Source organism: Mastigoproctus giganteus, chromosome 8, assembly GCF_048544385.1.
Source record: "Mastigoproctus giganteus isolate SK-2022 chromosome 8, ASM4854438v1, whole genome shotgun sequence".
NCBI lineage: Eukaryota > Metazoa > Arthropoda > Arachnida > Uropygi > Thelyphonidae > Mastigoproctus > Mastigoproctus giganteus.
In genome coordinates this window covers 31,861,582-31,984,537 of record NC_143582.1, presented here as the reverse complement: position 1 = coordinate 31,984,537, position 122,956 = coordinate 31,861,582, and the positions used below count along the sequence as shown (strand labels likewise).

Sequence of the window (122,956 nt, the reverse complement as noted above, 5' to 3'; positions counted from 1 at the left end):
TTATATTATTATTATTTTAACAAAGTTTCAATTAAAGATGGTTGGTGTGTTGCATTGCAATTATTATGTGTCATATGCATTTCAGTCTGTTACAATTTCATAGGATAGATCATATTTGTTATTAACTGATTGTTTGAAGCCAAGAGAAACAAGTAAGAAGAATTATGGAATGTTCACGTCAACAAGGGCAACTTGACTGTAGAGATCAGTGGAATTTTTGAAATATCTTCGATCCAGAAATGCTTTTATTCCCTCTCCTCCACCCATATATATTTGAAAAATTTGTTTATATTTTTGTATGCTTGTGCTCTCTAAACATTATATTCCCCCCCCCATGCTAACTTCCTTCTAATATAATGCTTTACAGGTCAATGTAGGTGATGAATGCAAAAATGAAAGGCAAAAAATTAGTTACAAAAGTACAAGTATATTTGGTCCCATATACAGTCAGATACATAGTAAATTTTATGGCATGACTAGGACAGATCTAGATGTGGTGGATTAACTGGGATAATTTTTTTAAGATTATTATTAAAAAAATTTAAGATTTTTTTTAAGATTAAGTTTTTTTTAAGGTTATTCCAAAAGCACAGTCTTGTATGTTATACTTCTACATTATATCTCTAAACAGAACAATTTTCTGATGTTGCTACCCTCCACAAAAAGAAAAAAAGGCTGGAACCACCCTTGGATTAGTGAAGCACATCTTAAATGCAATAAAAGCAAATGCAATCACAACAGCAAGCAAAAGTCAGTATGGCAGTAAAAATGAAAGCTTGTGCATTCTTGATAAAGCTCTTTTACAAAAACAGTACCTTTTAAACATTCTCTGCCAGAAATAATATTCTATTAGAGAATATTTAGAGGATTGGAAAATGCAATTAATAACGTTCAGAATATTTTTGAATATAAATTAGAGAAAATGCCATAAATAAATTATGAATCTTCTGGTTTTTCTTTTATAATATGATGATTTAATTTATCAGATCATTGAATTTAATTCAGTGACTTGATAAATTTCTATGCTGCAAATGAAAGTAATATTCCATATAGGACATCATTAAGCCCTTTATGACTTTGTATTTTAATTACAGGTTTTTAGGGATAAACTTTGGATGGTTCAAGAATCAAACTCTTAAACCATAATATAACATAGTATTAGGAGTGGCAAATGATGCAAGAAAGCAAGCTTATACAGTATCAGCTAAAAAAAAAAAAAATTCAATTTCACCTAACCATCCCCTCCAATAGTTTACCTAGTTCTTCTTTGAATTTATTCAACCTGTCTACATCCACAACGATGGATGGAAACTTGTTCCAACAATCAACCACCTGTTGATTGAAGGAAAACTTCTGCACATCTATTCTGCACCCATCCTTTCTCAGTTTATGTACCTCATGTGCATAGTCTGAACAAGAGGAAGAACCCCATGTGTTGAGGCATTCAAAGCCTTAAACAATTCAGTCAGATCACCTTGCAGGTGCCTAGTCTCCAGATGCTGTAATTTGCAGAACTGAACCCTTTCTTGGTAAGAGTATCCCTTTATTCCCTAGATGTTTGTTATTTGGTTTTTAGGAGCATTAGCAACTAAGGCCATATTGCTCCGGGATATGCGGTGGTCATTTCGTGACCTTTCCGCATCCTCCGTATTTGGTGGTGACGGGCTCGAACCCCGGTCTAATCAAGAAGCGTGTGCTACGCACTGCTGCTCCTTCCCACCTGGCTACGGAGGCGCTTATTCCCTAGAGCACCCATTCTAGCAGCTATACATTCTTCCTCAAATGAGGCCTTCAGACCTGTACACAGTACTTAAGATGTGATCATGCATGTTTTGCAAATGCAGATTCCTCATTTCTACCCAATTTGAAAGGTTTGGGTTCAAGTCCAATTGATGATACAGGAAGCTTATTTTTTTTTAATGGGGCTGAGTTAGCCAATGTCAGGCAGAGGTGGAGAGTTCTTTTTGGGTGATTTTCAGGTTATCATGTTACAGACAAGCTAGCCTTAAAACAATTTATAAAATCTTCAACCAAGGGCTCAATGAACCATTCAAGGTTTCTACAAAATTTTGTAAAATAAACTTTCTGAAAAATTTTACATTAAAAATTAATAGCATATAGGTCCAATTCTAAGATTTTGTTTTGAACCTTAAACTTAACCCAAAATTTCCATATTCTTGTTATAAGTGATTGACTAATTATCTTAAAAATCTGTCCTCCATAAAAAAACTTTTTTACATTAAAATAAAATGTAAAATTTTATATTGCAGTAACAGCTATATAAAACTTTTTAAATGGAAAGTTACAATTTGTTTTATTTAAAATATCGGAAACATTTGACTTACACATACCTCATATCAATTGACTTTCATGTACCTAAAGTATAAAGATGCTTAAAGGTGCCTCATAATTAAATAAAAATATCTGTTTTGTTTTTTACTTAAATTTTTTATTGTTTTATATGAGAAAGAAGGGGAAAGAATGGATGGAAAAGTTTGGGGTTCCAAAGGATATTACATTCTATTGGCTGGGTTCCTTGAGCAACAAAATTCGGAGATCGCTGTCCCCCTCAACTTCTTTTAAACAATACACTAAGACCTCATTTGATTGCTTTGTTACTAAATTAAAACAACTCAACCCTCCCCTTCTCTTAAAAGCTTAGGTAGATCTAATTTCTAGATAAAAATATTACAATCAGAAACTGAAACAGTAAAGAGTGGTGTATGGTTATGAGTCTTTGTAAATCAAGGAACAATGGTATTTACAAGGCAGTGCATATTTTGTGTGAAATTCCTTGAATGAACAAGAGCAATTATAATTACAATCTTCACCATCCTCCAGGTCAAATCTGCATGTGTGAATACAAATCAGGCATAATAAGTCCTTCTGTTATTTTCAATTTGATTGCCTAAAACCACACCACCACAGTTAAAAGACTGTGATTTGGGCTATGTTATTTGCCTCTAGGTTCTCTGTTTGTTTGTAAGCCTCAACAGATTTTGACATTCCATTTCCTAGATTTTTTTTTCTGAAATGAAATGTATAATAAAATTAATATAAACTTTCAAAATATATTACCTATACAATATTTAAAAGTTATGTTTTTTTTTCAGAGACCTCCTCTTCATATGTAAGCATACTCCTCTTCATATGTAAGCTTCATATGTAAGCATATGAAGAAGAGGCTCATTTGTACACTGTTATGAGAAGTTTACTGTAATTTAATTATAATACATTTGGCAAGAATTTGAGTTTACATAGTTCAAGCACATTTCCCTTGTTAATGTGCCCTTAATTTAACATTAAATACATGGAAACAGCACAGTAATTTAATGTATATATAAAGTGCTTACTGACGTATAAACTGCATAAGTTGCATGTGATTGGAAAAATGTTTTCTTGAAATCAACTATCATTCTTTGGAGAAATGGGAGAAGTTTTTCAAGAAACATTTGGAGGACAGCTGACATTCACTGGGCTAATTTTTTGCATCACTGCAGAAAATTATTCCAATAATTCCTAGCATGAAATAATATACCATACTGTGCATTTGCATTTCTATGGATGAGGTGTGTCTAATTTTGTGGGTATTTTGAAAATGATATCATAGATGGTTGTGTTTGAGGATTCTGATATACATTTTATAATTATGTATAATGAATAAATATATAAATTAAATAAATTCATAATCATATATAAAGACATTTCCTAAGTTATAATAAATTGGTCAACTTCTGAGTGCTGGACACTCAGGATGAAGGGTCCACAGTCACAAATGGTCGTTAGTGTAGTATCTCAAATAGAGAGCTTTATGATAACTGAAAAAAGTTTCTAGTACCACGTCTTGGCCTAAAACCAAGGAACTAATGAAAACGTCTATTTGAGTCTTTCCAGTTGTTGTAAATGACAAGGGTGGGAGAAGCAACTCCGACTTCTTCCTGGAGAAGCGATTAAAGCCTTGGGGGAGAAGCAACTGGCAGGTGAGGGCTGTGCAAGACTTTGCACAGGCTCCTCCCCACCACCGCCACCTCAACACTGGCTTTCTGAGTACCTCCTTGCCGGGACAACTCCAGCTTTGAAAACTGTTAAAAAATACTTCTCGTCACAAAATTTATAAATGACCTTTATTGAATTATTAATTAGCTATTCAGAAACATTTTTGTCACCAAAAGGAGAGTTACTTAGTACAAAGAAGCGCATTATCGAAGTGCAATAAAAAAATAATTTTTTTAAAATTAATTAACACAAAAAGTAAATGATAGATTTCCATCAGAATAATTTTTTCTTGATAAGCAACGAATAATGCACAGCTAATAAGGTATAAGGTATAAGGTATGTTAGTGTCTAACGGCTCCTGGGATTTCTCCCATCTCCGCGGGTGTACATTGTATCGGGGCCAGAGATTTGAAGTGTGTGGGGGTCATGTGCTGTGTATTGTGTTGTGCCCTTTGTTCCTCCGGTCTATTAGCCGCACAGCTAATGTAATTTTTAAATTTTTAGCTCCATTAGTGATGGAAATAGAGGGGGGGGACACGAAAATTACTCACATTTTCCTGTCTGGTGCCGCCATTTTTAATTTTAAAATATTTTAAAATTATATGTTAAACCTACTTGTTGAGCTCTTTCCAACGGTGTATAATAAGCTATAGGTTGTCGATAACATTTTGTTCCCCCACATTTTGCCCCCCATTTCTCAGACATTTTTTTTTCAACAATGATCAATACGGCATTATGTTGGCCCACATAATGTACAAACCCATGCAAAATTTCAAGTCAGTAGGTTGAGTGGTTCCAGAGATAACAATGCTGTGATGTACAGACAGACAGACAACCGAGTGACATTATAAGGGTCCTTCGTTAGACTATGGACCCTAAAAAGTTTAATTTCAATTCTTTTAATCCCTGATTTATTCAGATTTCCTGTTTGCAGCTAAAATGGGCAAAGAACATCAGGGTTGTGAATTCTGTATTTTTTTAATGAGAATTTGCTTTGTATAAGCAAGGTACAGTTGCCTACTGATATTAGACTTTTGCAATCTGCTCTTCCTGTTTTATCACATTTCTCTTTATTTCTAATATAATAGTCTTTCTGCTATGTTTTTTGAACACTATCATTTGAGGTATCAAACATATTTGTTTGTAAGACAATGTCAGTAAATCAGATGCACATAAATTGGGAGGTTACTGTATTCTCCTATCACTTATTATAGTGATACACATTCCGACTTATATTAGCATTCACAGTAGGTGGAAGAAAAAAAATACGATACCAACATCCCTCGTGGTCATAAAGGATCATTTACAATTTTGACTGGTTTATAATGGCACGAAACATTTCATTTCTCAAACTGTCAGTATGCTTTATTTGTAGTTGTATACATGGGTAGAAGTACAAACCTACTACTAATAAAATGAACCTTTGAAAGCAGTTATTTTAGTCATACAATTCTAAAGATGGCAGTAGAACTATTTTATATATTTTAGCTCCCCGAATCGTATAAGATTTGTAATCAATTTAGTAAGCATTATTCTACTGAATGGATATATAAAGGAACATAACTATTGTATATTGAACTACATATAATGTTCTTTCACTCTATCTGTTACACTGGTCAACACGTAAAATGTTATGAAAACAAAAATACCCAATCTCGACTAATTTTATGCTGCTGAACACGAAAATCACATTAAAATTTGTCAATTGGCTCTTATTTCCGAATTACAGTTGGGGTCTCATATTAGCAAGTTACTCTACATTATCAACTACGGCTCTCTGCAAAATGCATGGCAACACTGCAGATTCAGTACCACCATGTTCTTATAACATGATCGGCAACTGTTGCCTCGCTCTGCATTACATGATAAGTTGTTGTCACCTCATCTCTGTTACAGTAATCCTCATATATGGCTAGGTCCTAGTAGTAGTGGCATGTGATGCAAGAAAGCAAGTGTATGAACTTATGCAGCATCAGCCAAAAAAAAAAAAAAAAAAATCACACCATTCCCTCCAAATTCCTGTCCAGTTCCTCCTTAAATTTATTTAACCTATCAACTTCCACAACGACATGGAAGTTTGTTCCAGCAATTAACCACCCGCTGGCTAAAGGCAAATTTCCGTACATCTATTCTACATCTGTCTTTTCTTGATTTGAATTTATGCCCCCTTAGGTTCGTAATCTGAACAAGTGGAAGGATCCCATCAGAATTCAGCATGCTCAATCCATTCAAGGCCTTATATACCTCAATCAGATCACCGCGCAGGTGCCTAGTCTCCAGCCACTGCAATTTGCAGAACTTAAGCCTCTTTTGGTAAGAGGATCCCTTCATTCTCCTCACTAATCTTGTTGCCCTTCTCTGTACATGCTCAAGCAAATCTACATCCTTCCTAAAATGAGGCCTCCAGACCTGTATGCAGTACTCAAGGCGTGGCCTGACCATTGCCTTATACAGAGGGACAATAACCTCCTTTTCTCTGCTAGCAAAATTCCTATATATCATTGACAAAACCCCATGCCCTGCCCTGGCAGCCTGTCTGCATTGCTCAGAAAACTTCATATCTGACTGCACAATTACTCCCAGGTCTTTTCATTTTCTACCACCTTAAGTGTAGTACCACACAGTTGGTACGTTTCTCTGGGGTTACTTCTACCCATATGCAGTACTTTGCATTTGTCAAGGTTAAACTTCAGTTGCCACTTCTTAGCCCATCTGCCCAAATTCTCTAGATCCTGTTGCAGTAGCACACTGTCATTTCTGTCATTAACAACCCTGCCAACCTTTGTATTATCTGCAAACTTCGACACTGAGCCTGATATACCTTCATCAATATCATTGATAAATATACAAAACAACAGAGGACCCAACACCGAACCCTGTAGGACTCTACTAATAACATTAGTCCACGAAGAGTAGCACCCATTAATTACCACCCTCTGTCTTCTCCCACTCAACCATCCTTTTATCCATTGTAGCAACTTTTTTTTTGTTTTTTTTTTTATGAAAACCCCAAACATGAAAGGTATCAAAACCTATAGTACTTAGTACAGTGCATGGGTTGAAGGAGAAGTATGGGGGGAAGGGGATGCCAGAAACTTTGCTCTAGAGACTAAACATGGGTTTCACCACTTCAAGCCTCCAATAAGCAAAGTGGTGGTATTTCACCGGTTGATGAAAGTCATCTACCACCTAGGATTTACCCTTAATACCATTCTGCTCCAATTTGTACAATGGTCTGCCATGCGCAACAGTGGCAAAAGCTTTCCTGAAATCCAAATATATTATATCAAAATTATTTTTTGCATCCAGTTTCTTTGTAACCACATCATAATATCCTATCAGATTTGTCAGACAAGACCTTACCTTAACAAACCCATGCTGTGTCTGAATTATTGCAGCAGTCTTGTCTAGATGATCCTGCAATGCATCTTTAACCAGTGACTCCATTATTTTACCCGTAGAGTTCCTTCTTATAAAATGAGGTGAAAGTTAAAGTGCATGCCACAAACTACCAACAATCAATTCTAGCAGTAATGTTGACATGTACCACAAATTCTATACAATTGTGCACTTCTGTGTATAACAGGACACATACAATACTTGTGGCTACCAGCATATTAAAAAAAAATTTATCCTTTCAGAAATAGCAGTGACCTTTGATTTGCAATCCCCCTGGGCATTGTGGATAGATGGAGGGAGGGGCAGGGGATTTGCAATCCTCTCTCCACCTATCAGCAATCCTCTATGCCCACTTTGCATACCCATTTAGTATATTAGTATTAATAGTGGCAAATGATGCAAGGAAGTAAGCTTATACAGCATCAGCCAAAAAAAAAAAAAAAAAATTACATACCTCATCTGTCCATCCAATCTAATAAATTATCTAATCCTTCCTTAAGTTTATTAAAGCTATTCACTTCCACAACACCAGGTGGATGTTTATTCCAAAAATCAGTTGCACGCTGAAAGCAAATTTTCACACATTTTTTCAGTCATCTTTTTTCAGTTTGTTTAAGTACCCTTATGTATGTTTTCTAAGAAAGAATAAGTATACCATCAGGATTAAAATGCTGCAATTTTCAGAACTGAAGTTCATTGTAGGAATACCCTTTTGTAGCCTTGACTAATCCTGTTGCTCTTCTCTGCACTTGTTACAACAGTTCTTAACACATTAAATATCATGATGCACATGTGAGTCATGGGATTTTTAAACCATTTGGAGGGGGGAACTGTCTGACTTTAGAATAATTTTCTTCTGATTTGATGGAAGAACACCATATATTTTTGTCAAGCAACCTTTGCCAGTGGTTGACTAATTCAGCCATAGTGAGAAGAAAGCAAAAAATATCTCTGCTCTCCCCAATCCAGATTGACTCAATTTCAAGTGCCAAAAAGGTTGGAAAATTATGCAGCAAAAATGTTTAAATGAGGCTTCCAGACCTGTATGTAGTACTCACAATGTGGCCTAATTGTTGCTTTGTACAGTAGGATAATTACCTCCTTGTGCCCGCTGGAAAAATTTCTGTATAGTATTGACAGAAACCATGAGTTGTCTTAGCAGCCTATCTCAACTGCTCAGAGAACTTGCATTTATCAATATTAAACTTTAATTGCTACTTCTCAGTGCACCTGCCTAATATTTCTAGGTCTTGTAGCAATTCATAACATGGCTGAGTTGATTGGTCTCAGGTATGGGTAGCATGATTTTTCTCCTAGAAACTCAGATTTTTTCATCCAGCAAAACAGCAAATTGATCACAGAACACATACAATTTATAGACATATTATTTATGGTGCAATATGGCCTAAGTTGCTGATGCATCAAAAATCTTACTACAACCAACCAATCTTGTTGTAGTAGTATGTCTTGGTTCCTGTTGTTAACCACACTGAACTTAGAAAACCTTGTATCATCTGCAAACTTAGAAAATAAATTTGATATGACCCCCCCCCTTAACAAATCCATGCTGTGATTTCTTAACTGCATTCCTACCAAGTTAATCTTGTAATACTTATTTAACCACTGCCTCCATTATTTTCCCTGGAAAAGAAATGAAGCTTATAGGTCTGCAGTTACTCAGTTTACTCTTTGATCCCCTTTGTGAATAGGAGAAACATTTGCATATCTCCAATCTATAGGCATCTCCCTGATTCCAAGGATACTCTCATAATTATGAGAGCATTCGTTTTTTTACCAGTTTTGCTGCTTTTTTTAAAAATCTAATTGGGTTGATTCCATCAACCACATGTTTATTTACCTTTAGCTTCAACAGTTCCACTTTCACTTTCTTCTCAGTTATCTCACAATCATTTAGCTCCCAGTTATAACAGTATACTTCTGGTATTCTCATGCTTAAAAACTTCTTCATAAGTGAAAGTAGCTTCAGAATATTTATTCAGTTTGTCACCAGTCTGAACAGGATTATTAACAGCTATGATATTCAGTAGGCCATTGCGGTTCATCCCTTTGTTTCTGGTGGTAAACATAAGCAGAGAATTCTTTACATTTTTAACCAAAGACATAATCTCATAATCTGCCTTAGCTTGCCTAACTCCCTTAGTGACATGATTGCAGACTAGTTTTTGTACATACTACAAGTTTCTGTTTCACTGATAATTTATAATCATACCATGTATTTTTCTTCTCTGCCATTAGTCTCATCAATTCACCTGACATCCATTTAGGTCTAACTCTTGAACATTTCTTAGTTGGCATAAAACCATAGTTGCTTCTATGATTACTTCCCTGAATGCTACCATTTAAAATTTGTTTGCCCCACTGAAAAGAATTTAAAAACTGTCAAAGAATATTTGTAGTCACCTTTATGAAAGAAAAATACCTCTCTTCTACCCTTGACAGTAGTTATATCTTTAAGTAAATTCCATATCAATATAATATGATCACTGCTGCCTAATGATTTCTTACTTGAATATCTTTTCTTAATCACCAAACCGATGAGTAAGGCACTGTGTATGGAGTTTCTTACTGCATGAAGATTTAATGCTGATAATCAGTTCAAGGGTATTGCTTTCTCTTGCTGTCCCTAACATGCTGGCACAGAAAACAGTTGTCCAATACATCCAGAAAGGCTCTGCTACTGTGTGAGCGATCAGCCCACATGTTCCAGTCAATGTCCGGAAAGTTAAAATTCCTCCATTATAAGATATGCTAATCTACTCGCCCATTCCGATTGTTGTATATTTGTTCATTATAGTTATCACAGTCATTTGACATATAACATACTCCTACTCTTTTGTTTTTCCAGTGCTCATGTCGCACCAATCTGACCCAACATTACACTGGTTGCCTACTTCAACTAGGTGCACCTTCTTGGATTCCATGTGTTTTTTAACCAAGTGCATAACTTTTTCTCACCTTTCCTGTATACGTTGTACTCACCATATTCAAATTGCACTTGCTGATGTCTAGGTAGCACCATGTTTCCAATATCCCTCAATTTCTGCATTTCATGACAACCAATACTTCAATTTCATCAAAATTATTTATTTTACTCCTGTAAATGTTATTTACTGTACTCCCATGAGACATTTCCTCTGCTTGCAGCTGCCATTAAATGATTTAACTATAGACTCCCCCCCCAAAACTAACAGTTTTCTGACCCACCTAACACTGCCTCGATAGCATCAGAAAATATTTTTGCATCCTTTCTATTTAAGTTTATCCCATCCCTATAAAAATAGCCCCTCCATTTAACAAGAACTGACCATGCTGAGAAAAATTCTGTTCCATGAGCCTTGCACAATCTCTCCAGGACTGAGCTGATTGGCAAGTCTCTCTTATCATGTATCTCCTATCATGTCTAGTAGAACTGCAGACATTTTCATATTTAATCCTAACTTGCAACTTTATTTCAACATTTCCCTATATCTTCAAATTCTCAGACTGCCTATTCTTCAGATCATTAGTACTAACGTGTACAACACTTTTTTTGCCCTTAAAAGATCCAAACTATTTTACATCATGAACTTTTTCCCTAACAAACATACCCTGGTCCTATTCCACCTGTCCTTTTTGCACAATATACTTCCTATTTTCCTAACAGTAGAGTCCAATAATAGCTACCTCCTGTTGGATCAGCTCTTTCTGCCTAGGGGGATGCTGCTATGTTGTGTGAGCATGATTGTGGGGCTTGAGCATTGAGCTGGGCAGATGAGTGCTCAATGGGCCCCTCATTTTAATTTTTCCAAGGGCATTAACCCTGCTTTTCAAGCTTTCATATTTGCCCATCAAAATGCTGGTGGGATTTTCTGTGAACTGCAGATCATGTGTAAATGCTAATGGTGGCCATTTTGAGTATCTATGTTACGGCCTGTAGGCTTCCAAATTCAATGTGTTAATTTTGGGATACTAAATGTCCCTTCATGATTGCCTTTTAAAGTATCCAGATTTTTGTATACATTAGTACTCACCTCTGAAGCCTTTCAACTTCTTCTATTGTGTCTGGAACTTTCCTGTTATTTGTTTCTGGCAGTAAAAGGATGAGCAAACCACTTATTATAGACATTGCTCCATAGATAATTAGGGGTACTGATGTGTGAGTAGCCTTTCCCTATAAAAAAAAAAAGCACTAAATTATTACTTGAGTACCGAGGAATAGATGAAGAATGTAGTAGCTGTACCATTTTCTAATATTTAATGTAATTCACACTAGGTGGGAAGATATCATTAAGTTTGTCATTATAAACAACTTACAATTTCTTTCACAAAAGGAGCCACAACTGAGCCCACTCTTGCAAACATACTGCTTGATCCAAGTCCCACATTTCTGACAATTGTAGGGAAGATTTCAGCTGAGTATACAAACACAATTCCAAAGGATGCAGTGATACAGAATTTTCCAGTCATTGCCAAGGTGTTTCTTAACCAAACAAGGTCTGAAAATATAGATAATATTATCAATGAGGGATTTATGAATAACTAGCTACTGCAATTATAAAGTTTTAGGGCTGTAAACATATCGGGTTGACTAATGGTATTAACTAAAGCTGAACAAAAATTCTTAAATTTAATACTAACTAAAATAAATTTAAGAACATTGTTACGATGCAGACTATAAGGCCACTATAGCATATTTTAAATTATACATACAGTATACGACACTTATTATGATCGTTACCATCTGTTGTGATCATAATGGTCTAGGCATGACAGCACTGCTTGTTGATTCATTCAGTGCTGATAGCCTAGACTAGGGGTGGCCAATTTAATTTGTGATGTGATCTACTTTTTTTCTTCAAAATGTGCCATGATCTACCATCTCAAGAATTTCATTGCTCATGGTTAAAAAAGTTAATCAACACATATTGAAAAATGTTGTTTATAAATTTTAAAATTAAATACAATTCATAATTCTTATTTTAAATTCATACGTATATAAATTTTTAATTTATGTGAAGTTTGTGTCTTAATGTCATCTGCCAAGCTTTCACAATCGGGGATATACTGTGATAAGGCCAACCGTAAAGAATCTTCTGTATGCAAGTCTTCGTCTTTGTTTATTTCAAATACTTTTGAAAAGGCTGATTCACATGGATCTGTGGAACCAAAACAGGAATTTAAAAGTTCACTGCATTTTTTTACATTTGGGTACTTTTCTCGGCAAACATATTTCCAAAAGTCTTTTTATGTTGATCTAGCTTTTAGGAAGATATCGTTTCACATTGTAATAATTTCATTTTCAAGTAATATTTTCTCCATGTGAAAAATCTCAGCAATTTTTTCTGCAATTTGTTTTGTATCTAAGTCGACATTAAATGGATAAATATATTGAACAATGTCTTCAATTGCTTTAAAATCACTGAATCTAGTTTCAAAATCATCCATCCACAACTTTCTCAATTTCAGAAATAGATTTCTCACTATTTTTGCTTTAGTTTTTTTTTCTTTGAGATCCTTAGCCATTGCCAAAAATTTATATTTATATGCAGAAATACTACTAATCATGTCACCCACATTTTTATTTTTTCCATGTAATTCCAAATTTAGATCACTTAATTTACTGGTAAAATCTGCCAAAAAAGCTGAAAATCTGCCAGATCGCACAATCACTCTGTATCTTGTAGCTGTTGATAATCATCTCCCCAAAAAAGTTTGATCAACAAATTTTTTAATTTCATTCAGCAAATTTCAAAATCTCTGTAGAGACTTACTCCGACTCAGCCACCTCACATCTGTGTGTAATATCAGAGCTGGTTCATTTTCATAGAGTTGCATTTTGAAAAGTCTCCTTTGAAGAGATTGTCCTCTGATGGAATTCATGATTTTGAAAGCTATGTCCACACTTTTAGAATTTAATCTTTTGCTGGCTAACACTTGTTGGTGGATGATACAGTGGTAACTCAAAAATTCTAGGAATTCATCACCCTTTTGGCACAATGCGATGAATTCGTTAAGCTGCCACATCATTGCTTTAGCTCCATCTGTTGTTATTGATACGAGCTTAAATAGTGGTAATTTAATTTTTTCAATAAAATTTTTGAATGCATTAAATACATCAAGGCCTTTAGTTCTTTCTTTTAACAAATCCATACCCAGCAGTTCTTCTCTAGTGGCAGAATCATCGAAAACCATATGAACAAAAAACGAGCAATTGAGCTGTATCATTGATGTCTGTAGATTCATTCAGTTGTAAAGAAAAGGACATACAATTAGCAATATGAGCACGCAATTGTTCACTCATATTTTTACTCATTTTTCAATGCCCCGCATCACAATATTTCGAGATAATTGCAGATCTTGAAGAGCACTTTTAATTTCATTTTTGTTTCTAAAAATTTTCAAAAAGAGAATCTATTATTTCTAAAAATGCATCATTGATGAATTGATCATCAGAAAATGGTTTGCATTTTTTGCAAGAAGATGACTCCCTTTAAATGATGCTACATTTGCTGCTTTAGATTGTAAAGTAGGTGCCACGAAGAAATTTTGTTGTGCAAATAATCTGGATTTAAGTTCCTTTAATTTATTTTTTCTAAGGTCACTATTAGGCAGAAAATCCGATTGGTATTTACCATGGAGTGCATTAAAGAGCCTTTCTAAATTTCCTTTTTTTGGTTATAGCCACAGAAGCATTGCAAATCAAACAACATTTTTCTTTTATCATTACAAAAAAAGTATTCTAGTTCCCACTCTTGATGAAAATTATACGTTTTACTCTTTTTCATAGTATTCATTTTAAATCAAAAGGTATTAAATTAACGTATAAGTACTGTCCAGTTATTAATATTAAGTAAGCTGAATAAGAATTCGACACATGCCCACGCTCTCCACGGCGTAACTGCATGAATTTTCACTAGACAAGCCTAGTGGCTGTGCGGCAACAAGAGTAGTCATGTGGTTCAACAGATTTGTAATAAGTGTATGCAGTGAGACGCATAATAATTATAACATTTAAATTTTGACTAATCTATTTTTTATATATATTTAAAATTCATCGTGATCTACCGAAATTAAAGCCGTGATCAAGTTGTTGGCCACACATGGCCTAAACCATCCAAAGTCAGCTGTCAGTGATGTTATTAAATCGAAGTGACAGTGCTTCCATCATCAAGCAGTGTACAATGAAGACCACAGAAGCTCACTCCATGACTAGAGGGTACTCAGAAGGATATCATGTCAGTCTCATTAATTGACACATCTCTGTAACTCATCAACTGACATATCCCTGTAAAACTTCAACTAGGAGCTGGGATCTGTACAAACACATTACATACAGAGCTCCATAGCCTCAGTTTTGATGGGAAAGTGATAGCGTATAAGCCAAACATAATATAAGCCCCAGACTGCTAAATACAGTTGATCTGCTAATCTGCACTGGACCAGCATAGCAATTTATGGTTCATTTCCCTCAACATGACTTGTTGAGGAGGTCTGCAGACAAATAAACCTGCAAACAATGGCTGCAGATTTATTTATTTTTTTATTTTTACACACACACACACACACACACACACACACACACACACACACACACACACACACACACACACACACACACACACAAAGAGGTTAAATGAGAGGTTTGGGGTGAGTATAGAATATAAACTACAAATGGTGATACTTGTTGCTGTATAACTAATAATTTCAATATCGTATTCAGAGGTCAACCATTGAAATCATAAAAAGAGACAGCAATAAGTGGGCATCTGTTTCTGAATTATTGCTGGTTTTTTTGTGATTTAACCTCTAACTGTCATTTAACCTTTATATATTAATTATGGTCATTGGGTTCTTTCTGCAAAAAAATGCAGTGTCTCTAGTCCACAAACCACATAATCAGTGGCATAGCCAGGGTAGGGTCAGCAAGTACATTGTACCCCCTGATGCCAAAATCTGGTATTGTCGCACTTTTTTAGAAAGCAAATGGCACCTTTTTTTTGTGAATTGCAATTGGTGCCTTTTTTTCTGAATATACCTGCTGACAAAAAATCCTGGCTACATCACTGCATATAACAATTCTTTGATATACTTTATTTAATTTCTTATATATTAAATTTTATATATATATAGAGAGAGAGAAAGAAAGAGAGAGAGAGAGAGAGAGAGACAGAAATATTTTCCTTGGAAAATAAATTCAATAAGATTAAATTAAATCTATGACTTAATTTTTAATATTGCTTAACAAAAGCTTTTACTTGGTTCATGAATGTTTTAATAAGCATATTACAATACATTTCACAATAATAGATCCATATATACTCACCTGCTGGTACTGGCAAAATCAAAATACAGGCTAATCCTCCGATCACCATGGTTCCCATTAATGATATTCTCCGACCCAGATACTTGATACTAAATATAGAGGCAAAGTATGCGGGAAACTCCACTGCTCCAGATGCAGCAAAATTAACAAAAGGATCACCAGCAAGATCATTCGTGTTTAAAGAAAGTCCATAGTAAATAAATGCATTAACAAACCTAGTAAAAATCAAAATATCATTACAATAAAAGTAATCTTGAACTTTTCTAAATAATAGAATTAACAGGTTATCTTGTGTAGTTATTTCAAAAAAGTGAAAACACACATTTCAGACTGCTTGTATGTCTTTTTAAATGTTCTGACTTAAATTGTGTCCCAGTGTATCATAACATCTGTTATGTTACACTAGGACATAATAAATATTTAAACATATTTAAAAACTGTACATGCAACATATTTAAAAACTGCACATATATCAACCAATCTCAATATATATGAGGGATGTTAAATTGAAACATGTTTAAGATATTTGAAAAAAATTTTAAATGTCACTTTTAACATATACATGTTAAAAGTGAACATATTCATTAACTGATCTATATATTCTTTGTTCAAAAAATTCTTTCAGCACTTGATGGACCATTCTTTCATGGCTATTATAAATATATATAAAATATATATTTATAATAGCTGGTATGTAAAGCCTAGTAGCTTCCAAGATAAGTTCTTTGAATGCTTCCCATGAATTTGCTGTTGGTAACATCATCAGTTGGTCCCACTGTATAGAATTTAAATACTGTCTCAGACCATCATAGTCACCTTTACGAAAGCAATAACCCTTCCCTTTACCCCTGATGGCAGTTACCTCTTCGAGTAAATCCCACTTCAGCACACTGTGATCACTGCCACCTAGTGGTTCTTCTATCTGCAGATTCTTAATGCATGAAGAATCACTACTGATAATCAAATCGAGAGTATTACTCCCTCTAGTTGCCTCCCGAACATGCTGATGTATAAAACAATCCAATAAATCCACAAAAGCCTTGCTAGCGTGTGAGTGATCAACCCACAAATTCCAGTCAATATCTGGGAAATTAAAATCTCCCATTATAAGACTCTCTGATTTACTGGCCCACTCTATTTCCCTGTACAGTTGCCTATTATACTCATCAGAGTCATTAGGCCTATAGCACACTCCTACTCTCAATTTTGATCTCCCAATGCTTATGTCACACCAAACTGACTCGACACTGCACTGTCCAGTGATGTCGACTGGCTTCACTTCCTTGGATTTTATGTGTTTCTTAACTAATAGCATAACCCTCCTCCCTTCCTATCCTGTCTATCCTTTCTGTAGATTTATACTCCCCAAATTCCAGTTCTGCATTCCTTGTATCTGTGTGACACCACGTCTCTGATATCCCAACAATATCTGCATTTGATGCTTTGAGCAATACCTCAAATTCATCAAATTTATTTACCAAACTCCTAGCATTGGTGTACATGCAAGTATACATGCACCTGTTCTTTTTCTTAGCTACCCTAACACAACCCATGTGTTTACTTGTACCACAATGACTCCCAGAAGTCTCTGAAATATCCTGCATCTTGTTTTCCAGGCTTCTGCTCATTCCAATAGAAGCAGTGCAAGAATCACTTTCACTTCTGCCAGTGGCTACTGTTAATCTATTAGTCCTTGTATTCCCCAAAGCTAGCAGGTTTCCGACCCACCTAACTCTACCTTGATAGTATCAGCAAATATTCTTGCACCCTTTCTATTTAAGTGTATCCCATCCCTGTAGAAGCAGTCCCTTCTGTTAACAAGTATAGACCAGGCTGAAAAAAATTCTACCCCTTGAGCCTTGCACAATCTTTCCAGGGCCGAATTGATCGATAAGGCTCTCATCATATACTCCCTCCTATCGTGTCTGGCAGAATTGCAGACACTTTCATATTGACATATAAATATTGGCTTTTTATATTTGATATATTGATATATATTGACGTTTTATATATTGACTATAAATATTTGCAAATTTTAGTTTAATTTAGAATTTAAAATATTTAATGGTAAATCATGGTTTTCTATGGGGAAGGATATGGATGATATATAAGGATAATGAACGATATGGATGATATAAAAAGCATGAATTGATCCAAATATTTTAATGTAAGTTTAGTGCATTAACTGACATCAAGCTAAAGTAATTTTGGGTAGGTGAAAAAAAGCAAAAAAAAAAAAAAAAAATGCACTGGTTTAATTCACATTGAACATATTTTGTACTACTTCGAGCAGTCTTAAGAACTATGGCATCATTTTTAATTTTCTCAGAAAAACCTAAACAATTATCTTTAAAATTGAAGTCAGTCATTAGTTTGCTTGTTATGAGTGAAACTGAACATCCATTTCACCCATCCCCTCACTTAGAGTTCATTAAAAAAAAAAATCCTTTCTGAATTTGCTGAAATCCCTGGCTCTGAAAAACATACAAAATGACCTTGAAAATATTTGAAAGCTTAAAATCAACACTTTTCAAAATTAAATGCCAATGAATCAAAGTACTCGAGCAAGTTTTAAATTTTTCATTGGTTGACAGTTTCATAATTTGTTTTCAATACTGAAACTTCGTCAAAAAAATCATTCATATCCAACTTTAGTTTTTCTATTAATTTAAAATATTCTGCTACTTCAACAAATGAATCATAGTTAGGACAACCATTTTGAAAGCTTAATTTGCTGTGTTTCAAAAAAGGGGTATTTTTTGTTGGTTTGGGAGCCCTGCGCATGTGGGGCCTGAAGCATATGCCTGTGCGGAAATCTGCCACTGCCATTATGAGAAACAGGAATTGAAAAATGAAAATAAAGGACAAATTGCGTCCTTTCTTGTTTCAGTAAAGGACAAGGACAGTTTGGCTAAAATAAAGGATTGCCCTTCGAAATAAAGGATATCTGGCAACCTTACTCTTGGGTTACTGCTACCCATATGCAGTACTTTGCATTTGTCAATGTTAAAATTCAGTTGCTACTTCTCAGCCCATTTGCCCAGCTTATCTAGATCCAGTTGCAGATCTAGATCCAGTCATATTATTAAACTGTGATTATTGTCAATAATGTGGTTTTTGTGAACTGACTATTATAGTACAAGAAATATTTCCTTTTCTTCCTATTTTGTTTTTTCATATTCTCTTATTATAACATTCATAAATATACAGATTTGTTTGTAACATACATATGTTGTAAATATTAAATAATACTAAATTTTTTTATACACATATACCACATGTACCCCTCCAGTGCAACATACCCACAAAATTTATATTCTCTCCCTTGGTGCAAACATGCTGGATTCAACACTGCAACCATTCCTTTATCCACAGCAGCAATTTTCCCTTAATGCCACACTGCTCCAATTTGTATAACAGTCTTTTATGGGAAACAGTATCAAAAGCTTTCCTGAAATCCAAAGTATATGATATCAAAAGTATTTTTTGCATCCAGTTCCTTTGTTACTGAATCATAATATCCAATCAGATTGACCAGACAAGATCGTCCCTTAACAAATAAATCCATGCTGTGACTGCAGTATAATCACATTCCTGTCTAGATGGACTGGTATTATCTTTTAACTAGTGACTCCATTGTTTTCCGTAGAACTAAAGTTAAGCTAACAGATCTGTAATTACTTATGTCACCTTTTGATTTCTCTTTGTGAAATGGGGATATATTTGCACATCTACAGTCCATAGAGACCTCCCCTCAATCCAAAGACGCTCTCATAATTATGGTTAGGGGGTTTTCTTACCTCCTTTGCTGTCTCCCTTAATATAATTGGATAGATTCCATCCACCCCAGTTGCCCCTTTTATGTACATCTTCAAGAATTTCTCTTACATTTTACTTTCAGTTATCTTTCAGTTATCACAAATCATTTAGCTCCTTTTTAGAGTTTGATAAACTTCTAGCATCTCATTTCCTAAAGAATTCTTCATGTGTGAATGTACAGTATATGCAAAATATTCAGTTTGTCAGCAATCTGAGTAGGATCATCAACAGTTAGACCTTCAGCATCAAGTGGACCAATGTGATTCAAATCCTCCCTACTACTGTTAATATAAGCAACTACTGCCAGAGAATTTTCTTAATCTGCTTTAGCTTACTTAACCTTTGTGACTTGATTTCAGACTAGTTTCTATCTACCATAGGCTTCTGTATCATCTGACACTTCATATGCATCCTATGCATTTTATTTTCTCAGCCACAAGTATCATCATCTGACATCCATTTAGGTCTAAGCCTTGAACTGTATTTCTTAGTAGGAATGAAAAGCCTAGTAGCTTTTACAATCACTTTTCTGAATGTATCCCATTTAGAATTTGCTGTTGGTAACACCATTAGTTGGTTCCACTGTACAGAATTTAAAACTGTCTGAGACCACTGTAGTCTCCTTTATGAAAGCAAAAACCCTTCCCTTTACCCTTGATGCTAGTCACATCTTTAAGTAAATCCCACATCAGTACACTGTGATCACTGCCACCTAGTGGTTCTTTTAATAGCAGATCTTTAATGCATGAAGAATCACTGGTGATAATTAGATCAAGAATATTGCTCTTTCTTGTTGCTTCTCTAACATGCTGCTGTAGAAAACAGTCATCCAATAAATCCACAAAAGCCTTGCTAGTGTATGATTGACCAACCTACAAGTCTGACATAGCCGAGTGGCCAGGAGCACGCATGCACACGCTCTTTGAGTGGACCGGGGTTCAAGCCTGTGACTACTAAATACAATTAACATTTGTATTGAATAATTTATTGTAAACTCCACTGACCTGGTGGTTGTGCTGGAGTATGAACAAGAACATTTTTTAAGTTCCAGTCAATACCCGAAAAGTTAAAATCCTCCATTTTAAAACATTCTAATTTACTGGCCCACTCTATTTCTCTGTACAGATGTTTGTTGTACCATCACAGTCATTACACTCTCACTTAGTTTTGATTTCCCAGTGCTTATACCATACTGACTCAACGTTGTATTGGCCATGTTGACAGGATGCATAACTAAGAGCATAACTCCTCCCACCTCCTGTTCTGTCTATCTATCCTTTCTCTGTGGTGTATATGGATGTCAGTCCAGAAAGCATGGTATTGTATGAGTAATTAAATGAAAATGTCCTTTCTGTACATATCAGATACGTCCTTGATATCTGATATGTCCTTTCTGTACATATCAGATATCAGAGACGTGGTGTCACCCACCATGTTCAAACTCAGCATCCCTCGTGCCTGAGTGACACCACGTCTCTGATATCCCTACAATGTCTGAATTTGATGATTGATTAGTACTTCATTAAATTTATTTCCAATGCCCTAGCATTAGTGTACTTGCAAGTATACACGCACCTGTTCTTACTCTTAGTTACTCTAATACAGCCCATGTATTTACTTGATCTGTGATGGACCACAGCAGTGCTTGAAATTCCTTGATTGCTTTCCATGCTGCTGCTGCTGCTTGTTACAATAGAAGAAATGCAAGAACCATTCTCACCTCTGTTTGTGGCTCGAGTTAATCTATTACTCTGTTTATTCCACTAAGCTAGCAGTTTTCTCATGCTACCTCAGTTGCATCAAATATCCTTGTACTTCTATTTAAGTGTATCCCATCCCTGCCAAAACAGTTTCCCCTGTTAGCAAACACAGACCACATCAGTCTTACTCAGTCTCTCTAGGGATAAATTTATTGACAATGCACTCAACATGTACTCTCTCCTATTATGCCTGGACAGAATTGTAGACACGATATTTGATGGTGTGCTTGCTTTTTCTGGACAGCCCTGATATTTTTGTGTGCAGAAATTGCATTTATCAATGTTGAATAAAGATAGTTACAAAATGCAACTAATAACATTGAAAGGCACCACCTACATACCAACTAAATTAAAATTAAAATAAACATTTCAGAAATAAATAAATAAGCAGATGCCAACACTAAGGGAAACAGTCTTCTGCTTAAAATATGGCTTAACTGCTACCAGAAAGAAGCTGGGATATCCCCACTCCACTTAACTCAAAGGGAAAATACAGACACCCACTAGAAGAAAACATAAAAGAAAGAGAAGAAAGTTTTAGGGGAACCACAGTGACTACTTCTTCAAGAGCCTTAGGCCATGGGGAAATTTCTAAACACTCATTTCTCTCATGGCTTGCTAACAGCAAACTATGGACTCCAATACAAGCAATCAAGAAAGACAGACATGATAAGAGAAATAAATCCCAATAATTAAGAAACAACTAAAAACAATTGAAAGACAGAATGTAAATTAGATGCCAACACTCAAAAAATTATGCAAATATGCAATCTAATGTATACTAACTGAAATTAAACAAAAAACCACAAATTAACTACAAAATTAGATTAATTTGATATCAAACACAAACTTCATTCAAAGATGGAAAAATGCATATCAACAAAATTTTAATTTTGTTGGTATGCAGGTGGCAGTCACTTTTCAACATTATTAGTTGCAGTTTGTAACTATCCTTTTAATGTGGTATAATAGTATTTTAATTTCACAAGTCATTATTTGATCACACCACATTTTGTTTTCAACTTTAGATGAAAACATGATGTCACTGAATATGAAATGAGACATTTTTAGACAGACAGCAGGAAGAAAGCTCATTGTGACAGTAGTGGCATTTGAGGAGCAATACAGCATTTATAAGTACAATGTTCAACATGGGGTTTTACTGAAAAGAATGTGTATTTATTTTTGAACATCACCTTATATCCAAATCATTTTTAAATTAAGTAAATATCAATAGGCTTCTACCAAATAAAACAATCACTCATCATATTGGATTGCATTGCTAAATGAGGAGTGTGAATATAACTAGAAGTCAATAGTTTTATCAGAAGATAAGCTGCAGGAAGCTGAAGAAACACTTTTGAAATCTGGAAAATTTCTACCAAGCTTTGACAATGGTGTGATTTGCCATAAAGGAGTGCACATTGAGCCACAAGAAAGTTGAAGGTACGTAACATATTGAGTTTGGATGGCCTCCATAGCTGGCTGGTAAGGAGTGGGAGTGCAGTAGCACACGCAACTATTTTTTTATTTTATTTTTTCATCCAGGGTTAAATATTCCAGACAACCTATTTTTTTCAGTTGAAGCCTTTTAATAAAATTTTCTTGTATTGCAAACTGGTTTACATTTTAATTAGATAAATCTGTATAATATAAATATAAATTTATCCTTATATTAAAACACTACTAGGAATGGTGAAACAAGATTCTCTTAACCCTGAGTTAGGTGCACGGTCAAATTTTGATTTGATCCTGATGGTATTTTGGCAATACATGCATCAAAATACTCTGTCCACATATCTGAAACTCCTAATAGCTGTTTTTGAAAATGTTTTCTTTGAATTCTCCACTGAAAATTCCAAAAATGTCTGTTAATTGTCACACAATTAGGTAAAATCCATGATTAAGTTAAATATAATTGTGTACATGTTGACTGACATCTACCATGTACAGTTATTGATTGCAAGCTTGCATTGCTGGAATGTGCTCTCCTCCAATCGATAATTATCTCTGGCTTCCTGACATTCATACATCATCTGAAATCAAACTGTTGATGTACACACTTCACTTTTCATGCAGCAAGTGCTCCTAATTACTGACAGGCTGGTGTCTAATTGCAGTGTCTGTTGAAGTGCATGGTTTTTAAATTAGCATTTGCTCACCGACAGGACTAAAGAGAGTTTTAATTTAAAAACTTAAAAAATATTTTTTAATATAAAACATGGATTTTTCACAGTTATGTTCAGAAAAGATTGCTATAAGTTTCATTAAAAAATGAATTTTGAATTATTTCTTTGATGACTTCAAATTTTTGCATGGCTAACTCAGAATTAATTTATGAAATATCTAAATATAATCTCAATTATTTTAAGAGTCTGCTTTATTTCTTACCAATTTATGTATAGAATCAAAGTTTTTTTCCTGATATTTGGAGTTTTTACCAAATCAAAGAGTGTTCCACTTTTGGTTCTTTTTTCTTTCTCCTCCTAAAGTAAAGGTTAGTAAATTTAATGGACAGAAAGAAAATTCTTTTGATGATGTATAAAACAAATTAAATATTGTTTCCTTCAGTCTTCAAAGTAAATTTTATAATTCCTGTTATATAAGAAACAGAAGAGAAATTTACAAAACAATCTTGTAATGAAAAAATTAAACTTGAATATGGATATAATCATCTCAAGTAAAAAAAAGAAAAAAAAAGAAAAACAAAGCTGATGCTCTGAATGCTGCATTTGGGTACAAAACTCTATATCAGTAAATGAGTTTTTTTCAGAATAGAATGGCTTTATTTAGAGCTGCTTAACATAATGCAAAAACAAATAACATAAAAAATATCAATGCAAAAACAAATAACTGGTAAAATCAATTTTTACTTGCTTATAACGTCATTCCTAGAATATATTTGCCACACCTCATATATCAGAGCTGATGGAAATTATTTGTTCATTTATTTAGTACACTGACATTCGCACATATATGTGGTTTCTTTTAAGGACTCCTTAAAGCATTTAGGCAGGCAGTACTATATATAATGTATTTTTAATTATTAATTCTTTAAATTCAAATTTATTAAGCAAAATGATGAAAAAAAAAATGCCAACTCTCAGCAATACTAATTATTAAGTTCAAATTTATTAAGTAAATGATGGAAAAAAGAATAATGAATTATGAAAAAAAAAAAGAAATGTCAACTGTTAGCAATCTTTTCTAAGATTGGTCTGGACTATGCTTTGTATGCTTGGAATTGGCGCACCCAGGGTCCTGAGCTGGATATCATCATTCTTCTCTTCCCTTTCTACTTCTGACTCTCTCACCTCTTCCCTTTCTACTTCTGACTCTCTCTCTCTCTCTCTCTCTCTCTCTCTATCTCAGGGTAACTCAGGAATTTTTTTTGGCTGGTGCAGCATAAGCTTCAGGCTTCCTTGCACCATATGGCTAATAATAATAATAATAATAATTATACCAGTTGATCGAAGAAAGTGTACTGTACTACATGTACGAACCCCAGGCAGTACTAGAGACCCCAACCCACAAGCTATACTGGGACTGTGCTATAATAAAGAATAAGACAATCTTGCACAACAGACCGGACATAACCCTTGTGGACAAGAAGGAAAAGGCTACCTATCTGATCGACATAGCAATACCCAACACTGGCAACCTGCAGAAAACCCATGGGGAAAAAATCAGGAAGTACACGAACCTAAGACAGGAGATCAAAGAGATGTGGCATATGTAACAAGTAACGACCATCCCAGTCATCGTGTCAACCACAGGTATGGTGCCAAAGACCCTACATAACAGTCTAGCAGCAATAGGTCTCCCAGCGAACACCTACAATGAACTCCAGAAAGTGGCAATTAACACCTTTAGTTCCTCAACCAACAGTAACACCGGACATAACAACAACCACTCTGCGTACTTGGTAATAATACCAGTTATGAGGTGGAACCTCCCAATCAAGGAGAAATAATATAAGATAATAATAATTGTTTGCAGAACTTACTTGTGATTGTGTACACTTTTACAGCATGGATCAAAATGAACATTCACAATTCATGTATATGATGTGCAAACACCATTCTACCATTATTATTATTATTATTTTTTTTTTTTGCAAAAGACTGTTTGCATCTATAATACACTAGCACTCTGGATGAGTTAAAAAGCTAAAAATAACTTTCTGAACCTGGACTGAATATTTCTATATATTATACTTTTGACTATATAATATCGGTATGGATACACTAAAGTTAACCCATAAATTTGAACTATGTATGTACTGTAAAGGGCATCGTTTTAATAGTACCTCATATTGTGGGTGCCTTTGCAACGAGATAGCTGGTATTGCACTACTTCAAATAAATAACGCTTCTCTAGTAGAGAAAACTATTGTTATTTATTTTCAGAGGATACCACCACCCAGACGATCGTTTCGAGGCTAGTGGGCTTCATCATCAGCGGGCAGGCAGGTACCCTGGTAGTGCAACATGCCATTACAGTTGCAAAGTTATATCCACAATTTGAAAGATGCCAAAGGGTGTTGGAAATAATGTATTTGAAGACGAAATGCACAAGGCATAATCCTTATGGGTTTTGGTAATTAACTATATAATAACGGTGTAGATACACCATAGTTAACCCATAAATTTGAACTATGTATGTAGTGTAAAAGGCATCGTTTTAATAGTATCTCATATTGTGGGTACCTTCGCAACGAGATAGCTGGTATTGCACTACTTCAAATAAATAACACTTCTCTAGTAGAGAAGACTACTGTTATTTATTTTCAGAGGATATCACCACCCAGACGATAGTTTCGAAGCTAGTGAGCCGGCAGGTACCCTGGTACAATGCCTTTTACACTACATACATAGTTCAAATTTATGGGTTAACTATGGTGTATCTACACCGATATTATATAGTTAATTACCAAAACCCATAAGGATTATGCCTTGTGCATTTTGCCTTCAAATACATTATTTCCAATACCCCTTGGCATCTCTCATATTGTGGATATAACTTCGAAACTGTGATGGCATGTTGCACTAGCAGGGTACCTGCCCGCCCACTAGCTTCGAAACGATTGTCTGGGTTGTGGTATCCTCTGAAAATAAATAACAATAGTCTTCTCTACTAGAGAAGCGTTATTTATTTGAAGTAATGCAAGACCAGCTATCTCGTGAAGGCACCCACAATATGAGATACTATAAAAACGATGCCTTTTACACTACATACATAGTTCAAATTTATGGGTTAACTATGGTGTATCTACACCAATATTATATAGTTAATTACCAAAACCCATAAGGATTATGCTTTGTGCATTTCGTCTTCAAATACATTATACTTTTGAGTAAATACAAATAGAAAAAAGTTGTCCAAGAAAATGGAAGTAAGGAGAATAAATGATGTAGAAAAGCTAGTTATGCATATTTGAAGTTGAGTTATAAATGGGGAGCTGGGTGCACATGTTTACAATGATTAAGAGAAAAGAGATGGACAGAATTATATATGTCTTGGGAAGAAGAGTGCCTATGAAAATATCTGTAGAAAAGGTATGCAGCAGAAACCGAACATCTGTGTGGAAGGGAATGGAGTGAATTTGAGAGAGGAATTGATAACTAACTATTTTCTTTTAGATAGAGCCAAAGAGTTTTAGAAACATGGGGCACCTCCCAAGATATGGGAATAATATTCAATGATAAAACACATTTTAGATTTGTGCATAGTTAACAGCCATTCAAGAGAAAACTAATGCAGAGATAGAAAGCCTAGTTTTTCTAATGTAGAGAAAGCAATGTTTGTGTGCTAAGCAATGATTTTGTTTATTTTTATTTTTTATTTATGTGTTTGTTGATTGATCTATTGTTTGTTGATCTATTTTAATTTTGTATGTGTGTTATGAAATTTATTGTAAATAAGTCAATAGCTTGTAGTAGAATATCACCCCATCTTAAAAATGCTTTATAGTATTGGAAGTTATGGTTACTTTTCACTGATTTTTTTACAATCAGTGAAATGCCTTTTTTGTGTAATGATAAGCAGTTGCTTTTTTTATTTTTTACTCTTCAATTATAGTTGATTGAAGTTATTGTTTTTCACATGCAAACTTTTTGGAGCTTATGCAGAAGAAGCTGCTACATGTGAATGTTCCTGAATAATTATTATTTTTTTATTTTCAGGTTGTTAATGTTATGTCTACCTTACATTTTAATTTTATACCCATAGTTGCAGTTAATTTTTTTATATACATGCCTTTTTGTAATTTTCTTAAAATAATTTTCAAATAAAATGCGCTTAACATACAGACCCCACCTTCTCTAACAAAAAGTAAAAGGAAAATTAAATTTGCTGGTTATTTTTTATGTTATTTGGTTTTTAGGAGCATTAGTAACTAAGGCCATATTGCTCCGGGGATATGCTGTGGTCATTCCCTGACCTTTCCGCATTCTCCATATTTTGGTGGTCACGGGCTTGAACCTCGGTCTAATCAAGAAGTGTGTGCTATGCACTGCTGCTCCTGCCCACCTGGCTACAGAGGTGCCGAAATTTGCTGGTAGGAAAGTTTAATTTTAACTTTTGCTTTAGTATTTGTCTTAGTATTTCACTGCTTCAATAAAGGTTACTCCTCTGTGGTTTCATGTCTCCTTCATCCCCCACAAAGCTACTTCTTTTATCATCTGTTTCATATTCAGCAGCAATGTAGTGGAAACAGCCAGAATGCTAGAGCCAATAAAAACATTCCTACTGGACAAACAGAAGACAGTTTTTAAAGCTTTGGAAATTGCATCAAGTCTTTTTGATTTGATTTAAATTATGAATCTCAGTGTATGTTTCTTGCATTTTACATTGATCATAATCAATAATAAAAAAATATATTATTCCTATTTCTGATTATCTATCTAGGATCAGTAGATGCAATCCTACTCACAGTACTGCAAGTGCACTCTTTCTAATGAGGTGGAATGCAATTAAAACAATTGACAGAGCAGTGGTACTATTTTTAAATAAATAACAATATACTCTTTGTCAAAAGTATTTGAAAGTATCTCGATGTTACCTCGACAGCACAACTTGGTAACAGTGGCATTAATATTTTCAATATGCCTGTTGTTTCTTTTGGCAGCCTGCAGCATTACTTACATGATATATATCAACTCATTGATGATAAAAATGTGACTGCTTATAAGAGAGCTAACATCGTGTTATGTATGACTTTCATCTTTTTGCATGCTTAGAAGAGTAAAGAGAACACAAAATTTCTACTATTTTTCATAAATTCCATTTAAAAGTAGAAAAAGAATAAATTCTCTTTTACATGCAAATAGAAAAAAGTGAAATGTATACAAATATCATTAAAAATCAGCTATGACTATACAGCAAAATGGACTAAAATTTACTCTGTAATTTCAATGAATAAAATCTGAAGCATTATATGCTTACTTTATGGATTTACAAATAACTATAATTTTTAATATATTATTAAATTTAGAATGTTACCTCTTCCATTCGATAGCACAACTTGGTGATAGTGGCATCAATATTTTCAACATGCCTGTTGTTTCTTTTGGCAGCCTGCATCAATACTTTCTTGACTTCCTCATGCTTTTTATGGATTAGTAGCCAGCGTGGAGATTCAGGAATAAACCTCATTACAGAAAAAGTGTTGACATTGATTTATTAATGTAACTGTACACAACAATAACAATATTCAAGTAATTTAAAACAGGCTTCTCTACTTAATTTTCATACAGTACAATTATATAATTATAGTATATGAACAATTGATGAGGGGATAAACATCTGAATAGTTGCCTTGGGTGCAAAATTATATCATCCTGTCTCTGGGCATTGACCTTCAAAAAGAGCCATTTGAGAAACAGGTGAAATTCATGCCAAATGGTTTGACATATAGGCTATGTGATTTGTCTTTTGTAGTGCAAACTTTTGTTTGCTTCCCTTACACATTCCTTGACATTAAATTTGCCACTCTGGCATGACACTAGGTCAGAGGAAGTTACACCCTATCATTACTTAATCATTTTTGACAATGAATGCAATCATAATTGATTTAGAAGTCATGTGGGCTCAAACCACAGTCAACTGAATGAAATACATGTACTGTCACTCTCTTCCTGGTAGTTAGCTGATAAATAACTTGGCTTTGAAAAAGAGAGAATAAGCACCTTGGCCATGATAGTATAATTGAGAATTATTAGTATTAATATTAGTAGTGGTAGTTGACACAACGAAGCAAGCTTATACATTATCGGCCAAAAAAAAAAAACAAAAAACAAACTCATCTGTACATCCTTCTAACAATTTGTCTAAACCTTCCTTAACTTTATTAAAAGTATCCACTTCCATTACACTAGATGGAAATTTGTTCCAACAATCATCCTCTTGCTGAAAGAAAATTTTTACACATCCATCCTGCAACCATCTTATTATTATTAGCGCTTGGGTTGCGGTTGTGACACGGACACACTTAAATAGCCTCTATATAACCATCTTGATGAATAACAACCAACTTAGTATATGAACAAGATCATATACTGAGTCAGTTGTTATTCATCATGGTTACTCCATTTTCACATTCCAGTTCAGGAAATCCTAACACTATGAAGTTGAGTTTCTGAAAAAGTTTGCTATAAGTTTGTGAAGAGAACATACTGTAGTTTCATAATAATCTCAAGTACAAAGCTAGATTTCCTTTGTGGTGGGGTGAAATCTGGATTTATGTGCCTACCCTCAACTGAAGGGGAGAGCTGCAGATATGCTTAGATTTTACTTCCAAAGTCCTGCCAATGTGGATCCCTTCTAATCCCTTAAGCCCCAGGAAACTATACCCTTTGCTCAGTGGTGGGATTCAAATAATTTAACAACTGGTTCGCTGCCCTAATGACTGTTCTAAGTATAAAAAAACTATATACCGAAAGGTAGTTTATTATTTCATGCAGTTAATACTTAAATAAGAACAATAAAAGAGGTCCACAAAACTAGATTATGTTATAAGAAAGAGTTTTAAAATATTAATGAAAAAATATTAAATAATACCTGACAAAAAACAATAAAACTGTTATTTAAGATATTTCCATATTGCTTCTTGATTGGCGTCCTCACTTGCAATTTTCTTCACTTTTATCCTAGCATCATCGGCTGAGTGATTTATCCTTAACCATCTTTTCACTGTAGGAGTAGGATCCCATTCCTTTAGAGGTAGGCCAATTAGACTAATAGTCATTGTGTTTGATATATTAGAAACAGTTAGGCGACTTCATTTCTCTGAACATATTATGTTCATCTTTGAAAAACCCCTTTTCGCTTCTGCTGAACTTACAGCAATTGTTCTGACAATATTTTTAGCTCTTTGAACACTTTCAGGAATTGCATAATTCTGGGAATTTGTTAAAACGTTTTCCACGAAATCTCGATAATCATTAATATCAATTTGGTAATTAAAAATGTCATTAAATATGAGCAATTGTTCTTCAGCTGCTTTCCATGGAACTAGTACTTCTTCAATATTCTAGTAATCTGGCTCCAAAAAATTGAGAAATTGTAATTTATTCCTATCTTGAAATTGGCTACAACTTGCTTTAAATGTTCACAATCCATCAGTCTTTTTTTCAAATTCGTTACGATGTTTTCTAAAAGTCTTTCCCGAGGAAGCCCGACAAATCAATGATTTTCTACAAATTTTATATTTTTGAAGGTTTCTGAAGTAATTAATTCATCAACTTTTTTTTCGTATGGACCCTTTTCCTTTCCAAGCATTTGAAATGGTTTAATAGATCTTATCACGAGTTTTTCAGCCTTTATTATGTCTATATTTCTTTGCAGTGCATTTGAAAGAAGAGAAATTTCGTTTAAAATATCAATCATCAATGCCAAATCAGTTATTAAATATATATTTTCAAGACGGGCAGCCATACCTATACTTTTTATTTGAATAAAAATAGTGATGTAGCGCTGGATAAGCGCGCCACACAGCTAGGGTTGACCTTAAACTACAGGCAGCCCATCTTGGTCCCAAAACCCTACCAACCTTTATAATTTCAATTCCAAGTTGTTCGGGTATTTTGGAAAGTTCAATTTGGTTCTTATTGGATTGATGAAAAATAGTATATATCTTATCAATAAATATTTTAAAATGATTTACTTGCTTTATTCCCTTTATCGAATCATCTAAAACAAGATGGAGGCTATGATTTAAACAGTGCCATTTTATTATGTTTGGAAACTCTTTCGCAATCCTAGTGCTCACTCCAGATTTTCTCCCAAGCATAACGCTGGCACCATCAGAGCAAAATCCTATTAAATTTTTTTCTAGGTAGTTCTTAGTAAGCCCAACATTATTTAAACTTTCCATAACTGAAGAACATATTGTCTCTGCATTCTTGTTTTTCCAATTCAACTAGTTCAACGAAAATTGTTGATGTAACTGAATCCTCAACTTTTAAGAAAAGTATAATAACTGGTTTGCAGGATATCATTGAAGCTTCGTAAATAATCAAACATATTTTCAGATTATTTTCAATAATTTTATTAAATATTTCTTTTTTAATTTACTTTGCAATGAAATCAACTACTTTCACAGCAGTTTTACAAGAATGTAATCCTATTCCCATATCTAATCCATTTTTAATTTGCACTTCTATCTCATATTCTGTCTGAAAACGGTTTACGTCTTTTTGCCAGGCTGTAAATTGTATTAAATATTCTACAAGTAACACTTAAATATTTTTCATTCATCGTATCTATTACTTTTGTTATTGAATCCTGCTCACATTGTTTTAAGTTCTCTTTACAAATGTTATGAGCTTTTGATGAAAAATGTTCTTTCATTTTTTTCCTTCAAGAAGCTTGTTGTACCTCTTTATTTTTCTCTGATGCCTCAATCTGAAAACATTTCCATTCTTTTGACACATGAACACTTTTCTCTTTTATAAAGGCATATTTTGTACAATACTCGCAACCTAACTTTTTGTTAAAAATTACCAGTCCGTCATATTTTTCTTTAAAATTGTTATATTGTTGCATTGTCCAGCATTCAGGAAGATTATTTTAAATTTTGGAGTTGTTATTTCAGTAATTGACGTGCTGCTTTATTCAAGTTGGAGTGGTCATGCTTGTGACTGTTTTGTACCATCCAAGGCCAATTCTGATTTTGGTTTCTTATTGAAAAAATCTGTCAAACTGTTGCCTTTTCATCCTTTTAAGGGCTACTGCAAAAAATTTTAAAAATGTTTTATTTTAATATATTATAGAACGGATATGTGCCTATATATCTGAATATTTTTACTGGTCATATCATAAACTTTTATAAACAAAGCACTGTGCTTATACCATTGATAAACATCAGTCAGAACATACATTTTCTTCATTTTATCGATACTAAACGAAAATTTCTTGCTGAATCAATAAATGGCATAGGCTATGCAGATTAAATACGATAGAATAATGTGTACGACAAACCTGTTTGTCACAGGAAAGTCGTGATAAAAACTTCTTAATTACCACATGCACACTGGCATAAGGATTCCAACATGGAAGAACATTCTTCCACGGCTTCCGAAATGGGCGATAAGATAACCCTTGAAATCTATATTTCTATTGGTTCGTTGTGTCCTAGCTTCCTATTGTTTTTATTGATCGGGGAACACCAACACACTCATAATATCTCGTGTGAATTTACAAAGCTGAAACAAATGACAGTGTGTCACCCCCTGGTTGTTTGGCACCTTTTCTCTTTATGTTATATGTTTGTTTACTTAAGTAACAAACGCGAGGGAATAAAAATGTAGTATTTCATCAAAGGTATAATGAGTTTTATGAAATGAATAAATAAATATTACAAGCATAGTTCCGTCTAATTTTTTTCACCTATGGACGGAATGAACATTACTATGGGCACTTGGAATACGCTGTTGCGTAGATGAACGTTAAAAAGAGTAAGGAATGTAAATTTGTGATTTCCACATTGGGTGGCTGCCCAGGCGCCCACCTTAGAGAGAACCCTGATCACAGGTACCATTTTAACAACCAGTTCACCGAACTCAACAAAAAATTAGGTATAGGTTCTACTGAACCGGCTGAATCCCACCACTGCCTTTGCTCCTTTCATACTTGTGTCTTGTTTACATGGTACAAATATGATATATTATCACAATTATATTATTGTCTGCAGCAGAATGGTAAACTGTGGTAGTATTTTTCTAGACCTACTATAAGATGTAATTTGACAGTTCATTACTTTCAATGAAAGCACTTTACCTGTGTATGATTTAGAATTTATTTATTAATAATAGACTCGAACAATCATGCGTTTCTCAGTTGATTCTCTTCCACTTCTTTAGTTGAGTGCAATCCTGCAGATGCACCATCACAAAAACACTAAAGTGCCATGCTGGCAAATTGTTTTGTGACAGCACATCTGCAGAATTACAATTACTGAAGAAGCGGTGAAGGAAACATCAATGAAATGTATGACTGTTAGATTCTATTCATAATAATCTCAAGTACAAAGCCAGATTTCCTTTGTCGTGGGGCCAACTCTGGATTTATGTGTCCTGGTTTTATCAACTCTGGATTTATTAGTATTTTAACTAATAGATTCTATTAGTAATAAATAGATTCTAAACCCTACACAGGTGAAGTGCTTGCTTTTCAAATAATTAAATCAAGATAATCTATGCAGCACACTGTTTAAACATTATATTAATTTGGTTTGATTGTAAATTCAAAATACCTACCAGTACATGCAGATGAAAGAAAAACAAGGTAGTGTAATGGCTAGTTGAATGTGAGACCAGTTGCGTAAAAGATATGCAATTCCTGGTAGCATAACATAAGCAGTTGCCCATCCAAACTCAATACAAATGCCAAAGATTGTTCTGTACTTTGTATTTACAATTTCTGTCACTGAAAAACAAAAATAAGAAGCAAATATATAAAATTACATAAAAATAATTTAATAAAATATTTTTTGTTGTTTTTGCCATGTTATTAACATTAGGATTACCAGATATCTCAAGTTACTAGGGGTAGTAAAATGGTCAACAATGACATATTTTTACAGCCAGCCGGATTTAAATTTGCTTTGTTAAAATGCAGTGATGCTCACAGTAAAACAAACTTTGCCTTCATAACAAGTAGTAGTAGTTGTAGTATTAGTAGTGGCATGTGATGCAAGAAAGCAAGTGTATGAGCTTATGCAGCATCAGCCAAAAAAAAAAAAAAAAAAAAAAAAATCACACCATTCCTTCCAAATGCCTGGCCAGTTCCTCCTTAAATTTATTTAACTTATCAACTTCCACAATGACAGATGGAACTTTGTTCCAGCAATTAACCACCTGCTGGCTAAAGGCAAATTTCCAAGAGATCCGGAAAAGTTGCCCTCTACATTTCGCCCCCAGTACATAATGAATAGGCTATAGAAATGTAAATAATACACCTAATTTTTTATTAATTCTAATTTATTTTGTTTTAATAGAATGAATCAATCAAAGGTAAAGGTAATCACAATCAATCAAAGGTAAAGGTAATCAATCGATCAAAGGTAGAGGTAATCAAATCAAAGGTAATCAATCATAGAATAAATGCACATTATTATTGTTTAAAACTCTAAGTTGTATGCAATGCCTCTAAGGTAATCAATCACATTACGATTTTGAAAATCTTGGACTATTCTTTTGATTCTAGCAGAAATTGCAGCATACTTCTTGTTCCATCAGAAAACCACTCCTGGTTACGCGCCAATAACTGAAGATTGTTACTAGTAGAAAAAATAAGCATGTGACCCGGGAGCAGTTCGTCCTGAGAATCATACATTAAAAACTGTTTAATAGATTTGATAATTGAGAGCTATTAAGTGCTCGATAATTCCTATATTCTATCATATTATAAATCAACAGGGATTACCTTTATTTTAGATATAGGAAGCTTCTTTTCCAACTCTCCTAGTCCAACTCGCTAATAATTCTCGAGGATGGTGATATCAATTTTGCAAAACAGGTGGGACATCATCCCCACTGTCAGAACCGTAGTGTTCAGACCGTGCGGTCTCAACAATGAGTGCTCAAGACTTCTGTCTTCAAACACCATACCTCTGGCAGCAAGGAAACCATTACGTGGATTGGCATAAAATTAGATTTTTGAAGGTCTAAACTGTTTAATAAATATGGACCGATTATTTCTTTTGGTCCTGTAGCTGGACTTTAGAGTTAAATTTAGGGATCTAATAAAATTGGATATGGGGGGGGGAATTATTCTCTACATTCCTTAAGTTGGACTAGAACTTTTCGGGCGTCATGTTCACAGGAATAGAGCAACTCACAATTAATCATTGATATTGCCATCCTCAAGAATTATTAGTGAGTTGGACTAGGACAGTTGGAAAAGAAGCTTCCTATATCTAAAATAAAGGTAATCCCTGTTGATTTATAATATAATTAAAAACTGTTGTACATTGCCATCGATAATAATTTCTTGATAATTTTGTGGAATTACTAGGTCCTGGAAATTGCTCGGTAAAGCAGGAGTACCATTGTTGCATCGAACATGACAAATGGTTCATTTAAGTGAATCCTTTTTAGGAAGTAATGCCGTCATATTGGTATGAGCCTCTGCAATAACTGATGCAACAATTTGCTGAGGCCGTTCGTTCGTGGTTGTTGCATGTTGCCATATTTGACCAATCAATTGCAATGCTTCCGACCTTGCAGCTTGAGCTGCATGGTTATGTTTAGTTACGACTTTCACAACTGGGCCTTCCAAACCCTCTGTCCAAACACACCCTTTGCAGGTGGAACGTTTTTGAATTGAGCAAGAGTCCACTCTGTATCTTACTTCTCTGTGGAGGCGGCAAAAACAGCAAACGCGCACTGTCAACTGCGCCACGAAATGTGAGGAGAGCCAGATGCAGGAACTTTTATTGTTTGAATTTAGACAAATCAGAACAAGATTCACTTGTTACTGAAAAGACTCCTATAAGATTAGTCACTGTTCCCTCCCCTATGTCCGTCACTAACCACATGACTATCGCCCTCGTGGTCGAGTATGTATTCTTTCCATTGTGAAAGGATTAACAGTTCCAGTTAATTCTTTCACAATGGAAAGAGAACCCTGAAGACATACAAAAGGGGAGAAATTAGTTTAAAAGCTACGTGACAATTTGTACACGAATGTCATTTTGAAAATTTGTTCGGAAAAGTTAGAGTTATCGGAAGTTCAGTTTGAGTAATCGAGAGAGTTTAACATGGAATCTCCACTAAAGGGGCTGGGACTTCAATAAAAATTCGAGTTATCGAGAGTTGACTGTACAGTATTTACATTTCTGTAGCCTACTCATTATCTACTGGGGGAAAAATGTGCCGGGGGCGAAATGTCCCAGAGGCGAAATGCGAGGGGGGAGGGCACTTTTCCATAAACCAATTTCCGCACATCTATTCTACATCTGTCTTTTCTTAATTTGAATTTATGCCCCCTTAGGTTTGTAACCTGAAAAAGTGGAAGGATCCATCAGAATTCAGCATGCTCAACCCATGCAAATTTCCGCACATCTATTCTACATCTGTCTTTTCTTAATTTGAATTTATGCCCCCTTAGGTTCGTAACCTAAAAACTGGAAGGATCAATCAGAATTCAGCATGCTCAACCCATTCAAGGCCTTATACACCTCAATCAGATCACTGCACAAGTGCCTAGTCTCCAGCCACTGCAATTTGCAGAACTTAAACCTCTCTTGGTAAGAGGATCCCTTCATTCCCCTCACCAATCTTGTTGCCCTTCTCTGTACACGCTCAAGCAAATCTACATCCTTCCTAAAATGAGGCCTCCAGACCTGTACGCAGTACTCAAGGCGTGGCCTGACCATTGCCTTATACAGAGGGACAATCACCTCCTTTTCTCTGCTAGCAAAATTCCTATATATCATCCTATAAGTTACCCAGGTATTGCACTACTTTTAAAAATTTGGCAGATAACCTCTTAGAAATGGCATTACACCACTAAAAGGTATATTTGTTTCAAGGTGTACATGGAAAGCAGTTATAGTTTTGGATGTTTTGAAAGCAGTCCAAAATTACAGCAACTTTTGAAGGAAAAGTCTGTTCTGATGATCATTATGATCACATCAGAACAGACTGCATTAACTAATCAGTTTAAATCCTGTTGTCTGAAAAAAAAAAAAAACATGAAAAGGCAGCATAACTAGTTTAATTCCATACAGTTGAATAATTATTTTATAATTTAATCAATAATATAATATAAATATAATTTCATTTTTAATTATTAATTAAAAAATTCATAATTTTGTTTATTTTAATAATTATTATTATTTGATTCTGTCCCTCCCTGAATATATAGAAAATTATTATTTTCTATATTCTTTAAGTTAAGCGCATTTTGTCCTCTGATTGGATGGAAAAAACTAGCAACCCTAATTAGCATTCCAACAAAAATCAGAAAGGTGCTTTAAAATGTTAAAAAATAAAATAAAAAGAAGGATGTAGAAGGTGGAACTTGTATATACATACAAGTTGTCTAAGGTTCTATTGGTAACATCTAATTATCAGAGAAATAACTAAAAGAAACTTTACATACACATTACAAATCCTGTCATAAATATTCCACAACAGCCAAGAGATGTAAACACGCGCATAATAGTGAACATGGTGAAAGTTGAAGAAAATGCACAAATTGTTCCTCCGAATAGCAATAAACATACACTAAGTAATATTATTGGACGTCTTCCATACCTGAAAAATCAAAAATAAAAAAATAATTATTAACTGCTATATAGCCCTAAGTAAGTCTTGTCATTTTTTAAAATTAGTCTGGAGAATTTTTTTTTGTTTAGTTTGAATAATGACTTCCAACTTTTCTAAACATATTTTTAGTAACTGTATCAAAAATAAACAGCTAACATAATTAAATATTATTCCCAAAGTATATTTTATTGAAAATGTAACTCTTTTAAGTGGGAAAAAATGAACTTCTGAACTGATATGAAATTGTTACAGGACTATATATTCTTTTTATGGCAGCCATCAGAAACAGGCCAGAAGAGAAATTTTTGTCCTGGACTTCAGACATTACTAGGACAGAACTTACATATAAGACAATTAAGACCAATGTCTAGGAGCCAATAATTAGCAGGGCTCATTTAATTTAATGACACTTAGGCCAGATTCCATAGCATTAATTAGGTCAGTTGTTCATAATCTTTTTTTTTTTTCCCTTCACAAACTCCTTGAGTAAACAGTTTTTATAGCAAATCCCTTGGGCAATAATAGTTTTTGCAGTATTAGTATTAGCTATATAATGCAAGGAAACAAGGCTTATGCTATATAATGCAAGGAAACAAGGCTGGTGCTTATGCCAAAAAAAAAAAAAAAAAAAAAAACTTAATTTGCCCATTGCTTCCAATAATTTGTCTAAACCGTCCTTAAATTTATTCAAACTTATAGCCATCCATTTATAATTTAAATCTATGCAACCTTTGTGGGATTCACCTCAGAAAGAGGAATGATTCCATCTGCATTCAGTTTACTTAGCCTTTTAAAAGCCTTATACACTTCAGTTGGGTCATGCTGCAGATACCTAATTTCCAGAGACTACAATTTACAGAACCCGTCTTTCTTGATCAGAATATATTTTTGTGGCCCCAACTAATCTTGTTGCTCATCACACACCCTCTCTTACAGATCTATGTCCTTCCAAAAATTAGGTTTCAAAACCTATGTATGCAGTATTTCAGATGTAGCAACATTTGGAAACTAGGCACCTGCGAGGGGATTTGATTGAGGTGTTTAAGGCTTTAAATGGATTGAGAAGCTAATGCTGATAGCATCCTTCCTCTTACATAGACAGCACACGAGGGGCATAAATTTAAATTGAAGAAGGCTGGTTGCAGGACAGATGTGTGGAAATTTTCTTTCAGCCAGCATGTAGTTGATTGTTGCAACAAACTTCCCTCTGGTGTTGTGGACGTGAGTAGTTTGAATAAATTTAAGGGAGAAATTATTAGAGGGGTTGGACAGGTCTCCGTGCAGTTTGATATCAATTGATTAATAAAAATAATTGTATATGCAGTCAAAAATGGTCATGTACAATTTCCTGCAACTACACACCTGTTCCATTATGTCTGCAACTGATCAAACATTTTGGGAACATTCTTTCGTAAATTCTTTAGAGTGATCTATTGTGTTTGATTCGATTTCTGGAATCAACTCAAATCATTTTAGTTTCATGTCCCCAGAGCTTGAAATGCATCAGAGTATGATGAAACACTGTTCCAGTTTGTCACACACACATTTTGGTAACGTCATGTGCACGTTTCATTAAAATAAAATATTTTATTAACAAGTGTTCTGTTTTATAAAAGTTTCCATTTTAAATGCAAATAATAGGGATACAGCATGATGGAAATGATTTTGTAAGTCAAAAATTGCTGGATGGCAAGTGACGTGTGACACGGTTCGTTGTCATGTTGAAGGTGCCAGTCATTTTTCAGGTTTCTTATGGTGGATTGCAACTCTCAACATTTTTAAAAACTTCTTGGCATTAGACTGCATAATAGTGAATAAAAAGGTACACAGGAGACTGATTTCAAATAAAACAGGAGACAAATAAAAAAATAACAGAAAAATGGCATCTATCAGATGTCATACTAGCAGGGAAGGTTAAGGTTTAATCATCAAGTAGCAGTGAAAAAAAAAATCCACATTATTTTGATCATGTGGGGGGGAGGACTATAGCCCATTTAGCCCCTACCTGGAACCACCCTTGTCTAACATTTGACCCACCTTTGCAAATAGAAAATTGGATTGCTTGCATAAAAGATGGATGCTTATAGCTTATAATTCCACTTTAAATGAGTCATTTCAGTAACAAAAATTTTATTTAACATTTTAAAAATGCATTTGATGGTAGCATTAGTTCATGGAATGCATAATATAATATTTCACTACCTATTTTAAATTTTTGCAAGGCACTCCATTTCTTTAAAAAAATTCAAAAATTATGTCCAGCTATTTTGTTGTTGTTCCAATTAGGAGTTCAGAATATTTAAATACACTAAAAGGGTAATTCTCTAAAACAGAAGAAAACAGCATAAAGATTACTGAACAGTGTGAATACTGTGTAAACTATACTATGAAATAATGCAGCTCAGTATCAGTATTGGCAAATGATGCATTGAACAAGCTAATACAGCATTAGCCAAAACAAAGTAAATATACTTCCCATATCACCTGACCATTGTAATTCCTCCTTAAATTTATTCAAACTACTCATTTTCACAACATATAATGGAAGGTTGTTCCAACAATCAAATACCCTCTGACTGAAAGCTAATTTAGGGTATGGATGATATTTTTAAAGTGAAGATGCCATTTAGCTTACTTAATCTATTCAGACCTTTAGTCACCCTCAATCAATTCTCCTTGCAGGTTCCTAGTTTTCCTGATGCTGCAATTTGCAGAACTGAAGTCTTTCTTGATAAGCTCTTTTTTTTTTGTTGCTCTTTTCTGCTGCATCTGTTCCAACAGTTCTATATCTTTCCTAAATAGGCTTCTAGCCCTCTATGTGATACTCAAGATATGACCTTTCCATTGTTTTATACAGCAGAATAATTACTTCCTTATCCTTGCTGGCAAAATTCCTGTATATCATTGACAAAACCCCATGAGCCAGCCTAGTAGCTCATCTGCACTGCTCAGACTTCATATCTGACTGCCCAATTATCCCCCAGATCTTCTTTGTTCCCTACTGCCTTCAGTATATTATCACACAGTTGGTACATTAATCTGGGATTACTGTTACCCATACGCAGTACCTTGCATTTGTCAATTTTAAACTTCAATTGGCATTTCTCAATCTGCCTGCCTAATTTTTCCAGATCTTGTTACAGTAGCATACCCTGATTACTGCCATTACCATCCTTCCAATCTTTGTATCATCTGAAAACTTAAACATTAAGCCTGATATGCCTTCATCAATGTCATTAATAAATATTGAAAACAAGAATGGGACTAGTGGTGTATTTGGGCCGGAAGGAACTGGAACAATGTTCCGGTACTTTTTTCTAAATGTCATAATAGAAAATCATTAAATTTATACACCTAATATTATGAAACAATGGCATAATCAAAGGGGAGGGAGAAATATCTATTTTATCCATTGCTACTAAAAATATATATTAATAGTAATCTTTAAAATTAATAGATTTCTTTAAAAACAAAAATATAAATTTTGCAATGAAACTTGAACGTTTCTTACTAAAGTACAATGTGTTAGATAAAGAGATCCAATGAATGATATATACTGTGATGCGTGTGAATGCTGCATTTTGATTCACCATGAGCTGAACACTAGAACTGGTTGTTCTATGAACTGTGAGTCTGAAGTCTGATTCAGTTATTGTACAGTCGATGTGGCGTTATCATATAGTCGTCTGGAGAACAAGCGTTCTGGTACTATTTTTTTTAGCAATACACCTCTGAATGGAACCAATACTGAACCACAAGGGAGCTTCATTGATAACATTAGTCCAAGAAGAGCAGTGCCCGTTGAAACGATTTCAACCATCCCTTTATTCGTAGCAGTAACTTGCCACACTGCTCCACCTTATAGAGTAGTCTTTCATGTGAACAGTATGAAAAGCTTTTCTGAAATCTAAGTGGAGTACATGATGTCAAAATTATTTTTTTCATCTAGTTCCTTTGTTATTGTGCCATAGTGTTCAATCAGATTGGTCAGACAAGTTCACCCCTTAACAAATTCCATGCTGCAATTTCCATATAACTTCATTTTTATCTAGGAGGTCCTGCACTACTTTAACCAGTTTTATATGTGTGGGTGAAGTCTCACCATACCCATACTTCTACAAACCAGAATTCATCAGTATGAATACCATTCATGTAAATAGTTATAAAAATAACCTTACATAATGTAGAATTGTAAATATGTGAGAAATCATAGTATAGTAAATGTACTCTACTTTTATAACTAGTATACCTAATTAATTAATTCTGATGTGAGCTCCCTGACTTCTGATCATAACAGGACACTTGCAACATTATAATACAAAAAATAAATATAGCCTATATTTGTTTTGCTTTTGTTCACAGAAAGACTGAAATTCAGTATATGGTATCCCTCATGGTAAGCTACGTAACGAACAGAAGGTTGCACGAAGGACGTGAACTGAGAAAAATAGTTGCAATTAGAAGGGAAAAAAAATCACTTATTGGAAGGGTCATGTTTTTAATCGATTTTCATTTTTGTTTTGTGAAAAAAGGTTAGGTTTTTTCTGTGAAATAATAATAAACATGCATACTTCTTTTAACAAAAAAAAACGAGAGAAATTAAATAATATAATTAAATATATTTTTCCATCGAGTGAATTTTTCTTAATAATTCTTCATTATTTGCCATTTCTTCATAAAATTCTTCACAAGAATTAGCAAAATTGCACTTAACTTGTAGTATTGCTTTCAGCATTTCTACGGTCAGTTGTGTTTTTGTTGATGTCCACAGCTTATTTACTACAAACGTTGTACCATTGGTTCCCAGCAAACATAATGCAAATCATTTGCATTACGTTTGCCATTAAGTATGGAGGCTACATGTCCAATCAGGGACATTTTCCAATGCAGGGCAAAAGACTGAAATTCGTGACTGTCTCGCATAATCTGGGACATTTGGTCACTTTACATTTGCCATACTCCAGTTATGTCTCTGATAGGGATACCCATGGGGGATGGTGCTGAGAGCAAAAAATCTAACCAAGAACATTTTGTTTATATTATATAATTTTAATTTTTTTTTATTGTACTAAGCGATTTGGGCTATACCTTGGCAACCTCGCCATATATTTACAAATGTCACATCTTAATACTTGTAAAAACTATCAATATGGAACCTATGAGCCCATCCACCTAGACAAAGTTTCCAGGTGCACAATTGGATATCATCATTTACATTATTTATTATCATTAGCCATATGGTGCAAGGAAGCCTGAGGCTTTTGCTGCACCAGCCAAAAAAAAATTTTCTGAGTTACCCTGAGAGAGAGAGAGAGCAAGAGAGAGATAGAGAAACAGAGAGAACAAGAGTCAGAAGTATTATTATTATTAGCCATATGGTGCAAGGAAGCCTGAGGCTTATACTCCACCAGCCAAAAAAAAAAAAAAATTCTGAATTACCCTTAGAGAGAGAGAGAGAGAGAGACAGAAAACAACAGTCAGAAGTAGAAAGGAATCACCAAGAAAGAGAAGAATGATGATATACAGCTGAGGACCCTGGGGTTGCCAAGCCCATATTCACCAGATGTGAGCCCCTGGGGTTACAAATGTTAATCATATTTAGCAGTCACAAGTTTGAACCCTGGTCCACTCAAAGAGGGTGTGCTACTGCACTCGCACTCCTAATTCTAACCATTCAGCTATGTCAGGCCTAGTGTAGAAGGGATTGTTTGTTTGTTTGTTATTTGGTTTTTAGGAGCATTATCAGCTAAGGCCGTATTGCTCCGGCGATATGCGGTGGTCATTCCCTGACCTTTCCGCATCCTCCATATTTGGTGGTCATGGGCTCGAACGGTCTAATCAAGAACCGTGTACTACACACTGCTGCTCCTGCCCACCTGGCTACGAAGACATCTGTAGAAGGGAATCACCAAGAAAGAGAAGAATGATGATATTCAGCTCAGGACCCCGGGTGTGCCATACTCACCAGATGTGAGCTCCTGCAGTTGTCATATTGATTAGCATATAAAAGTTAACAACAATTGATGCCACCGGTTTGTCTGTTGACATGCCTTTTTTAAGACCATGGGGAAAAATAAATAAAAAATAATTTTTATAAAGTAAAATTAATAAAAAAGTAAATTTAATTAATTAATTTAGTAAATATTCAAAACTAAACATACAAGTTAGGAAGGAAGGCCAGATCATTGCTGTGGATAGTTCATGAATATTTTCTATGTTTCTTTCCAAATCAAATGTCCTAAAGAGTTTTTTTTTTTTTTTTTAATTAAAACACACACAATGTGATAACGGTTGTATTTGTTTGTGCATTATACCTGTTTATGTAATTACACGATTAAATTTTATAGTAAAGTATTTCAGTTATGCAAATATTTGGGTTTAAGTAATTATAATTTTTATTTTTGTGATAAACCAATTCTTATTTTCCCGAAGGAATTTTCGGCTTTTTAAACAGCAAAATTTTGAATTTATTATTATTTATTTATTTTATATTATTATTATTATTATTATTATTATCATTATTTATTTATTTTACATTCTTATTTTCCGAAGGAAATTTTCGGCTTTTTAAACGGAAAGTTTTTGAATTTATTATTCATTTAATTTAATTTTATTTTATTTTTTGTTGTTGAAGCATACGCATATGCATAAAAACAGACGATTGTCAGCGCATCGTCGAGATCGCAGTAATGGGTTTGTTACTTTTGGAGTTGACGTGCTATAGGGTAAATATTATTTTATATTATATAAAGCATATATTTATTTCTTAAATTTGCAGTAAACTTTATTTTTATAATAATTTTATAGAAATTACATGATCCTACCAATTCGTTATACGATCTTTTGAATAAGAAACCTCTCAAATTAGTGTTTCAGGCGCCATTATTTGAAACGTGATTGACCTCCTTCCAGTGCCACAATTAGCACTTTCGGGATCCTAAATTAGAGTGATCAGGAATAATAATAATTAAAAAAGAGAGAGAAAGAAAAAAAAAAAAAAACGACGTACGCAAACAAGAGACTGTGTATTGCGCATGTGAATCGCAAACACGTAACTGTCACTAAAGTTAATTTTACATACGTAACAACTTTTACCACTGACTATTTTGACTTGCATGCTGTTCGTTATTCCGTGCCAATTGGGAACAGATGTTGAATCAATAAACATTATTTTATTATAATTTTTTTTCAGTACTTATAGTCTGAAACCTCATCTATTATAAGACGTCTTACCAAAGCGAATGTTTATAGATATAAGAGATTTAGCAGCAACGGCGTGAATAGTTATTTTACGTTGTGCAGTCAATATTAACAATATCTAATAAAACTGGGAGGGGGGGCGATGCCACCCGAAATGCTAAATAAAACAGCACTGCTGGAAAACAGACTACTGTAATTGATGTCTAGGGTTGGAACCTCAGGATATACAGACTAATTTCCGAGTTTTATCATTTCTACGGTTCATAGAGTGATAGAGATAAAATGAAATCTCCTTTGCGACAAATGTGATATTATTGTATATTATATGATTTTTTTTTAGAATGAAAAAAAATCATATAATCAGTCACGTAAGGTCAGAGGCGTTTACGAGATAAAGAACACGGAAGAACTGGCTTGGGCGGCGATCGCCCCTGGAACCAACAGCAAATTTGAGTCATCGACTAATAATACTCCTGACTTGATAAGTGATTCAGACAGGACCAAAACTTACCAGTCCAACCTGCAAGAATATTACCGTATTTAGTACGAACCTTGGTCAACTCGAACTCGTGTACTACTATATTTCCGCGATGTATGTGCAATTTACAAAACTGTTTAATACTTGTATCGCTGTGTTTTAATAACGTTGATGAGGTACTAAACTGGAAATTAGAAGTCTGTATACTTATCACAGAACGTCCTTGTAATAATAATAATTTTTCCTTAATAAGTAACTTTTTTTTTTGCTAAAAAGTCAGCCAAAAATGTGTATTTTATATGAAAATTTGGGACCGCTTTCACTACTTCATCACCCCCCCTTCCCCCTCAGTCAGAGGTTTTTGAAGTGGTGGCAACCCTGTTGGTCCCCGTTTCACTTTTGTTGGAACAACGAGAGGCCTTACACATAAACAGAAAGTCTGGTCACCATCAGAAGTGGGCCTTTTCAAAAAGAATGGCCTGACTAGAGGATAAATGAAGCGACACGACACAGTCATCTTTGGAGATTACTTATGGGTTTAAATGATCAGTACTGGTTCTTCTATTATTTATTTATTTATTTATTCAGTTGGAGATCGTAACCTCACCCCCTCGACAGCATAGTGCTAGTGGAGTTTCCATTAGTGACAAGTCAGTAATTACAATGATGATTATAAGACTGAAGAGATAAATATTTAGTGCATAACAATGATAAAATATGAGATTTATGGGAATAAACAAAACAAAAATAAATGTATAACAACAAGAATAAATTATATCAAATTAATTCTATAAAAATGAACAGAATTTGATCAATGCGATTAGTAGGAAAAAATCTGAGGTCCATTTTGAACTCCATAAAAAGTGACCATTGGTACATCCCAGGAACAACACAGCATTCCGAATTGGCCCTGTCAGCCGACGACGTGGGGTTTCTGGTTTGTAGAGCTAACCAATCATCGCTTCGCTCGTGTTGCATCAGAATTGAACCACGGAGAATGTTTCAGCCAGGATTTCTTTTCAAAACATATTTTACTTAGGTCTATTTCAAGGATGTTGCAGAAATTGATGGAATTGGAGGGGAACATGTATGACGAAATACATGTTAGGCTTTGAAGTGCATTTCTATAGGTAGTAAAGTTGTAATTTTGGTCACTTCTCTTCTTGGTACATAGAACGTTGTCAATGTCAGAGGCATCCAACGTGTGTGTAAACGGCTGACTAAAGGTTATACACTGAAAGGACAGAATTCATGGGATACCTGGTTCCTGGGAAATGCGACGCTGTCATCCCTCTCGCTAGTGGATGAACCCACTGCTCAGCAGCTATATAGGTACACTGCATCACTGCACTCAAGTAGACGGTAATTCGATGTCAGTATGGATAAACATCGTGAGTTAACCAACTGAAAGAGGGATGGTGGTAAAGAATTTCACTGTCCCTGTTCGACAGTATCAGGAGTGTATTGAGAATACGCCATTTCCGGAATAACACCTCATTGTGGACAGCACTGTGGGCAAAGTAAAGTATGTTAGCTGTCTGAGAGCACCAGGGGTTTCCCCCATCTCTGTGTTATATTCTTTGTGAATTACACAGAACTCTGTGGAAGCCAGAGATTTAAAAAGTGTATGGGGAGTAGTCTGTTGTGTAGCATTATGTTCTGTTGTTTCTCTGACCATTTAGCCGTTGCGCCCCTATTGGGAACCACCGTTGCCCACACTTTGCCACGAGGAGGCAGGTCAGGTACCCAGTAGATTATTTAAGTTGTGGGCAGAGAAATGTGATGGATGAACTCATCCTTCGACGTCTGTTTCGCATTGTTTCAGCCAACCGAGAGCGAAAGTGGCACGAATCACCGCCGACTTCAACGAGGGAGGTGCCAAAAACGTCTCCACCAAGACCATCACGCAATGATTAGCCACAAGAGGTTATGGGAGCCGCTGACCCACCAGAGTCCCATTGCCAACCTCATGACACAGGACTCTACGCCTCAACTGGGCGAAAGAACATCGGCACTGGACCTTGGATGATTGGAAACTGGTCTCCTGGTCCGATGAGTCCAGTTTAGAGCTATTTCGAGCGGACGGTAGGGTGTGTATCTGGTGGAAACCACATGAAGCTATGCACTCATCATATCAACTGTTCAGGCAGGTGGATGGTCGGTAATGGTTTGGGGCGCATTCAACTGGCACATGTTGGGACCTCTGGTACATCTAGACGCACTTCTGAACGGTCCAGATTCGGTGTCCATTCTTGCAGACCATCTGCATCCCTTCATGGTCATTGTGCACCCACAAAGCAATGGACTCTTTCAGCAGGAGAATATGCCTTCCCACAGGGCCGTGGTGACTAGAACATGGTTCAAAGAGCATTTCACAGATTTTACCACCGTGGAATGGCCTCCCCGTTCATCGGACATGAACCCTGTGGAGCATCTTTGGAATGCTGTGGAAAGGTTCGTTTGAGCTTTGGATCCTCCACCCAGGAATGCGACGGAATTATGGACAGCGTGTAACAAGCATGGATGTAAATACCCGTGGAACGTTTTCGTGAACTAGTGGCCTGAATGCTTTGCCATGTGACTGCCCTTATCTGGGCAAAAGGTGGGCTTATGCATTACTAGGTAGGTATCCCATGATTTCTGTTCACTCAGTGTAATATTCCGTTTTAACGATGAGATGTTTCCACAGTGGGATGTTCAGGTTTGAGAACAGCACCGCCTTGGAGATTGTGAAGGGTTCCTCACTCGTGGCCCAGTTCAATCATCGCAGGTACTAGTATTCTAATTCAAGATGGTGTTTGAGGTAGGAGGGTGGGGCACATAACCAAATCACTGATGCGTGCATAATGGACCGGGATGATACATCTTTGGACATACTGAACGATTAGATTTGCATTACTAAAACCAGTGAGCTCTTGCTGAATGGCTCACATTACAGAGAAGTACTTGCTTCTGGAGTTCATGAAGCGATGAGGGAAGGAAGTTAGGTTTTGGTCCCATGTTAACCGGAGATCTTTGTGATGAGAAACCCTCCTGATTTCAGAACCATTAATGATGGCAGGAATGTGGTTCTTTATTTTCTTTTTAGTGAAAATGACTTGCACTGATTTTTCATTTATCTTTAAACCAATGGCATGTAGATACTCTTCAAGGAGTGTGAGTTGCCATGTTACTTAATCAGAGATTAAATGGACCGAGTTGGGGTCTCCAAAAGTGATGAATAGTTTCAAATCATCGGCATAGGACAGAGAGTCGTGGTTAACCGACAGAAAGGGTTCCAGTACATCCGCAAATAGCATTGAGGAGAGGACTCCTCCCCCTTATGGGACACCTCTCGAAATGTCAAAACTTCATGAAGTACTGTTGTGTGACTAGCAGATGTCTAGGTTGAAGGATTGATGCCAGGACTTTCAAAAGATTGCCGGCAATATTGAAATATTTCCAGAATGTATACAGGAGGGCAGGGATGATATCTGATCATATGCTACCTTTTATATCAAGAAACAAAATATCAATGTTGCAACTTTCAGTTGAAAGCCCTTCGTATCCTGAAAATGGTGTCTAGGAGGTTGAGGTAGTGGATCTTCTACTAATCACTGAATGTAAATAGAGAGATGTATGGTTAAAGCAGTGATCGATTATTGCTGTATGGATGACTTTTTCAAACATTTTAAGTAGTGAGCATCCTATTGAGTGGGCCGAAAACGTTTTGGATCCTTGTTTTAATTTTTGGGATTGGCTTAACAAAGTAGGTATTCCAGATTCTAGGGATCGTAGCAGTTTTGAGGATTAATCTGAACATTGTTTAAGCCATTACTGGTTAAAAAGCTACAAAGCTGAACAATAGTTTTCATTTGCCGGCTGTTTTTAAGCAAAAAAAAATATATATACATAATAATAATTTTGGGAAGATCTGTGATATTTGGACAATTTCATGTTTCAGTTGAAAGGAAGTTAGTAACAACGTAGTGTGAACGAAATAAAAAAAAAAAGTTATGATTATAACCTGCGACCTCCTATATTTATTTAATTTAATTTATTTAGGTAAAAATGGGAGTACCGAAAACTTGTCCCTGTTGAATTCTGATACACGGTGTTTTTTATGCTCTGACAGTTTTCTGTTTTAAATGCATTCCAAAAGTGACTTTCGTGTTCTGCTCAAAAGGTAAGCTTATGTACTCTTAATTATAATTTCTATGGCCATGTTGAAAAATGTAACTTTTTTCTTTTTATCAAATGAAGTTGGTTTATAATTATGATTTAATTACTCAGTTCTATAATCTGTAAAGCAATACTATTTACTTATAGCATTGCTTTACAGAACAGTATAGAACAGCACTCAGTTCTCCCCCGAGTGCTGTGACTCGGGGGAGAACTGAGGGGGGCGATTCTCCAACGCATCGCAGCCTAAAAAAATGTGCAACTTGTGAAATGTTTGTCGAACTTTCTGGAACGGAACATGATATTGCCATGGGGGATGTCTTTGTGTGCGCGCGAAATAAGGAGTGTAAGGAAATCAGGCGACAACTCAGCGTTGTTATGGGCCTATATGAGAGTTTGAAGGACAGGGTGGATGCCCTCGAAAGATTTAAATTGAGGGGCCCATCAAGCTCTCAGCTGCCCACATCAACGCCAGAGCTTGCACTTGGTCATCACGCAACACAGCGGAAACCCCCAAGGCAGAATGCGCTGGTCCCACAGGAACTAGTAGTTGTTGGTGACTCTATTGTCAGGGAAACGGGTAACATGCTTTGTAAAAAGGATAGGTGGAACAGGACCAGGGTATGTCTGCCAGGGGCAAAGGTTGATGACGTTGTAGAGCGGATATCATCTTTTAAGGGCACAAAAGGTGATAGAGTTGTACACGTGCCGACCGGGCTAGCCGGGTGGGTAAAGTGCCTGCCCTGGCAACCCCAAGGTCGCGGGTTAGATTCCCGCCTCGGGCTTGGATCAAAGTACTGCAAAAACCTTGGGAGGTGCATTATGGCCACAGAAGCCTGTGCGCCAACAACTACCAAAAAAAACAAAAAAAAAAAGTTGTACACGTTGGCACTAATGATATTAAGAGTAGGAGACCGGCAGAATTACTTAACAAGTACAGGTCACTGTTGAACAAAAGCCGAGAATTAGGGTTGAATTTGAAAGTGTCTGCAATTCTGCCCAGACACGATAGGAGGGAGTGTATAATGAGACCTTGTCGATCAATTCGACCCTGGAAAGATTGTGCAAGGCTCAAGGGATAGAATTTTTTTCAGCCTGGTCTGTACTTGTTAACAGGAGAGACTGCTTCTACAGGGATGGGATACACCTAAATATAAAGGGTGCAAGAATATTTGCTGATGCTATCGAGGCAGTGTTAGGTGGGTCGGAAAACTGATAGCTTGGGGGGATACAAGGACTAATAGTTTAACAGTAGCCGTAGGCAGAGGTGAAGGTGATTCTTGCACAACTTCTATTAGAATATGTAGCGACCTGGAGCGAGGGGTGTTGGGAGTTCAGGGACGGATGGCAGTCATCCTGAAATAGGTGGGTATATGGGATGTGTTAGGGTAATTAGGAATAGGAATAGGAGCATGTATGCTTCTATTAACGCAATATTCAGTTAACGCTATTTGAAAAATGATACCACTTTACACGATGCAAATTTCTAGTTAACGCGATCTTTTTTTTTTTTTTATGCGATAGTTGAAAAAGATTTGAATCGCGGGTTAAGCTTACCGCGAGTCGTACGGTCAATAAACAAACGTTTGCCTGCTGCTCGCCTCAGTGTGTTCCATAATTAGGAATAGGAATAGGAGCATGTATGCTTCTATTAACGCAATATTCAGTTAACGCTATTTGAAAAATGATACCACTTTACACGATGCAAATTTCTAGTTAACGCGATCTTTTTTTTTTTTTATGCGATAGTTGAAAAAGATTTGAATCGCGGGTTAAGCTTACCGCGAGTCGTACGGTCAATAAACAAACGTTTGCCTGCTGCTCGCCTCAGTGTGTTCCATCAACCATAGGAAGAAGACGTGTTTGTCTCCTGCTAATAAAATCAATGCAAACTTGCATTTAAAAATTCAAATGAGCCAGATGAAAATGTTACCTCGAAGGAGATAACGGTAAAAGAATTAGATGAAATCTTTCGTATCGCATAGAACCTCAAACAAAAGGTTTGATGTTCACTGCGATATTTATTTCGCCAGGGCCCAGAGAAGATTGTTGTCGGCTATCGGAAATTGATTGATGAAAAGAGAAAGTCAACACTGTTTAAATATTTCCGCAACAGTAATTTCTTCATTGTGTATTTTGTGTCAGAGGTTCCCAAAGTTTCTCGGTTCACGGCGCCTGTAATGTCTCAGTAATTTTTTCAAGGCGCACCCAGACCAAAAGAAATACCTAACAGTTTCGTTTAGTAGTTAGGTCCAAACAACTTAATAAGAAATGCTGAAACTGAACTACCTCGAGCTAGTAGTTCGCGCAGTGTCCGACAGATGTCGAGTATCGCTGTGTTTCCCTCGAAGATTTAAAATATTCCGCGGCGCACAGTTTAAGAACCGCTGTTTTATGCAATAAACATTTAATTCCATAATTATTTTCATTATCTTTTACATTATATACAGTTAAAAAGTTATTTAAAAGGTCTTTTTAAAATTCTTTATGGACATTCCAGAAGGTCAAGGACCAATTATAATTTTTCCTATTGGTTATGATATTCGATTAATGCGTTTCCGTTTTGCGCGATGACGAATTAATCGCGTTAATCGAGGCCTGCCTGTATTGTACATGTGTAGTGTTGTGTTCTGTTGTTCATCTGGCCGTTTAGCCGCTGGACCCCTACTGAGGCCCAACGTTGCCCACACTTGGCCCCGTGGAGGCAGACCAGGTACACCAGTATTTTTAGATAAGTACTCTGGCAGGTCCTGCCACCTAATTTCCTGAGATTTCAGTGGCTAGGACCTATGTAAATAAAAAAAAAAAAAAAAAAATGCGTGGTAGGAATATGTGTCGAAAAAAATTATAAAAATATTAAGTACAGGGCAAATATAGCCAAAATTATAGGTCAATAAATTTAGACCGACGCCGACTTGAGATAACGCTGAGGCCAAAGAATGTGAAATATCACTAATAACAATAGTTTTTTAAAGTGATAGTTCACATTTTTCTGGTCTCGGAGTTAGAACGTTTGCAACTCGATAGCTCAGTGAATGCTTTGTTTCATGGATGGACGAAACAAGTGGAGAATTATAGCAAATTTATACATATATTTCTAAATGTATAAATTACTGTCACAGTACGTAATGTATAACATTACGTATTGTGACAGTTATGGGTAATAATTTTTGAAGCTAGAAACTTTCAAAAAATTTCTTATACGAGTGTAACCAATGGTTTTGAATGTGAATATGTGTGTGAATGCGTATACCAAGACATATTCGCAACCATTGTAATGGAGGACATGGCCAGGATGGCTAGTGGCTTCATATAAGGTTTCATTTTCTTTCGAAAACGAAACTTTGAATAGTTCTTGTATTCAGAGCAGTATTTCCCATTAGGCATCATAGGCACAGTACCTAGGGCGTACGACCTAATTTTTCCCTACGAAGGAAGGGAAAATTAAAAAAAAAAAAAGGGCTTCACTCTTTTCACTGTGACTAACGAAAAACCAGCTGAGAAAACATACGCAATCGACTTCTACGAGCTTCAATTCAATATGCATACGCTGTCTAGCGACTATTCTTGAAACTAGAAGAATCGAAGTGATGGTCGCTCCGTAAATTGAGGTGGTTTATCAATTATTAGTTGAAACTTGAGTCACGTTAACTGACGTGATTTGCAGTCAAAGTGTTAAAATAGAAGAAAAATCCTCCCCCCCCCACTTTTATTACATTTCGGAATAAAAATGCCTAGGGCCTACGAACACCAAAATCCAGCCCTGGTTGTAGTTTGTCTCGTTGATAGTTTTCGTTATTTTTTTAAAATGTTGTATGCAGCTTATATACTTACTTATCGGAGAGTTGTCCAAAAATCAGCACAGCGAACAAACAGCCTCCCATGTATACTGCTTTGCTAAGAGACACTAACCACTCTCGATTGCAAACAAGATTCCACTGTAATGAAAAATATTTTCATTATACTGTATTTGTTTCCGCAGTGTGGTCATAAACAATGTTTAATTTTCATCATTTTTTTTTATAAATATAAATAAAAGTAAAAGAAACCCGTATCTCTCAACAGGCGTGTCGAGAGCCAGCACGGGGACCTCAGAAAAGAGCTTCTGACTCACCTTTCATCCCCCAAATCCACTTTTCTATAGCTTATGTCAGTGGTTTTTTTTTTTTTCTGGCCAAAATTACAAAAATGAAATAATGTATCTTTTGAGGTCGATCTCGGACAAGAACTACATTTTATTTTTCTGCTGGAAATACTCCTGGTAGTTAGCGCATGGAGAGAGACTGCTGACTCATACAGCAAACTCTCTCCAGTGTGGCTTGTTAATGTGGAAATGGTCTGGGTTCGATTCCCTTAAGACGAGAGGAGTTTTTGTGTTTTTTGCACACCAGGACCGAGTTAGTTGGCCTCAGGCGAAGGCCACCAAACTCTTTTTTTTTAGGTTCTTTTCTCCTCCCGGAAATTTGAGTTATTTTCCACCAGTAAAAGAGGCAAACGCACAACCACAGATTAGTAAGTAGGATTAATCAACTTCCACAAAATGCTTGCAGCGCCTCCCTGACAGTTTGGCGAAATTCTCATTTCTTTTGTGTCACTTAAGGGACGCTCGTATATTTTGCAAATATGAATAAATTACATCGAGTATTTTCGAAAGAAGGAGTGATGTTTCTGGAACAGCCGGCCGATTGATGTCGTGGGTGTGAAAGATCGGCTAAGTACAAGAAGAGGAAAAACAATCTGCGCAGCTGCAGGCTGTAGTTCACTGCCGATGCATTCTATATGTAGCCACCGCAACCATGCTGCAGCACTGTTTGTGGCGCACTGCTGTAGCTACACGATGAATTTCTGAATTGCGGGTTTTTCATTTGCAAATTTAGGTAACCTAACCTTAATATAATAACACTTGTGCGCAGTTAGATTACGAAAATTGGCTAAAGTATGAAACGAAAACAAACCGAAGTTGGCTAAATACGAGTAGCAGTCTGTAGCTCACTGCCAATGTATTCACCATATAGCCACCGCAAACAGCTCTGCGACAACGCGCTACAGTACTTAACCGAAATATCTCCTATAACGGCCTGTTTACCTAGGCAACCGGTGGTGGTGATTCTGAGGTCGTTTTTTTTGCACTGCCATGGTCGTCTATGAGGGTTGACTACCTGTATTAATCTGTGACGCAAATCGACCACAGAACACACGCACAATTCACTGACGCCTCGTGGCCTAAGTTTCCTCGGTACAGATTCTAAACAATCAGCCAACCCTGTATTCAAAATAATGGCAATCTTTGGTTCATATGTTCAAACAATACAGCTAGCTAAATACAGTGTACTGTATAAACATCACTGCACCTGGTTCTTTACCTAAAAGATGCAAGGAAGCCACTTTTGTTATATTAGCCAAAAAAAGACAATCCGATATACACTCATCATGCTCTTTCCACTTGGAGAAGACACTCATCCAGCTACTACTTAAATTTCACCAGAGTGCCAACCTGAACCACTCAGGGAGACAATTAATTTCAGCAGTCGCAAAACAGGCTGACTAAATCCGTGAGGTCTAGTCCATTACTTCCCCCAATATTTATACCCTTGTGTTGCGGTCCCATTTAAGTGTGAAAATTGTACTTCGTTTTGTTCATTTCCTTCGTTGTACTTCCTCTAAACGCAAGAAAAGCACCTGGGGTGGATGGGATCTATCCAGTTATATTAAAGGAGGCGGCAAAGCAACTAAGCAAACCCTTAGCCATAATTATGAGAGCATCCTTGGACTCAGGGGAGGTTCCCACGGACTGGAGATGTGCAAATGTATCCCCAATTCACAAACGGGGATCGAAGGGTGACACGAGTAATTACAGATCAGTTAGTTTAACTTCTGTTCCGGGTAAAATAATGGAGTCGCTGGTTAAAGATGCATTGCAGGATCATCTAGACAGGACTGCAGCAATAATTCAGACACAGCATGGGTTTGTTAAGGGAAAGTCTTGTCTGACAAATTTGATAGGATATTATGATGTGGTTACAAAGGAACTGGATGCAAAAAATAATTTTGATATCCTATATTTGGATTTCAGGAAAGCCATTCTGCTCCAATTGTACAAATTGGAGCAGAATGGTATTAAGGGTAAGTTGCTACAATGGATAAAAGGATGGTTAAGTGGGAGAAGACAGAGGGTGGTAATCAATGGGTGCTGCTCTTCTTGGACTAATGTTATTAGTGGAGTCCCACAGGGTTCGGTGTTAGGTCCACTGTTGTTTTTATATTTATCGATGATATTGATGAAGGTATATCAGGCTTAATGTCGAAGTTTGCAGATGATACAAAGGTTGGCAGGGTTGTTAATGACAGTAATGGCAGTGTGCTACTGCAACAGAATCTAGATAATTTGGGCAGATGGGCTAAGAAGTGGCAACTAAAGTTTAACCTTGACAAATGCAAAGTACTGCATATGGGTAGAAGTAACCCCAGAGAAACGTACCAACTCTGTGGTACTATACTTAAGGTGGCAGTAAATGAAAAAGATCTGGGAGTAATTGCGCAGTCAGATATGAAGTTTTCTGAGCAATGCAGACAGGCTGCCAGGGCAGGTCATGGGGTTTTTTCAATGATATACAGGAATTTTGCTAGCAGGGAAAAGGAGGTGATTGTCCTCTGTGTAAGGCAATGGTCAGGCCACGCCTTGAGTACTGCGTACAGGTCTGGAGGCCCCCTTTTAGGAAGGATGTAGATTTGCTTGAGCGTGTACAGAGAAGGGCAACAAGATTGGTGAGGGGAATGAAGGGATCCTCTTACCAAGAGAGGTTTAAGTTCTGCAAATTGCAGTGGCTGGAGACTAGGCACCTGCGAGTGATCTGATTGAGATGTATAAAGCCTTGAATGGGTTGAGCACGCTGAATTCTGATGGGATCCTTCCACTTGTTCAGATTACGAACCTAAGGGGTCATAAATTCAAATTGAGGAAAGACATGTAGAATAGATGTGAGGTTTGTTTGTTATTTGGTTTTTAGTAGCATTAGCAACTAAGGCCATATTGCTCCGGGATATGCAGTGGTCGTTCCCTGACCTTTCCGCATTCTCCGTATTTGGTGGTGACAGGCTCGAACCCCGGTCTAATCAAGAAGCGTGTGCTACGCACTGCTGCTCCTTCCCACCTGGCTACCGAGGCGCCAATAGATGTGAGGAAATTTGCCTTTAGCCAGCGGGTGGTTAATTGCTGGAACAAACTTCCATCTGTCGTTGTGGAAGTTGATAGGTTAAATAAATTTAAGGAGGAACTGGACAAACATTTAGAGGGAATTGTTTTGTAATTTTTTTTTTTTTTTTTTGGCTGATGCTGCATAAGCTCATACACTTGCTTTCTTGCCTCACATGCCACTACTACTATTACTACTACTACCCTTTTTGTATATATATAAAATCTTTGTCTCTCTTTATATATATATACAAATTTGTATGTATATAAAGAGAGACAGAAAGAGAAAAGAGACTTTAAAAATATCAAAGGGTAATAAATATTATAGTTATAATTAAATCGAATGGTGAAGTTTAGAGAGCCCGAAACCATACAGTTTTATTAGAAGTTTTATAATCTTAGTACAGTAATTGATTAATAATGAGATAAGTATGTTTACTTTTCACTTCTATTAATCATAGAAAAAGAAAAAAAAAATCAATTAATTTAAGAAAAAATCGAACGCGCCTAAAATGTAATGCACTACGTCCATTATCTAACCGAAGTCTGTTTTCTGTGCATGTAGGCTCCATTATGACCTTGTTGCGCTTGCGCTATAAAAGCGATAACGATCTCTATATACAGTGTACGTATCTCTCCACAGGCGACATCCCGTTCATGATTGGCAATAACAACACACGCGAAGTGTGCGCGGATTGTCAAAAGCAAACAGTATTGCATCGAAATTACTTTTAGTCTACATACAAACTGAATGGAACAAAGAAATAATAATTTCCGGATTTGTATTAGCCCTATTTTAATGAAGTTTGGTTTGGGATGACATTTGTTTTTACCAAGTCAACATTTCATGAAAATCCGTCCAATGGGAGACCCTCTTTTACGTGCGGACTGGAGGACATAGCGCAGAAAATCTACAGACCAGAAGATTGTGAAGAGTATGAGGAGAGTCTCTACAAGTAGAGGAATGGACAAGCGGGAATGTCTTATTATGGGTGACTTCAATATCAGCCCCTAATTGACTGGAATAGGTGGGAGAGGAAACTTGCCTTGAGGAACACAATTTTAAATAAACTAGATGATTAGTATTTGTACCAGCATGTTAGGGAAAATACTAGGGTATATAGTGTGTTCGTGTCTAACGGCACCAGGGGTTCCCCCCGTTTCCGCGTTGCTTTCATTGTAGGTGTAACAGTTCACTGTAAAAGCCAGAGATTTAAAAGTGTATGGATTTTGTAAGTGTTGTGTTGTTACGTATCGTTGTTCTTCTGATCATTTAGCGCTAGACCCCTGCTGCGCCCCCCCCTGTCCACACTATGCCTCGTGGAGGCAAACCAGGTACCCAGTAATTTCACTCTGGCAGGTCCTGCCACCTAATTTCCCGAGATTTCAGTAGCTAGAACCTTAAAAAGGGGGGGGGGGTAAAAACCGCTGGAATTTAGGTAAGGCCGAAAGGACGTTGTTGAATTTTGACATTGTGTGGGGTCTACGCTGACAGTTTATGTTGAGTGGGGAGGGGAGACTAAAGACTGCGGGAAAAGAGAGAAGTATGGGGACGATAGAGAAGTCGACCCCAAAAGTCAGTGGGGCAGGCCCAGGCCGAACGAGGAGAAGAAGGGGGGAGACAAAAACCCGTATCCTCCCCCGCCTAGGGAAAGGGATTTAAAGGGAACTAGGTTAGGCACCTAATTCATATGGCGCTTGATGGGGTGTGAGTGTGGTCAGTTTTCTTATCTTCTGCTGTGCGTTAATGGAACTTCTCTCTCAGTCGCGGTTCCAGTCAGTGATTGAAAGCTGCGTCGTGAGTTGTTGGTGGTACTGTATGGTTTTCAAGTTTGTGTTCATGGAAGCGCCCTACGTCTGGTGAACAATTTTTGAGCAAAGTGCGTGAAGGCAATGTAGTTTTCGGCGTTATCAAGAACATGCTGTTCCCGGTCTTTTGGATGATAGTGGATTTTGGTGAAGAGAGTACATCTTAAGTCCTCATAGAGTTCACAGTCATATATTAAGTGGCTCCAGCTTTCTGGGGAACCACAGTGGCATAGGAGGTCATCAATAATGCCTAGTGCTTGTAATTTCCCTTTGATGGGCCCATGGTCGGTTAAGAAGAACGTAGCATGGAGGCCATCACAGGGCTTAAAGTACAGGAACCATCAGCAGATAGTGATCGCGCAATGGTTAGTTGGAAGATGAAGAAAGATGTTGCAGTAGTTAAAGATAAAGGCGGGTTCTAATTTCAGAAGAGGGAACTATGGCAGTTTACGGTGCTATGTGGCACCTATTAATTGGCGGATTTCAGAGGAAGGGCTAATGCATTTTAATTATAGAATACCTTTAAAGCAAAAATCCAATTATTCACTTCCCTCCCAGGTGCAATACCTTACACTTTGCTGGATTAAAGCATAGCTGCCATTTTTCTGACCATCTCTGAAGTCTATCTAGATCATTCCTAAGAAGCTCTGCTTGGTGGTAATCATTAACTACTCTACCAATCTTAACATCATCTGCAAATTTAGACATCACTCCCTCTATTCCTTCATCGATGTCATTTATGAAAATCATAAACAACAATGGTTCTAATACTGACCTTGGGGAACCCCACTTCTTACATCAACCCAATCTGAGGAATAACTATTTATCCATCTAAGGCTTTTCCCTGTTATCCATCTAAGGATTTTCCCTGTGATTCCAACCCTGTTCGAGCTTATAAAGTAACCGCTCATGTGGGACTGAGTCAAATGCTTTGCTGAAATCCAAATAACCAACGTCGACATTATTCCCTAAATCCAGCTCATGAGTGACCCTGCCAAAATAGCTAACCAGATTAGTTAAACATGATTTTCCCTTTACAAAACCATGCTGACTATCCTTCAGAATTCCATTTCTATCTAAGTGATCCTGAATTCCACCCTTGATCACAGTCTCCATGATTTTCCCTAATACTGAAGTTAGACTAACCGGCCGGTAATTTCCAACTTCACTCTTAGAACCGCCCTTATGTATTGGAGTTACATTGGCTCTTTTCTAATCCAACGGAATCATTCTCGAGTCCAATGATCTCTCATAATTAGCCTCAATGGTTCAATGCACTCACTTGCCGCCCCCCCATAAGATTATAGGGTAATGCTCTCAACCCCAGGAGCCTTACTGGCCTGTAGGCACGAAAGATTTTTCATTAAATAAACTTGTGAAATTTCAACATCATTAATTACATTTTTTTTCAACTTCACTCCCAGAATTTCTCATTGACGCGAAGGGCTTTTCTTTAATTATCGATGCAAAGTAACTGTTGAGTTCATCTGCAACTTCAGTTGGGGTATCTAGTACTCTCCCACGTCCATTACATAAGGGTCCGATCTGGTTTGTCCTTCCCTTTGCATTTATATATGTGAAGAATTCCTTCCCCCCCCCCCCTTTGTTCTCTTTGCTAGCGATTTCTCATAATCTGCCTTTGCCAGCCTAACGTATTCAGTGGCATTATTACAGATAAATTTGTAGCTGTTATAAGCTTCGGTACCTTTTATTGTTCTGTAACTTTTCTATGTTGTCTTTTTCTGCTCAAGTAATTTGGCAACTTCATTATTCATCCAACTTGTAATCCTCCTCGTGGAGTATTTTTTTAATGGTATATAAGCATTCAAGGCTTCTGTGATTAATGTTTTAAAGGTATACCATAATTCAATTGTATTCGCTCTCTGTGAGATATCTACCCAGTTAATAGAGGCCAGGTAGCACCTTAAGGCATCGTAATTTCCTTTCCTAAAATTATAACCCATTCCTTTGCCTTTAACTACTGCTACCTCTCTCTCTCTTCATCGTCCATCGTAGAACTCCGTGATCACTTCCTGCTTCTGATTCCTGTACTGTCAGCCCTATTATGTCATCTGGTTCATGGGTGATGATGAGGTCTAGACCCTAGAGTATTCTTTTCCCTAGAACTTTCCCTGACATGTCGATACAAGTAGCAATCATCTAGTTGATTTAAAAATTTTGTTTCCCATGTGGAGTTTTCTTACCATTTGCTCCAATCAATTAGAGGCAAATTGAAATCACCCATAATAAGACATTCACGCTTACTTGCCCATTTCATTTGCATGTAGAGGCTCTCATCATAATCTTCACAATTACCTGGCCTGTAGATTACTCCCACTCTCATACCATTGCTTCCAACTATCTCACACCATACAGATTCTAAACCTGCATGCGAAACTTCTGAATCAGGGAAAGCTTTCGTCGCGCTCAGACTACTTTTGATAAGAAGCAGAACCCCACCACCCCTTCTATCCTTACTAAATACATTATACATACCGTACTGAAACTCATCATCCCTTATCTCCGGGTGGTACCACGTTTCTGTAACCCCTATTATGTTAGCGTTACTTGTCTTAACCAGCAGTTCGAATTCACTCATTTTATTGACGACACTTCTGACATTACTGTATAAACAATTAAGACTTAGTGTTCTTGTATGGTTAACTACCCTGACACACCCCTTAAAGTTATTTAAGCTCGCTTCCCTGGCATTTGCTACCCACTCATTTGAAACGCTTTTGCCCTCAGAACACCTTACTGTTATGTTCTGTTGCGGTAACAAATAAATACTCTTCAGGTATGTGCAAGAGTTAATTTGACCAATGCTATCAGATAAACGCGTATCTATATTACCGTTCTCCCCCCTCCCCCCCAAAACTAGCAGTTTCCTTGAACCTTTAAGGTATCCCCTGTAATACTGGAAAAAACTTTTGCACCACTTGTATATCATTGACAAGACCCTGTGAGCTGAACTGGCAGTCTGTGTGCAGTGCTCAGAGAAATTCATATCTGACTACACAATAACCCTAGATCTTTTTTCTTTTCCACCGCCCTGAACGTAGTACGACACGGTTGGTACATTATTCTGGAGTTACTGCTACCCATATGTAGTACTTTTCATTTGTCAAGGGCAAACTTCAGTTGCCATTTCTCAGCCCATCTGCCTAACTTTTCTAGATCCTGTTGAAGGTCATACCGTCATTCCTATCATTAACGACCCTGCCAACCTTTGTATCATCTGCAAACTTGGACATTAAGCCTGATATGCCTTCATCAATATCATTGATAAATATAGAAAACAACAGTGGGTCCAACACCGAACTTGGGGGACTCCACTGATAACATTAGTCCACGAAGAGTAGTGTCCATTGATTACTATTCTCTGTCCTCTCCCACTGAATCATCCCTTTATCCATATCAGCAACTTGCCTTTAATGCCACACTGCTCCAATTTTGACATCAAAATTATATTTTGCATCCATTTCCTTTGTTACCACATCTTGTCCAATCAAATTAGTCAGCAGACAAGATTTATCTTTAACAAACACATGCTGTGTCTGAAGTATAATTGGAGCCTTGTCTATATGACCCTGAATTACTTCTTTAACCAGACTCCATTATTTTCCCTGGAACAGAACTTGAACTAACAGGTCTGTAATTACTCTTGTCACCCTATGAGCCCCCTTTTTGAATTAGGGATACATTTGCTCATATCCAGTTAGCGGTGACCTCCTCTGAATCCAAGGATGCTCTCATAATTTTAAGGGTTTGCTTGCTTCGTTTGCTGCTTTCCTTAATATAATTGGATAGATCCCATCCACCCCAGGTGTATGTGTAATTACAACAATTTCTCCTCCACTTTTCTCTTAGTTATTGCAAAATCATTTAGCTCCCTGTTAGAGTTTGATAAACTTCTGGCCTCCAGTTCCCCACAGAATTCCTCATGTGTGAGTGTAGTGCAAAATACTCATTTAGTTTGTCAGCTATCTGAGCAGGGTCATCAACAGCCAAACCATCGGTATTAAGTGGACCAATCTGATTCATCCTCTTCCTTCTAGTTGTTGTTGTTTGTTAGGTTTTGAGGAGCATTAGTAACTAAGGCCATATTGCTCCGGGGATATGCGGTGGTCATTCCCTGACCTTTCCGCATCCTCCGTATTTGGTGGGCACAGGCTCGAACCCCGGTCTAATCAAGAAGCGTGTGCTACGCACTGCTGCTCCTGCCCACCTGGCTTCGGAGGCGCCCCTGCCTTTTAGTGTTTATAAGTAAAGAAGTCTTTGCTTCCTTTGCTAAAGATATCTCGTAATCTGCCTTTGCTTGCCCAACCTCCTTTGAGACTTGATTCATCAGTGCATTTTTCTTTCTCTGCCACGAGTCTCATTGTTTCATATGACATCCATTTAGGCTTAAACCTTAACGGCATTTCTTAGATAGTATGAAATGCTTAGTAGGTTCCATGATTATTTCTTTGAATGCTTCCTATTTAGAATTGGTTGATGGTAACATCATCAGTTGGTCCCACTGTATAGAATTTAAAAACTCTCTGAGACCACTGTATCACAGACAGTTAATGGTTTTCAAACAGCGGCTCCTTCGGACAAGAATAATCAACGAGAAACAAATATCTGATCAGAAGAAAATATGTACACAAGATAACTTTTGAACAGACACCATATTTTTATGGAGCGCTGGAAACGTAATGTTGCCAGACGAATCACTGATCACATTGTTAGCAGTGACGAACGTGAGAGTGTGGAGGAGATGCATAAAGCATTGCTTCCAAACACATCATGCCCTTTAGGTCTCTCGTGCTCATTGTGTTTGTGATACAGCTTGGTGTTCTTATTATTCTGGACGGTACATGTGAACATTCATGAAAACCAGGTTCATTCCTTTATGCTGACGTTTTACCTCAGTGGCTTTCAAACGGGGTGCCCCGGCACACTAGGTTGCCGCAACAACATTCTTGCGGTGCCGTGTAATTTCGGTTTAAGTTACTTAAAAAGTTATTATTATTTTATTATTATTATTTTTTTTAATTTATACATTTATTTCATTATAAAAAGGTGTACGGTATCCATTGTACCGTATCGATTGCAGTGATCTATAATTGATCTTTATTTAGTACCTCTATATAAAGAATAAAATTATTATATAGGTATATATTAAAAGGTCGAAAACCACTGTGTTAGATAGTTCTTTTGGCCTAGGGGTGCCGTGAAAAAATTACTGGGACACTAAAGGCGCCGTGAACCGAGAAATTTTGGGAACCTCTGTTTTACCTGAACGACGATGGACTGTTTGAAGAACATGATGTTGCAGGGCGCAAATTGTGCGAGGTTGGTAAGGAGAACACTCCGATATTGAGCATAGGCTGAACCGCAGGGCTGTTTAGAACTCCGCAAATTGACCTTATTATCTACTTACATCGAAATCACTTCCATTAAAGAGAAGGGTGGGCTGCTTAAGCAATCAATAATTCGTAATAATGAAAATTCCCGTTTCAATTCTAACAAAATTAGATATCTGGATAAGTATGTAACATTAAAAGAGTGAGACGATCAGATTGGGGCTTAAGGGAAGACACATGCAGTTAATATACTGGATGATTACACGTTTGCATCGATGGTCATCGTAATCTATGTCAATATGGCATCAAAGAATTCTGAATGTCTTGTTGTAAAGGCAGTTAATGTATATGTAGAGATGTTACGTTAGTTGTGTGTGTGTGTGTGTGTGTGTGTGTGTGTGTGTGTGTGTGTGTGTGTGTGTGTGTGTTTTAAGTGCCAAAGCAACTAAGGCTATAGGGCGTCGGTATTTTGTGTCTGTAATTGTGCGTATTCTTTGGTTGTTTTTCCTCTTTGCTTGGACGAAAAACCCTATTCTGGGAGATAAAACGATACAAATTTCGTCCTACTAGCGAGTAATTTTTATGGGATTTTTCCACGCCGTGAAAAAAAATCCCATAAAAATTACTCACGTCATTGACAGGATTCAAACTCAGGCCTTTTTCACCCGTTGCTGGAGGATGGTGATTATAATTAGTGTTACCTGCGAGGACTACAGAGATATGTCTTGCTGGCAATTATAAAAGGGCTTTCAGTACAGTCTCTACAGAGACATCGGTAGTAGTGTTAGGTACCACTGATGGCTCTGTAGTACCTAACACTGGTACTGACTAAATGATAATAATAAAATCAGTGACGGGTATAATCGAATGAAATAAATTGGATTATATCATTCGAATAAAATAATGGAATGATTTTCCATAATCGAATGATTTTCTATGAATCATTTGAATGATATGAGTATAATCGCTGTTATGTCCATCACTAAATAAAGGGGCAGGGGGCAGAGGTATATATCTACTTAGCAAAACACAGTCCACAGAAATACATATTTAATATGAAAACTTTGAATAAACTTTTTAAATACTTGCCTCTTGAATTATGGTGGATGAATAGAATGAATCGTCGTATGTCCAGCTATTGCAGGGGGTCGTCTTGTTGGTCTTGTCCGGAACATAATCATATCCTAATTCTAACGTTGTGTTACCGAAATCGTATTGTTCGCAGTGACTAAACTTCTCCTCTCCATTTTCAATGGTCTTTGGAATACTAAAGTTTTTCCACCTGTCAGTATTGTTGATATCTGAGGGTGGAGAACACCAATGATCGATTTCTGGAGCATAAAACGTAATTACTAGCTTATTCCAAGCTGTTGGAAAGGCACCAAAAAAGAATATGAAAAATATTCCAACTTGCCAGGGGCCACACCCTCCAATGATGTCGGTAAATTCATTTGTATTTTCTTCTTCATCCATTTTCATTTTGAGTTTCGGAGACATCTGAGGAAAAGGCTTATAATGATCATGAAAAAAATATGGAAATGTTAAAATCCGTAATTAATTAATTTAATTTTATATATTGTTATTATATACACTGAGCCACTGAATTATGACCACCCCTATGAAAACTGAATGCGACCCGTTGACCGCGTCAGGTACGAGAGTGAGCAGTTAGTCGACCTACGTAGCATAGATAAGGTGTCAGTGGTTCAGTAGGTAGTAAAATTCCGAGCTTGATGGGTAAAAGGAAGGATTTATCGGACTTTGATAAAGGACATATTGTGGGTGCTCGACGAGCTGGTGCCTCAATTTCCCAAACGACTGAACTGGTGAAGGTTGAAGAGCCGCCGTAGTTAAAGTGTACCAGGACTGGCGTCAAAATGGTCAAACAACAACCTGACGGCAAAACTGCAAAGGTCAGCGAAAGATTGATGTTAGAGGTGAGTGCCGGGTCCGACGACTCGAACAGGCCCAGCACTGTTGAGGAGTTCACTACCCAATACAACATGGGCCAACCCGGAACAATATCTGGCATGACCATGCGTCGCACGCTGGCACGTATGGGCTATACCAGCAGACGACCCCTACGGCATCCTCTCCTAACCAAGGTTCATCGGCGTAAAAGACTCGCCTGGTGCAAAGAGCATGCAAGTTGGACATTAGAAGCCTGGAAGAAGGTGTGCTGGTCGGATGAGTCACGTTATTTACTCCACACCGTAGATGGTCGTGTACGGATTTAGCGTCAACTTCATGAGGCTCTTGATCCATCATGCATGGTATCAAAAGTGCAGGCCGGTTGTATGGTGTGGGGCACGTTTCACTGGCAGGAACTTGGACTCCTGGTGCATGTGGAACAACGTATCAGTGGTCTCCGCTATCGTCAACTGCTTGCTGACTGTGTACACCCCGATATGTTACATTTTTTCCCGAATGGCGATGGTGTCTTCCAAGATGACAATGCGCCGAGCCATCGGGCACTTGTTGTTCAGGAATTGTTTGAGGAACACAGTTCTGATTCCCAGCATATCGATTGGCCTCCGAACATCAATCCCGATATCAATCCCATAGAGCACTTGTGGGACACTATGAAAAGGCATATCAGGCGTCTGGATACACCAGTCACCTCCATACCTGAATTTCTGACCGCATTACACACAGCTTGGTTGACCATACCTCCCGAATGCTTCCGACGTCTTGTTGAATCAATACCACGTCGGATAGCTGGTGTACTGAGGGCAAAAGGGAGGGGGCTACGAATTATTAGGTACATGGTCATAATTCAATGATCACTCAGTGTATAAGTTATTTATAGTATATTTTAGGTAGTATTATAAAGTATATTTTATTTATAGTTAATTATTTATAAAAATCCTTCTATTCTAAAAGCTGTTTTTTAAAATTAAATTTAAAAGTTATTTTTAATTTTAAAGCTTCGTTCAGAATTAAAATCAAGCATATGAAGTTTTAATAAAGATTAAATATAATATTTTTCAACATAGTTAGTTCTAATATAGTTAGGGAAGGACATTACGTGGTTGTTTTCCATTAAGATTATGACTACATTTAATACCACGTGAAATTAATAATATATATTAAGGTGACGTTTCAGGCATCTTGCTGATACCCATAATAAGACCAGGCTGTTGGAGGACATTTGGCCTTTCTATTGTTCTGTCCCCCAACAGCATTGATTCACACGCTCTTATTGCTGTTTTGCCGCTTTGAAAACAAAATTTAACAAGCACACGCGCCCGCACTCACACTCACACAAAGCAATGTTCACCGCAATCCGACATTTCGGCAATTTTTTGAACATACCTCATATCACTGTTTGCGTTTGATTATAAAAATTAAGAAATATTTTTTTATTTTATAAAGTAATTGCATAATAAAAGAAATTCTTGGTTTTTTTTTTTTTATCAAGTGATGTCACTAAAAACAAGCTTTGTGCAGTGTGTGTGCCCATGCATATAATGCATTAAGTTCGTTCAAGTCTGATGAGAACGCTCGGCCTTATTTATTTATTTTTATTTTACTATTATTTACTTTTTGTCAGCAGACTCGCAAATTCATCCAGGCGCATATCTACAAGCAGATAAGAGAAGACAAGTAAGAACAACAAAGATATTTTTCCTTAAATACTGTTTTATTTTATGCTGTCTGATTCCGGAGCTGCTATTGGTTGTGCTATGTCACGTCACGCTTTTGCACAAGATCAGCAATAAAGACTACTAATAATCATCATTAATTTTTGCAAATTTTAGTAGTGATGTGCGGAGACTATAAATTCACTCATGTGGAGTGAATATGATACTTAAGTAAATTTCCACTTTTATTTATTTTTATCTGAGAAGCAAATTTTTTTTATCTAAGAACCAATAGTAGTCGGTCATCATTGCTTCAATATGTCCAGAAACTTGGGCTTTTCATCACCCAAAAACAGGAACCGACGATGCAGCATACGAAATTAAGAGACCAGTACACTGATACTACTTACCATTAGTTCCTGTGGCGCAGTAGCCGAGTGGTCAAGTAAAAGTGTGCATAAGTACACGACGATGCCTTGAGTGACTCGGGTTCAAGCCCGTGACTGCTAAATACGGTGCTATTTCTTGTATTCTCTCTCTCTCGTTGTGAACTCCTCTGACCGTGAGGTCGTCCCTGAGTATAAAGAGAAAATTTGTTTAAGGTTTTTTTCTAGATGCAAAGCTACAGTAATTGTAAGATACCGTGTGCTTCCTGCGCCACCTGTTTACACTGCATTATGTTGATACGAAAGGCATAAATCAACGAGATTTGCTTTTTGCTTAGAAATAAAAATTTCCGTACTGAAGGAAGAACTGTTATGCAACATTTCCTGTTTTTTTGTAACATCATGAGTTGAATAAATTATTCTCATTTTCATAAATAATGATTTACGCCGTTTTCATGACACTGTTAACAATTCAGTTTAGTAGGAATAGAAGTACTTAGTTTGTTTCAACGAGCGTGAAAATTCTTAATAAATAAATTTTCTGTTTATAATACGGGACGGCCACATAGGGTCGGATGAGTTTAAAAAAACAGAGAGAAAATACAAGAACAGCACCGTATTTAGCAGCCACGTGTATAGAACCATGGCCACCTCAAACGCGTGTGTTCTGTATATTTTACTGTCACGCTTGACCACTTAGATACTTCAGCTTGAATTTTTATTTATTTATTTGTTTATTATTATTATTATTTTTTAAATCATTTTACCGAGTAGTGTAATTGAGAACTAATAGGAAATTTTATTCACCTTATTTTTAAATCAAAAACCCCAAAAAACTAACCATCAAAACTGGGCTGTTATATTAAAACCTTACTCATATACTACTGCAGATTATCTCCTGTTATCGCAAAGTATTCAAGATTCAGGGAAGCGTTTTCTGTAAAATATGGGGACAAGAGAATATCATAAAAGTGACTTTACTGTGATGGGCTATGGTCAGGGCAAGGCAAGAAACTGCTCGTTCCAGGCGCATTTCTGCTAGGTGCACAAAAATGAAATAAAAGTAATTTTAAGTTGTAGAAAACGCGGGTTCGAATCCTGCCTCGGGCTTAGATCAAAGTACTGCAAAAACCTTGGGAGGTGCATTATGGCAAAAACTACAAAAAAAAAAAAAAAAAAAAAATTGTAGATGACGCAGTCAGGAGTAGTGCTTGTCCTGCCACTTAGGGTTAAATTGCCAGGCACACCCCTACCAGCGCCAGGCATAACCCACAGAGAAGTAAGATACTAGGCGCTGGTAGTAGGGTTTACTTTCGAAAACCCCATCTTTCTCACCTCGACAGGCAGAAACCAACCAGGGGTGTGTGAGCGGCAACACACCCCTGGTTGTTAATCTTATGAAAGCCTATTAGATTTTGAATGGTTTACTGAGCGTGTCAACAATTAGTCACGTGTGATGAGCAGTTGGGTTCGGTTAGCAGGCCCACCCTTTTTAAAGTATGCAGCTCGCAGATCACCCAACCAATAATTTGTATAATAATATCTGCACGAAGCAATTTTAAGGGAAAATTATCCGCCTGTCCTAAAAACAGTTCCCCTTTTTGAGGTGCCCACTCTGTCTAAATCCCTTATCTTTCGCCTATCTAAATTCCTTGATACATCTGCGTGTAAGTATCCAGATTTTCCTAAGGAATTTAGATTGGTTTGTAATGTGGTAGCTTTCCGTTGCCTTCCGCGCCTTTATTGTATAGTTGCCTGTTCTAATGCGTGTTTACAGGTGGATTTGCATTTGTGCCTAGAAATTGTGGTTTTTTTTTGCCCAGCAAAACAAGCAAATCGACCAGAGAACGCACGCAATTTACAGACACGATACACATGGATATATGAATTAACTTTCTGGGTAACCCTAATGTAATAGTTTGGATTATATCAAGTTTGTCACTAAGCTTTAATTTTGTTCTTCTTCTCTTCTCTGTGGGAGGTTTATTAATTTTAGGAGCCATAGTGAGGGGTTTTTAATTTAAAATAAATGTAGAACAGCGGTATAATCCGTGATATCAGTACAAAATTCACTTTCAAAATGGCGAACGCAAACAAATACAATAATCACGTGACTTGCCGTTTTCTTTTTATTGGCACTACAAGACATCTGCACTGTATGTAAACATCCGATCTCAATGTGCCGTTAGCTCGAATGTTCCGTTAATTGGGATGCCATTATTTCGACAGTCTACTGTACTGTGTTTGTCGTGTTTTAAAATATATATTTTGAACTTAAAATCGACGAAATGTTCGCCTTGAACTTTTTTGGATATAACGAAGCCAGATAGATTACCGTGATCAATAATATTAATATATTTTTAAATTTATTCTTTCTTTCCTGAAACAGAACAGCGCGTCTCTTTAATATTTTCTTACTTTTGGAGAAGTAAACAAAAAAGGCATAAAACTAAACCTTCGTTGTCTTAATGGCTAGTGGTCTACCTTGGCCTGTCCTTGTTGGAGCTACGCTTGCTGATCTCACGATGTTATGTGCTATTTTTTTCTTATTCGTCATGTAGACGCTGAAGCGCAAAGCGCATACGGCCGTTATTTATATTAATAGTGTGTTTCGTTACACAGCTTTTACAATAGTGGACAGAAAAGTTAAACACTCAAATCAAACTTTAATATGTTCTTTGGAACAGTGATAGTTAACTGACATTATAGTTATCATATGCCGAAACAATAAATATTAGAATATTGGAACAGACATTTCCTTGCCTCCAGATGGGGAATGCAGGGAAGAAACGAAGGGTTGCACACCCCTAGGTTGGGAAGACCACCCAAGCCCAGGAAAAGTAAAGGTTTGCAGGGCAGAGAACCCTGTAAAGAGGAGCGCCATCCCACACCCGAAGGTGTCAGAGGCGCCTGGCCCACTTTACGGTATACAGGTGCATGGTCATCCTGCACCTGACGGTGTCAGTAGCCTGACCCACCCTGTGGTGAACAAGTGCATAGTTATCTCCCATTGGGAGGTGTCGGCGAAAAATCCTACACGTGTGCGGGTTTTGCAAGATAGGTTGTTCCTACTCAGGCATGGGAAGAAAGTATCACCCTGCACCCTAGAGGTGTGTGCCAGAAAGAACCTACCCCAAGTGGAGTATGCACATGAGGTATCCCACACAGGAGTTAGCGAGGTGGAGAATCCCGTACTCAGGAGTGCCAGCATATGAAACCTTATCCCAGCTGGGGGTTGCCATCCCGCACTGCCGGGCAGCGCCAGCAAGAATCCTACCCTAGCAGGAGTTTGCAAGGGGCGGAATATCCCGCATCAGTGAAAGGTTGATGTTAGAGGGTCGAGGACTCAAACAGGCGCAGCACTGTTAAAGAGTTGAATACCCAATACAACATGGGCCAACCCGGAACAATATCTGGCATGACCATGCGTCGGACGCTCGCGCATATGGGCTATACCAGCAGACGACAAGGTTCATAGGCATAAAAGACTCACTTGGTGCAAAGAGCATGCAAGTTAGACGTTAGAAGACTGGAAGCAGGTGTGCTGGTCGGATGAGTCACGTTATTTACTCCAAACCGTGGATTGTCGTGTACGGATTTGGCGTCAGCAACATGAGACTCTTCATCCATCATGCATGGTATCAAAAGTTCACCTCTAACATCAACCTTTCACTGACCTTTCCAGTTTTGCCGTCGGGTCGTTGTTTGACCATTTTGACGCCAGTTCTGGTACACTTGAACTACGGCGGCTCTCGAACATCCCACCAGTTCAGTTGTTTGGGAAATCGAGGCACCAGCTCGTCGAGTACCCACAATCTTTCCTTTTTCCCATGACCCTCGGAAATTTACTACCTACTGAACCACTGACACCTTATCAATGCTACGTAGATCAGCTAACTCCGCACTCTCGTACCTCACGTGGTCAGCGGGTCGCATTCAGTTTTCATAGGGTGGTCATAATTTAGTGATCACTTAGTGTATATCTCTGTAAATGAAATCCAATAAAAAGACTCCACCTGATATACCTGATTGCCATAAATATCTTCCCAAAAGGTAAAATGCGTAATTAATGGAAATATGAGAAATCATGCAAATGGCAATCGTGACAACCAAACATACATTTTATTGAATTTACGTGTACAAACTGAAATGACAAGTTAACGTAATAGTATTATGTAATAGTAGTATGTAAATCAGCAAAATAATTTCTCAATATTTTGTTGTTCCTCCTCGAGTTGCAATTACAGCTTTTCAACGATCTGGCATAGAGTTAATCAACTTCTGGATATACGGTTGCCCAATTTCGTGGTACCACACTCTTGCTCTCCTTCAGCTGTATCTTACTTGTTGGCTTCTTCTGATCAATTTTAGACGACATTATGTACCAGCAATTTTCAATAGGGTTCAAATTTGGACTGTCGCCTGGCCAGTCCAACACTGTAATGCCAGCATTTCTGAGGTATGACTGCACCTTAAGGGAAAAAAACGAGGGAAAACATTGGTGTAAGTGTGTTTTAAGCCTTGTGAGACAAGAAGTCAAACTCATCATTAAATCTAGTTTCGAGTTTCAGGCACTCTTCCAAGGTAGCAGTGTAGGTTTCTGCATTCACCATTCCGTTAATAAACTTAATTCGCTCCACTCCATTGCTTGTTATGCATCCCCAGATCGGCGGGGAATTTTACAGTCGGTGTTATGCAGTCAGGATGGTATGCCTCCGATTTTCGTCTTCTAACATATCGCTTGCCATCCGAGCCATGCAGGTTGAATTTCGATTCGTCAGAAAAGATGATGATGTCCCATGCTCTTTTTTCCTTGAAACATGCATTTTAGCCCAACCAAGTCGCTTCTTCCTCATTTGTTGGGTTTTCTTGCGCCGATAGGCATGCAGACCACATTGCGAAAGCCGTATTTGGATAGTTCGTGCACTTGTTTAAACACCAGAGGCCATCTCAAAGTCCAGTTTTAGATCAGGAGCATTAGCATGGCGATTACGAAGGCATAGCCGTTTCAAATATCGATCTTGGGAAGGCGTAGTCACTTTCTTACGGCCTGATCCAGGTCTCCTCTTCACATCACCGGTTTCACGCTTTAATTTCAGCACCCGGGATACTGTTGACTGGTGGCAGCTTATTTTATCAGCGATAGCACGCTTTAAAGCCCTTCCTGGGACAGAGCAATAGCTACACTTTTTTCTTGGTGTCATCTGAACATATGAAGCCATGCTTGTACCTCCGCAAAACAGAATACTAATGAGCGTGTATACCCTTCTAGGGGTGTATTTATAGAAACGGCTGATGCAATACCTTGCAATTACTGTCTGATACAATAGAAGCATTATCTGACGCAATACATTGCAATTACTGTCTGATGCAATACCTTTGCTTTGCGACAAAGTATTCAAAGTATTTTATTCTTTTTTTTTTTTTTTGGCGGGCTCCAGGATTTCCCCTATTGGCTTGCTTTGCGAAGTGTATGTAGACATGTATAGTTAGTATCTTATGTAAGGCGGCTCCCAAACGCTAGTTCAACTCCGCCGTGTTACACTGTGATGTTACAAAAACTCTACAGAAAGGCCAGAACTGTGTGCAATGCTATGGTTTGTACCGTGTATGTGTTTGTTATGTTGTTTAGTTGTTTCTGGCCGCTTTGCTATCAGGAAGCAACAAGCACCAGGGAGGTGCATCCTGATACCCATCTACGCCGCGAGGAGGCGGGCCACAACTGAGCGCGAACCGCAGCAAACCCTCGAGTTTCACGTACTGAATGCCGAAATCATTCAAAATATGAGCAAATAAAATTAAATTTAACAGTAAATTAATAGAAATCAGAAAAAATAAAGATAAAAATAAGTTAATAAAAAATAATAAAAATTTAAAATAAAATAAATAAATAAATTAAAATAAAATAAAAAAATAATAAAAAATTGCAACAAACAAAATGACTGTAATCAAATAATATCTTATACGTTTCGCTACAAATGTTACTCTTTTTTTAAGGTGATGCAGTTTTTTTGTCGGCCACTGTAGATAAGAGTACCCTTTTGTTCCCTTCACCAGTCTGGTTGCCCTTCTCTGCACCCATTCCAGCAGATCTACATCCGTCCTATACTGAGGTCTCCACACCTGTCTACAGTACTCAAGATGCGGTCTAACCATGGCCTTATACAAAAGGATAATCACCTCTTTATCTCTGCTAGCTTTTTGTATAGCAAACAGAAAATCGACCTTAGAACACACGCCAAATACAGTCAATATACACGGAACAGACCTTATTCGCCGATGCTCTGAAACCCAACAACAACAACAATCCCTGTTAGCAAAGTTTCTGTATATCATTGACCAAACTCCGTGGGCTGTCTGGACTGCATGTCTGCACTGTTCAGATTATAAATGCATTACAGTCAGGATTAGTAAATATCAATTAAATCTTATATACTCTTTCTGAATATTTCTACGAAACTAATATTGTAAATTTCCTTGACTGTTTTAACTTCTAATTTTATTTTTAATATGTAAAAAATTTAGACTACAGTTTTAGCGAAGCACATGTTATTAACTAAAGAAAATAAAATAATGGGTGAATAACATTCAAAACATACTTAATTTTTCATTTTATATAAATTTATTTTACTGTATATAGCATTTTTTAATTTTTTTACAATTCTAGCATTTAAGAGATCAATTGTTTCAGCATAAAATTGGAACTGATGATCCTCCCTATACAAATGGCACTGCCAGACAGAAGGCATATCAAGTAACAAATACAAACAGTGAACAAGAGATTTAAGCAAGGAATTTGTTCATCAAAGCGGAGAGCACAAAGGTTCGATAAACAAGAAACATAAGCATTGGAGACGACAGGAATTTCGGATATTTTTAAATTGTGTTCAGCCACACGTGTTTGTAAAATATAAAAAGTCAATGGACAATTGAAAAGCATCGAAGCTTAAATCCATAATGGAATGCATGTTTGAAAATTCAGTGAAAGCAGTAATCCTGATCCCTAAAAAATTTGACGTTGATTCATTCATAGACAAATTGCTTCATATTCTCACGTTAAAAACGCGAGGAATTTAAGAGGGTTTTCAATCAAGGAAATCAACCTTCAGTCAACTTTCCCAGTTTCAGATGGGACGATTCAGACATGAGGTGTGAACTTTCCTAACTTTGTTTAACATTTGTAAAACAATACTTTTTATAAATACTGTATTGTACAACAAGAAAAATGAACGCTACTGTGGTACAAGTCCTTCACTGCTAGAAGTCCAGGGTGTAGTGTTCCTGGGATTTTGTCGGTTGGTTGTTGTAGGGTTTTTAGGCGCGTTAGCAACTTAGGCCACAATGTGTCGTATAAAATATGTCTGTAAATTGCACGTATTCTGTTGTCCATTTGCTGTTTTGCTAGACGAATAAACCGAGTTTCCGAAAAAAAACAAAAAAACTAACTAATGCAGCCACGTTGTTGTGAAAAAGGCCCGTAAAAATTCCTCACGTCATCTGAACTCAGCTCTTTTCCACGCGATGTGGGGAGGATGGTGTTTCTACGAACTGTGCTATTCATGCAGGCATTTTTTTTTTTTTTTTTTTTGGTAACCCTGATGTAACCTGTTGAAAAAGCTTTTTCTGGGATCCTTCATCCAATTAAAAGTCAGTTACAAGGCAGGACTTTTTTCATCTAGAGACTTCCTCCTGACTTTCCAAATCATTAGATATTTAAACTTAGATGTACAGTACTGCATATTAATATCATCGAGCTATAAACTCATTTATCTATAAATCTATAGATAAATGCTAATTTATGCACTACCTATACTCATAGCCCCGACATAAATGGCAAACTAATTTTATTTTAGTAATAAATTCGACTTTTTTGATTACACCTGACATATAACTGTTTGGTAACTAATGGTGTATCTTTAAATTGCGACATTGTGGTGAGTTGCTACTTGTCACAATGTTTTCGACGAATCATCTAAACATAGTAACGTATGCCCCACCCGTTTATCGCGTGGAATAGAAGTGTTTTATGTTTTGGTACATTTTAAAATGAGTGATTTTAAAATTGTTGCACTGTTCCCTAATTTGAAACAAAATTTTTTGAAATTAGGGAACAGTGCAACAGAAACCCACGAATTGTTAAAAACAGCTTTCAGAGAAGGTGCTATGTGTCATTCGAAGACTTTCCAGTAGTTTTCAAAGTTTAGATATGACCGCTTGTCGATCGAACATGATCGCCGCTATGACACCTTTCAACTTCCAAAACCAGTGGTTCAATTGCTCATGTTTGTGATCTGATCAAGAGATCGACGTTTGACTATCTGAAAAGTTGCTACTGATATTGGTATTTCTTATGAGACATGTCAATAAATTTTAACACAAGAATTGGGAATTTTACACGTTTCAGCTAAGTTTGTGCCTCGCATCTTCACTAGTGGTTTCAGAGAGTGACGAATTTTCGCTGTCAGGTTTTTTGTCAAATTCCTGCTGGTGCTTACTCGCACTTCATTTCATCTATCATTACTCGTTACGAATCGTAGGTATATGGCTATGACACGGAAATAAAAGCCCAATCGTCTTAATGGAAGCTTCCACCTTTTCCAAAACTCAAAACAGCGAGATAATCTCGATCAAATGTGAAGATATGCTTATCGTATTTTTGACTCTCAGGAAACTGTTCATTATGTTCAAACTGTTCACTGTTTGACCATGCGTGATAGGTCAATGTTTTATGATGTCCCTTATTGCACAATGTTGTTCAAAGAAAACGGCCGGAAAAGTGGGCTTCAGTTATTTGGCACTTGCATAAAGATAATGCCCTTCTACGTACTACAAAACTTTCTTGCGGCGCACGCCATCACTTTGGTCCTCCCTATACCGCACTCATCGGATTTAGATACCTCTGTTTTTTTTTGTGATTTTTTTAATTTTCAAAGCTTGAAACTCCCTTTGAAAGATCACAGATTTGCTACCACTGAGAAAATTATTGAGAACGCGACAGGAACTATTAGAGTTCCAAAAGAAGCATATCACAGGATGCTTTCAGAAGTTGCAGAAACGTTGGAATCGGTGTAGTGTCAAGGAGAATACTTCGAGGGAGACCTCTCCGAATAGCCTGTAAGCTTTGTCATTTCCGAAATATTACTTCGGCTCTTGAACTTTTTGATCATATGTAATACCAGAATAGCTGTAGCAAATATTTTTCGCTAAAACTGTTTCTCAAAAGAATTAAAGATTATCGAAGCAATTACAAAACCTCTCTAGCCGACCGGGCTAGCCAGGCGGGTAAAGTGCCTGCCTGGCAACCCAGAGGTCGCGGCTTCGAATCCCGCCTCGGGCCTGGATCAGAGTAAAATGCAAAAAAAAAAAAAAAAAAACTTTAGGAGGTGCATTATGGCCACAGAAGCCGATGCACCAACAGCTAAAAAAAAAAAAAAAAACCCTCTCTCTCGGCTCCTTCGAGAATACTCATTTCAGCTGCATTTTCATCACCCTGTCGAGCTCTGTATCGCTGATTTTGTTCTTAAGCTTGTTGGCGACGTCTTTGAGAAGCAGTTTCTCCTTGTAGTCTCTGTTTTATAAAAGTTAAAAAATAAAATAAAATAACGAAAATTTTGAAAATCGGTCGGAAATTTTTTTGTATTTCTTTTATTTTTTTTTTAGTTTCAATTTGGCCGATAAATAAAAATTATTACAAAAGGAATCAGGTCAAAAGCTTGTTTAGTAATTATTCAAATAACCACAACTCCGAATCTGAACAGTTACGGAATTGTGGTTATTTGAATTTTAATAAAAAAACAAATGCTATGGGGTTTTCAATATTAAAGAAAAATTAAAAATAAAATAAAATAATAAATGAGAACAAGGACACATATCTAGTAAAATAGTTATTCACAAATACGTTTTCGTATTCCTGTTTTTTTTTTTGTTTTTTTTTTTCAGGCCCTGAATCGATCTTGAGAGTACAGCCCACGTTATGAATTTCCTGTATATGCACGTGTTCTGTTCTTCCAGGTGTCCTATGCAACGTCAGCCACCTATTTATTAATTTCCGCATCAGTTATGAAAACAACCCTGATTACCTAAGCAGTTAGGAAAATTATTTAAATCCTGTACTGATGATATATGCTTCTAATACTAATATTGAACTTTATCTTCAATAAAGTTCAATTCCGTGCATTGTAATACAAATTGGGTTTCCTCAAAAATTTCCATAGAATCTAACAGAGCGTCCCTTTCTTTTTGTGAAAGAGCAGCGACACCATTTCTCAAAAAAAAAAAAAAAAAAAACAGTACGCACTTCTTTTTAGCTCTTGCAAAGATTGCTTTTGACTATTCTTATACACTGTATTTACTTTCAGAACATTTATGTTACGTGATTATTTCTTTACAATATTCCAATATTCTTACCTTGATTTATACTTGTAGTCCAGCAGTGGTAGCAGCAGACTTAGGAACAAGCGTCGATGCGTAACATTCGTTAAACCTCCAGCAGGTTTCCTGTGAAACATGAAAATAAACGGGGAAGCAGAAACTTGTTTTACTCCTATAGGTTACTGAGGGAAAAACCGGGAGGGTTCGTGCGCACGCATACTGCCTCTATTATGTGGGACAATGAAGGTGAACTCCAGCGGCAACAAAAACGCTTTGCATTATGGTTTTTTCAAAGTTGTAGTTAAGAGAAAAAAAAAAAAAAAAACCGGCAACAAAAAGGAATAAACATTTAAATTAGTAAACGATTCTTCTCCCTACTTTTCATTTATATAAACTTGTTTTAAAAAATTAATTTAATAGTCTACATATTTAAACGATAAAATTTTAAAAGCTATCAGTTAAATAATTTTAAAGGCAGTTTTAAAATTTTTAATACTTTGAAAAGTTCTTTAAAAGTCTTCAGTAGTTGCGATACCTTAAAATGCATCTTTTGTAATTTTTTTTGGTTTAAGATCACCATTGAAAAATGTGCTCTTTTTGTTTCAAAAAGAGCATGTTTTCCAATGGTGATGTTTGTTTGTGAAAAAATGTGCTCCTTTTGTTTCAAAGTTTCAGTACATATTCCTCTTTATATCCTTGACTCTTAATATCATCAGGTTTTTGATACACTGGAAACTCCCGAATCCCAGCTTGGTAATTTACGATGTAGAAATGCATGTTACATTAAGGGGGAAATTCTTGTATACAGCATTAAGAGCAAGCATGCAAACTCCAAAGGAATCATCCTCCTTCACGATAAAGCTCGTCTACATGTAGCAAAGCAAATGAAGATTATATTGGTGGTGGTAAAGCATCCCTTCAGATTTCGATATCTTCGAGCTCTAATATTTTGGCCACTGTGTTCAAATATCAGAAATGCTCCTTTATTTTCATTACTTTTTTATTAAATTATAAATGTATTATTATATTAATTAATTGATATTGTTTTAATTTACTAAATAATGAATTGTAATATTAATTAATGGTAATAATTATAATATTAATCAAATTATAAAATAAAACATCATTATTATTATTATTGAAAAGCCTGCAGCCTTTATAATAATTGATTTATATAATAGCGATTGTAATTGTATTTTTAACCTGAATTATAAATTCAGTTATGCAGTCTATTCTGCATAGAATAGACATTCTGAATCAGCGTTTATGGCCGGAACCACACTTGTCACGTCCTATTTACGCCACGATAGATTCCGGTCGGACGCTGACGCCCAAGTTCGAATATAAAAATTCTACGAAGAATCTGTGCTTGATAAAACAATGGGATGCATGTATTAGCACCAAGAGTAATTTTTCCTGATTTAGATTATCTAAATACTGTATCTCACATAAGCTATATTCTTTATCTGACAGGATATCAAACTACCCAAAACGGTGAAAAGTGACGAACCAACTATACCATCACGGAACACAATTAATTGAACTATTTTACAATTGGACTTGGCGCATTATGGCCAGTGTTACCCATAAAAAATGAAACCAAACCAACAGAAAATTTTACAAAAACAATATTCTAAATTTAAATTTACCTGGGGAAGCGGTCTTCTGTATCTTCTGTCAACAGACCACTACTGCGATGTGCAAACAACTACAATATAATGAGTGATGAGATGATTTAAGTGGTAGACACTTGAATTCTGCTTCATGGGTGTTCAGACACTTCTTTCTTCATTAGAAGAAAGAAGTGTCTGAACACCCACGTCTTGGAAGAAATTTTTGAATAACTACTTCTACATTGTACAGTCATTATAGCAAATAACGTATTCACATATATTTCTTATTTTAGCTAGCATCATTTATCCGAAGAGGTCCTATATAATTATTCTTGTAAATTATGTTGTAAGGTTATGCGATGAATTGCATTATCTTATAATGATATCGAGACTAAAGGCTACTTTTCTTTCTTCCTTCCCCCCTCCCCCCCAATATTGTTTCAATTAGATGACAGTGCAGTTTGCACTGACATCTGATGAAGTATAAACTGAAACAATTTAAAGGATAAATCCTTTAGAGATTTAAAAAAGTGACCAGTTAAAAACACACTTTAAAATAGTTTATTACGTTTTGATTATCTAATGTTTTTTTTTTTTTTTTTTTGAAAAATCGGGTTCGCAAATGTTTTATTTAGTTCGTGAACGAACTAAATAAAACATTTACGAAATAAATAACTGATGAGAAACGAAACGAAAAAAAAACCAACATAAAACCCATTTACGAACTAAGTAATTTGTGAGAAACGAAAATTTAAGGAAGGCGCTGTGCTCAAGTCCAAACGTTTAAATTGAAAAAGACAGCGATATGTTCTCAAAGGCAAATTCAAGTTATAATTCGAGCTTGCCCTTTGCAATTTATACAGTAGTAACGATCTCTACCCTCCCATACCGACCTGGGTCCAAATTTTTTCTAGATGGGAGGAACTTGTATGGGGTTTTCTTTTCTTTTGCACCCTCAACCGAAAGTTTGGTGATAGCTGCATAGTTTTTTCCTTAAACTCTGGTTTTTCATTCCTCAAAACAATCATCCATTACAGAATGCACACTATTTACAGACACGATATGTCGACTTGTGGCATTAGTTACCTTGCCTCAAATTCTAAACAGAAAACACCAACAATCCATAAGAGAGAGAGAGAGAGAGAGAGAGAGAGAGAGAGAGAGAGAGAGAGAGACTCTGCTATTTATTTGTAGCGTGTACCATTATTGAGACAGGGTTTTAGGAATTATACAGGGTGTTTATAACTGGTGGGAACACTTTCAGTGATTTATTGCACAAACACTAGGATAGATATCAGTGTCATATACATACCTTGTGAAAGAGAAAATGTCAAAGATTTTTTTTACATCACATCACTTCACAACGATTCAATGTGGGAACCATATGTGACAAGGCAAATGTCCACACGGCAATCGAACTCTTGACATACCTTGTCCAGCATGTCCTGTGTGACCGTGGTGGTAGCTTCTTCGATTCTGTGCTTTAGTTCCTGGACGTCCGGTGATGTCGGCGGCCATTTCAAGAAACATTCGTCCCTTTCTCCAGCACATCCGATCCAGCGCTTGTGTAGCTCGGTGTTAAGGTAGGCCCAAACGTCATTATGGAAGTGGAGAGGGGACCCCGTCTTGCTGGTAAATAAAGTCATCACTATCTTCCTGAACTTGAGGCATCAACCATTTCTGAAGCATATCGAGGTTGGATTGATCAGTTACAGTGCCCTTGGCAAAGAATAAAGGTCCGTACAGTTTTTGGCATGACAAGGCGCAAAAAACATTCACCTTCGGCGAATCACGCTCATATTCAATTATCTCTTCAGGTTTCTGGGTGCCCCAGATTCAGCAATTGTGTCGGTTGACCTTCCCATTGGTGTGAAATATGGCCTCATCGCTAAACACTACACTATTAAAGAAGTCGTCACGTTCTTCTGTCAGTCCTTGCAGTTTACAACAAAATTGGAAACGCTTCTGGTAGCTTTCCCAGTAACGATTGGGAAACTTTCATGTTTTCTCTTTCACATGGTATACATATATATCTCTCTTACTCCATGCGCAATAAATTATTGAAAGTGTTCCCACCATTTATCGACACCCTGTATATGTAGCACAGTGGTTCTAATCATCGTCCGTCCCACACCGGGTAGAGAACCCCGGGTTCGAATCCAGTTAGTGACTCGAGGAACTTTTATGGCCTTTTTTCACTCCGTGGCTAAGTTAGTAGGTTCCCTTCCGGAAACGGGGTTTTCTGCTAGCAAAAAAAGCAATTCGACCACATTTAATTTATGGACACATTACAGGCAGGTTAGTTAGTTCTCAGGTGGCCCTAATATGAACTTTACTTTTACTATTTGTCATATTGTGGAAATATCATTACTGGGTTATCGAGCCCTACTCCAAAGGATAGTATCCGTAATTCATGAAACGGTCAGTTTGGATAATAGCACTCACTGAAAATCTTGACAGAGTATCTTGGTGCGATTATAGTGCTGGCGCATGTATATTGTGCTCAGCGTTTATTTCAATTTTTTAGTATCCACTTAGGTGTTGCGATGAGTTTTAAGTACCATTTGATTCGTCTTGTATCCTCTGTAAGAAGACCACTCAAACCAGCACCCACATGAAGAGGTAATCTTGTATTTCATGTTTTTGCATTTGCTTAATCACAGAGGAGCATTTTCCTAAATGAAATGAACTATTTTCAGCGCCTAAAGTAAATGCCTACCAGTAAAAGGCTGTATACTTTGAGAAAGAGATTTACTCCTCTTCCCTCCCCACTGAGACAGCAAAAACAAAAGCTGAATTTTTATTCACCAAAGGAATTTAAATTTGATCCCTCTTGCATTGTTTTAACTAAAAATATCTCTGAAGAAATAAAATGACTAAAACAGCCGTACAGCCATAGTACAAAACTCAAGAAGTCAGTGCATTTTTGTAAATCCATAAGAATGAAGACTTTTATTAGGACTAAATGTTCCATGTGTTTAAAATGTATAAAAATTTCAAAGATAAGTAAAAAACTTTACTTGCCTTCTGAAGCTTAATGCAAGCCTTACTCCTGAATCGAAAGATGGCAACAAAATCCAGTTAAATTTTCAGGAAACTCCGGCCTCCGAGATTATCGAGCCCAGACAAGAAATCAGCCTTGATATACGGAACTCCATATTAAACAGAATAGAGAAGATTGAAAAATGGCAGCATAAAACCAGAATAAACAAGCCTTTCTTACGAACAGAGGCTTAAGTTTTGCAAATTACAGTGTTTGGAGACTAGGCATCTGCGAGGTGATCTGATTGAGGTGTATAAAGCTTTGAATGGTTTGAGCATGCTCAATGCCAATGGGATTCTTCCTCTTGCTCAGAATCACCTGAGAGGGCATAAATTCAAATTGAGGAACGACAGTTGTAGGATAGATGTGCGGAAGTTTGCCTTTAGCCAGCGGGTAGTTGATTGGTGGAACAGACTTCAATCTTTTGTTGTGGAAGTTGATAGCCTAAATAAATTTACGGCTGAGCTGGACGGGTATTTGGAACGAACGGAAGGATGAAATGGGAGGGTTTTTTTTTTTTTTTTTTTTTTGGCTGATGCTGTATAAACTTGCTTTCTTGCATCATATGCCTCTACTAATGCTAATGCTAAATGTTAAAATCATTTCGCGAAGCCCAGGACAATCGCGTGGATGAAGCAACCTTTATATTTCTTGAATACAAATCAAGTGTTCCCCTAAGGTAATCCATGAGCGGCATGATGCGTAGGTAAACTGTGTTGTTTGAAGGTAATATAAAGCACTCAAAACCTACATTGGTATTATATATTTATTTCCGAATTGGAAATGTATGCATAATTGGATGAAACGTTTCGTTGTATTTTAGGCTCCATACTCGAGATTTTTAGACAGCTACTGACTGTAAGACAAATCCTCATGATGCATAGCAACAATTGCTTTAAGTTCAACATAAACAAAGGCGTTCCCCAAGGAGTTGTTCTGTCAGCAACCCTTTTTGCAGCAGTCTTAGATCCTTTAATGTCGTTGCTTAAGAGCTTTATTTCCTACGCAGAGGACCTCAAGATGTTTGTCTCCTCGCAAGAGAGCTAAGACGCAGTACTACCTCAAAGCCACAAGGCTTAGAGTTAAATTCCAACAATTCCATCAGATCACTTTAGCAAACAAAAAGAAAATAGAATCACAGACCTACTAGATGGCTTTCCATTCAACAGAGTCGCGCATCACACCGATTTAGGAGTTACCTGGGATGCAACTCACCTTCTCACGGCACTTCTCAAACACCAAGAAAAAGATCCTTGCAACCCCCCCTGGACAGCAAAAAAAAAAAAAAAAAGTTAACAATATGTCCCGAGATTTGTCTTCCCCGTGGCACTCCACGCGTCCATTGTTTGGTTTTCTGCATTGTCTACTCTACTCAAGAGCTTCCTTATTATTATATTATTTATTTTTTTTTTTTGTTGGCACATCGGCTTCTGTGGCCATCATGCACCTCCCAAATTTTTTGAACTACTCTGATCCAAGCCCGAGGCGGGATTCGAACCCGCGACCTTTGGGTTACCAGGCAGGCACTTTACCCCACCCTGCTGGCAGCTTCCTTAGTATAGAACACTGGATCCTGCGGTGGCTAAACTGGAAACTCGGAAAACCTTTTTCAATATCAAGAAGTATCCTTTATACCATCTTTAATTGAACCCCTCTGATAATTAATCTTAACTAGTAGTAATATTATCACCCTGGCAAAATTACTTACATCAAGAATAGACGCACCAAACCTTTCCAAAATTATTTCTGTTCTTTGCAGTCAAAGGATAGTACACAGAACCGAGGCCAGGTCTCTACACTCCAGTTATCACTAACTCAGATGCTACAACTGATATTCTCGTCTGATGAGATAAATTTCGTGAACGGCTCGGCATTGATGTCAAAGAACTTTGTGCCAGTAGGACCTAAAAAAAAACTAAACTATTATATTAGGGTCACCTAAAAAAGCTGCTTTCAACTACCCATGTGTATTGTGTCTGTAAATTGCGCGTGTTCTCTGGTCGATTTTCCTGCTTTGCTGGACGAACCCCAGTTTTTCTGGGATAAAAACCTTGCTATCTACGCCTGAGACCGACTAACTCAGCTGTGGAGCAAGAAAATACCCATAAAAGTTCCTCGCGTTATCGACAGGTTTCGAAACTGGGCATTTTCCACACTGTGTGGGGCGGACGGTGACGATACCACTGTGCTACCGCGCAGACCTGCCCACAAGACCTGCATAGTGTAAAGTGTAAAGTGTATTCGTGTCAAACGGCACCAGGGGTTTTCCCCCATCTCCGCGTAGTATACATTGTCATGTGAAACAGAATACTGTTGAGGCCAGAGATTTAAAAGTGCATGGATTTTGTACATGTGTACTGTCGTGTACCGTTGTTCATCTGGTCATTTAGCCGCTGGACCCCTACTGAGGCCCAACGTTGCCCACACTTGGCCCCGTGGAGGCAGACCAGGTACACCAGTATTACAATTATTTACTCTGGCAGGCCCTGCCACCTAATTTCCTGAGATTTCAGTGGCTAGGGCCTATGTAAAAAAAAAAAAAAAAAAAAAAAAATGGGGTAGACACTAGAGGTTTAGATAAGGCCGAGATAGGTTTTAAATGAAGGTTATGTTTAATTTTCCACATTGAAGTTTAGCAGCTTGCAGTGGGACATTCACGGTCGGTAAAGGTAGAGTGGGGGGAGACTGAAGATTGGGGGGAACAGGTAGAAGTATGGGAACGAAAGAGAAGGCGATCACAGGAGTGGCAGTGGAGCAAGCCCCACCAGGGAGAAAAGGGGACAGGGGGGGGATGAGACAGAGGCCCATCTCTTCCCCTTCCCTGCCAGGGATGAGGTTTTTAAAAGTGAACTGGGTAAAGGTTCCCAGTTCAGAACGCCAGGCGACGTGCTGCAGCAGAGTTGCTGTGGTCATGTGGTCCAGTCGTTGCGTCGCACATTGGAGAAAGAGTCCCGTCCAGAGAGAGATCATTGTCTAGTAGGAGTCCGCATATATGGTGTCGGATCGCCTATCTGTGATGGATGTTCAATCCTAGGAGAGAGAGTGAGGTCCCACCAAAACGGACCTAGTCTGGTTCAGTTTGGATGCTCATGTGCAGGGAGCCCTGGGCTAACGGCGTGCATTATTGATTGCAATTTGTGTTCTCCTTCTTGCAAATAAGTCTTGTGCAAATTTGGCGAGCGCACTGTATTCATCGAAGCTGTCCAGGAGATGGTGTTCCCGGTCCTGAGGTAAGTAAGTTAGTCTGGTGATTAGGATTCCACGTAGGTCGTCGTACAGTGGACATTGGTGCATCAAATGTTGCCAGCTCTCGCGTTCCCCACATGGACAATGTGGGTCCTCCACAAGCCGAAAGGCTGCAAGTTTTTCATTGAAAGGTCCGTGACCCGTCAGGATGTAAGTGGAGTGCAGTCCTGGGTGGAGCCAAGGCAGTGATTTAGGGTACACTTTGTGTATGTCCGGAAGAAATTTCCTCGTCACTTCTCCTTTGGTGCTGTTTGTCCAGCGGGTTTGCCATTCTTGTTTTAGATGCCCCAATAATCGGGTCTTTCTGTCATTTGTAGGTTCGATGGTGTACCCCATGAATGTGGTGGGCATCCCTTTAGATAGGTAGTATGACAGGCCACACCTGACAATCTCCAGGTCCAGCGGGAGAACCCCCGCCAGCACCTGGAGCGCATGCGTACTGACAGTCCTGCATGCGCGGGTTATTGTTAGAAGGATTGATCTCTGGATTGAATCAAGAATTCTTTTATTTACGGCCATGGCTGTCTTGTGGAACCAGATTGGAGCAGCATATGAGATTGCTGGTTTAAATGTAGCCTTATAGTAGAGAGAGTGTGTTCGCTTTTTCAGGCCCCAGTCACGCCTTGTAACACGGGCAACCAGTGCAGAGTAGTTTCTAATTTTTATTCTTAGTTGCTTTAGATGAGGTTGGAAGGAGAGATTGTTGTCAAGGATGACACCTAGATATTTCATTTGGGTGGTAAGCTTTATCGTTTTTCCTTTTATTTTAATTTGCGGAGGTCTTCTGATATTTAATGATCCTTTGAGAAGGATCGACGTTGTTTTTGTCGGTTCAATTTGTAGGAAGTTTTCTTCAGCCCATTGTTGTAGGATCTCTAGGGCATGGTTTGCCTGTATCTCCAGTTGGGCCCTGGAGTCTGCCGCCACCATCAGTGCAAGGTCATCTGCGAAGGCTTGACACTTTACCTCCCCCAAGTTGGTGTCAAGGAAGTCGTCGAAGAGTATATTCCAAAGCAGAGGGCCAAGAACGGACCCCTGCGGGCATCCTCTATGGATATTTCTTGTTATTCTTTGGAAGGGCGCTACGACTTCAATTCTTCTTTGGGACAGGTATGCTTTGATAGTATTGTAAAGGTTTATGGACGCATGCGCTTTGCGGAGTCTGCCAAGGACGCTTGGCCACCAGAGAGAGAGTCGAACGCCCTAGCAAAATCTACAGCGATCACCAGAAAGTATTTACTTTGGCATGCATTGGCAGTATTTATAAGGTTCCTGATGGCTTCGATTGTTGACAGTCCCGGCCTGAAGCCATATTGGTTTGCTGCCTCGAGGTTTGCTGTGGAGTAGTACTGTTGAATCCGCTTGTATAAAAGTCTTTCATAGAGCTTGATCAAGACCGACAGCAAAGCAATGGGCCGATAGAAGGTCGGAAGAGTTGGGTTTCTGTTAGGATTTTTTAGGACTAATTTAGTATTGGCAATTTTCCAGTCCTTGGGGAAGTACCCCTGTTTCAGACCCCAGTTATAGAGTCGAAGTAGGAGTCCTGGTGTTAAATCCACAACACGCTTAATGATTTCCGGTTGAAGCATATCCTTGCCCGGGCATTTCCTAGTTTTTATCTGCGCAACAGCGCTCTGAAGCTCTTCCTGAGTGAACGGCTGTTCCTGGTTTTCAGTGGCGTAGTCATCGTTTTCTTTACAAAGCCTGCATTGTGCTTGTGACTGCGGGTAAACCTGCTCCTTGAAGATGGAGTTGAGGATGTTTTCAATCGACTGCTCCCACGATGTTGTAAGCAGTCCCTGCGGTGTTCTGGTAGTCGTAAGGATTTCCTCCCTGGGGAGTTTGTTGGTGGTAACTTTATATACCACCCCCCCAGAGGTCTGTGTTTCCCATGTTGAAGACGAGTTGCTCCCAGGAGTTTCGTTTGCTTCTTCTGATCGAGTCCGTATACAGGTTTCTGGCAGCCTTGTAGCGCTGTCTCATGACTTTTACTTCAGCTTTTGGCCAAGAGCGCCGGGCTCTTTGAAATTCTTTCCTGCGCATGATGACCTCCTTCCGCAGTGACTGCAGATCACGATTCCACCAAGGCACTGCCCCTGGGGATGGAAATTTCTTCTTAATTGCTATCTTGCTGACTTTGGTGATGAGTTCCGTAATCTTTCGTTGAAGGAGATCCGGATCCTCTTCCAGCACCAGGTCCTGCTGTCCAGCATTTACTGCTGTGAGGAGCTTCTCAGCAAACAGATTCCAGTCTGCCTTGTTTATTGCATACCGGTTGTCCAGTTGTCTTGGGATCGGAGTTCTGGTTAGTGTCCTAGAGATTTTCAGCGTGATGACACGGTGATCGGAGGTTGTCCAGGAGTTTTCTACCCTCCAGTCGAAGACGTGGGCGGCCGAATTGGTGGATGCAAGTGAGATATATCGTTGCCTCCCACAGTGTATTGCAAAAGGTGGGGAGTTGGTGCGGCTGGTTGAGTATGGCTAGGGGTGACCCCGCAAGGAAGTTTTCCAAGAGCTGGCCATTATTTGTTCCTCTTCTAACTTCGGTTGCACTATGCCAGGCAGGCGAGCGGCAATTGACATCTGCTCCGACGATGATTTTCTGGTTTGGAAGGACATCCAAGAGGTGTTGAAGGTAGTTTATAGCAAAAGTGATTTCTACTCATGGTCTACAATATAAGGAGACCACATAGAAGAAACCTATGGGTGTGATTACGTGGGCGCAAGCTGCCCAGGTCGTACATAACTGTGTCACTTTGGTGGCTGTTATATTAGGATTCCTGATGAGCACCGCCGCCCAGGGAGTGTCTTCATCACACTGAATGGTCTTGTAAGTCAAAGGGTACCCCTTACCTTTTTTGCGTTGGAATATGGCTCTTGGACAATAATTATATTGGCATTTTCCTCGTCGGCCTTCACTCTGAGCTGGTCAGCCACTGCTCTGGCCCGCTGTGCGTTGTGCTGAAAGATTTTGATTTCCGTGGTATTCAATTGTTTTGGCTAGTTCCCATAATCGGCCCTACTCTGGTACATACTCTTGGCTTTTGTATACGAGGGGCACTTGGGATCTCTTATGGAATGATTGCTATTCAATTTCGCTGACTTGCAGTTCGCACAGACGGGTTCTTTGGACTTGTTTGGGCAGCTATTAAAGTTGTGCCCTTTGTCGGAGCAGTGGCCGCATGTTGTTGTTGTTTGAACACAGGTGTGGGAAGTGTGGCCGAACCTGCAACATTTAAAGCATTTGGGAACGATCACATGTTCCCTGAAGCGGTGACAGCTCCACTCGATATATATTCTCGTTTTGGTTTTTATTGCTCGCCAGGCCTCCGGGGAGAACTCCACAATCCAGTTATTGGCGTTTCTGTCTTTAGGCTTGGTCGCATATTTTGGAATTACTGACCTTTGCGGGTTTTGGTCGGGGAGCCGATCCCGAAGGTTCCTTGTTTAGATTTCCTCTGTTAGTTGTTGTGGGGTAATATTTTTTCCAACGTCAAAAATAATGGCAGTTGGTTCCCTTCTTTTGGCAGCTCTGCAGTTAAGCCTAAAGTCGCGATTTTAGGATTCCCTATTATTCCTTGTATTTCTTCTCTCGTCTCAGTTTCTATCGCTATTTCCGTACTTCTAATCTTCCTTATTGACTTGATTCGTGTTGTCTTGAAGTCGTCTTTCATTGATTCCATTACTTTAGTTTTAATTTCCTCACTGGTGGTTGCTGGTTCACTTTCCTTCGGTCTTAGGATGATCAAATTTGGCCGCTGGACAGGTGGTTTCTTTTTTGTTTGTGCTACATCTGCCGAGGGAGAGGGAGCGGCGGGTGTCCTCAGCGCAGCAGAGTAAGAGAGAGGGCGCTGTGGCATTTGCTTTTCTCTCCCTTCCATGAAAGCTTCAAGCCTAGCTTTCGCCTTTTCTTGTTGGAGGTTCGTTCATTGCGATGGTTTCCAGTTTGTTCCAAAGGATTACTATGTCTCCTCTGACGGCCGTAGTGATCCTATTGTTGTCTTTCATTATATTTTCCAGCTTGGTTCGTAGTACCGAGACCTGATCCAACACAGTATTTTTGTCAGTAGTGGGAGCTGGGAGAGGGTGAACTGGAGTAGCAGGGGAGGCCTGCACATATCTGTCCAAGGATTCATTTGCAGCAGACGGGACACGCAGGACTGGAGTGGCAGTGTTTAAGCTAGAGGAGATAGCTGCAGTAGTCGAATGAGCTGGTTTTGCGAGTGGGAGCTGAAAAACTGGAGTTGGATGCAGGTGGAGCATTAGCAAGGGACTCCAGGATGGAAGCAGCCACTGGTGTGGACATGATAAAGTCCAGTTCACCCCTGAAGGACTGGTCCGGTTGAGTAGCACAAGGGCTTCTGTTTCTCTGTCTTGTCAAGGGATTTTTAGTAAGTTCTCCTAGGTTAGTAGCAGCTTCAGCATGGCTTCGTTTATCGATCTCGGTGGAATTCACCTGGCTGTTACTGACATGCCGCCTTCTACTACTCTGCAGCGGGCAAGTCGGCGTCAAGTGGGAGTCAAGCAGCAGCAGTTTGGGAGGGGAATGCGCAGCTGAGTGGGAAGGGCTGCCTTGCCCATTCGCCGGCTTTTTTCGGCAGCAGCATGCAATGAATTTCGCGCGAGCTGCGCTTGATAATTTTTTCAGGCTTATATAAGAAAGACCTGAGCAGCTCTGGCAAATTTGTAATTTGCATTTGGAGCATTTAATTTATACACCTTTGTTTTCTTCGTTGGTTTCTTTTTTGCAAAATCTGCAGATATTTGCATTTTTAAAGCTATTCTCCCTTTCCATAATAAACAAAACAACTGGACGTGAGGACTACGTGTTTGGTAGTTACACAAAACTTAAGCCTGTTAGTCGCTGCAGCGAAACAAAGCTTTCTCCAATTGTGAACAGGACCTCCTGCTGTAGAGTATTGCCTCAGGCAGGGAGGTGGCACGAAACGGAGAGAGAGCGAAGGGAAAACGTTATTGGTCAGCGAAGCTAGTGTCCACTAACTGCAAATTATGCTATACAAGAATAACTACAAGCTAGCGTCCATCTTGAAGAAGTGCATTGTCCCAAGCCAAAAGGAGAAATATACAAAATACTTAACTTTTGCTGGAGCAACGCAGCTGAAACTTTATACACGAGTAGGCGGACGTTCATCGATGGTTACTGGATCATTTCAATGGTCGAGCATTTAATATAATTCACTTAAGTTACTTTTGATTAAGAGCGCTAAACACACACGGTATACTAATAGGCGCCACCTCAAGACTTGCATAGTGGGCATAGTGTTAGGGTAAGGCGCCACCTGTGATTCCCCACGTCTGTGCAGTAGCACAGTGGTAGGTCACCGTCATCCCCACACTGGGTGGAAAAGGCCCGGGTTCGAATCCCGTCGATGACGCGAGGAAGGTTAATGGGCTCTTTTCACTCCGCGGATGAGTTAGTCGGTTTCAGGCGTAGATAGCAAGGTTTGTCCCTCAGAAACTAGGTTTTTTCGTCCAGAAAAACAGGCAAATCGATCAGAGAACACACGCAATATACAGACACAAATATGGGGTTATGTATTAAACTACGGGTACCGTAATATAATAATTTGATTTGATTTGTAGTTCCCCACATCCCTCCTCCAGAAACTGGGATTTTTCGTCCAGCAAAACATCGACTATAGAACACACGCAATTAACAGACATCAGACACACAAAAAATTATTATATCGGGACCACTCATAATTTTTTAACATATCCCCGTATGTGTATTATGTCTGTAAATTGCGTGTGATCTCTGGTCGATTTGCGTGATTTGCTAGTCGAAAAAAAACCCCAATTTCTGGGCATAAGACACACAAAACATTAAATTATTATATTAGCGTCTCCCTTAAATGATTACCTATACCCGTTTATGTGTTATGTCTGTAAATTGCGTGTGTTCTCTGGTCGATTTGCCTGTTTTGCTGGACGAAAAACCTTGCTATCTATGCCTGAGACCAACTAACTTAGCCACGGAGTGAAAAACGCTCATTAAAGTTCATCGCGTCATCGACGGGATTCGAACCCGGGCCTTTTCCCCCAGTGTGGGGAGTACGGTGACGATACTACTGTGCGACTGGCATAAGACACACATTTCATTCATTTATTAATTACGCACAATATACAGTCTCAAGATTATGACATCAAAGTATATACATGATTTATATACAATATATATTTACATATCTTTAAACATTCGCGTGTGTGTGTTTTTTAATCAAGGTAGCTCCCAGGCATGAACTCAGATCTACCTTGAGAACTTGTGAATATGTAGTCTTTACAAAGCAGGCCCGGAAAAGTATGTTGAATTACCTTGGTCTGATTTTACTGTAGCGCAATTCGCGCATGAAATCCGGCACCCACTGGAGGTAGTGCAATACCAGTGAGTGCCAGCAATCCCGCCCCCGGGTTTCCCATACCAGGGAGCCAGCAGGAAAAAAAAAAAAAATCCAGTAATAATCAATAGTCTGGATGGCACAACTATATTCAAAAATCACAGTTCGACTGAATATTTCCTCATTTGCTGTTTCACATGCACTGGAACCTCCAAACCCAATAAACGTACTGTCCAGCAAATGTCCAACTATACGCCGTGGATATTTACAGTACAATTGTAAATTCCAGAAAAGTGTTGTATGTTGAATGTGTAGTAATATTTTGGGTTCTGTTGTTATGTCCTGGCATTTGGCCGCAGGGCCCCTGGTGGAACCCCACGTTGGCCTCACACATCGCTAGCTAGGAAGTAGTTAGGCTGCCCATTACTCTCTGGCTTGCCTGAGCTTTCTGGACGGAGAAAAAAAAAAAAAAAAGGTAGTGTTGGGGAGTACAGAATGTACGTAAGAGGGGAAAGTGTAGCTAGAAATATTGAGGAAGTAGGCAAAGGCATCCTCCAGGTTATCAGTGGAGCAATAGGCTCCATCAGGCGAAAGAGGGACCCCCATAGAGGAGTAGGAGGAGGATAAATAAGATCTACAGCAAGAGAGCTGCGTGTGTCACTATTAGCGAGTCAGGTGACCTGAGAGCCACTTAATCCTATACAGATTAAGTTCGGTTAGCCAGGTATGTTAGCATTAGATGTTTGGTGTGTTCCTGTCTTGCGTTGTCAATAGGGTGTTCCGTCTTGTGAAGGGGGCTTGCGCAAACTTGGTAAACTCATAGCAGTAATTTCCTTGCGGGATGGCTTGTATACGTGTAAACAGAATGCTGTTGAGGTCCTCATAAATGTGGTAGAAATAAGTTCCCCCCCGGGGAGTTTTTGTGTGATTATCCTATAGACTGCCCCCCAGGGTTCAATATTTCCTGTTATGCCTACCTATGTTTTCCCAGGCTCTTTGTTTGCTCTTATTTATCGCATCCGTATATCTGTTTCTTGCTTCTCTATAGCGCTCCTTTAGTATCTGGACCTCAGCAGCAGGCCATGTGCGTCTTACCCGTTGAAAAAGTTTTCTACGAAAACTTTTCGCTGGATCTCGCGAATCCACCAAGGGACTGCTCCCAGTTTGGGATTTCTCCTTTCGTTGATGCTTCACTCACCGCAAGTATTATTTCCGTTACCCTCTTTTGATTCTCGTTTGGGTCCCCGTTCTGGTTTGTTGTTTCCAGATGTTGGGCCGCAACGGGCATTAAGACCTCTCTGAACCGTTCCCAGTTCGCTCGGCGGATGGCGAAGCGATTTAGTGTTTGTTTAGATATCGGGAGCCTGTTTAATGATCTTCTGATTTGGCAGGTAATCACCCTGTGGTCGGAAATCGTCCACGAGTCTCTGACGATCCAATCCTCAATGTACCCCACAAGGTTTCCCGTGGACAATGTGACAAACCGGCCTGCAATTTTGATACCATGCATGATGTATGAAGAGCCTCATATTGTTGACACCAAATCCGTACACGACCATCCACAGTGTGGAGTAAATAACGTGACTCATCCGACCAGCACATCTTCTTCCAGTCTTCTAACGTCCAACTTGCATGCTCTTTGCACCAGGCGAGTCTTTTACGCCGATATACCTTGGTTAGGATAGGATGCCGTAGGGGTCGTCTGCTGGTATAACCCATACATGTGAGCGTGTGACGCATGGTCATGCCAGATATTGTTCCGGTTTGGCCCATGTTGTATTGGGTAGCCAACTCTTCAGCAGTGCTGCGTCTGTTCCAGTCGTCGGACCCGGCGCTCACCTCTAACATCAACCTTTCGCTGACCTTTGCAATTTTGTCGTCGGGTCGTTGTTTGACCATTTTGACACCAGTCCTGGTACACTTTAACTACGGCGGCTCTTCAGCCTTCACGAGTTCAGCCGTTTGGAAAATCGAGGCACCAGCTCGTCGAGCACCCACAATCTGTCCTTTATCAAAGTCCGATAAATCCTTCCTTTTACCCATCACCCTCGGAATTTTACTACCTACTGAACCACTGACACATTATCTATGCTACGTAGGTCGACTAACTGAACACTCTCATACCTCACGTGGTCAACTTGTCGCATTAAGTTTTCAATAGGGGTGGTCATAATTCAGTGATCACTCAGTGTATATATATATATATAAAGGTACTTATTATGCATAATGAGAACGCAGTTGAAGAGTACATTTGTTTCCAGTTGTGCGAGGCGAGTACATCTGCAGTACTATGAGGACTTCATGATTATGAACCGCTCGTTCTAAAATTAAGTGGTAGTGCTATTGAAAGTTAGTAAATGCGCTTCAGCTAAAAATTCAATCATATTTATGGTTGAATTTTTAACTTTTAGGAAAAACCACCGATTTCGTTTTTTTTTTTTTTAGTAATGGTTACAAACAGTACTAAGCTACTATTGCAGCTAATTATTTGGTTAAATTCAGAAACGGAGTGAGACGTGTCTTTGTGCTCCTGTACATTGCCGTGTAATTACTGGAGAGAACGAAATGCATTAAATCGGTTTGAAAACGGATGTTTTCTTGTTGAGCACCTGGAGGGGAAAATATGTCAGGTATTTCTTGCACACGTACGTGATTTTGTTGATGTGAGTGTGTAGTTCACTGAAAAGGCGTACTGCGAATGGCAAAAGCGCTACGCAAAATTCATTTCTAAAAATTTCGATTATAATTAAAAAATATTGTTATAATTAGTAGTTTAAAAATATAATTATGTATGAATAAATAATATTTATTACTTATTCGAAAACAAGTAAAATGTTCATATGAACATCAGCTGTATCCTGTAACCTGTCGTTATTGAGATTAGAGCTGCCTCAAGTTTTCAGCGACGATTATAAATTCAGTAATCAGAATTACGGAGGATAATATTAATAATTCGTCATTGGAAAACGAAAATTAGAAAAATTCTCCATTAGAAAACGAGACTAAGACTGGCCAATCTTAGTCTCGTTTTCCCCTCCCACGGCCAGTCTTAACTTCGTTTGACATCGAAATAATGCGAAATGGGACTAAATTGATATCTATTCCTCATTTCCACGGGTGGACTCTTGTTTTAATTCTGAACCTAATACTTGTCCAGGTCGTGTTATTTAAATTATTTTAGGGATTAAATTCTTTTTCCTCCATTCCACACAGAACTAGAGTGACCAGAAACATGACATGCCTCTGATTGCGCAGTGCTCATGCGAATACGTTACTACCACGTAAGTTATTTTTGAACCGTACAGGCGCTGAACATTTCAAATATAACTGTTACAGATGGCTATGCTTTGATTTATGTTGCTGCTGTGCGTTAGAAACTTGTTTCTATTGAAATAGATGAGGAATCAGTAAGCATTATTTTATTTTATTTCATCGAGGTGAGCGGACGCGCTTAGACAGGGCTCCTCAGTTAAGTGGTTTACTTTTGGATAGTGCTTTTAAATATTTGATTTATTTAGATATTGTTGGATTATTTTGTTATAGGTTTTCCTGTAACTGTTTGATTTTAATAATATTATAGATATAATTTTTTAAAGTTACTTTCATTGATATTTATTTAATTTTATAATGGTAGTTACGAGATCTGCCTTAAACACGTCACAGGTTATCGTGACTCACACGGAAATAGCAGATGGCGATTTACGGGTGAGTCATGATTTAATCCGTTGTGGAACCTGTGGAATGTTTTCCAAGGTCGACCTGGTGACTAATCCTACCTCACCTGGGGATTCTTTTCTTTGTGATCGATGTAAGGAGTGCACCGATCTTAAATTACAATTTGGTGCACTGATGGAACAATTTGAGTCCCTGAAAAAACGAGTGCTTGCCCTCGAAAATAATGCATCTGGGAGCTCGTCAGGGACTCAAAACTCCAGCAATCTACCAAGTGATGCACACCCGATTCGAGCCTCAAAACAGAAAAACCAAGTGCATACTACTCTGGTTAAAAAGGACATTGTTTTATTAGGAGACTCCATTGTCAGGGAAACGGGGAATATTTTTTGTAATAAAGATAGGTGGAGGAGAACCAGGGTATGTCTGCCGGGAGCAACTATTGATGATGTCACCAACAGACTGTCAGATTTTAAAGGGGGTAAAGAAAATATTATTATTCATGTGGGGACAAATGACATTAAACGTACACGATCTGACGATTTGTTGGAAAAATACAGGACCATGCTGAGGAAATGTCGCGAGCTAGGCCATAATGTCTGTGTCTGCAATTCTGCCCAGACACGATAGGAGGGATTATATGTTAAGAGCCTTGTGGATTAACTCAAGACTTGAAGGAATCTGCAAGGCTTTAGGGGGTAAATTTCTATCAGCATGGCCCACACTTGTAGGTAGAAGGAATTTGTTTTGTAGAGACGGGATACACTTAAACAAAGGTGGTGCAAACGTTTTTGCCAGTATTATTGAGGATACCTTAAAGGTTCAGGGAAACTGCTAGTTAAGGGGGATGTGGGTAATACTGACACGCGTTTATCTGATAATATTGGTCAATGTAACTCTTGCACATACCTTAAGAGTTCTTATCTGTTACCCCAACTGGACGTATTATCTAGATGTTCTGGGGGCAAAGACGTTTCACGTGCGCGGGTAGCTAATATCAGGGAAGAGAGCCTAAAAAACTTCAAGGGTTGTTAAATATACAAGAACAGTAAATCTTAATTGTTTATACAGTAACGTTAGAAGTGTCGTCAATAAAATGAGCGAATTCGAACTGCTGGTTAAAACAAGTAACGCGGACATAATAGGGCTTACAGAGACGTGGTGCCACCCGGAAATTGGGGGTGATGAGTTTCAGAACGGCTTGTATAATGTATTTAGGAAGGATAGGTTAGATAGAAGGGGTGGTGGGGTAATGCATCTTATCAGAAGCAGCCTGAGTGCGATGATAGCTTTCCCGGATTCAGACGTTTCACATGCTAGTATAGAGTCTGTATGGTGTGAGATAGTTGGAAACAAAGGTATAATGCGAGTAGGAGTAATCTACAGACCAGGTGATTGTGAAGATTATGACAAAAGCCTCTACATGCAAATGGAATGGGCAAGTAAGCGTCAATGCCTTATTATGGGTGATTTCAATTTGCCTCTAATTGATTGGAGTAAATGGGAAGGAAACTCGACATGGGGAACAAAATTTTTAAATCAACTAGATGACTGTTATTTGTATCAACATGTCAGGGAAAGTACTAGAGAAAAGAATATCCTAGACCTCATCATCACACATGAATCAGATGACATAACAGGGCTGACAGTAGAGGAACCAGTAGCAGGAAGTGATCACGGAGTTCTACGGTGGGTGATGACGAGAGAGGTAGCAGAAGTAAAAGGCAAAGGAATGGGTTTTAATTTCAGAAAAGGAAATTACGATGCCTTAAGGTACTACATGGCCTCTATTAACTGGGTAGATATCGCGCAGAGAATGAATACAATTGAACTGTGGTACGCTTTTAAAACATTAATCACAGATGCCTTGAATGCGTATATACCATTAAAAAATACTCCACGAGGAGGGTTCCAAGTTGGATGACTAGTGAAGTTGCCGTATTACTTGAGCAGAAAAAGGTGGCATGGAAAGGTTACAGAACAATAAAAAGTACTGAAGCCTATAACAGCTACAAGGTGATGTGTAATAGAGCCACAGAAAAGGTGCGACAGGCAAAGGCAGTTTATGAGAAATCACTAGCAAACAGAGCAAAGAGGGGGGGATAAAGAATTCTTCACATATATAAATGCCAAGAAGAGCAGGACAAACCAGATAGGACCTTTACGTAAGGGAAAGGGGACAGTAATAAATACACCAGCTGCTTGTTGCAGATGAACTCAACAGTTATTTTGCATCGATATTTACAAATGAAAAGCCTTTTGTGGCAATGGGAAATTGTGGGAGCGAAGTTAAAAAATATGTAATTAATGATATTGAAATTTCGCAAGATTATTTAATGAAAAAACTTTCGAGCCTACAGACCAGTAAAGCTCCTGGAGTTGATGGAATATACCCTATAATCTTAAGAGAGGCGGCAAGCGAGTGCATTGACCCATTGAGGCTAATTATGCGAGCATCGTTAGACTCTGGGGAGATTCCCTTGGATTGGAAAAGTGCAAATGTATCTCCCATACATAAGGGTGGCTCTAAAAGTGAAGTTGGAAATTATCGACCTGTCAGTCTGACTTCAGTAGTAGGAAAAATCATGGAGGCAATGATCAAGGGTGGAATTCAGGATCATTTGGATCGAGTTGAAATTCTCAAGGATACTCAGCATGGTTTCGTAAAGGGAAAATCATGCTTAACAAATCTGGTTCGCTATTTCGAAAGGGTCACTCACGAACTGGATTTAGGGAATAATTTCGACATTGTTTATTTAGATTTCAGCAAAGCTTTTGACTCAGTCCCACATGAGCGGTTGCTTTATAAGCTGGAACAGGTTGGAATCACTGGGAAAATCCTTAGATGGATAGAAGGATGGCTTCAGGGCAGGAGGCAGAGGGTTGTGATAAATGGCTATTCCTCAGATTGGGTTGATGTAAGAAGTGGGGTTCCCCAAGGATCAGTATTAGGACCACTGTTGTTTTTAATTTTCATAAACGACATTGATGAAGGGATAGAGGGCGTGATGTCTAAATTTGCAGATGATGTTAAAATTGGGAGAGTAGTTAATGATCACTGTCAAGCTGAGCTTCTTCAGAGAGACCTAGATAGACTTCAGGAAAGGTCAGAAAAATGGCAGCTGTGCTTTAATCCAACAAAGTGTAAGGTATTACACCTGGGAAACAGTAATCCCAAAAAAACTTATTCACTTGGTGGAGTTCAACTAAACCCAGTACTGGAGGAAAGGGACTTGGGTGTTACGATACGGTCAGACATGAAATTCTCTGAGCATTGTAAACAGGTTGCAAGGAAGGCCCATGGTGTCCTATCGATGATCTATCGAACTTTTGCAAGTAGAGATAGGGACGTGATAATCCCATTATATAAGGCTTATGTTAGACCACACTTGGAATACTGTGTTCAAGTATGGAGACCGCACCTAAAGAAAGACATCGAGCTTCTTGAAAGGGTGCAAAGAAGGGTAACTCGCCTGGTGAGATCGGCAAAAGGGCGTCCTTATGAAGAAAGACTTCGAATATGTGGGTTGCAGAGTTTGGAAACTAGACACCTTAGAGGAGATTTGATTGAGGTGTTTAAGGCTCTGAGAGGCGTCAGTAAAATGAATGAGGACAAAATTTTCAAGATTATAAATGATGCTAGAACTAGGGGACATAAATTCAAGTTACGGGGGGAAATGTTTAGATTGGACTGCAGGAAGTTCCATTTTAGCCAGCGAGTTGTAAATTACTGGAATGGGTTGCCTTCATGGGTGGTAGAGGCCGACAGTTTGGGGAAATTCAAAGGTCATCTGGATAGTACTTTCGGGTAAGGGAAGCGCATAGGATGATAGGTTTAATTTCCTTTTTATTTATTTTTTATTTTATTTTTATTTATTAATTATTATTATTTAGTTATTTATTTATTTATTTATTTTTTGTTTTTATCATTGTTTTGTTCGGATTTTTTTTTTTTTTTTTTTTTTTTTTTTGGCTGGTGCAGCATAAGCCATAGGCTTTCTTGCACCATGCGGCCGTTACTAATACTAATACTATTACGATTGTTTTTTTAAATAACGGAGGAAAAGACCACCTTGTGGGGAAGAACCAACTGTCACGTTCCTTTAATTGTAATGGCATGGTTCATATAATGGTGAGTTTTCCTAAAATTATAAAATTTCCATACATAAATATATGCAATATGGTACACAGCTCCCTTTTGCAAAATGGAGTGCAAGGAGTGGAAGAGTAATAGTAATAGAGGCACGTGATGCAAGAAAGCAAGTATGAGCTTATGTAGCATCAGTCAAAAAAAAAAAAAAAAATTCACACAACCATTCCCTCTAAATGTTTGTCCAGTTCCTCCTTAAATTTATTTAACTTATCAACATCCACAACGACAGATGGAAGTTTGTTCCAACAATTAACCACCCGCTGGGTAAAGGCAAATTTCCGCACATCTATTCTACAACTGTCTTTCCTCAACTTAAATTTATGCCCTCTTAGGTTCGTAATCTGGGCAAGTGAAAGAATCCCATCAGAATTCAGCGTGCTCAAACCATTCAACGCCTTATACACCTCAATCAAATCACCTCGCAGGCTAAGAAAGCTCCAGGTCCTGGAGCTTTCTTAGCATCAGATTCTAAGAGAACAAATGGTATTTTTCCATTTGTTCTCAAAACCCGAGCTCCTGAACTTACTTCTGTTCTTTGCCGCTTTTTTCACTTCCTTATTCCAAAGGTGTTTTTCCTTCTGCTCGAAAATTTTCTCATATCCAGCCATTACCTAAAAAAGGGTGACAAATCCCTCCCATCCAATTATCGTCTGATTGCAATTACTTCTACTTTTTCTAAAGTAATGGAGAAATCAATTAACCGCCAACTCTTAGACTATCTAGAAACATTCCGTCTGATCAACGATCGCCAGTATGGATTCCGTCACTGTCGATCCACTGGTGATATTCTGACTTATGTTACCCATTTATGGACAAATTCAATGGAAAAGTTGGGTGAAACACAAGCAGTTTGCTCTTGACATCTCCAAGGCTTTCGTTCGTGTTTGTCATAAAGGTCTTCTAAATAAGCTTCCATCCTATGGTTTGCCAGCTGTTTTTTGTAATTGAGTATCCAGTTTTATCTCTGACCGCTCACTGGTTAATGGTAGACGACTCTCTGTCTTCTAACTTCTACACTAATGCTGGTGTTCCCCAAGATTCAGTTCTTTCTTCCACTCTTTTCCTCTTGTATATTAATGACCTTCTTCCATTGACCGGAAATCCTATCCATAGTTTTGCTGACGATAGCACATTGCATTCCACCTTCCAGTTTGAGAAACCTTGCCCTGCTCAAACAGCTTCAACTTCTCGAATATCCACTACGATTTCCTTAAATGCTGATCTCCGGGTAATTCTCCAGTGGGGCAAAGATAACTTAATTTCAATCATTCTAAAACTCAGTCTTGTCTTATATTTCGCAAAAAGGATTCTTCTGCTCCTATGTTTATCTTCGATGACGCTTCGATTTCTAGACAAGATCTTGAGGATTACCCTCACCTCTAATCTCTCCTGGCATAAAGCACATTACATACAAAGTTATATTGTTTCCTCTGCATCTAAAAAACTTGGTTTTCTCTTTTTATTTTGGCGTTACTTTTCTTACAAACTCTTGTTGACTCTGTAGAAATCGCAAATACGGCCTACCACGGAATATTGTTCCCACTTCTGGGGCGGTGCCCCCAAAACCTCTCTCAGGTTTCTAGATTCCATTCAAAAGAGGACAGTTAGGTTAATTTATGTCTCATCTCTAACAAAAAAAAAAAAAAAAAAAAAAACCCAAATTATGATATTAGACTCTCACCCGTAAATGATTACATCTACCCATAAATTTATTGTGTTTGAAACCGACTAACTCAGCCACGGAGTGAAAAAAGCCCATTAAAATTCCTCGCGTCATCGACTGATTTGAAACCGGGCCTTTTCTACCCAGTGTTGGGAAGACGGTGACGATACCACTGTGCTACCGCGCAACAGTCTCATCTCTAACAGAGTCTCTCCACTCTCTGTCTCATAGACCTTTGTATAGATACTTCCACTGGCACTGTTCTGAATTGGCTTCAGTAATTCCCGCTCTCTCTTTCAAAGCAGTCCGAACACGTGCCGCAACCAGTCAACATCCTTTTATTGTCCAAGTCTGTGCACTAGAAGAGTTACTGCTGACATCGCCCTCCTAGCCAAAGTAATCACTGGAATTTATGAAGCATCTGATATCCTGAGTAAAATAAACTTCAATGCTCCCTGTAGACAAGTCAGGAACCTTACACCGTTTCGCCTTGACTCTGCCAACACGGACTTAATGAAGTTCAGTCCACTGAACAGAATCAGCAAATCAGCAAATGACTCTCGCATTGACTTCTTTGACAACTCCCAATCACTGATGAACTCCATCCACAAGTTTGCCTCTTCACTTAAACTGCAAAGTGACTAGCTCACATCTAATTATTGTAGCTTATTATTTGTTATATTATTTTTCTATTCTCTAACGGATTAATTATTACTTGTTTTACCGGTAACTTAACTTAATACAATCCTCTTTTGTAGATATGCTTTTATTGTTTGAATCTATATCAATGTTTATCGTCCTGTTGGATTTCATATTATTGTTATTATGTTTATTGATCTGATCTCAGATACACTGTTAATGGTTACCCGTTGTGTATCTTTTTATTAATAAAATAAAATAAAATAAAATAAAAAATAAAGTTCAAATTCACAGAACCAACTTTTCTTCTTCCTCATTTATTCATTCAAATTTCCGTTTTCTGAAACAACCTTCCTTATGTATTTCCTGAAAATTACAATCAACAGAAGTTCAAGTCTAATGTCAACAAGTATCTTCTTCCAACTTTTCAAACTTCAACCCATGCAGTGTACTTAGTACTATAGGTTCTAAAAAAAAAAAGTACCTGTACATAACAATAGTTCTTTAGAATCAAAAAAAAATTAGTATGGAAAACATTTATTTAATATAATATACTGTAAGATAGTAAACTAATTATAAGGAATTGTGGGAGATGTGGTTTTTTTCTTTGGCAATTCTTTACTGTTTACTTAATTTGATTTTACTTTATTATTTGTTATATTTTGTAATTTTCAATAATATACCTATGTAAATTTAAGCAAAAAAACCAAACTGTTATTTTTAGGTCACCCGAATAATTAAATTCATCTGCCGTGCTGTGTCATGTCTGTTAATTGCGTGTGTTCTGTGGTCGATTTGTCTGTTTGCTGGACGAAAAACCCCAGTTTCTGGGGGAGAAAAACCGTGCTATCTACGACTGAGACCGACTAACTCAGCCACGGAGTGAAAAAAACCCATTAAAGTTCCTCGCGTCATCGACGGGATTTAAACCCTGGCCTTTTCCACCCGGTGTGGAGAGGACGGTGACAATATCACTGTGCTACGCGCGCAGACTATAAATCTAAGCAGACGCCATTATAGAATTTTTAATATGAATCCCCTGGAACACTTTCGCGACAAGATCTTGGGGATTACCCTGACTTCTAATCTCTCCTGGCATAAAGCACATCACATTACGCGAACCACTGGTTGGAAACCGCTGCCTTGTACAAAGGGATAATCACCATCTTTTTCCTTCTAGCAAAATTCCTGTATATCATTGACAAAGCCTTAACATTGACAAATTCTTAATACACGAGACTTGCTCTTGCAGCCTGTCTGCATTGCTCAGAAAACTTCATATATGACTGCACAATTACTCCCAGGTCTTTTTAATTTTCCACCACCCTAAGTGTAGTACCACACAGTTGGTACGTTGCTCTGGGGTTACTTCTACCCATATGCAGTACTTTGCATTTGTCAGTGTTAAACTTCAGTTGCCACTTCTCAGTCCATCTGCCCAAATTTTCTAGATCCTGTTGCAGTAGCACACTGCCATTACTGTCATTAACAACCCTGCCAACCTTTGTATCATCTGCAAACTTCCACACTAAGCCTGATATACCTTCATCAATATCATTGATAAATATACAAAACAACAGTGGGCCCAACACCGAATCCTGCGGAACTCCACTAATAACATTAGTCCACGAAGAGCAGCGTCCATTGATTACCACCCTCTGTCTTCTCCCACTCAACCACCCTATTATCCATTGTAGCAACTTACCCTTAATACCATTCTGTTCCAACTTGTACAATAGTCTTCCATGCGCAACAGTGTCAAAAGCTTTCCTGAAATCCAAGTAAATGATATCAAAATTATTTTTTGCATCCAGTTTGTAACTACATCATAGTTTCCAATCAAATTTGTCAGACAAGACTTTCTCTTAACAAACCCATGCTGTGTCTGAATTATTGCTGCAGTCTTGTCTAGATGATCCTGCAATGCATCTTTAACCAGTGACTCCATTATTTTACCCGGAACAGAAGTTAAACTAACTGGTCTGTAATTACTCGTGTCACCCTTCGATCCTCCTTTGTGAATTGAGGATATATTTGCACATCTCCAGTCCGTGGGGACCTCCCCTGAGTCCAAGGATGCTCTCATAATTATGGCTAAGGGTTTGCTTAGTTTCTTTGCCGCCTCCTTTAATATAACTGGTTAGATCGCATCCACCCCAGGTGCCTTTCTTATGTTTAATTCAACAATTTTTCCTCCATTTTGCTCTCAGTTATTACAAAATCATTATGCAACCTGCTACAATTTTATAACCTTCTGGCATTTTCCTTCCTTAATAACTCCTCATCTGTGAATGTAGATGCAAAATACTCATTCAGTTTGTTTGCTATCTGAGCAGGATCGTCAACAGTCGAACCATCGATATCAAGTGGATCAATCTGATTCATCCCCTTTCTTTTAGAGTTTATATAAATAAAGAAATCCTTGCTGTTTTTCTTAGCATCCTTTGCCAAAGATTTCTCGTAATCTGCCTTCGCTTGCCTAATCTTCTCTGTGATTTGATTATATCTGCCATAGGCTTCTGTGTGATAGTTTATATGCATCCAATGCATTTTTCTTCTCTGCCACAAGTCTCATTAGTTCATTTGACAACCATTTAAGCCTAAACCTTGAACAATATTTCTTAATAGGTATGAAACGTCTCGTAGCTTGCTTCCACGATTAATTCCTTGAATGCTTCCTACTTAGAATTTTCTGTTGGTAACATCATCAGTTGGCCCCACTGTACGGAATTTAAAAACTGTCTGAGACCACTGTAGTCACCTTTACGGAAGCAAAAACCCTTTCCTTTAACCCTGATAGTAATTAAATCTTTAAGTAAATCCCACATCAGTACACTGTGATCACTCCCACCTAGTGGTTCCTTTATCTGCAAATTCTTAATACACGAGCAGAAGGGAATAGGTGAACTGTTAAAAGAAAATTCAGTTTCTAAGGTTGATAGTTCAGCGACTACTCTTGTTAATTGTTTAGGAGCGCGAGACGGAAGCGCGAAAAGCTGTCCCAACTATTATAATAGGTTATGATATGTCGTATGATGTCAGCAAAGACGGTGGGCACGGGATTGATCTAGGGCATGGAGGAAGAAAAAGTTCTGAGGAATATATCAGCTGGGGCAACGAAGAAAGAAACATTACTGGAAGGGATGACGAAAGTACAAAGGGAGGAGACATCGATATTTTGAGATGGTAAGAGAAATTGTCGGTTCAGATGGCATGAAAACGAAAGAATATGAACGAATTTAATGGTTATATGCAGTGGAAAACGCGAGAGAATATAGAGAGTACAGTGTAGGCAAAGATTAGGGAAATTGTAAACACGCGAGGGGAACAGGTTTTTCTTTGGAATGAAAACGAGGAGGGGAAATGGTTGACATAGAGTTTTCATGGGAGATTTCGTTATCTCCAAATAATACAACTGGAAATCTTACCGTGTTAATCATTAGTAATAAGTTAGAATTGAATATGGACCATAGGAAAGATATTTTGGCCGGAAGTTTCAGTGAAGTTACAAGAATAACATTTATGACGCTTTTGACAAGAACTGAGGGTAACAGTAGGTAAGCAAACAATAATTTGTCAAATTATAGCCCATATGGAGATTAAGATTGGTTTCTTCAGGTAACCCATTTTACAACTTAGCAGACGTTCAGCAGTTTCAAAGGGAAATCAAATTTTGAGCTTTGGGAATTGGCAGAGGTAAGTAAGTAGGGTAGTAGTAGTACATCCGATATTATGAATTTGACGACTTTGCGAATAGGGATACAGAAAGAAGGCCAGATAGTAGAGATACAAAATAGAAATACAGAAGGCAGAATTGTGGAGATAACAGAGTAAGGATACAGAAGGCAGAATAGATCAGAGCTATATGGTATGTACGATTAGGTTAATCAGCTTTCACAGTCCAAACGCTACATTAGATAGACAGAAATACTTTGTTTAGAGGACTGGGAAACTACATGAAGAGAGTGCGGTGGATAGTAATGGCGGGGGGGAACTGGAACTGTGTTCTGAATCCTGTTATGGACAGAATTCAGATGGCGATGTGACCCTCATCATGGTACTGGGGAGTTTATGAATTAACAATGAGGCAAACTGCCTCATAACCCTTGTAATGATCTTTGTTCATATGGACTTTTTGACAAAGGAATGGAATATTGTCCTTGCTAGGTTCGTTTCCCGTTGCTAGGGCGGTGCGGAAGGGGGGGGGGGAGATGTGATGCTAAGCACCTTGGTCCCAACACAAGAAGGGGTTCTTGACCGTTTCTTAAATGATTATAGTATAAATAAATAAATTTTCTGTTTATACTCCGGGACGACCAAATGATCAGAGGAGTTCGCAATATAGACAAAATACAAGAAACAGCACCGTATTCAGCAGTCACGGGCTTGAACCCCGGTCACTCAAGGCACGTGTACTTATGCACCCGCGCGCCTGACCACTAGGCTACGGCATATATAGTTTAACAAAAGCAAGAGGGGAGGAAACTAGCCATGTACTTGTGCCTCCAGATGCCATTTCCGGTCCTGTCCGTTGCCAGCTGGTGTTCAAAAGTACTACCTCTTAGGAAGAAAGAAACGTTTATGTATTTTTCTCACATCATAGCTGAGTTAGTTTCAGGCGAGGATGGCATTGTTTTTCTTCCGAAAACTAGGTTTTAATTCCCAAAAAATAGGGAAAACTGCGCATAGAACACACCCACTTTACTTACACTAAGTTATTTGATTTAGAATTGGCAGTGAGGCAAATGGCCTCATGGTCCTTGTAATGTTCCTGGACTTCTTTTCGACAAAGAAAAGTGCTCTCTAAATTTTAACGTGATCAGGAGCTTTTACTATATCAAATCGACCACAGAACACATGCAATTTACAGAATACTGCGCAGTATGGCCTAAGTTGCTGATGTGCATAAAATCCTACAAGGACCAACCAGCCAACCGTTCCTGACTTTGAGCTTTCACTAGCGTCACAAATCACACATTCGTACACAAATAGGCGTTGTTAATTCAAAGCCAATCCATTGTATAGATTTGTGTAAAAAAAACAAAACAAAAAAAAATATATATGTAATAAAATTTCAAACATAGTATTCATGTCCTGCTAATACTAAACATGTGCATTTAATTCAATCTCAAGATTTCATAGCCAGCGTATAAGTCGACTTAGAAATTTCAGACGAATTTTTGGTGCTTCAAAGTTCGACTTATATGCCGATAAGCACCGTTTCGATAATTTCGTTGCAGCTGTAAGTGCCAAGAGTTTTTTTCCATTAGGTAAGTCACGATGCAATTTGATTTGTAAGGAACTGGGGTTAACTAATTTTAAGACGAAATAGAAAAATTAAATCTATTATTTTAGAATCTTATCGTTAAAAAGTTTAAAAATTTGTTCCATATTTCTCACCTGAGTTTCATGTTTATGACAGTTGTCATATATTATGTTCTGACATGATAAGAAAATTTATATTCATGGCATGTTCCAGAGTATGATGTACATTTTTTTTGTATGTGTACCTGTTTGGATTCTGTAAGTATGTACAGAAATCTGTTTTCCAAGGTTGTTTCATATACCATTCGAATGGTGTTCATTATCATACAAATTATTTTGAAATTTTCCAGTAATATACATGCTGTGTGTTTTCAACTAACAGCAAACAGATTTAAAAGATTTTTAATGATTTTTTTTCACAATTTTATAAAAATTTTCTCATTTCATGTTCAGTAATAATTTCACTCTTAACGTTGGACAATCAAATAGAAATAAGCACAAATTAATATATAAAAACATTTAGGCACAAAGTTCTCACTTTTTTACAGTTTTTTAAAAAAATTCTCAAATTCACTGCAGCCATCTTTAGCAGAAACCTGTGAACCCATACATGTTCGGCAAACTTGTTAAATTAGAACAGCATTTGGGACTTCATTTCCAAGTTAATAGGTAAGACAGACCATTCGTCGTTATTCATCTTACGTACAAAATATAAAAGCGTAACCTTCTTTCCGTTGCATTAATCCCAACACTTGGTATTAAATTTTAATTGTCCTTAAGACATGTAACTACATCTGATCATGCTTTCTATTAACTTGGTTCAGATACGGACAAAGTTCTCTCAGTCATCACTGTGGAATGCGAATATAAAAGCTGCAAACAGTGCCAGGGAAAAAAACTACTCGGAATTAAAGACTAACTCTTAAAAGTGAGCATTGTTTACTGCTTCCAAGTGATTTTAAGACCCGAAATCAGGCATGTCACAGAAACAGAATAACTTGCAACAATCCGTCTGCCGCGATGGGAAGGAACCAACCATTCGATGTCATGTATGTAAATTAACCTTTTGTGCTCACTCGGCTAAAACAGACATCACACATCTTTCCAAACGTCGGAGAAGGTTCACATGTGGCAAATGCATTGGCGATGTCTCTGAAATATCTGAACTTTCTTTCTCCCAGACTGAAACTAGCCCTAGCAACCATACAATCAATAATATTGATCCAAGTCAATATTCTCAGTCAAATACTGGTTTGCCTGAACCTTCACTCATGACCGTCGCATGTGATGAAGCAGTGGGCAACGCAACGTCACCTGTTGGCACTGCCAATAACTTTAAATGCAGCACTAATCAACCCAATTTTCCATCAGAAATTAATGATCAAAATTGTGCCTCGAACGCTAACGTATTCTCCACCTCAAGCCAGTCATTAGTCACAACAGATACTTTCCAAGACGAAGGTAATTCTCCAAGAATTAATGCCGAAATTACAGTGTCAACGCCTCCTATACAGCCAGACAGTGCAGATTTCTTGATCCACCTAATTTACCAATTGAGGTCCCAAATTGAGGATTTCAAGGATGAGGTCTACTCACTGAGGAACCAAAATAAGCATATCACTCATATGCTCTCGGACCTCTGTTCTTTGGCGAGCCAAAATGGTAAGCTGACATCTCAGCCACCAATAATACCCAAAAGGGAAAAAACTACTCATCCGGTAAAGCCTCCTAGCCTGGCTCCCACACCGAAATCCACTCAAGACAATTACTAGGGGGATCTTGTATAGGATTACAAATGATCAACAATCTCCCGGCCAGAGGTAACAACCAATTAGATCTCATCCTTGCTTCTTTTCTCTGCACACCTTGATTACTTGCCAGAGCCTTATTTCAATTCGGACCACAAGCCAATTATTGTTCTTTTACACATACCTGCTCCAAACTTCAATGTTGTAAATTCGACTAATACCAAAGTAATAGTAAGTCCCAGGTTTTTGAGTATTTATAAATGTGTTGAGGCCGCCTCTGTCATCCCATGGACCGTCTTAGAAAATTGTGATCTCGAAATTGCAGGGAATTTGCTTACTAGTTGGCATAAGACGATTGCGACCTTTGCAGCATCAAAGAGAATTTCCATCATGCCTCGGGTCCAGAGCATGGTGGACTCCCCATCTTAATATGAGCGTCAAGTTAAAGCAGCATCTGCACAAAATGTGGAAGCAGTCGCCAAGTTTCCAAGACAGGATAGTCTACTCCAGAGCCCGCGCAACATTTAATAAGCAGGAATCACAAGCAATTAAGCATTACATGGATATAACCCTTCGTAGAGGAAAATGTCCCTATTCTGAGCGGCCTTCTGATTTCCCCCTAAATCTTGAACCTGACCAGTGGCTTGACTTCATATCTAGATTTGCCTCGAACACGGAACAGTGTCCTGATCTTCATACACCAACAACTAGAATCCCCCCCCCCCCTCGACACGCTGTCTGCAGTATCAATCTCCAGAGAACAGCTTATTGCTGTCATTAATTCTACATCATCTTCTGCTACGGCAGGTGCGGACGGAATCCCCCAATTCATTATCAAATGTCTTAGCCCATATATTTTGAATTCCCTTTAACTATTTTTAATGCTATGTTGTCAAGTCATTGCTTTCCACAGCAATGGAATATCTACCTTGTGAAGACTATTCCCAAAATTCAATCTCCTACACTTAAGCATTGCCGGCCAATCTCCAATGCCTCAAATCTTCTAAATCTCCTTGAGAAGGTACTTCTCCCCGTTCTAACTAAACAACTTCTTCCACATAGATCCACAGTGACTAACCTCTTAGCCGCCACCAGCTCTATCCTCTCTGCGTTTGAATCCCAAGCAGAGCTTGCAGTCATCTATGTAGATCTTGAAGCAGCTTTCGACTCTATAAACGTTCCTGTAATGCTGAAGCTACTTTCAGACCACTGTCAGATCAAGGGAGACACTCTACAATTCCTCACGTCACTCCTTCAAAACAGAATAATCCAGCTTACTGTCCATGGGCACATATACGAGCGAAATATCTCTTCAGGCGTGCCACAGGGCGATGTCTTATCAGGCGATGTCTCTTGTTTACAGCACTTATCTCTCCACTTGTTGAGTCCAGGTATGATACTTTATGCTATGCAGATGATATAAAGCTCCTCACACCGATTTCTCCACACGATGACCTTCTCATGATAACAGGATCAATTAATAATACACTCACAGAAATTGAAAACTACCTGAACCAGTTCGGATTAAAAATAAACCCAGAAAAATCTGAATTTATGATATTCTCTTTAAAGAAAACGCCTTCTTATATTCAGCCAATTCTGTGTAATTCTTCTATTCCTATCGTCAATAAGCATACTGATCTCGGGGTTGTGTTTGATCCTAAGCTCTGCTTCAGTTACCGCATAGACAAACTCCTCACCCTGGCAGCTCGACTCCGATGGATTGCAAAACAGCATTTACATTATATTAATGAAGTGACAACTACTAGAAAATATATAAAACCACAGTATACTCTACTCTCCACTTTTATACGCTGCAGAGGTATGAGCATCCGCTGCCCCTAGCACAATCAAGCCACTTTCTGCTGAGTTTTGGCTCTTAAAATGTGCCATAAACAAACATAAACTTCCTCCATAGCTAAGGACAAATGAAATGACCAGTTTGATTCAAATTCACAGGCTCCCCACGCTGATTAAGGTGAAATGTCTTACCATGACTATCAAAATGATGGTTGGCGAGATTTCGGCACCATCATTCTAGGACCTGTGCTCATGGAGAGTCCATCAGCCTTCCCTCAGAGCGACTGCAACTCTATGCCCACATCTTAGCCACATCTTTCTCTCTCTCTGGTGGGGCATGGGCATGCCCCACTGGCACATGCTGGGGTCGTCTACTCTATTGACCCCAGTCTTTCCTAGCTATTCCCCCCCTAGCCTTCAGTCTCCTCCCCTCTCTATCTCTTTGCCAGCGCAAGACCCACACCAAAATTCTAGCTTCTTTAAATTATTTCGCCCTCTCCTCGGCCATTAAATTTTCAAACGCAACCCCTTCAAACCGGGAAACATGTATATGATCAACATACAACGTGCAAAATTTTTTTTTTTTAGGCCCTTGCCATTGAAATCTCAGGAAAATAGGTGGCAGGACCTGCCAGAGTAAATGCAAATTACTAGGTACCTGGTCTGCCTCCACGGGGCTAAAGTGGGGCAACGTCGGGCCTCAACAGGGGCCTGGCGGCTAAATGGTCAGAAGAACAACGGTACATGACACCACACATTTCAAGATCCATACACTTTTAAATCTCTGGCCTTTACAGTGAACTGTATCACCACACATTTCAAGATCCATACACTTTTAAATCTCTGGCCTTTACAGTGAACTGTATCACCACACAAAGTAAACTACGCGGAGATGGGGGAAACCCCTGGTGCCGTTTGACCCTAGATACACTTTACACTTTACATCTTAGCCGTCTCCACCTATCCGATAGGTTCCTGCCTTTTCAACTACTTTCATGTGCCCAGTCCTTCGATGCTGACCTTAATAAGTTCGCTTCTGACAGGGAATACAGACGCCACATCCTTGAATTGTACTTCCCTGTCCCTGATCCTTCTCCTCGAAGCTCGTCTTAATGCCGCAATCCAACAATACCACCTGATATGAAGATGGCATACTAACTTTTCAGTATGACAGTGAGTAATAAATAAATTCTTTATTGCTAATAAGTACAGGACATGTACTAGAGACAATAATACTCAACACGGCGACATGGCCAGGAGTTTTACATTATAAATGAAATTAATTGGCAAAAAGGAAAAAAAATTACCGTTACATGGAAATTAAGAGTTACAAACATGTAAATTATGAGTTACAAACATGTAAATTGTAATAATGAAAAATGAGGACTAAACGTCATATGGAGGAAATTATCCTAGTTCCACAGATGGAATCCACTCGAGGAGCATGTGACGGTATTTGTAGTCGGTAGCTAATTTCTGAAGGTCGACTCCAAGACGGAGCAGTGCCTGAATTTTGGGGAGTGCCTGGGCAGGTAGGAACCGACTACACAGTTTCAACCGGTTGTATTTGAGGATTAGTGTGGGCTCTGACCTCAAGGATGGCATAGGATTGTGCTACTGACAGAAATCCCAGATGTTTGGGGCGTTTATCCCTCCTGTGTACATTTTTACTGAAGTCATTAAACGCCTGCTGTCAATTAACCTCGGGATCCTGGGTACATTTAGCTGCTCAGCCATGTCAGTTGTTCTCAATTGAGGGGGTCGGCGATGCTTATTTGTGGCCCATTTCAGGGTCTAGTATTCACACGAGAACACCGGTTTTTGAAGTGAAGGCGACGCAGATGCCCAAATTTCAGCAGCATATAAAATAGCCGGATAAACAGTGGCTTGAAGATATCTGGTAGTGGTTGCGGCATCGTTGGAATGAAGTAAGTGTTGTTTCGCTTTCCAGCGTAGGGTGTTAAAACGCTTCCGGAGGTATTCTGTGTGATCATTAAATTTCAGCTTCGGATCAAAATATACCCCGAGATCTTTATGGCAGGTAACCACTGGAATTAGAGTACCTAAAACTGAAGGTTGAATTATTGTTGGTTGCTGTTTCAATGAGTAAGTCATTATTGCAGATTTTGACGGGTTAAGGTTTAATCCAAACATCTTCAAGTAAGTTGAAAGAGTGGTCAAGTTCTCTGTGATGGAAGACGTAATTTCCATTGGGTTTGCAGACGGTGGGATTAAGGTAAGGAACTTTTTATCGTCGGCATATATTAGAGCATCATCACGATGACTCATGAAAGGAATCAGAATCGCTGAGAAGAGAAGGCCAGACAGGACACCACCTTGAGGGACTCCTGCATTAATTTTTCTTGTAAAGTGGGTTTTCTTCAAAGTGAGGTGGACACTTCTATTCTTCAATAAGGCGGTGAGGAAAGCTAGTAGGTCTCCATTATTCCTGAAGAAGAATTGCAGGAGTCTGAGAAGGGCTGTGACGGCTAGGCTGTCAAAAGCAGCTTCAATGTCAGCGTACACTATAGCTAATTCAGATTTAGTTTCGAAGGCTTGAAGAATTGATGTCTGTGCGGCCATGAGGTTTGTTATGGTGGATCTATTTTCAACTGCGAAATGGAACTGTTTCGGCTTCTGTGGCATCAACTGTTTGTTTAATGCCGGAAGGAGTACCTTTTCTAGAAGTTTGAGGAGGGTGGAAGAAGTTGAGATTGGTCTGAAATCTTTTAGGCTTGTTGGTGCTTTGACCTTAGGCAGTGGCCTCACAGAGTATTCATTCCACTGAGCAGGGAAAACTCGTGTGGAAAGAATAGAGTTGTAGATTGAGAGTAATGCATCTAGAATATAGGGGCTAAGGCATTTAATTATGAAATGAGGTATCTTATCACGGCCTGCGGTACTAGATGGTCGCAGGGAGTTAATAGCATATATCAGTTGCTGTCTTGTGATGGAAATTATGGAAAGGTCATCAGTAGGAGCAAATTGGGAGTTTGGGAGAGGAATTTTGGCAGAGGCGGAATTGGTATTGAATCTTGAAATGTAGTCCATCCAGTTATCTAGATCAAGATTTGAATTAATGCGACTGTGTCTTGATGAGTATGGCGCTTTTCCTTTAGACAAGTTAGCATCAGTGTATCTCTTTAATGCTGATGCCTTGAGTCTGTTGGACATAGCTCTTGCTCTGGAGTATAGGATTCGATCTTGGGTTGTGCCAGAGATTTTCCACTGCCTGTGAAGATACTGTTTGTTGTGGAAACTGCACGCTAGATCTTTGGTCCACCAAGCTCTAGTTCTTGGAGAAATGTGTACGGTTTAATGATGGACTAACACCCCCAGGGGCCCACATCTAGTGAGTATGGGCTTGGCACACTCAGGGTCCTAAGCTGGATATCATCATTCTTCTCTTTCTTGGTGAGTCTCTCTCTCTCTCAGGAAAATTCAGAATTTTTTTGCATGGTGCACCATAAGCCTCAGGCTTCCTTGCACCATATGGCTAATAATAATAATAATAATAACTACTTCTGTTCAGTGCAAAGAACGTTGCTTGTTTATATTACTGTTTGTATATGAAATTATTTGTTTCCTCCAATATTTTATTTATATGTTGTACTGTAAATAACTGCATTATACTTGGAGTTTTGATCTGTACTTCCACATATGCTTTTCCTTATGTTTAATATATCAATGCTCTCTATTTATTATTAAATTGTATTATTAGTTAACCCCTGGCCTGGTGGCCGTGAAGGGCGGCATTGCAATATATCGAATTGTAATATTATCATCATTATTATTATTGCAATAAAGATTTCTTAGTTTTTGTTCCCTCTCCCATTTGTTCATGTTTTTGAATATGGTTAAAGCGCTATTTTCTTCATCTAGTTTTAAATTTTAATAATGTGAATCATAATTTCATATACTTAAGTTGCTTCCTTTTGATTATTAGTTTTGAGTTAAATTTCGTATATGCTTATTATTTAGATTTAGCAATTAGTTGGAGTCGGAAGAGAAATTTTATTTATTTATTTTTTTTTTTTACTATATATATATATATATATATTTTTTTTTTTTATGTGAACCCCAAACACGAGAGGTATTAGAACCTATAGTACTTAGTACCGTGCTTGGGTTTGAGGTTAAGAAGACGAAAGAAGATATTTGTTGACATTGGACTTGAACTTCTGTAGATTGTAATTTTCAGGAAATATGTACGAAGGAAGGTTGTTCCAGAAAACGGCAATTGAATGAATAAATGAGGAAGATGAAAAGTTGGTTCTGTGGGTTTGAAGTTGGACAGTAAATGGATGTTGGCTAGTAGCGGCACGTGTTCGGACTGTTTTGAAAGAGAGAGTAGGAATTATAGAAGCCAATTCAGAAGAACAGTGCCCATGGAAGTATCTGTAGAAGAGGCATGCAGCAGAAACAGTGCGTCTATGAGAAAGCGAGTGGAGAGACTCTGTTAGAGATGAATCATTAATTAACCTAACTGCCCTCTTCTGAATGGAATCAAGAAGCCTGAGAGAGTTTTTGGGGGCACCACCCCAGATGTGGGAACAATATTCCACGGCAGGGCGGATTTGCGATTTATACAGAGTGAGCAGCTGTTTGGAAGAAAAGTAACGCCGAGAGCGAAAGAGAAAACCAAGTTTTTTAGATCCAGAGGAAGCAATATTTGTTATGTGCTTGTGCCAAGAGAGATTAGAAGTCAGGGTAATCCCCAAAAGAGATATATCATTTTGCCTAGAAATCGGAGTGTCACTAAAGATAAGCATAGGAGCAGAAGAATCCTTTTTGCGAGATATAAGACAAGACTGAGTTTTAGAAGGGTTGAAATCAACTAAGTTGTCTTTGCCCCACTGGAGAATTACCTGAAGATCGGCATTTAAGGAATTGGTAGCAGATTTTCGAGAAGTTGAAGCTGATTGAGCAGGACAAGGTTTCTCAAAATGGAAAGTTGAATGCAATGTGCTATCATCGGCAAAACTATGGATAGGATTTCCAGTCAATGGAAGAAGGTCATTGATATACAAGAGGAAAAGAGTGGGGGAAAGAACTGAACCTTGGGGGACAACGGCATTAGTGGAGAAGTTAGAAGACAGAGAGCCATCTACCATCACCCCCAGTGAACGATCAGAGAGAAAACTGGATAACCAATTACTAAAAACAGTTGGCAAACCATAAGATGGAAGCTTGTTTATAAGACCTTTATGCCAAACACGATCGAAAGCCTTTGAGATGTCAAGAGCAACTACTTGTGTTTCACCGAACCTTTCCATTGAATTAGTCCATAAATGGGTAACATAAGCCAGAATATCACCAGTGGATCGACATTGACTGAATCCATACTGGCGACCGTTGATCAGACGGAAGGTTTCTAGGTAGTTTAAGAGTTGGCGGTTAATTGATTTCTCCATTACTTTAGAAAGAGTAGAAGTAATTGCAATGGGACGATAATTGGATGGGAGGGATTTGTCACCCTTTTTATGCTAATATAGGCTAATAGCCATATTTAAGTTTGATTTTAGTTCATTTTTGTTTCATAAATCACGTAGGATCATCTGCTGATGCTTTACCCTTTTAGTAAATAAATGAGATGTGATGTTTTGGAACTCACAGTAGCAGATGCCTACCATTTACTTTATTTTATTTTCTTGTGATAAATGGTGATATTCATCTGATCTGTGCATGGGTATGATTCTTTTCTGTAAATTGCGATGTCTGGAAACCATGCACCTGTGAGTTGATCTGATTGAGGTGTTTAAGGCTTTGAAAGGATTATGCAAGCTCAATGCCGATGGAATCCTTCCTCTTACTCAAACAATACACACGAGGGGACATAAATTTAAATTGAGGAAGGATTGTTGCAGGACTAGTGTGCTGAAATTTATATGCAAAGATGAAATTCGCGTGACATGTAATAACGGAACGGTTGAAGAGGGATCGTGTCATGTTGATCAATTACCACAGTTATGACGAATTCATCTACCATTCGGTTAAGTTGCGGTTTATAAATGTGTAAAATAGTTTAACCTGTTAATATCTATAGGCTGGAGTCCATATATACTGATATAAGTAATTTAAATGATTCGCTTCAAATTATTTTTCTAGTAAAGTATCTTGATTTAACGAGAGACGTGTTTGTCATTATGAGTACAGTACTTCTTTTCCAAGCGGCTATTCATCAAACTGGCGATACAGAAGTGCTTAAAACAAGAAGTGCTTGTTATTTCAGCTGCAAGAGATTCAGAAATTGAAACTTCCATTTCAATTTCTGAATCTCTTGTTTTAAATAGGAGGACATCGTATACGAGTATTAGCTATATCACCAATATTTCAGCCATGTTGAATACACTATTACCAATGTCGATCCAAGCCACAAATTGCGAGCGATCAGCTTTTCTCATATATAAGGAATGCTGACATGTATTTCATCTTTCGCGAAACGAAGTAGAGTCATCTAATATGGGTGTAGAAGGGAAGATTTATACCGAGATGCTTCAGTGCCCCTTGGGGATTAACTGATTTAATTAACTGGTAATGAACTTTAACAATTTTTTTTTATAAAGTACTCACTGCTCATATTATGTAGCTGTCCCGCAGTATAAACTCAACTTTGAAATGAAAGAATTCCAAATATCATCTACACTGCTGATCCATAAAGGTCGATTATGTTATTTTTAAAACAGGCCCGTCATATCTGAATGGGTTTGCAGGCCTTTTGAATTGATTACTGTAATAAAAGGTATAAAATTTTAACTCAGGAAGGAAGAAGTGGTGATTGAACCCACCGATATTTCTGTGATTCTTGGGCCGCATTTATTGTGGCCTTCCGTATATACTTTTTGTTTATCAAAACAGTATAATTTGTCCTACTCGAAAGAGTGCGTAATTAGATATTATTTCAGGTTTGCTGTAACTGTGTTCGGAGACAAGTTTTCTTTACCATTATTGTGTTTTCAAATTATGTCTGATTTCGACCTTTTTGCTCGTCCCAGTTTCTTTATCCCTCTAGCAGTATCTGATTTAGAACGCTTAGGTAGTCTCGATTTCATTATTGTTATTCTCTACCTTTTATTTGTTTAACCTCTGCATTTTGCAGCAGGTTAAAGTGCAATTTCACCCTTACTTATTCGAATAAATCTTCCTTACTTTTTATCATTAGGGTATAGTGCAAAGTTATTTTTTTAAAATAATTTTTTAAATGTTGCCCACTTCATCGTAGGGCATTTTTTAAATTTTTATTTTTTATCTGCTTTATGTTGAAATAGGTAACTTAGATATTTCGATTATTCTTACTTTGTTATATTAATGATTTTCATCAGTCGATCAATCTCACCATTAATCGTGGATGCTGTTGCTTTGAGGGGTTCAGCAGTTAGATCATTTAACTCTTTAATGTTTAAACAAATATTACTTTTTACAATTAATGCAACATACTAGGCTGTTGTCGAATAAACAGACATTGGCTTTCATAATTTAACCCCCCCCCCCCCACCAAAAATTCTTGTAACGCCAATGCAATTATCATCAACTGTCGCTTCGGTATGACCATGGCTTATCCCGGTACAGTTTAGTGCTGCCATCTGTAGTTCGTCATTTGATTCTACTAGCACTGTTTGGTCTCTGATAGATACTGTAGTCGTTTATGACGCAGTTTTGTATAGTAAGTTGTAAAAGTTGATTATGTATTTCGTTTATTTTATTTACTATAGCAAAAAAATACTGATAACATGTACAGAAATGTCACTTTTATAAAAAGACGCAATAGACTTAAAAATTTCTCGTATAGCCAATAAACAATATTACTTTGGAAAATGTATATTCAGCTGATGACTTTATATGAAATTTATCAAAAATAAAGAACGATGTCTGGACAGGCCAGCCACAAGAACACAAGTACTAAATGATTCTTTACAAATATTCACAATTATTAGACCTCTGGAAAATTTAATTATTATACTACGTACGTTGGTAAGCTGTAAGAGGAAAACTTTTTTTCAGTGCTGATTTAAATTTAGTTTTGAAATAAAATAACTTCAATCCATTAGTCTAGTTGGGTTTACCTTTTTTTTTTTTTTTTTTGGTGGCAAAGGTTATGTCTAGTTAACTACCAATTCCTCTTAAACGTGTTGTGTATTTGTTTGTTCGAAACTCTTATCTAGTTCAATAGATAAAACAACATACATTTCACCAGTAGTTTTTAAATACGGCTTTAATTTGGTTATTCCTTTTTTCCTGTCGAATTTCAGTGTTGGGCAGCAGGAATATCAAGAGCCAGCACGGGCCACAGGACGGATAGTTTCATTGAAACCGACAATTCTTGAATTCTTCTTTATGGCAATGTCTTCCTCCTCCACACCATACGATGTCCGAGACCGGAGCAGCTAAACAGCCTAAACTCCCTCTAGATGCCCCGTTGACGAGCCGCTATGGATAGATACGGTAATACTTGTCTAATACCATATTGTAAAAAAAGAGCTTTTATATTTAGCTGTTTCTTATATGTACAGGGTGGCCATAATTAAAGTAACCCTATTCAGAGCTCTCTGCAGCTCTAAGTAATAAGCGGAATGCCACCAAAATTAGTAAGTAAACTATTCAAGGCATGGGGAGAAGGATCCTGTGAAAAAAAGAGAAAGTTCCAAATCTGCCGATAGGGGATAATATGGCGCTGTACAAGAGAAAAGACATGACAAAGGACCAACAAATAAATAACTAAGACAAACCTTAATGAAATTACAAATTTTTATTTGTGCTCTTTGTAAAAAAACAGAAAGGAACTGAACTAAACTGCCAGAGGAAATGGTTTCACAGCTCCAAATTCACTCATAGTTTACTCCCGATGGTCGTTGATGTCGCTGATGGTGGAGTTGGTTTCCATGTGATTACCATTGTTCTGGACCAGAAATTGCATTCGATGCACAGTGTGCTCGACTGCAGAATGCAACATCTCTGGAGTAATGTTCCACATATGCTGCATTACGTTGTCCTTTAGGACAGCAAGGTTAGGGACACTTCCTCGATAGACATTGGCCTTGAGGTGACCCCACAGCCAAAAATCACAAGGTGTAAGGTTGGTGGCCATGTAATGGGAAAAAAGCGACTAATGACTTTTCTGCAGTAAAGTGATGCCGGAGAAGCTGCTGTACTGGTCGTGCGATATGAGGAGGAGCCCTATTCTGCATAAAAATTGCCTCATCAAGGCATTCTCTTTGCTGCAGTTGAGGAATAATGAAATTGCTCAGCATGTGATGATATCTTTGTGCTGTAACGGAACAGGTGGCTGCTCTTGCTGGGTGCAATTCCTCGAAAAAGTATGGCTCTATGATGAAATTTGAAGTCCCACCACACCAAACGGCGATTTTCGGCGAGCGCAATTGGATTTGCTGAATAGCATGCGGTGCTTCTGAAGCCCATATTCGGCAGTTTTGAGTGTTTAGTCCCATTGAGATAAAAATGGGCCTTATCTCCCCAAAGAATGTTCCATGGCCAGGCATCGTCCACTTCCATTCTGGTCAAAAACGTTACAGAAAATGCCATTCAGGATCTTTGCAGCTGCTGCTAAGACTGATCTTGTATAGATAATAGTGGATTAGTTTCCGAAGAATTTTCCACACAGTGGAATATGGGACATCCTTCAAATTGCATCGCTACTTCCCTTGCGCTGCTACTACTTCCAGCAGCTGTATCCATATCTCCCCAAAGAATGTTCCATGGCCAGGCATCGTCCACTTCCATTCTGGTCAAAAACGTTACAGAAAATGCCATTCAGGATCTTTGCAGCTGCTGCTGCGACTGATCTTGTATAGATAATAGTGGATTAGTTTCCGAAGAATTTTCCACACAGTGGAATATGGGACATCCTTCAAATTGCATCGCTACTTCCCTTGCGCTGCTACTACTTCCAGCAGCTGTATCCATGGATCGGTCGACGATAGCATTTCCAACTCCCTCTGCTACCTGAGGCGAAACAGGCTTCCTTCCTCTTCCAGGCTTAACAGCAAAGGACCCCGTTTCCTCAGATTTTTTACTCATCCTTCTAACTGCCGCATTTGATAAAGGACTTTGACGTAAGTTCTTACAGCGTCTAAATTCACGCAGAGCGGCTGCTGCATTGCATCCATTAACGTAGAAGAACTTCGCAATTAAAGCGCGATCAGGCAGAGTGAGACGCATTGATAACAGTAAACTGACAGAATACGCTTGCGATGTTCGCGTTGTCTTTATAGCTCTCTGTTGCTGGGAAAAATTAAATTAACTCAGATTTATGCAAATTTTCTGCTCTCTTATTTTTTAGTTTGGATTTAAAACTTTAGTGCAATTCAGTTTCTTTCTGGTTTTTTTGCAAAGAGCACAAATAAAAATTTGTAATTTCATTAAGGTTTGTCTTATTTATTTGTAGGTACTTTGTCATGTCTTTCCTCTTGTATAGCGCCACATTATCACATATCGGCAGATTTTGGAACTATTATATTATTATTATTTTTTTTTTCACGGGATCATTTTCCCCATGCCTTGACTAGTTTACTTACTAATTTTGGTGGCATTCCGCTTATTACTTAGAGCTACAGAGAACTCTGAATAGGGATACTTTAATTATGGCCACCCTGTATTTTATGTGCTGAATCCAACTATGCAGTTGGGTTTTCTCTGATATCAATGCTTTGGCGGCAATTGAGAGTTTTTATATATATATATTTTTTCTATATTTATATGTATTGCAAAAACCGAGTAATCCCTTTATTAGGTACACTTACTGCAGAAGTGGAGGCCTTACGGCAGCGTTACAGAGAAGCGAGAAATGCTTACACCGCGCAGATACGTCACAGCAAACAGGAGACATGGCAGCGATTGGTCACAACTACTGGCAATAACGATCCCTGGGGGGTGGTCTACAAGATCACCACAAACAAGTTCCCTCGGGGGGAGGTTGTCGCTACTACTAGAACTCCACAAGGTACCATGACTACAAACTGGGAAAGCACCATAAACAATATTCTTGACGTGGTCTTTCAACCACCGGCTGAATCACAGACTGACGAACAGAGGAAAATGTGCCAAGATAATGCGACCTACAATAACCAAGCAATGGAAATGCCTTTCACCAGGGAGGAGCTAACTGCAGCAGCATCAACTATCAGAGGAAATAAATGC

The 122,956-nt window shown here is 38.0% G+C and overlaps 1 protein-coding gene across 1 annotated transcript; it reads right to left on the bottom strand.

The window, feature by feature from the left end:
* Window positions 1-2,496: 2,496 nt before the first annotated feature.
* On the bottom strand, window positions 2,497-68,362 carry LOC150081422 (organic cation transporter protein-like). Its single transcript, XM_090379286.1, has 11 exons — window positions 68,258-68,362; window positions 65,353-65,772; window positions 53,746-53,849; window positions 37,906-38,060; window positions 34,056-34,224; window positions 28,801-28,948; window positions 23,689-23,783; window positions 15,719-15,933; window positions 11,710-11,891; window positions 11,427-11,566; window positions 2,497-3,028 (listed from the first exon to the last, which is right to left on the bottom strand). The coding sequence occupies exons 1-11, from the start codon at window positions 68,258-68,260 to the stop codon at window positions 2,929-2,931; spliced, it is 1,731 nt and encodes a 576-aa protein (XP_090235412.1). The 5' UTR covers window positions 68,261-68,362; the 3' UTR covers window positions 2,497-2,928.
* Window positions 68,363-122,956: the final 54,594 nt, after the last annotated feature.

Bases quoted from the DNA above. Each gene is read 5' to 3' on its own strand.
- LOC150081422 (XM_090379286.1), bottom strand. The intron at 23,784-28,800 runs GTAACATTCTAA...CCTTTACTTTAG, and splicing joins TGTGCTATCGAATGGAAGAG to GAGGAGAAAGAAAAAAGAAC. The intron at 15,934-23,688 runs GTAAGAAATAAA...GATTTTTACTAG, and splicing joins TTGATTCTATACATAAATTG to GTTTGTTAATGCATTTATTT.